Below are 144,179 nucleotides of genomic sequence, written 5' to 3'. Positions count from 1 at the left end.
ACAATTCCATTCACCATTGCAACAAAAAGAATAAAATACTTAGGAATATATCTACCTAAAGAAACAAAAGACCTATATATAGAAAACTATAAAACACTTGTGAAAGAAATCAAAGAGGACACAAATAGATGGAGAAATATATTTTGTTCATGGATAGGAAGAATCAATATATTGAAAATGAGTATACTACCCAAAGCAATCTATAGATTCAATGCAATCCCTATCAAGCTACCTACAGTATTTTTCACAGAACTAGAACAAATAATTTCACAATTTGTATGGAAATACAAAAAAACCTCGAATAGCCAAAGCAATCTTGAGAAAGAAGAATGGAACTGGAGGAATCAACCTGCCTGACTTCAGGCTGTACTACAAAGCCACAGTCATCAAGACAATATGGTACTGGCACAAAGACAAAAATATAGATCAATGGAACAAAATAGAAAGCCCAGAAACAAATCCATGCACCTATGGACACCTTATTTTTGACAAAGGAGGCAAGAATATACAACGGAGAAAAGACAACTTCTTTAACAAATGGTGCTGGGGAAACTGGTCAACCACTTGTAAAAGAATGAAACCAGAACACTTTCTAACACCATACACAAAAATAAACTCAAAATGGATTAACGATGTAAATGTAAGACCAGAAACTATTAAACCCCTAGAGGAAAACATAGGCAAAACACTCTCCAACATAAACCACAGCAGGATCCTCTATGACCCACCTCCCAGAATATTGGAAATAAAAGCAAAAATAAACAAATGGGACCTAATTAAAATTAAAAACTTCTACACAACAAAGGAAACCATAAGCAAGATGAAAAGACAGCCTTCAGAATGGGAAAAAATAATAGCAAACGAAGCAACAGACAAAGGATTAATCTCAAAAATATACAAGCAACTCCTGCAGCTTAATTCCAGAAAAATAAAAGACCCAATCAAAGAGTGGGCCAAAGAACTAAACAGACATTTCTCCAAAGAAGACATACAGATGGCTAACAAACACATGAAAAGATGCTCAACATCACTCATTATCAGAGAAATGCAAATCAAAACCACAATGAAGTACCATTACACGCCAGCCAGGATGGCTGCTATCCAAAAGTCTACAAGCAATAAATGCTGGAGAGGGTGTGGAGAAAAGGGAACCCTCTTACACTGTTGGTGGGAATGCAAACTAGTACAGCCACTATGGAGAACAGTGTGGAGATTATTTTAAAAACTGGAAATAGAACTGCCATATGACCCAGCAATCCCACTCCTGGGCATACATACTGAGGAAACCAGAATCAAAAGAGACACATGTACCCCAATGTTCATCACAGCACTGTTTATAATAGCCAGGACATGGAAGCAACCTAGATGTCCATCAGCAGATGAATGGATAAGAAAGCTGTGGTACATATACACAGTGGAATATTACTCAGCCATTAAAAAGGATACATTTGAATCAGTTCTAATGAGGTGGATGAAACTGGAGCCTATTATACAGAGTGAAGTAAGCCAGAAAGAAAAACACCAATATAGTATACTAACACATATATATGGAATTTAGAAAGAAGGTAATGATAACCCTGTATTTGAGATAGCAAAAGAGACACAGATGTATTGAACAGTCTTTTAAGCTCTGTGGGAGAGGGCAAGGGTGGGATAATGTGGAAGAATGGCATTGAAACATGAAGATTATCATAGGTGAAACAGATTGCTAGTCCAGGTTCGATGCATGAGACAGGGTGCTCAGGGCTGGTGCCCTGGGATGACCCAGAGGGATGGGATGGGGAGGAAGGTGGGAGGGGGGTTCAGGATGCAGAACACATGTACACTCATGGTGGATTCAAGTCAATATATGGCAAAACCAATACAATATTGTAAAGTAAAATAAATAAATTAATTAATTTTAAAAAGAGAGATGTAGGTTTGACCCCTGGGTTGGGAAGATCCCTGAATAATTGAATGGCTACCTGCTTCAGTAGTTTTGCCTGGAGAATCCCAGGGTCAGAGTAGCCTGATGGGCTACAGGTCATGGGGTCACAAAGAGTTGGACACAACTGATGTGCCTTAGCACATCCCATTTTATAGGAAAGGCAACAAACTTGATAGAGGTATAGTAAGAGAACTGAAATTAAACATCTGTGAGTAGAAATGTAAAGTCAAGCCTGTATCACTCCCAAGTAAAACTCATTCTATTCTTTCTGCTACAGAGTAAAACTCTGCTTTAAAGCCTAAAATGTAGCAGATTGTCATATCTGAGTTTTTTACAGCTTTGTATTAGTATTCATCATGCATATTTGAGCTCAGAGATCAAATAATCTGTATGACAATCACATAACTATCTTGGGTTTAATAATCCTTTTCTTACTATTAAATTTTGAACTAATCTTCTCAGGAAATGAATATAAAAATAGGAGCTGACAATCTACCTTATCTTAGAGAAAGAGCTCAGATCCCAAAAGAGCCCCTCAGCTCTAAAGCATAAAAAGCTTTATGATTTTACTTACTAAATGGCTTTCAAATCAGGTAAATAGAGTAGCATTTCTTTGAAAGTGTTCATCAGTTGTCAGTTCTGCCCACTAATAAACCTTTATCAGTTCAGTTCAGTTGCTTAGTCATGTCCAACTCTTTGCAACCCCATGGACTGCAGCATGCCAGGCTTCCTGTCCATCACCAAATCCTGTAATAAACCTTCATTAACAGTGATAAAAAAGGAGCAGCAGGCACCGGGAACCACACATCTCTAGATAATGGCTATTGAATGGTAATGCACTAAAGCTAAATATTTGATTATTTTGTATGAAGCCAGTCTTCCTCTAGTATAAGATAATATTGATGCTAGCTATTTCAATGATGAAGATTCCAAGCTATATCAAACTTTCTTTGGTAAAGGGGTGCATGTGCATGCTTAATTGTTCAGTTGTGTATGACTCTTTGCAACCCCAAGGACTGTGGCCCTCCAGGCTCCTCTGTCCATGGGATTCTCCAGGCAAGAATACTGGAGTGGGTAGCCATGCCCTTCTCCCAGGGATCTTCCTGACTCAGGGATTGAATCCAGGTCCCCTGCATTGCAGGCAGACTCTTTACTGTCTGAGCCACCAGGGAAGCCTGAATAAAAGAAATGAGCTGAAACTGTTATGGTAAACACATTGTATGCTTCTGCTTTAAAGTGTGAAACAGCATGCATTAAATCATTATCCAGAGAGAACAGCACAACAGAGTGTGATTCAGAGTGACTGTGGAAGCTGGATGGGTCATATGTAGAGATACAGTTTTTGTTTGGTGCTGTTACTTAAAGTTACTCAAGGAAGTTACTTTGAAGTTACTCAAAGGAGTTTCAGAGACAAGTGGGAAATAGTCACAATATGATAACCAATCATGTCTTGATCAAAAAAGAATTATCCTCTACTAACCTTTTTAATTTTACTTGGGTCAGGTATATGCTCATGAAAGATTAGAATATTTGCAAGAGTGATATGAGTTGATTATTTTACATGTAACAGATCCCCAACTCATTTCCTCTGTGACTCAATTACTATCAATTCTTGTTGTTTCTTAGAAACGTTACAAACCCAGGCTCTATAGGGCCTCACACCCTGAGGTGGCGGGGGTGGGGGGGTGCCTCCATGATTTTTTTGGATTGTCAATGGCTAGGACTTTCTAATCAATTAATGGGGTGCCATACTTCGTATATACCTTTTAAAGGATCATATAGAGGACTCCTGTTTTGGTAAAGACGGGAGCAGAAGTACTGTTTCCCCCCTTTTCTTCCTGCTCATCATTAATAAAGCTCTGAACATTATGTGTAAAGCAAACATAAGAAGATTCTTAAAGGTGGAAAGAAAAGGCAGACCCAACAGTGACCTTGAAACCCAAAAAGGAGTTAATGGAGTTCCTAGGTTTTCTTTTGCCTCATACAGTCCAGACTTAGAGCTGAAGAATTCTGCTGGCAACCCAGAAACATGAATGAACACCGTCCAGAAAGTCCCAACAAGGCCTGTTCTCTCTGGCTAATAAATCTAGGAAGGTGCATCCTGGGAAAAAAGGATTATTTATTTATTTGAAGGATAATCGCTTTACAACGTTCTTCTGGTTTCCGCTGTAAAACAGTGTGGATGACTTGTCCCCTCAGGTCATGTCCCTGTCCCCTCACACATGTCCCCTCAGCTCAACCCTCCCGCCCCATCCCTCCAGTCATCACAGAGCCAAGAGGCGCTCCCTGTGCTACCAGCAGCTTCCCAGCAGCTAGCTTGTCGTACACGTGGTGGTGTCTATGTGCCCCCTCTCTCCTTCCCCCCCGTGTCCACAGTCCTTTGTGTACCTCTGCATCTCTATTCCTGCCCTGCAAATAGGCTCATCAGTACCACTTTTCTAGATTCTGTATCTATGCACTAACATATGATGGTGGTCTTTTTTTCTTTCTGACGTACTTCACTCTGTATAACAGGCTGTAGGTTCATCTCACAAATGACCGGATTTCATTCCAACCCCTCCGCTCCATCAGCAGAGAACAGCGGAGGAGCTGAAGCAAGACACCCTCGCCCCTCCAAGCCCCTGAGGGTCAAACAGGAACCAGGGCAAGGGGCATCCCCCTGCTCCGTGTTGACAGAGACTGAGTAGGAAACCTGGACCGCTCCCCACCCCGCCAGCCGGCAGCAAGAAACCACTGTTCCCTCCTCTTGTCCAAGGCGGATAAGAGGGTGTGGACCAAAGCGAAGACTAAAATAGGGCCCTGGTTCAGCTGGAAGTCATTTGTCACGACAATAATTAAGGAAAAAAATGATTAAAATGAGAAAATTAAAACAACGGACTCCAAACAGCAAAATGATACTGATACTAGAATTATCTGATAAGGGCTTTAAAGAAGCCACAAGAAAAATGCTTCAACATTATAAGCACAAACAAGTTTCAAGAAAGAAAATGGAGATATAAAGAACCAAATGGATGTATTAGAACTATGAAATATAATAAGTGAAATAAAAAACCCACTGGATGTGGTCAACAAAAGAATACAGAAAGAGAAGAAAACAAGTGAACCTGCAGTTAGAATAGTATGTATCAGTGACTATGTGTCACAAGAAGCCAACACCTAGGTGGCTCAGTGATAAAGATGCCATCTGCCAAGCAGGAGACACGGGTTCCACCCCTGAGTTGGGAAGAGCCCTTGGAGGAGGGCACCGCAAGATTTCCCAGTGTTCTTGCCTGGAAAATCCCATGGACAGAGGAGCCTGGCGGACTGCAGTTCATGGGGTTGCAGAGTCAGACACAACTTAGCGACTAAACAGCAACAAATATGTAGAAAGGAGAGAAACGGACTGGAAAAGATGTACAGATCAGCAGAGGCCTGTGCGATTATAACACAAGATCTAAAATATGTGTCATGGGAGTCCTGGGTGAGGATGAGGACAAAGGCAGGACTGAAAACGGAGGCTAATAGTTACATAGTCCCCAAATTTGGCAAAAGACATGAATGCTTTTCAAGTGCAGGTGGCATATTTACCAAGATAGACTTTACCCTGGCTCAGAAAACGTATCTCCATAAATTTAAAATAAGTGAAGTCGTAAAGAATGTGTTCCTCAGCCACAGTGGAATTGAATTAGAAATCAATAACAGAAAGACAGGAGAAGCCCAGGCGCTAGGAAACTAACCAGTATGTTCCAAATAATCCTGAGGTCAAAGAGGAATTCTCCAGGGAAATAAAAGAAACAGTGAAGTGAATGAAAATACACTGAACTGAATATATTCATAGAATTTATGGATTAATTCCTAGAGGATTAAACAAAAGCCAATAATCTAGGATTTATAAGAGCAAGCTGAGGTTGAATTATTATCTCAGTCACATAATACCAGTTTCTTAGAATTATGATGTGATGGTACAATGTTTTAAATAATATTTTTTTCAGTAATTAGTAATAATAATCACCATTCAGTACTAGTATCTGTGGTGACATAAATTATTATCTGCATAAATAAGCTTGTAAATGGAAAGTCAATAAATATCTACTGTATTTAGAGAAGTGATTCAAATTGCAAAGTCCTTGTTAGATATTCTCAGTACCTAAGCTACTAAACGTGTTTACTTTCTGTAACTTCGGAAATGGCTTTGCACACTTTCTGTGTGTGTGTGAAGAGCTTTATTGTTTAGAAAACCAACAGGGATTAATTCCACAATGTTGGTTTCAATAAGGACAATTTAGCTTCAGAGAGGAAAGGAAGACAGTTGATATACTTTCTCAACATCTGGCAGACCATTTTAAAGCACTGAGTTAACTGGTTGGGAAGGTTTTATAGAAGGTGTCTTTGTTGCATTTAATATCAGACGGGATAAATATGAGGCTGTCATTTTAAAGACAAAGTTCTGGCAAATTGCTGTGACGGTATGATCCAAACAGCTGCCACTGACCCACTGTAATAATATATTAGTTTGCATAATGGGTACCTTAAAACAAATAATTGTTACATAAGAAAAAAGAATGAATGTACCATCTGCTACTTTGAATGGCAGATGAACACCATGAGCTCTACTTAATGCTGTTGATGTAAAGTACAAGGCAGATGTTATAAAACTCACTGACAGGTATAAACACACTTCAAAACATGTACAAGATCAATCAATGTGATGCACAACTTTCACCAGCCAGCTGCTCCATGCAGATAAGACAACTGCAGAGTGCGGGCAGGAGCCATGCCAATAAAACACCTTCTCCAAGGACCCCTCTGCCAGGGGGTAACATTTCCTTCCCTAGCCTGCATCCTCAGTCCTCCAGTGAAGGTGCACCTTAATTCAGGTGAGAAAGTAGGGGAAGTGGAGAATGACTTTGAGTTATGTGAGCAATCAAGTCAGAAGTCGGTGCAGCAGATAAAATAATTAGTGCACACTTCGTGTGTCATTAATCTGAAGTGAGGGAATGGCAGAGAGAGGGGGAAAAGAGACCAAGAGAGAAAGGGACTGTTATTCAAGTGGCCTTAGGCTGTTTATTTACTGAAAAGTAGTTTATTGGAAAACTGTAAACAATGTGATAATGCCTTCAGGCAGATATTTTTCCATTTGAAATATAAACTGAATTTTAGAGCTCGAAGGGGCCTTGGAAATCACTTCGTTGTTTATTTTACACATGGGGAAACCACAGAATTCAGCGCTTTACTCAAGGTTACCGCAAGTCAGAAACAGAGCTGATAATAGAAACTGCTTTTTCTAATTCTCTATTTATTTCTGGCCAGATTGTTTTTATCCTCTTCTCAATTGCAAGTGTCAGAGTTTCAATTTTTTTTCCCTCAATTTTTATGCACAGGGCTACACTTCTGGGTGTGCTGCAGTCCATGGAGTCACAAAGCGCTGGACACAACTTAGCAGCTGAACACCACCACCAGTGCCCGGGCCTGCCCCACAAGCCAGGTCAGGATGTGCTGAGATGCGGATGCTGGGGAGAGACTGCTGGGCGGCGGGCGGTGGATGCTTGACCCCGGAGACCCTGGAGCCTCACTGTGCACTGAGGGAGCGCACCGTCGTGTTGGAAACAGGTTGTGCACTTGGGCCTTCGCTCTCCTATCAGCACGCGTGCCTGGGGAGAGAGACTGCGACAAAGCAGGCGGATGTCGTCATTGTTGCTGTTTGGTTGCTCAGTCGTGTCTGACTCTGCGACCCCATGGGCTGTAGCCCACCACCCTCCTCTGTCCATGGGATTCTCCAGGCAAGAATACTGGAGTGGGTTGCCGTGCCCTTCGCCAGGGGCTCTTCCTGAACCAGAGATTGAACCTGGGTCTCCCACATTGCAGGCAGATTCTTTACTGTCTGAGTCACCAGTCTTTAGCTCTAAGGTCTTAGGTCTTTAGCTCTAAGCTTTAAACTCTGCTTCCCTATTCTGCCATCAAATCAGGTGGGGATACTCTGCAGGCTTTAGAGCCCCGTCACTGTAACAGGTATCTTGCAGAAGAAGCAAATCACTGAGTAGAATTTGGTGCCCTGGTTCTCAGGCTCATATTATAATCCCAGAGCAGCCACTGACTAACTGCTTCCTCTTGTAGGTGTTTTAGGCTTCCCTGGTCCTCTGTGTTCCCAGGGGTAAATACTTTTAAGGATGTAATTCTGTAATATGTGAAAATGTATCCTAAACAGCTAAGTATGAAAACTCACAGTTGCTGTTACCCTCATAGCACTTTCTGATTGGTTCCCACACATCCAAACTTTTCCAATTAAAAAAATAAAATAAAATAAAATTATTTGACAGCGCCATGCAGCATGGGAAATCTTAGTTCCCCAACCAGAGATCGAACCTGCGCCTTCTTCATTGAAAGTGCAGTGTCCTAACCACTGCACCCCCAGGAAAGTCTCTGTGCTTTTCCAGGTCTTGACAGCACTATGAAGAGTTGGCAGAACCAGCATCACAGTCCACAGCCCTGCCTCTCTGATCTCTTACCACATTACTTCTCCTGCACCATCTTGCTTTTTGCCCCAACTGCCCACAAAGTCTAAAATCCCTTTGCATGGCTGCCAAGACCCTTCCCTGTCTGGAATGTGATGGGTGTGGTGGCCTCAACACAGTCACCCCCTTATCAACCGCATAACTTGCTGCACTTTTTTTTTTCCCCCTCTACTGATCAGATCAGCCATTCCTTCCCTGTCCATCTGTGGAAAACCTCCACTTTTTGGTCTGTTTCCTGAAGCCTCGCTGACCTGATTGCAAAAACATTGTTGAACAGTGACGTAGAAGCATCACTGATAATATTACACTCAGGGACCATGTTTGGGAACTACTTCATATTTAAAATACATTAAACAGTGGGGTTTTTTTTGTTTTTGTTTTTTTTTACCATTTAAAAAATAATCTAGGACTTCCCTGGTGGTCCAGTGGGTAAGACTCCTTGCTCTCAATGCATGGGGCACAGGTTCAATCCCTGGTCAGGGAACTGAGATCCAGCATGGTGCAGGGTGCAGCCAAAATAAAATAAAATAATCTAATATAGTTTTCAAGATGGTTTCATTGAATAAATTCTGGAGAGTGGTAGCAACCAGCCTTCTTCTGATTAATATCATAAATGTTTTGAGTTTCAGTGATAGGAAACTCAAGATTTAATAAAATCTAAATTTAACCAGACAAATCAGAAAATAGTCAAAATAAAATAAAATTGGTCATTTGGTTCTTGTAAAAACTATTTTCTGGATTGCCTTTAAAATATTGTTTGATGTATATTGAATATTTGGGGGGGCATGCCATTGCAGAAAGCAAGGTACAGATGGTTGACTTAACATTATCAAGAGAGGTTCAGGTTCTGAAGCTGTCATGACACAACTAAATTTATTAGAAACTATAGTGATCAGATTGAATTGATATTTCAGGGGGAAAAATTACAGTTTGCCAAAAGTTTGGCACAGTTCTTATCTTTGAAAGAGAAGGCTTAATTTTGTATGGTGGGTGGTTCAATTAAGTTAACCTAAACCCAGTAATTCTCTTGAATATTAAAGTGATATCTGTATTATTATAGTAGTACTTTAAAAACTAAATATGAAATAATTAGTAAATATATCTGGAATAATAAGAATTATGACCTTAGTTTTTATGGATTATAAAAAATATTATAGATAGATGGATATGGATAGATATATCCCAGTGTCTCTTTTAGATTCAGCTCAGTCCTGTCTGACTCTTTGCAACCCCATGGACTGTAGCACTCCAGGCTTCCCTGTCCATCACCAACTCCTGGAGCTTACTCAAGTCCATCGAGTCAGTGATGCCATCCAACTATCTCATCCTCTGTCCTCCCCTTCTCTTCCTGCCTTCAATCTTTCCCAGCATCAGGATCTTTTCCAACAAGTCAGCTGTTCGCATCAGGTGGCCAAATTATTGGAGTTTCAGCTTCAGCATCAGCCCTTCCAATGAACACCCAGGACTGATCTCCTTTAGGAGGGACTGGTTGGATCTCCTTGCAGTCCAAGGGACTCTCAAGAGTCTTCTCCAACACCACAGTTCAAAAGCATCAATTCTTCAGCTCTCAGCTTTCTTTATAGTCCAACTCTCACATCCATACATGACTACTGGAAAAACCATACCTTTGACTAGATGGACCTTTGTCAGCAAAGTAATGTCTCTGCTTTTTAATATTTTTTCAATTTAATTTATTTATTTTCAGCTGTGCTGGGTTATTGTTGCTGCTCGTGGACTTTCTCTAGTTACATCAAGGGAGGGCTACTCTCTAGTTGTGGTGTGACAGCTTCTCATTGTGGTGGCCTCTCTTGTTGCAGAGCATGGGCTCTAGGCATGCTGGATTTAGTAGTTGTGAAGGGGCTTATTTGCTCCTTGGCATGTGGGATCTTCCCAGATCAGGGATAGAACCTGTGCCCCAGTGCATTGGAAGGTGGATTCTTAACCACTGGACCACCAGGGAAGTCCCCATGGACAGAGGAGACTGGTGGTCTACAAACCAGCCTTTAAATGTAAATAATTTCATTATTGTTCAGTCACTAAGTCCTGTCTCTGTCCATGGATTTCCCAGACAAGAATACTAGAGCAGGCTGCCATTTCCTTCTCCAGGGGATCTTCCTGACCCAGGGATCAAACCTATATCTCTTCTGTCTCCCACATTGCAGGTGAATTCTTTACCCAATGAGCCATAGGGGAAGCCCTGCGTGCTACAATCCCTCCACTTTTCCACTTAGCAGATATTCTTCTGGGACTTCCTTGGTGGTCCAGTGGTTAAAACTCTGCACTGACACTGCAGGAGGGCACAGGTTCGATCCCTGGTCAGGGAACTGAGATCCTGCAGGCTGTACTGCAAAGCAAACAAATGTACTTCCTGGAGCAGCCAGAGTGACCTTTCAGAGACAGCAATCTGATTATGTTGCCATACAGCTCGCCGTATCTTCCCACAGCTGTGTAGCAATGAGAAAAATTCTAATCTTTTTTTACGTAAATGTTTTTATTTTGAAACAGTCTGAAGCTTTCAGAAAAAAAAAAAAAACTATAAATACAATATAAAGGAGTTTCTTTCCCACAATGCTTTTCAGAGAAATTGTCAATGTGTTGTCCATCATACTCAATATTAGAATGTGTATTTCCTATAAATAAGGACCTTCTCCTATATTGGGCTTCCTCGGTGGCTCAGATGGTAACGAATCTGCTTGCAATTCAGGAGACCTGGGTTTGATCCCTGGTTCATGAAGATACCCTGGAGAAGGGAATGGCAACTCACTCAGGTATTCTTGCCTGGAGAATTCCATGGACAGAAGAGCCTGGTGGGCTACAGTCCACAGGGCCGCAAAGAGTCAGACACGACTGAAAAACTATTAATTTTCACTTCACTTTTTTTTATCTCCTATGTAATTGCAATAAGACCAACAGACATAAGAAATAAAAATGGGTACAGTTCTACAGTATCATCCTCAGATACCATTCAAGTTCTGCCAGTTTTCCCAGCAGCATTTTGTATAACAAAATGACCCAGATCAAAACCATGCTTTAAAATTGGTTATGTCTTCTCAACCTTTCCTTGGCTTCATAACTTTGACACTTTTGAAGATTACAAGCCAGACATTTTCTAGAATGTGGTTTCATTTTGGTTTTTCTGATGTTTTTATCAGATTTGATTCAGGTTACACATCTTTGAAGCAAATATCACGAAAGTGACGATGTGTTCTTTTCATTACATCCTATCAAGTTTGATGTGTCTCGTTTCTCTGATGTTAACTTTAATTCCCTAATTAAAGTAGCACCCGCCAGACTTTTCTGGAAAGTTACACATCCGTGTAACCATCACCACACTTGAGAGTGAGAACATCACTGTCACCCAATTCTTTTTCTCGATCGTTGCTACCGTGTTACCTAGAAACCAATCACCGGTTTTGTCTTCTCCCTTCTCCCCCTTCTTGCCATCCAATCCCAAACATTTAAGTACAGCAAGAAGAACAGTTTCATTGGGGGGACATGAGAGTCTCCTGTTCAGTTCTATTAGAGGCCCCGGATTGGAGCCATCAGGGTGCAGGGTGAGTATGGGGGCCTGATCTTAGAGGACAGAGCTGGCCTGGGAGCCGTTAGCATATAGATCGTAAAAAAAGGCAGAGAATGAGTGAAACCACTTGGGGGAAAATTATGGGATGAGGAGAGTGATGGGACAGGAACAGAATTCTTAGAGACACTAGTATGGATGATATTGTCAGATGACAGGCAATTCAAGAGCAAATGCATTATAATTGCAAAGGTCCAGAGAGAGCCACAAGAATGAGAGGGTAGGTGGAAGTCTTTCAGAGCTTGATCAACAGCAGATGTACCCATGAAGCATTCAGTGGTGACTAGTCTTCAAAAGAAGTGAAAATAGAAATTTGACACATTTTCCTGGTTTTTTGGATAAAAATTTATGTTTTGCTTTGATAGAAAGGAACACACATTGGATACCTAATGTACATCAGTCATTAATTTCCTAGATGATGTAATCTTAAAATGGTATTATTTAATAAACTCATGAGAAAAAATATAAATAGGTATTATTATTCCATAATTTATAGTTCAAGCAATACTTGGTTAGCAAATGGTTTATTCAGACTGGAACTCAGGTACATATGAACCTCAGATCTACACTAGATCATGTATGCCAAGGAGAGTTTAAAATAAATTCAGATTTTTATATATAGAAAGATGAGAAAACTGATATTAGATCAGAGACAAGTGTTTCTGTTACCTTCTCTTCAGATGTTTACACAGCAAATTAAAAATTTTATTTTTGTGAGTTACAATTGTTTTGCAAGACTTTCTGAAGGACAGACCTTTCTGTACCTCGTGTGCATGCATGGATACTGTCGTGTTCAGCTCTTTTCCACCCCGTGGACTGTAGGCCACCAGGTTCCTCTGCTAATGGAATTTTCCAGGCAGCAATACAGGAGCACGTTGCCATTTCCTACTCCAGGGGATCCTCCTGATCCAGGGATCAAACCCACATCTGTTGCATCTCCTGCATTGGCAGGTGGATTCTTTACCACTTCTCCACCTAGTAAGCCCTTTATGTTGCTTATTAATGTCAAAAATCTAACACAGACCCCATCAATGATTACTGGAAACAGACACTTAAGAAGAAGAATGTATACAGCAGAAATACCACATTTGATCAGCATATATTCAGTGAATGCTCGAATTGTTCCAAGCCCGCTTTTGGTTTTGAGAAGATGCCAAGGAGCCCCATGTACACATTCCCTGATCTCACAGTTTCCCTTTACAGAGTGGATGAGAGATAACACACAAGCAAACATGATGTGCTGAGGGATCCTGATCACTCAGGAAAAATAAAGCAGGACAAAGGGATAAAGAGCGTCCGTGTGGGCAGAAAAGGACGGAGGTGGCTCTTCGGGATGGAGAGGTGGTGGACGTCATCTCTCAGGTGACAGCTGAGCAGAGAATTGAAGTCTGTGAGCCATCCATGCGGCTGTGACAGGGAAGAGGTGATCAGGAAGGACAGAAGCGAAGCGCTTTGTCAGTGGATTAATAGCCGGCAGCCTATTCCAAGATGGATTGTTAGGAATCTGGGGAAAGATTGAGTAGGAACTAGTAATAATGATGGCAAAATGCACACAAATAACATTCAAGAGTAAATGGTCTGTTTTGAACCAATTAGCCCATTTTCTCTGGCTATTATGTTTCATTCTACTTGATTTCCACCAGAAAGCAGGGGCTAGTGCAGGTGTTCAAACTCGGTAAAGATCATGTCCTTAGAATGGAAGCAAACAGACCCATTAGCTCCTGCCCTCCGCCCCTCCGGCAGTGCAGAGCAGAGGTTAAAGGATCCTCAGTAATAATCTACGACTTCAATAAGCTAAACCCATATGGTTAATCATTCACAACCTCCCACTACAGTATGTCTACATTACATACCTATGTATGTCTATGTTACAATTTCCATTTTCAGGATGGAGAACTGGAGTTGGTGATGAAGCAGAAGTCTCCTGAGAAAGTTATTTTCAAGCCTAGTTTAAATTTTCAGCTCACTAATTTTGTGATGTGTTAGACTGGAAAATCCCAAATAATTACTTGGAATAAATATGAAACCCACTTGGCTTCTTCCACACAACAGTGCTTCACAGCTTCTAAGTCATGGAAGAGAGTTACTACCAGGACTCCTCTCCTGAGACTTTTCTATTCAACCAGACATGCAAGGATTTAAAGCAGAAAGGTCAGCCTCATCACCTCACAAAGTCTGCGGTGGCATTTCTACAAAGCATATCATTTTGAATACAAAGTCAATGACATGCCTCTATTGGGATTACATTATTAGAATCAAGGAGAAGTATTTTCAAATGTCATGCTCTTATCATATAAATTTCAGCACCTATTTTAAACATCATAAAGAAGAGTATTAGCCAGAAGCAGTTAGATAAAAGTCTTGTGTGACAAAAGAAATAAGGAAATAAAACCCTGGCAGGGTGTTGTCAGAGAGCAACCATATTGTTAAGAATCTGAGCTGTTTATTCACAGATAAACAGCTGTGAATCTAATCCCAACCAAGTAACCTGTGGCAAGGTTCTTCATCTTTCTAGGTTTCAGAGCTCTTATTTTTAAAATGGGCAAAGTAATAATACTTATTTCATTGGGTTGACGTGGGTGTTAGAGAAGATAAAGCCTTTAAATTGTTAAGCACAATTCCTGGCATATAGTAAGCAGTTAATAAATAATAGCTATTGGAAAAGTATTTGAATAATTATATTATTTTGTACATATCAGTATCACATTTATTAAATGTAATATGTTTATTAATATTTAGTAAAATATATTAAATCTAATAAAGTTATTAGATTTCTAATAGATTAGAAATATTAGATTTATAATAAATTAGAAAGTATTAGATTTATAATAAATTAGTTTTGTAATAAAATAAAATTTAATATTGTAAAATTTAACACATTTTATTAAATGTATTAGACTCAATTTCAAACTTATTTAAAATTCTAAGACCTATAAAAGTCTCACATTTAGTTTTTTAAAAAGATCAATAAAATCATTCAGTGTATTTTTTATGGTAGAAAATATACAGTGTCAGTTTTATACACACTAAAAGTATTTTTAGTAAAACTTATTTCAAGAGGAATTCCTGCTTCCAAAAGTGGTCAATTACATCTGCACAATGTTGAATTATTTGCTTCCATCTAATGTTCAACCATCAAATATGCTTTTAAGAAATGCGATTTTAACATTTTAAGCAATTTTTTTTCTGTATGTCGTTTCAGCATTTTTCACCAGGATGAGGAAAAGACATTCTGCCTAGTGAGAGAACATTGATATAACCACAGAAATATGTGTTATTAATATTTATGTAAGGATATTTTAAATTCAAAATTGTTTCCTAAAAGATATACACCCTTCAAATAAAGGTAATTCTGTATTTCAAGCCAAAATAATCATGTAGTAAAGGGAAAAAGGGAACTTACCTAATCAGAAGAATACATAAGAATTTCAGGATGAAATTGGCATTTCCTTTTTTGCAAAAATTAGACGTCATGACAAACACCTGTGTGTGTGTGTGTGTGTGTGTGTGTGTGTGTGTGAGTTGCTCAGTTGTGTCTAACTCTTTGTGATCCCATGGACTGTAGCCAACCAGGCTCCTCTGTTCACAGAATTTTCTAAGCAAGAATACTGGAGTGGGTAACCATTCCCTTCTCCAGGGGATCTTCCTGACCCAGGTATCAAACCCATGTCTCCTGAGTCTCCTGTTTTGCAGGTGGATTATTTTACTGCTGAGCCATTGGGGAAGCCCTTCTCTCACTTTATCTACAGATAATTTCACTTGCCAAAAAATAAGGCCAGGGGCGTGTTTTAAAATGAGACACCCTGAAGCCACACTTTAGTCAGGGTGCTGCTGCTGCTGCTGCTAAGTCGCTTCAGTCATGTCCAACTCTTCGTCCCGTGGACCGCAGCCCACCAGGCTCCTCCGTCCATGGGATTCTCCAGGCATGAGTACTGGAGTGGGGTGCTTTGCCTTCTCCGTAGTCAGGGTGCTAGTGGCCATGAATTAGTTGAGGAGTTTCCCACATAAGATAATTCTATTTGAGTATCTTTGAGAGTCTGTCTTACATTTTGCTTTATAGTTTAGCTATAATTATCTTATAGAAACATGCTACTGAAAGGTGAAATTATCATTACCTGGAACAACAAGCTCATCTCCTGAATTAATTCTCAATAGAATATATACTGAGAGGTGAAATTTTAAGGCAAACCACAATTATCAAGATTCAGAACTCCTTTGGGTTTAAAAAACATATGGACTTGACCTAAAACTAAGATTCATCATCTTTCTCAAAAGAAAACTATGGGATTTCCCTGCTAGTTCAGTGGTTGGGACACCTTGCTTCCACTGCAGGGGGTGTGGGTTCAATCTCTGTTTGGGGATCTAAGATCCCTCATGCCATGCAGCGAGGCCAAAACATAGAGGGAAAAAGAAGGAAAATCAACTCTAGAATTTTACTACATTTCCTTGTTGTCTCAGGCAGGCTATGACAGAAGCTATATAATGACTGCAGTGTTACTATTTGTGTTTAACACATAAAATGTCAGAGAAATGCAGAGACATCAACGGTTTACACAACAAAGAACAAGCAAATGTGGTCTGAGGTCCCACTCAATGCTTTTTCACAGTCTTCTGCAATTCTGTAGATATTTTAGGAGCCATTTATAAAGGCTGCATCTGCCCTTGGATGTAGAAATGTAGAAATGTAACTACTAAGGTCAACAAAAATTGACGTTTTTTGAAATGTAAAGCTAGGCATAAAGCCATACTAGTATGTACACATAAACTGTTCCTTTACTTGTGAAACAATCCTTATGTTTTCACAACAGATACTGATATTCTACTTAGCAAAAGAATGAGATTTTTTTTCTAAGAAATGTAAACAAGTAATATTTTAAGATAGTTTCAGTAGAAAGCCAGGCTTTCTGTTGGTATAATGACTTCAAAAATGAGGTCAAAATATTGCTCATGAGGTAAAGAGCAGGAATTGCTTTCAGGCTTTCAAAGAAAATGAAGTTACATAGAAACATCAAAGTGAAAACTGAGGGATGCAGAGAAGATCCCAGGGAGAAGAGGACTCTGGTCATTCTCAAGAAAATCTCCATTTTGTGGGATCCCAAAAGACAAAAACCTCTGCTGTGGATTTTTGAGTGTGTATTGGGATTCAGCAATGTGAAATACTTCCTGGGATCTTTAGTTGAAATGTACTTGATTATTTAGTAAATTCTTCCTTACTCACAATTGCTTTGTGTGAGTTGATCTTGGATGGGCTTTCCAGGTGGCTCGGTGATAAAGAATCTGCCTACCCAATGCAGGAGGTGCACGAGATGCAAGTTCAATCCCTGGATTGGGAAGATCCCTGGAGAAGGAAATGGCAACCCACTCCAATATTCTTGCCTGGAAAATCCCATGGACAGAAGAGTTGGCAGGCCACAGTTCATGAGGATCACAAAGAATCAAACATGACTGAGCACACACTATTGTATTATATTATGCTGTGCTATGAGAAAGGTGAGAGGCTGATTTTTCATCTGTATTTTCATGACAATGTGCAAACTCATGATCACATGCAAGGAAAAGTGATCCATAAAATATAAGACTTCTTTCTATTTAATTCACAAGAATATTCTAGGGAGATCTCAGGCACCATGGGGTTCAGGGTATGAACAAGTAGCTAATTTGCCAAACGAGGATCTGGTCCTTAGACACAGTGCCAGGCTAGAGAGGAGCCTGGATGCAGGAGGCCACCCTGTCTTGGACTCTGTCCACTTTTCTGCTCTGCTACTCTTTTCATAGAGACTTTGTCCTTATCAAGGGGCTTCTCTGGTGGCTCAGACGGTAAAGAATCTGTCTGCAATAGGGGAGACCTGGGTTCAATCCCTGGATCAGGAAGATCCCCTGGAGAAGGGCATGGCTTCCCACTCCAGTATTCTTGCCTGGAGAATTTCATGGACAGAGGAGCCTGGCCGGCTACAGTCCACAGGGTCGCAAATAGTTAGACGTGACTGAGCAACTATAACTTTCACTTTGCCCGTATGAAACCGAGATAACTACTTCAATTCATGTACCATGTATAGCATCCAAGTGGGAAGAGGAGGTAAAAGTTACGGGTCACCTGAGTTCTATTCTTTTGGGTCAGAAACAATCCATTTGCAGAATCCCCACGCAAAGACTTCTGTTGACACATCACCACCTTGAACTGGTTCACAGGGCCACGTCTGGCCAGGGAGGTGGACGTGAAGCTGGGCACATCACTGGGTGAAACAGGGGCCACACTTCAAAGGCTGAGAAACTCTAGATGGTTTGGGGACATCATTCTTCTCTTAAAAACCAATGCTTCAAGAGCCAAAAGAGTCATAGAACTGCGAATCTGTCACTCTCCTTGCAATTTTAACAGCCCTCTAAATGCACCCCCATTCCTATCATAGAGTTAATTAATGCAAATGGTAGTTTCCTGGAATAGACTCATTAGGTAAATCCCAAATGGATCTCAGGCTGCCAGTTAGGAATAAAAAGAAGTAGGCTTGTGTACGGCTTCTGCATTAATTAGAACCCATCTGGTTTCATGAACGGACTCCAAACCCTCCACAAGCCAAAAGGATGTGTTTCATCTGCTGTGACAATAGCAACACCTAAGGCTCCGTGTCGTCCCATCCGATAATTAGGACCGAGACCGGCCTGGCTGCAGGGTCTGTTTTCAGCGGGGCCTCCCCAGGCCCCCCCACCTCCAGCCTGTGTCAAGAAATCACTGAATTCCAGAACGTGGTGACTACAGAGACCTAGTAAGTCATTTTCCTTGTTTAAAGAGACAGCATTTTCCCCTTTGAGATTTTGTTAGTATTGAAGATGGTCTTGGAACATGGAGTCTACTTTCAGATATGTTGGGGTCTAGCTTGTTTCCTCCTGACGTAGTTCACCTCCGAGAGGAGTGGGCGTAGTTACGTTGGCAGCACCCAGGTGGCAAGGGAAGAGCAGGTCTGTGTTCTCAGATCTATTGGGAGGCCTTAGGGAAGTCACTCATCCTCTCTGGTCCTCAGTTTGTCAACTATGGAAGAGTGGTTCACCCTGGATGACTCTGAAACCTTTCAGCTTGCACTCTCTCCCTCCACAGGGCGAGACCTTGATGATCCATTCTTCACTGTGTCTTTCAAAAAGCTCACAGGTGCAGTAGTTAGATGATTTGATATGGTTTCCTTTACTTAGAGGGCAAAACAATGCATCCCCATCATTTTCTATCATCATCATTTGCAAAGAAGATGGAGAAGTTAGTTAGAATATACCTACTACCTACTACTATAGTTACTATAATTAATATTTGTTAACAATTTAGTTATTTAGGGAAACATTTTTTTATGTAAAATCACTCTGTTATTCCTTTTGAAGGGTACAGCTTCAAACCCCAAATTCCAAAAGGGATAAAAATTCCACACCATCTACATCATCCTTGGGGAACTAACTCTTAAGACAGAAAAACCCATACTCCTGATCACTCCCACCCAAACAGTGGTGCACTTCAGGTGGGTTAATTGACTTTTTAAAGTCTATTCATACATAATGCACACTAATTATTAATAAATGAAGAGTCATGTTTGAAGAATAATATAGGGAATCGTGACTAGAATACTTAGTAAAATGTTTTTTAAGACTAAAGTGAAGCAAGTTTTGTCGCTCTTAATACATAATAATTCGCTCACAAATTCTATAGACACTTGTTGGACATTCTCTACATCAGATGTTTTGCTGGATTCTAGTAAAAATGTGGGCTTCCCTGATGGTTCAGCAGTAAAGAATCCCCCTGCAATGCAGGAGATGAAGGAGACATGGGTTCGACCCCTGGGTCAGGAAGATCCCCTGGAAGAGGGCATGGTGACCTACTCTAGTATTCTTGCCTGGATAATTCCATGGACAGAGGAGCCCAGTGGGCTACAGTCCATAGGGCTGCAAAAAGTCAGACACAACTGAGCACACACACGTAGAGTGATAAAAATGTTAATAGGACCATGTGTGCCTGTTGCTCAGTCATGTCCAACTCTTTGCAGCCCAATGGACTGTAGCCCACCCAGGCTCCTCTGTCCATGAGATGCTCCAAGCAAGAATACTGGAGCAGGTAGCCATTCCCTTCTCCAGGGCTCTTCCTGACCCAGGGATTGAATCCAGGTCTCCTGTATGCAGACTCTTTACCACCTGAGCCACCAGGGAAGCCCGTGAAATCCCTTGTCTCAAATTCAAATACAATGAGGAGAAATAACCAAGAAAGTCCATCATTGCAAGAACAGACTATTGTATCTGAATTCAAGTCTATGGGAGCAGGGACTAGAGGGGTCACGACAACAGACTAAGAAAGTCACGTGTGTCCTGGAATGCAAGGAAGACACCGAATCTCTTACAGGGTTGCCAAGAGGCAATCTGGAAGGAAAAGAGATAAGATGATGCTGAAGCCCTCAGGTAAAAACAGAAGTTATTGTAATGCAGACTGGTTCTCCAAAATGCCAATTTGGCACCAAAGAAATACTCAGACCAGTGAAAGTGAAAGTTGCTCAGTCGTGTCTGACCCATGGAATTCTCCAGGCCAGAATACTGGAGTGGGTAGCCTTTCCCTTCTGCAGGGGATCTTCCCAACCCAGGGATCAAACCCAAGTCTTCTGCATTGCATTTGGATTCGTTACCAGTTGAGCCACAAAGGAAGCCACTCAGACCAAAATTTCTTCATCAAAAGTAAAGTGACTTTGTCTAGAATGTCAGATTAGAAAATTTAGGTGTCTGGACGTCTAATGGTGATGGATGAGAAGTAATATATGTGGTGACTGAAAGAGAAAAGACCAGAGAAATGTCAATGATACTTAAAGCAGAGCTTATTTTGTTAAAAGTCGAACAACAGCAGTCTGAACTTATGGAAGCCAAAAGAAACATCAGAAAACCCTTAAAAGCATCACAACAAGAGATGAGCTTTAACTTTAACATGAACAGCATATGGACAACTTAAAAATGGATCCAGAAAGCCACAGTGCAGACAAAAGTGACAGAAATTTAGATAATTTCCTGATTCAGAAGCCAAGATATTTGACTGACTCAGACTAACTAGACTTCTGCTTTCTGCTCTAATGGGCATTTCTCTCCCACCAGGTTCCAAGTATCTGATTCTGTTCTCCCCACGATCTTGCAGTGGCTTATGTGAATACTCAATAACTTTCTTCTCCTCTGCTAGTCACTAAGTGTTTCAGAGTTGGAGAATCACCCTCTTTTTGTTCATCACTGTCTCTTTTGAGTTCTGGCATGGAGTTCAGCAAAAGTTGAACAGCAAGAGTGAATGGCAATTGGTTATATTAATTTGTGTGTGCATGAGTGCTCAGACATGTCTGACCCTTCGCGGGCTTTTAGAATGAAGCTTGCCAGGCTTCTCTGTCCATGGGGTTCTCCAGGCAAGAATTCTGGAGTGGGTAGCCTTCTTCAGGAGATCTTCCCAACCTAGGGATTGAACCCGTGTCTCTTTGGTCTCTTGCGTTGGCAGGTGGATTATTTACACTGCACCACCTGGGATTTACAAGAAGCTAAACTAGTAGTTCTGATGGTAAAAAATCTGCCTGCAATGCAGGAGATCTGGGTTTGATCCCTGAGTCTGGAAGATCCCCTGGAGAAGGGAATGGCTACTCACACCTGTCCATTCTTCCACGGACAGAGGAGCCTGGTAGGCTACAGTCCGTGGATTGCAAAGAGTTGGACATGACTGAGCAAACATCACTTTTTTCAAACTGAGCAAGAAGCAACGTGGAAAATTGACAACCTGACTTCTATTCACTGACTGGTCACTACTCTTGGGCACAGCATCTGAAACACTTCCATTTTTCAGCCACCAGCCACAGCTCTCCTTCTTGAAAAACCCTTGACAAGCCTTCTCACCTGGAAAACTCCTAATTTTCCTTTGATGCCCAGCTTAAGAGTTATTTGAGTGGCTTCATGGCCAGGCTTCATGGCCAGAAAAGCTGCATTTGGTCTCTGCCTTGGCTGGAGAACAAGGTTGTCTCTGTGAGTTCGTAAGAAGGCTACATAACAACCAGACCAATATCAAAGATGTAGGAAATATCTTTCTGATTTTTTCAGAGCATTACCTGTTTTCAGGATACTCAATTTCTATTCATATTATACAAATATAAATAGACCTTATATCTCTACATAGCTAAATCTATGGCACTGCAATTATCTATTTACTTATCATCTTCATGAGAACATGGATGCTCATACTTAAATTTCTAGGTCACAAATAGGTATCTGGCACAGAGTATGTACTTTACAAATATTAATTTAATGTATGAAGCCATGATTGAAATATTAAGTGAACTTGCAAATATTTTTTGAAATGTAAAATGGTAAAACTCACAAAAGCACAATCAAGTTACTTTATTGCTTTATTATATATGTATAATATGTACATATATAATTGTACATACACTATAATTTTATAAGCTTTACTATGCATGTATAATATGTGCATATGTAATTGCACATACCCTATAATACTTCAAATATTTATCACATTTATTTTTTGTTGCTGCTAGTCAGAAGTCAAACTAATAAACACTTTCTTTTTACAAGAATGTGAGAAGCAGTATAACCGAGTCAAATTGTCATGAAACTATGAAATCTATGAGTACGGCATTACTTCAATTTGTTAACTAAAGTTTTATATTTTGTTTAAGTTTAGATTCACTTCAGAAGCAATCTGTCAAATTATTTCAGGTTGGCAGACAGTACAAACAGTCACTTTATTCTGCAACGTTTTGAAAGAATGTGGGCGAGAGAAGATTTTTCTTCAAGAATGGAATTGGAAAGTTGATTTTCTTGCTGCCAGTAACTATGGTCTCATATATTTCTGAATACCTTTCTTAAGAAGAAGGATCCAGGAAAAGACTGAAGGGATGACAGTGCCCTATTGGATCTCTAGAGTTTAAAAGAAAAAGCAAAATCACTTCTTGATTTATATCAAATAGCGTAGGTTGAGAGAATATGTTGCCAGCGGGAAGATGTGAAAATCGAGTGAAACCCCAGGACCGGAAGTGGAGAACAAACCCTCAGCTTTCAATGTCAAAGGCAGTTGGTGAGAAGTAGGTGAGATATTAAAAATGTTAAGAGAAGATAGATTTCAGGAAACCAAAGTTACCGAGCAAAGCAATGAAACTGCTTGCTGTTGTTCAGTCACAAAGTCGTGTCCAACTCTTTGCCAGCCCATGGACTACAGCATACCAGGCTCCTCTGTCCACTATCTCCCAGAGTTTGCTCAAATTCATGTCTACTGAGTTGGTGATGCTATCTAACCATCTCATCCTTTGCCACCCCCTTCCTCTTTTGTCTTCAATATTTCACAGCACCAGGGTCTTTTTCAATGAGTCAGCTCTTCGCATTAGGTGACCAAAGTATTGGAGTTTCAGCTTCAGCATCAGTCCTTCCAATAAATATTCAGAATTGATTTCTTTTAGGACTGGCTGTTTTGATCTCCTTGCAGTCCAAGGGACTCTCAAGAGTCTTCCCCAGCACTATAATTTGAAAGCATCAATTCTTTGGTGTTCAGCCATTTTTTGTGGTCCAACTCTTTATTTATATATGATATATTTATCTGTATCATTTGATGAATAATATAATGAATATATGTGTATATATATATACACACACACACATTGATAGCCTGCTGTATCCCTGGGGCAATGTTAGATACAATATGTATACAGAGAGGTAACAAAACACACAGTAAATAGTGCCTGCCCTCAGTGGGATTTTCAGTCTATAGGGATGACTGTTTTCTTTACTAATTGTTGGCGTATTGGAGTAACATTATCTTGTCAGGGAAGTGGATCAAGGGACATGGGGTGAGCACCACCCAACAGAAACACAAGGAATATGGATACTGAGGACTAAAGACCAGTAACAGTGTTTTATCAAAAATCCAGGTTAAAAAACAAGGGTAAACAGGAAGTGTGGATCTTATAGAAGTTGCAAACACCACCATGTAGGTTTCCTCTTGAACATTCATGCAGTTCATCACAGTCATGGTGATGATTGTAAAGGATTCAGAATTTCAAGCAAAAGAGACAGAAGCTAGGTGTTTTTGCTGTCATCTTAAGGGATATTCTTAATTGTAAATGTGCCATAGATACATTCTCCATAATACCATATTTACCATATGGTAAAGAAAAAGACCCAGTTCTTTTTCATGCTGTCTTTGGAAATACTATACTCAATTATGTTGCATTTTGAACAAAAAAATCAGTATTCACTTATGTCTTCAAACCATTGTCCAGAATCTGTTTCAGTCACAGGTAAGCTGCAAGGTATATAACTGTTTGATTAGATTATTGAGTCAAATTACATATTAGTGTATACATTGATAGTAACTCCACTTGATAATAAATTTGCAGCAGTATTATGGATAAAGATTACTTTATTCCTCAGAGACACAGATAGAATAGGAATAAGTAACACCTGTAAAACAGAGAAGGCTGTTAATCTTTATTTAGTGGATCCTGATAGGTGGGTCTGAATCTCCTGATGGTAATTGCATTGAACATTTAATAGCAGGTTTTGTTTTCAAAGGCCTTCCTCTGCATTAATCTTTATGACAGCATTGGTGACAGTGCTATCATTTCGTGTGTTTAGGTTTGTATACTCTGCACAAAAGAAGGTGGGTTCTCTTTTTTGCATCATGTATAATTCAATATGCTGCCACTTGGTATATAGGAAGACCTCATCTTTACCATTTATGATTTAAAATATACAGGTTTTTTAAAGATATGCTTACCTGGAAGCGTTATTTTCGTTTTACAGCACTACATTACCTATTAAAAAATATATGGAATTTCTTATAAACTCAGGGGGCTCAAATATTGTATATTCTCAATAAATGGTAGCCATTGTTGTTCAGTTGCCCAGTCATGTCCATCTCTTCACGACCTCATGGACTTCACCACCCCAGGCCCCCCTGTCCATCACCATCTCTCAGAGTTTGCCCAAGTTCACATCCATGGCATCAGTGACACCATTTGGCCACCACATCCCCTGATGCCCTCTTCCCCTTCTACCCTCAGTCTTTCCCAGGATCAAGGGCTTTTCCAATGAGTCGGTTGTTCACATCAGGTGACCAAAATGTTGGCTGTTTGCATCAGGTGACCAAAATAATGATAGCCATATTAATAATAAAGAATGAAATACATTCTCTAGAAAATAAACTTTAAAAATAGTCAATATGTAATATGCCAATATCTTGTCAGCATTCTTAAACCATTAGTCTCATTCCTAGATGTCGGTAAGAATACTATTGCTATTTCTATGAGGTCAAAATCCTTTTGCAATTTCCAAAATAATCTGCCAAAGCCAAAAGCAGTAGCTGATCACAAAAAGCAATTAGGGAAATTGTTCCTTTTAGACACACAGGCTTCTTTGTATATGCTGACTATTTCTATGATACTTTCTATTTTTTCCCCCACAGTTAACACTGGTTGGAATATATGGGGCTTTCCAGGTGGCACTAGTGGTAAAGAACCTACCTGAAAATGTAGGAGAGGTCAGAGACACAGGTTCAATTCCCGGATCAGGATGATCCCCTGAAGGAGGGCATGGCAACCCCAACCCACTCCATCATTCTTGCCTGGAGAATCCCATGGACAGAGGAGCCTGATGGGCTACAGTCCATTGGGTTGCACAGAATTGGACATGGCTGAAGTGACTTAGCACAGATGCACAGTGAAATATACATATATAATTTGAAAAATTTCAAGTGTGTTCTTCCCAATGACCATTTTTCTTTTTCCTTTCAGAAAAGAATCACTGCACCCCTACTATTGGCAATACCACTATTTGGATTAAGCCGCAGGACAAATCTTCCACCTGTAATTAGTTTAGGTCAGGTCAGGAAAGTAGAATTTCCATGGTATTATAAGGCTCAGACAATAAAGAATCTGCCTGCAATGCAGGAGATCTGGGTTCGATCCCTGGATGGGGAAGATCCCCTGGAGGAGGAAATGGCACCCACTCCAGTATTCTTTCCTGGAGAATCCCATGGACAGAGAAGCTTGGCGGGCTACAGTCCACGGGTCGAAAAGAGTAGGACACGACTGCGTGACTAACACACCCTCACACACACTGTAAGTGTAAGGAGTTTAATACGGGAACTGAGGATTCCACAGATGTAAGAGGAGAAGGGTAACGCAGGGCTGAGGACTGCGGACACGTTCCGTAAGGACTTATGAGCAAAGCACAGGGGACAGAGAACACAGAACTCGGGAGCCGCCGGAGCCGCCATTTCCGGTCACCACAGGGGGGTACCGGAAGCTTGGAGACGTAGCCTCGAAGGTGCTGTGTCTGCCCCTGTGACTTCCTGGAAACGACGTCCACCTGGTTCCCCCTTCCAAGTACCCTGTGAGGGTCTCTCATCACCAACACAACCCCCGAGTCAGAGACGGAGGGAATACCGTGGAACCTAGTTTCCGATCCCACTACAGCGTTGGTGGTGCTTCATGAAAACCAGACAATCCAGTTGAATTCCTGTAAAGAGAAACCAAATAAACAACTCACCATTGATGGGAAAATTAGTTTTCCTAGAGATGAAATGCATGCATATTATTATTTTTTGTTTTGTTTTTCTTTCTAACCCGCCAAATGGTTTTAAATCCTTTCTTTGGTGTTAGTCATATAATATCACTGAGCATCAGTTCCCCAAGGAAAACCATGGGGCTACTTATACCCATCTTATAATGAGGTTCTGAGGATTGAATTAGATAGTGCATATCAAACAACAGTACATCTCAGGAGCCTGATAAATGCAGACATCATTTAGAATACGTTCATCAATGAAAAACCTAGATTAATGTCTGGGAGTCCCTGTATTTATTGACTCTGTGAACTGGATAAATCAGGTGACATCTTTAAGACTCATCTTATTCACCTGTAAAATGGCGAACATAATAATATCTTCCTTCAGAATTACTGGCAAGATACAATTAAACAAAATAATGTATATTCAAGAATCACTTTATAATTAACCTTAAATGGTTTCACAGTAACTTGTCATTTTCAGTACAAATGCTTATGCTGACACGAGAAAACTCATATCTACTGTTGAGAAGCCAAACCCTCCTAATAGATGCATAAGTTGTCTGTCTTTGCTGTGACCAAGCTCCAGCTTCTGCCATAATCTGACTTTTGCATGACCATCAGGTAAATTGAGAATACTCTATGGAAAGCAACGAATTGAGTCTGGTTCTAAAATGGGTTTTGTGTGTGTGTGTGTGTGTGTGTGTGTGTGTGTGTGTGTGTGTGTGTGTGTGTGTGTGTGTGTGTGTGTGTGTGTGTGTGTGTGTGTGTGTGTGTGTGTGTGTGTGTGTGTGTGTGTGTGTGTGTGTGTGTGCAGACACACTAAAACCATAATCACAGAAAACTAGCCAATCTGATCACAGGACCACAGTCTTGTCTAACTCAATGAAACTAGCCAATCTGATCACAGGACCACAGTCTTGTCTAACTCAATGAAACTAAGCCATGCTGTGTAGGGCCACCCAAGATGGTCAGGTCATGGTGGAGAGGTCTGACAGAATTTGGTCCACTAGAGAAGGGAATGGCAAACCACTTCAGTATTCTTGCCTTGAGAACCCCATAAACAGTATGAGAAGGCAAAATGATAGGATACTGAAAGAGGAACTCCGCAGGTCGGTAGATGCCCAATATGCTACTGGAGATCAGTGGAGAAATAACTCCAGAAAGAATGAAGGGATGGAGCCAAAGCAAAAACAGTACCCAGTTGTGGATGTGACTGGTGATAGAAGCAAGGTCCGATGCTATAAAGAGAAATATTGCATAGGAACCTGGAATGTTAGGTCCATGAATCAAGGCAAATTGGAAGTGGTCAAACAGGAGATGGCAAGAGTGAATGTCAACATTCTAGGAATCAGCGAACTAAAATGGATTGGAATGGGTGAATTTAATGCAGATGACCATTATATCTACTACTATGGGCAGGAATCCCTTAGAAGAAATGGAGTAACCATCATAGTCAACAAAAGAGTCCGAAATGCAGTACTTGGATGCAATCTCAAAAATGACAGAATGATCTCTGTTCGTTTCCAAGGCAAACCATTCAATATCACGGTAGTCCAAGCCGATGTCCCAACCAGTAACACTGAAGAAGATGAAGTTGAATGGTTCTATGAAGACCTACAAGATCTTTCACAACTAACACCCAAAAATGATGTCCTTTTCATTATAGGGGACTGGAATGCAAAAGTAGGAAGTCAAGAAACACCTGGAGTAACAGGCAAATTTGGCCTTGGAGTACAGAATGAAGCAGGGCAAAGGCTAATGGAGTTTTGCCAAGAGAACACACTGGTCATAGCAAACACCCTCTTCCAACAACACAAGAGAAGACTCTACACATGGACATCACCACATGGTCAACACCGAAATCAGATTGATTATATTCTTTGCAGCCAAAGATGGAGAAGCTCTATACAGTCAGCAAAAACAAGACCGGGACCTGACTGTGGGTCAGATCATGAACTCTTTATTGCCAAATTCAGACTTAAACTGAAGAAAGTAGGGAAAACCACTATACCATTCAAGTATGACCTCAATCAAATCCCTTATGACTATACAGTGGAAGTGAGAAATAGATTTAAGGGACTAGATCTGATAGACAGAGAGCCTGAAGAACTATTGAGGTTTGTGACATTGTACAGGAGACAGGGATCAAGACCATCCCCATGGAAAAGAAATGCAAAAAGGCAAAATGGTTGTCTGAGGAGGCCTTACAAATATCTGTGAAATGAAGAGAAGCGAAAAGCAAAGGAAAAAAGGAAAGATATTCCCATTTGAATGCAGGGTTCCAAAGAATAGCCAGGAGAGATAAGAAAGCCTCCTCAGTGATCAGTGCAAAGAAATAGAGGGAAACAACAGAATGGGAAAGACTAGAGATCTCTTCAAGAAAATTAGAGATACCAAGGGAACATTTCATGCAAAGATGGGCTCAATAAAGGACAGAAAGGGTATGGACCTGACAGAAGCAGAAGCTATTAAGAAAAGGTGGCAAGAATACACAGAAGAACTATACAAAAAAGATCTTCACTACCCAGATAATCACAATGGTGTGATCACTAACCTAGAGCCAGACATCCTGGAATGTGAAGTCAGGTGGGACTTAGGAAACATCACTATGAACAAATCTAGTGGATGTGATGGGATTCCAGTTGAGCCATTTCAAATCCTGAAAGATGATGCTGTGAAAGTGCTGCACACAATATGCCAGCAAATTTGGAGAACTCAGCAGTGGCCACAGGACTGGAAAAGATCCGTTTTCATTCCAATCCCTAAGAAAGGCAATCCCAAAGAAGGCTCAAACTACCACACAATTGCACTCGTCTCATACGCTAGTAAAGTAATGTTCAAAATTCTCCAAGCCAGGCTTCAGCAATACGTGAACTGAGAACTTCCAGATGTTCAAGCTGGTTTAGAAAAGGCAGAGGAACCAGAGGTCAAATTGCCAACATCTGCTGGATCATTGAAAAGGCAAGAGAGTTCCAGAAGAACATCTATTTCTGCTTTATTGACTACGCCAAAGCCTTCGACTGTGTGGATCACAGTAAACTGGAAAATTCTGAAGGAGATGGGAATACCAGACCACCTGACCTGCCTCATGAAAAACTTGTATGCAGGTCAGAAAGCAACAGTTAGAACTGGACATGGAACAACGGACTGGGTCCAAATAGGAAAAAGAGTACATCAAGGTTGTATATTGTCACCCTGCTTATTTAACTTATATGCAGAGTACACCATGAGAAACACTGGGCTGGAAGAAGCACAAGCTGGAATCAAGATTGCCGAGAGAAATATCAATAACCTCAGATATGCAGATGACACCACCCTTATGGCAGAAAGTGAAGAGGAACTAAAAAGCCTCTTGATGAAAGTGAAAGAGGAGAGTGAAAAAGTTGGCTTAAAGCTTAACAAAGATCATGGCATCTGGTCCCATCACCTCATGGGAAATAGATGGGGAAACAGTGGAAACAGTGTCAGACATTATTTTGGGGGGCTCCAAAATCACTGCAGATGGTGACTGCAGCCATGAAATTAAAAGACACTTACTCCTTGGAAGGAAAGTTATGACCAAACTAGATACTATGTTAAAAAGCAGAGACATCACTTTGCCAACAAAATCCTTCTGGTCAAGGCTATGGTTTTTCCAGTGGTCATGTATGGGTGTGAGTGTTGGACTGTGAAGAAAGCTAAGTGCCAAAAATTTGATGCTTTTGAACTATGGTGTTGGAGAAGACTCTTGAGAGTCCCTTGGACTGGAAGGAGATCCAACCAGTCCATCCTGAAGATCAGTCCTGGGTGTTCATTGGAAGGACTGATGCTGAAGCTGAAACTCCAATACTTTGGCCACCTCATGTGAAGAGTTAACTCATTGGAAAAGACCCTGATGCTGGGAGGGATTGGGGGCAGGAGGAGAAGGGGATGACAGAGGATGAGATGGCTGGATGGCATCACCGACTTGATGGGCATGAGTTTGAGTAAACTCCGGGAGTTTGTGATAGACAGGGAGGCCTGGCATGCTGCGATTCATGGGGTTACAAAGAGTCAGACACAACTGAGCAACTGAACTTAACTGAACTGTGTGTGTGTGTGTGAGTGATTGCATTTTTGCTTTTTGACAAGTACAATTTCCAAAATAATTTCTTGGATAGTCTTTAGATATATCCTTTCAGAGCTTGACAGGATTAAGCTGTCAATTTACAAAGAATTGCACCAAGAAATGTAATAGTATCTGAAAAAAATGTGTAAGCATATCAAAGTAATCATTCTTGGTAAACCTTGAGGAGAATGTAAATCTCTAATTTTTTTTTATCAAGTCCATCATGAATAGTTGAAAGATTTTTGTGATTAAAAAAAAGCTAATAGAAAAAAATGGAAAATGTTTGCAATTCTGCTAAGCCTGGCTTGTGCCTAGCACACATTTTTTGAAAAATTTTACTTACGTATTTTTCTGCTCTTCATGCTATGCTCTTTTGACCCAATAGGTTCTTTACACACCCACTCAAATTCAAATCAGAGGGACTTCCCTGGTGGATAAGATTTGGCCTTCCAGGGCAAGGGGTACAGGTTCCATCCTTGGTGAGGAGGTAAGATCCCACATGCCTTGTGGCCAAAAATTCCAAAACATAAAACAGAAGCAACATTGTAGCAAATTCAATACAGACTTTAAAAATGGTACATAGCAGAAAAGTCTTTAAAAAATTGAATCTAATTTCATATCCATACTTTCTCTCAGTGTAGGTCACCCTAATATACACTCTTCTTGCTCATCCTGTTTCTCTCAGCTTACTGGCATTAGCTTGCCCTATGATTATTCCTCTCATTAGGGAAAAGCTTTTCATTCAACCAAAAACTGTTTACTGTCCGTCCAGCATATCTTCTGGGGTTACAAAAAAATGAAAAGGATTTCTTCTTTCCCTCAAAAAGCTGGCACCCTGGTGGGAAGAAAAGATACAAACATAAGCAATTTAATTTTATTTAACGAAAAATGCTGGGCATCGACTTCTCCTCCCAGAGGCCAAATATTGAACTTCCCTGTCTACCAAGCCACTAAATAGTGAATGACACAGGAAAAGACAATGACACCAAAACTAGACGACCAGCAGGGAATAATTCCTGTCTGAAGAATTCTAGAAAGCACAAGTTACGGAGACGCTTTGTCGGTGATCAGCGCTCACGCAAGATCTGCCGCATGGAAGAGGCTCCTCGAGGGCCAGGCACACTCGGCCGGAGATGTGGGCATGCACGCGGCTCCCCACATGCTGGCATGTTCTCGAGAGCTCGCCACCTCACTCCGCTCTGCAGACTCCAGCAGTTGTGTGGGGTTACCCAGGGAATTGCGAGAACGGCAGAATCGTGTAGGCATCAGAGCTCCTTTGGTGCCTCCAGCTGAGACCTTTGGTGAAACATCCCTGAACCCTTAAGGCTTCCCAAGATTTACTTAACAGCTCTTACTTCCTAGATGTGTCTCCCATGCCATGACTATCTCAGGCGGCTTTGATTTTCCTGGCGGCCCCATGTCAGGCAAGTCTATCCTGTCTCACCTGCGCTGTTGATGCCCCAGTGGTTCCCAGCGGTTCTCGGGGACCTCGGCCCTTGCTCTTGTATGGGCTCTTCTCAGGACAGCAACAAGAAGCACCGGGGACAGCTGGGCAACAGTCAGCCACTGCTCTGCTAAACCCCTGCAGCGGCTTCTCAGTTCAGTCAGAATAAAATCTGATTTTTTAAGCATGGCTTGATCATCCCTAATCTGATCCCATCCCCAGCTGCTCCTCCCTTTATCTCTTGATGCTTACACCCTCCCCATCCCTCCCACAATCTTCTCATTCCAAACTCCAGGAAATCTCTTCCCGCAGATATTCACATTTCCCTATTTTACCTGACTAAGTCTTTGGTCAAGCATGACGCTATCAGAAGTGCTCTCGTCTTTTCCTCATAGAGTAACAATTCTGCATCTCAGCTCTCTCTATTCCTCCAGTATGCCTAATTTTTGGTCAAGACACATTCAAAAGATGACATATGATTGTTCTTGCTGTTGTTTGTTCTCTTTTGTATGGTTCCTTTAACTAGATTGCATGACACAAAACAGGGAATATTTTCATCTGTTTTATGACTAAAACAGACCGTGTACCTTTGTTTAGTTGCTCAGTTGAGTCCAACTCTGCAATCCTATGGACTGTAGCCCACCAGGCTCCTCTGTCCATGGGATTTTCCAGGCAAGAATACTGGAGAGCGTTGCCATTTCCTTCTGTGGGGGATCTTCCTGACACAGCGATCGAACCCTAGTCTCCCACATTGGTAGGCAGGTTCTTCACCAATTGCTTGCAATAAATATTTATTGATGAATTGCTATTGTTTGTGTTTTATTTGTTGAATAAATTGGCGATGACCCTGATAACTACCAAGACAAGCCAAAGGCGCACACATTTATGGCACTGAACTTCTTGGAATGCCAGAATGTTTAACTGTAGGAAACTCATGGATATAGAAAGAAGAGTCAGACTCTCAATTCAGACACACATGAATCACGTGTTACACAGGATCAAAATTCACCAATATGTCAAAGGATACAGGTCATTATGAATCTCAGGTGAAGTGTGTGAAGTACAGTGGTGCACACTCATCACTCCCGGTCCTTTGTAGCTGCCGTGGGACCACCAGACACAATTTCAGCGTAGGGTCCCTCTAAGTGGATTGTGTACGACTTCCCTTACTGAGAGAGACATTTCAGTGATGAAATATTGTCGTTTATTACTTAGATAGTTGCATGCTGATTTGGACAGTTTTTAGCAGATTTTGTGCCATAAATCCATGAATTGTAATTTCATTTATCACAAGCAGCTTAGACAACCCAGTGCATCATGCTATAATGAATCCACAGAGGAAGATTCTCCACCATCTTGCTCCAGTGATCCCCATCAGGAATTCCTAAAACATTCTTTCAAGGAAAATTGGCTGTTATTTCTGTCTTTTGTTCCTTGTCTCTATTGGCACTCATTAGATCAGAAAGAGTGGTTTTAAGTTAGTGGCTAACATTTTCTTCCCCATTTTTTTTTTTAAATTAAGAAGTGGGTTATCAAAAAGCAGCAAAATCATGCATGGTTAAGACTATAGATTCTATACCTAGACTTCCAAAATTAAGTCCAGGCCATACAATGTATTAGTTACAAGAGGTTGGGTATGTTATGGAACTTCTTCGAACTGCATTTTCAAGTCTTTACAATAAAGTTAACAATACCTACCTTCTAAGGTTCTTATGAGGATTGACTGGGAAATACGTGTAAAATATTTAGAACAGTGATTCACAAAAGTTTGAACCTTCAATCATGGTTTCTGACTAAATACTTTAGCACAGGGCTACTGTTAAGGGAGTCATCACCCTTTTGAGATAAAACTTCTTTTTGTGCCTTCAGAAATGGCTAAGTGGGCTAAACTTACTAGGAAAAGAGGAATATGTACAGGTGGGTGTTCTGGTAAAAATTCAAATTTAAGTACTATCAAGAATATTTTTTGGGTGAAATGAATTTATCATTAACAATCGATAGCTTCATCCAATTAAGCCAGGAAAATGGATATTCCCCTCTGTGTAATCACAAACTGCAGGGAATCACAATTGAACAGACCCCAACTGAGTCAAATTACTCAGTGCGTCTATCAGTCACATTTCATTGTCTCCCTGTTCCCTTGAGATAAAAGTTTGATGGTGGTTGACTTTAGAAAGATTAAAATTCTTATCACTGGGTGATTAGATTTGAAGTCATTCCCTGTGAAAAATTGAAGTTATAAAATTTTAACTTTCTATGTTCCATGGCTGATTAGTTAGAATTTAAGTTATTAACCCTCCCAGGAAATGCACTAAAATGTCTAATAGACCCAGGTAGAGTCTCCATGCTCTCCTGAAGGCACTGACCAACCATTTTTAAAAAGGGAGTTTATTCCCTGAGAATAAAGAAAAAATTTAGAGATCCCTAAGAATTGATTCTGGTCCACATGAATGAATTAAGGAGAGTTGACTAGAGCTGTTTGCGTGCATGCTCAGTCACTTCAGTCATGTCCAAGTCTTTTGTGACCCCATGGACTGTAGTCCACCAGGCTTATCTGTCCATGGGATTAACCAGGCAAGAATACTGGAGCGGGTTGCCATTTCCCCCTCCAGGGGATCTTCCCGGCCCAGGAATCAAACCTGCATCTCCTGCATTGGCAGGCAGATTCTTTACCACTAGCATCACCTGGGAAGCCACAGAGTTGTTTACGTCAGGAATATAAATCAGAAAGAGAAAATGTGATGCTCTTTCATTTCAATGCCATTTTAATATAGATGATAGTCTCCCTTTTAATCCCCATGAGAAGTGAGAGATACCCATGAAAGGGAGGGCTTCTCTGGTGGCTCAGTGGTAAGGAATCACCTGCAATACAGGAGACACCAGTTCGATCCCTGGGTTGGGAAGATCCCCTGGAGAAGGAAATGGGAACCCATGCAGTATTCTTGCCTAGAGAATCCCACGGACAGAGGAGCCTAGTGGGCTATAGTCCATGGGGGTGGCAAAGAGCTGGACATGCCTGAGGCAGCAAACAATGAAACAACATGAAAGGGAACACCTGCTCATTAGAAGCCTTGTTCTCATATCTAATCTAACGTCTCATGACTAAAGAACCAATATCTCAGAAACAATCGAGTCAAATACTTCATCCTTGTGTGAAATTTAATTAGGCAACGTTGTCAGAAGTTAAGCCAAACAATCTCAGGGAAGGATTTCGAAGATGCCCTGAGCAAGGGAAAACATGCCAGTTAAAACCCATCAACATCTTTGGGTCAGGAAAACAGAAAACATAACATCTACATACATCAACAGAGAGACTGTGCTCAAGGAAATTCTGTTACACAGGTTGGAAGTCAGGAAACATGAAACGGGGATAGGAGGTCACAGGTATTAAGCCTCTCAAAGCCTGGCCAGCTCTGGGACTGAGGAAACACAGAAATGAACCGAAGTTTTCAGAATTTAGAATCTCGGAGTCCTTCAGAGGCAGGGCTGAGCCCTTTGAGGGAGACACGTAGGCTGGTTCATCTGTCCCTGAGGGAGCTTCGAGCCTTGGTCCCCAGGTGCTGAAGGAGGCTGGAGGCTGCGCTGAGTGCAAGTGAACACCGGACGGAATTCAGTCCCTGGAATGCCAACGGAAACAGAAGAAAACCCAGACGTCCTCTGGGTCCTCGTCGGTCACTCCATCTTCCTCTCCTCACCTCTGTGAGGAGGTCTGAGCAGGGATCAGCTGGCAAAGGAGATGATTCATTTGCAGCGTGTCAGCCCTACTAATTCAGAGCAGAGTCGATTTGAAGGTGAGATATAACATCTTACCAATGAGAACAGTCTTTCAAAAAAGGATGCCTGCTTATAGGACAACATAGGGCCAGAAAATATCTGTATATCATAGAAAAATCTCAACAAAATTGGGAGAAGAAACTTGGCCTTAGAAAAGGGGTAGAGAAGGTGTGTGTTCTCACAAGTGCAAGAACATTTATAAAATCATAATTCTTTAATATTATCAATTAATGAGTTTGTTAATATTTTTTTTGACACATAAAGAATGTCCTTTCAGACAGTTGGGCAAGTGTATTATATGAAACTATGTTCGTAGTAGTATACATCCTTAACAATAATGATCTACTAGGAAGAGCTGCCTTTCAAAGAGGGATTTTTTAAAAAGATACTTTTATTCATAGTTAGCATATGTAAGAATATAAAAATCTAGAGAAACTTTTATTAAAAGCTATTAAGCAGTACTCCCTCTACAGTATTTTGAATCTGGCTTAATTCTACAGTGTTTAGAATAGTGAAAGTGTTATCGTTCAGTCGTGTCCTACTCTTTGTGACCCCATGGACTGTAGCCCACCAGGCTCCTCTGTTCATGGGTCTCCAGGCAAGAATATTGGAGTGGGTAGCCATTCCCTTCTTCAGGGGATCTTCCCAACCCAGGATCAAAACCGGGGCTCCTGTATTCCAGGCAGATTCTTTACCATCTGAGCCGCCAGGGAAGGACCATAGTTTCTAGAAGGAAAGGCTAATAAATAGAAGCCAAGTGACAGGTCAGGACAGTGCTTCTGTGACAAGTGAAGAAATGATTAATTTAAATGTAACTTTTGTACTCATCTGCTCATTCAAACAGAGTCATATTGACTGTGCACTTAACAGCTATTTTGAGGGATACCCAAATTGCCCATTCCCGATACCTACATTCAAATCCTTATGTTCTAGAAATAACAATTCTCAATTACACATCATTAGTAGCACACCTGTGCTATGCCTTTTTCAGTACCAACCTCAGTTATGACAGATGGTGGCAAATTAATGACTAAGAGGTAAAGGCTGACCTCCTTCTCCCCCAGCTACTCACCCCTACAGTCCTTCCGTTTGGTCCTGTCCTAAGAAGCCCTCCCAAACTGATGAAAGGTGAGGTCTACTCCTGAGTTGTCTAAATCCCAGGCTGATCACAATGCTGGAGAGCTCCTTCTTTGTCAGCAATGCCTGGTTCACAGGTGGATAAACATGGGACATACAGTCGACATTTTCTCCACTCTGCAGTACAAACTGGTTAGACACACATGTGAAAACTAGAGGTCTCATACTGGTATCACCAATTTCACAGTTTATTTATAGACAGTGTCATCTCTAATTTTTGTAGCAAAAATTAGACTTCCTATTTTACAGATAAAGAAAGTGAAGCTCAGAGAATTCCAACAACATAAAAGTGCATGAAAAATACGCAGTGAAACTAATATTTGAATTTGAATTCATTCTGTTGAAAAGCTATTTTCATTGCATCATACCACATTTGTATACCATGATTTGGCCACCTGATGCAAAGAGACGACTCAGTGGAAAAGACCCTGGTGCTGGGAAAGATCAAAGGCAAGAGGAGAAGGGGGTGACAGAGGATGACTTAATTGGATGGCATCACTGACTCAACGGACATGAGTTTGACCAAACTCTGGGAGATGGTGAAGGACAGGGAAGCCTGGTGTGCTGCAGTTCATGAAGTTGCAAACAGTTGGACATGACTTAGCGACTGAACAACAATAATAATGGTTATGAGACTGAAGTTATCTAGTTAGCTATATGCTTGCTTATCCTGCTCTCAAGCTATCATGCAAATGTATACCAAACTATTCTGTGGGACTGAAAACCAGAATTTTCTGTCAAGAGTTGGTGTTTCTGTTTGTACTTGTTAAGCTCTGGAGTTCAATGTTGTTCAGTAAGATGATGCAATAATATAAGCACTGGAGAAAATCTCATTTGGGTGAAATAAAAATTGGTGGTTCCAGAAGTCATACATTTGACTGTGGACAAGAGGAGGCTGGGAGTTATTTTTCATAACTGCTCCATATAGATGATACATTTGTTCCATGTCGACTACAAAATGAAGTTTACACATAATTTAGGAAAAATGATTTATTTATAATGTATTATAGGGTATAAAAAGTATCTTCCAATGCATTGTCATTTGGTCCTCAAGAGCAATAGGATGGAGACAAGTTCCTATAATACATATTTTTATAGCCGAGAAAACACAAAAGCATGGGATTTTTTGAATAAGCATCAACTTATTTCATTGAAACATACTATATTGAATATTAAAGAGTTGTATTCATATCGGTGAGGACTGATGGCTGATTCTGGGGTTAATCAGCTTGAGTTCAGACCTGGATATTTCACTCCTTATTGTGTAATCCCAGAAAAGCCACCAAAACTCTCTGCAGTTTCTTCATATGTACCATGGAATTTATGACAGCAACAAGAATGATAACAAATATTATTAGTAGTAATCATAGAATTGCTAAGATGACTAAAGCAATACACACATGAAAAACTTTCAGAATGCTGCTTAGCATGTGACACTAAGTACCTTGACTAGTTACCCAACCATAATTTTGAAATAATAAAAAATGGTAGAAAACAAACAGAAAGTGAGACAGATATTTCTAGGTATCTAACAGTCCACCAGTTGTTCTATTTAATATCTTGTCTCTGTACTGTTTTGATTTCCTCTATTTATTCCAGTTTTGTTCAGTTTAGGTAATACAGTGCTGTCAGAGGATTCTACTTCAAGTACAATTTTTCAGCCAAACTTTGCTGAGATATTGAAATCCTGAGAATGAAATGTGAAATCCCTTGGATGGCATTACCTGCATGCACTCAGAAATCATGATGTAAATGCAAATCTGCTCTTCCAACTGTGTTGACTATTATTCCTTTAGTCTAATCCTCTGCTCTAGCCAACTCAAATCCATGGCCTTGGGAGACTGTCTCTACTCTGATTTCTCTGGGTAGAAATCTCCCTGATATACTACTTGGCCACAGTCCTCAATCTTGAAGATCTGCTTAGAAAAGCAACTATTCATTAAGCCTCTCTTCTCTCCTTGAGGATATATCCTACCTCCATATCTGTGCTAATAATGTCTTTCCTATAAAACACTCTTTGTGTCTTGTATAAAACACTCCTGACAGTTGAATCTATTTCATCTTCCATGCTAAATTAGCAGGAAGTAACTAATTAGCTTTTCTAATGGAAAGCTTAGCAAATAATTCTGAACTTCATTTTCCTTACTGACCTCCTCTAAGAACACTTTTCTCTATAAGGCTCCATAATTATGCTCCTTGTCAGCTCGCCACCTTTTATTGTCATCCCCAAAGCCCTTAGGAAGAGTCCTGGCACACAGTTTGTACAGGCTCAGAAAACGCTGGCTGTAGTGATGTTAAACTTAGCCCATGAGAAAATGAATGGAAAGCACAAATTTTATAGTGTGATATAATAAGGAAATTTTATTTTAAATAATTTATATGTTGTGTTTTCCGGCCACTTTTACATTTTGTGTCTAGATCTGTGTCCACTAAGAGGAGGGTAAATTTTTTTTTATTTTTCCAAAGAATGAGCCAATGTAAAATGACAATGCCTTAGAGTATGGGGAGGTGGTAGAAACTGGGGATAAACAAGAACACGTTGGCTGCACAACTGTGGATAAAAATAAGTGGTTTAACTTTACAATCACGCTGGTGCAGTAACAAGAGCCTTCTGGGAACCAACCCTTGTAAGTTTGAAGTCTGAAGCAGGTTGAGTTTATTATTCTTACCTCTCTAATTAGGTTTATAGCTACACTTTAATTCTCTAATCAAATGGAATTTAATTATGGCAAATCAAACATTACATATGATTATTCTCCAATATGATATGTAAAAATGGCATGTGTATAAAATCAAGTGCAAAAAATTGTATTTCCGAATCAGCACACTAGACTTGAATTAGGCAACTAAAATGCATTTGGACAGAAGTAAAAAAACCTTCATTGAGGGTTTCAGAGGTGTTGTACATAACCATGATATGCCTCCCAGATGTTGAAAGTGAATTCAAACATAGAGATTGAAACCGAAACAGCTATTTTCAAATGAATGAATGTGCTGTGTTAACTACGCTATCAGAAAACATCTATGGGATTAATAAAGCAGTTATGCAAGTAATATTTGAATTCACTTTATCAAAAATGTATCTTTATTAAAATAACTTGATTTGAAACATCTTGAAAGTCTCAAAATATCCTTTTCTTATCTACATATGTCTCCCTACTTGAATTTAAATCAAAGGTTGATATTCAGGTGACATGGTCTGATATAGCCAATACATGTGCTGGTAAATTTTAATGCTGACTTTTAAAGATCTTCCCGCAGGGGACTCTCAGGCATTGTGGAGCTGCCGCACTCTCAGGACCCAGCATCTAGAGTCACAGCAGGGACAACAGGTGCCTCCAGGTCCCTTCCTCAGACTCATCACTACCTTCTTGGATGATCAGGCAATGCCCGTACTTAGACATTTTCAGTGTTACAACTGGAGAGGCCTATCTTCATCTGAAATGTTTTTGTTTTCCACAGAGCTGTTGTGTGTTAAATATATGTAAGCCATCTATCTTTGTCATTAGAACTAATGCAGCTGGATTTGTTTTCTAAGTCCCCGATTTATGGTGTAAGTCTCCTTTCAGCACTGAACCAGCAGAGCAGAAGCATCCTGCTTCTTTAGGAAGAACTAGAGAGAAAAGTCCTGTGGATATTTCAAGGGACAGTGAAAAGTAAGTGGTTCACATGTACGTCATCCTTTTTGAGATTATTCATTCAAAGTGTATAGGATCTTATGACAATTTCTAAATAGAGACAATATTTCTAAATAGAGATTTTTAAGTAGGCTTAATGGGCATGAGTTTGAGCAAACTCCAGGAGATGGTAAAGGACAGGGAGGCCTAGCGTGCTGCAGGCCATGAGGTCGCAAAGAAGTCAGACATGACTTAGCAACTGATCATCAACAACAGAGAGAATAGCCAAGCACTTAAAAACAGATCTCTGGATGCATCAACTTTGAAATAAAAAGGGCATGAAAACAAGCATGATAATAAAAGAATTAGTCAAGTCAGATTAAAAAAGACTAAATTTTAACATAATGTATATAAAATATGTAGCAAAACAATAAAAATAATCTTTATACTGTTCTACACAGCTTTTCTATTCACCAGTTTATCAAATTCATGAAGTAATTATTTCTGTGGACTGATATTTTTTAAATACAGACTACTCAGAATTGCTATCATAATCAATTTTCTTTTCATAATTTTTTTCTTTCACATTTATTTGTTTCTGTAACACAGGTGAAGTTGAATTCCCAACAGGGATGTATGTGAGTAAATTCATCTATTGAGTTTGTAGAGCTTGCTTGCGTTACCAGGTTGGAAATGTGATAGACTAGACAGCTTTGCCATTTGAAGGACAAAATTCTATAGAATTCAGCAGTTTTGGAAATGCTATTAAGCAGATTTATAGTAATCTGGTTTTTATAAATTATTTTCTAAGAATACACATTCAATATTTTAAAATTACCCACTCACTAAATCAAACTTTATAGAATGTGTATATAATTCAAAAGCAATTAAATATTTTATAATATTTTAATTTATGTATGTTAAACATCATAATTAGCAAGTTTTCAGGAATTATATGTGCCTTGAGTATAAGGACAACTCAGAACTGTGTAATTTGGGTCATATAGGGCTTGTGATTTTATAGTACTAAGAAAAAAAAAGGTTCTTTTCTAAAAGGGGACCATATTCCATAAAGTTTTCAAAGTCAAATTTGGAAGAAGCATGCCTTAATTCTTAAGGACCTCCTGTAGTCTACGAATTGATATAAACAGTATACTTACGTAAGTCAGTTTTTATCACTCTAATAGAAGAAAGCATTTCTCTTAACTCAAGTTAGGAAATTATTATACATTTTTATATATCTTTATATAAAAAGTTACAAGAGCAAGCATGTGAGACAGGAAATGGAAGAGTAACAGCGGTATTAGAGAATGCATGCTTTTCACAATGTGTCTCATAAAAAGAATATTTTTCCAACTCAAATATCCAGTACTGACATGCAGGGTATTTTCTTAAACTGTCAATCAGTCATATTGCTAAATGCTTAATCAAAAATCATTTCTATTAAAGGGTATGAATGGTAAAATACCTGACCTCAAAACTATTTCTGAAACTTGGAATCTTCTTTTGATTAAAAAAAAAAAAGGAAATGGGGGTATATAGGAGAGACAAAAAAAAAATGAGATTTTTCTTATTGCAATCTAGTAATTTTACTTAGTACTTTTGGCTGCATTTAATGATATTACAACAACAGATGCTTATAGTCCATAAAGCCTCTAGCTGGTGTTTCCATGGTCCATATTTTCACTTTTCACTGTAGCATGTTCAAAATCACTCAGGAACGCACTATTCTCAAGCAGTCTATATAATGAAAACAATGTACATGTAACACAAAGTTCATCCAAAAGTGTGGGGTTTTTTTTTCACATATCACACAATGTACAATTACCTAACAAAGACATAAAGCAACATAGAAACAAAGTGAAACCGACAGGAAAAATAAAGCTGGGATAGTCTCAATCAGGAACTAATTTCTTCTTCAAGTTTCCAGTAAATCTCAAAATGTATTTAAAAACTAAGGAGCACTTGGTGGCCTGCAACCAAATTACGAAATGAACATATCATTGTGCAGCGGGGAAGTCTTGCCGAAGTAATAACAAATGTCTGTAATTCTTAAGTTTGGATAAAGGCAGTGGAATGAATTTAGAAATATGTCCACTTTTCACAATTCACTATAGAATTTCCTTTTCACAGTCCCCATGTTTGTATAAATAGTTCTTCTCTGAAAATAAAACACAGTTAAAACATTTTCTCCCAATGAAATATGCACACAAATCCACCAATTTATCAGGTTAACATAGAGCACAAAAAAGCATTCACCTAATTCAAGAATAGTTGATAGATCTGAAGAGCTTTGAAGAGATAAACTGTCAAGTAAATGTAACTGGAGACAAATTAGTCTAATTAGAGACACAGACTATTAAATGCTAAAAATAAAGCCATTATGTTACCTGATAACAAAAATAGATGTACACATAGACAACTGATATTTATGGAAAGTTTTACATTATCAAGCATTCAAATTTTATATTATAAAATTTGACATAACATGCTGCATTTAATTTAGATGAAATAAGCTACATATTCATGCAAAAATAAGAGTGTGCAAATTGTATCAGTACCACCAAATAGTGTATGCGTTTTGAGTAGATATTGCCAAATTAATACAATTATTGCCAGTTTTATATGTTGACTTCAGTTATATTGAGACAGTATTCAATTTTTTAACTATGAGAACCTTGGATTTCTTTTGGTATTTCTTTTAAGAGTTCACTAATTTTTGTATCTTTACCTTAAAGCATATAAAGTTTAATTTATTCACTTAACATCCTTTTAAATTACATTGTAGTATAATGCTTGATGGTAAGAATATTAACATGTATTTTAAAGTTACGTCTACTAAGAATCATCCATCCATCAGCATTGAATCCAGTATGTTTCTAATCATGAAATGTTATGAAACACATATCTCAAGAAATAATGCGTAAAGAGCACATTTCCTAAAAAACTGCAAGACGACTGCAACAAAACAAAACAGAATACAACGAAGCGGGAGGAGGGGCCGAGGGCACGTGCTTACCTTGAATTTTCTGTTTAGACCCTAGTTGTGTTGTATTCAGATTCATGTTTGCTTAGAGACCCAATGAGGCAGAACCTGGAATGTTACGGCTATTTCATTCAACAAAGTAATATTTTCACAAAAAAATAAATATGCACACAAATATTTACTTAAAAGCATTCCTAAAAATTCATAAAAGTGTGGAAATAGATTTTTTTTTCCATCAGCATGCAAAAACATCTCAACTAAAAATAGGTTTCTGAGGTTCTGAATTGAGGAAGTGTGAACTTTTATAAAATAAACTAAATGCTAGTAAACATGCAAAGCAAAACAAAAGTAGATTGGATTTGGGGATTTAAAATCACTTTTTTTTTTCCTAAGTTTAAATTTTCTTTCCTCAAGACTTTTATTAATTTGAGGGCTAATAATACAATATAGATAATATTGCCTTCATATCAAAAGGAAAATGTTTTTACTAATGCTTGCCACAATTAAATATAAATGTTTAAGGTTTTCAGCATACCACGCTATCAAACACAATCTGTAATATAAGTATTATGTGGTATGTGGGAAAAAGTATTTTAATGTTCATACCAAAAATATAATGCATTATATCGCAAAATATGTTATTTTTACATTAAAATTGTTCAGCAAGATGGGTTAACCACCTTGGTAAGGCAATTAATTCCAAATATCATCTCACATCTTAAAATATAGAAATATTGATGAGAGCAACCTTTATCACCACATGGAAGAAAATGAGCCATATAAATCTGCAATATAAGTTAACACCAGATCTTTTATAGAAATAAATATTATATATGTATAGAAATAAACGAAATCTCTTTGGTCTGTGTAAGCACACCTGTATGTACCTAAATGGGATTTAGGAAAAATATAGATAGCCGGGAAACAAGGAAAAGAAGAGGCAAACTCTGTAACACTACGGTTTGTCATTAACGAAAGAGAAACTGAAATGGGAAGACAAACTAGAACACAATATGCTGGAAGCAGCTCAGTCTTCAGGTTATACTTGTCATCAAAAAATCTATAGATACTGACCGCTGGACGGCTTTCTCGTGGCGGGACAGCCTGTGACTCGTGGTGGGCACCTCCTCGATCTCGTCGATGTCACAGGCATCGGCAGCCTCCTGGGAGTAGTTGTGTTTCATGACGAGGATGTTCCTCCTGTTCACGGGTGGGATGAGGGGCTTGACGGGCTGTGGGGGCATCTCGGTCAAGACGGAAGCGTCTCTCGTGCTGAGGTTGCTGCGGCTGCCTTTCGCACTGGACAGTTGGGAACCACAGTGATGGTCGTGAATGCATTTGGAAGAGGACCTCCTCAGTTTATGGTAGTTTTCAAAGTCGTCGGCCACATCGGCAAAGTCAGCTGTGGCTCCCGTCCCTCTGAGGGTGCACAGCTCATAGTGAGGAGGCTCAAACACCTCCTGGAAAACTGTCTGGTCAAAGTCCGATTTCCTTTGGACATATTTTTTACGAGGCTGTTTGATCTGCACAATGACAGAAATGATAATAAGGATGATCACAATGCAGGAAGTCACGCCAATGACCGTCCCGCTGGTGTTGGTCAGCTGGTCCAGCAGCCCGGCCTTCCTCTTTTCTACAGGTCCAGGGAGCGAAAACAACAAACAAACAAAACAAGAAACAACCCACCACGCATTAATACAGCAGTTAAAGTGTACACTGAGAACTTCAAGATGAAACAGGCTGAGCATAAAAATTTTCATTGTCTTAAACGTAAAACGAGTCTTTAAAAGACACAAAGAACTTCACAAGAGCCCTATCTGCTAGCCTCAGAAACAGCCACCAGCATCCACCCACGCCACTGCACAGCATCGCTCCCGTAAATGTAATATATGTTCTGGAGAAGATCTTAGAAAACCTTGAGGATGACATCTGGAAATCAACTGGCCATGTTAAAAACAGTAACTTCTTTTTCTTCTCATTGGTATAAGAAAACTCACACGTGCCACCAATGGGAATATGAACATACCTATATTGTTTTGAATTTAGTCTTGATGTGGATAACTGAAGTCACAGTTTTCTGATGTCAAAAGGTTATGATTATACTTTAAGACAGACACTTCTGGAATGCTGGCATGAGGATTTCTGTGGGTCTTTTCCCCAATGAAACAGTTTTGGCAAAAATTTTAAAAGTAACATTTAAAGTTTCCGGAAATTGAATGGGCATACAGCAGACAGAGGTACATACGTTCAAGAAAATCTACTAAATTTCCTTAAGAACAGGAATAGCCTGTGGCCTTTGAACTCCTCCACCCTCAGTTCATCCTGATGGTTTCTCTCCCTATGGGCCCCAGTTTGGAGCTACAGCACCCACCCCACCAGCAAGGGCAAGCCGCCAGCATTTCTCTGGGCCCTTTCCATCCCCCAGATCCAGCCTGCAGACTCTCCATCCCAGGCAGGACTGGGGGGCCAATGCTGGGCCCTCCTCTCCTCCCTCCAGGCCCCACTGGTAGGATAGAAGGTCTACACCTGGACAGCAGGATGACCACACCAGGCTCCGATCACACGGGCCCCAGCTCACTCCGAGCATGGAACTATCTGAAGGGGCAAGCTGAGAAGACCAGAGGTCACCGTCCTCAGCCAGAGCCTGATTCATAAAGCGCGACTGTTCCTCCCAGAGAAGTGAGCTGCTGTCCCTGCCTCCTCCATCCCCCCATCAGCGCATAGAGAGTGGTGGTGACAGGTGTTGCCCATGGAGAGAGGTGGGCCACAAGAACCACAGCAACAAATCCGCTTGAAGCAAATAAAGCCGATCTCTAACAGTGCTGTATGAGGTTCTTCACAAAACATTTAATTCCCTGTCCATTCCAAAGTGGTTCCTTGGACACAACACGGATCATCGCCCACATCCTCTAAATAACTGTTGCCAGGTCTGCTTTTCCTGATGATTCTGTGACCAATAGGTACTGTGGTAATGTCTCTCTGCTTCAATATTTTAATAGAAGATATTTGACTTTAGGGCTGCCCAGGTGGCACAGTAGTAAAGAATCCGCCTCCCACTGCAGGAGATGCAAGAGATGCAGGTTCGATCCCTGGGTTTGGAACATCCCTTGTGGAGGAAGTGGCAACCTGCTCCAGTATTCTTGCCTGGGAAATGCCATGGACAGAGGAGCCTGGTGGGCTACAGTGCAGGGTTGAAAAAGAGTCAGCCACAGCTGAGCAACTAAGCATGCACACACACTGGACTTTAAGCATGGAGCGTTATTAGCCCGTTTTTTTTTTTATCTTTGCAAATTGGTGAACATAAGATCTGAACAGAAGAGGGTATGTGGTACTTTGAACTTAACCAAAACCTGCATCATTCATAACCAAGCCAAGAGTTTTGTTATTCAGTTGCTAAGTTGTGTCTGACTCCAAGACCGCATGGACTGCAGCACGCCAGGCTTCCCTGTCCTTCACCATCTCCTGGAGTTTGCGCAAACTCATGGCTATTGAGTCGGTGATGCCATCCAACCATCTCATCTTCGGTCACCCCCTTCTTCTCCTGCCCTCAATTTTTCCCAGTATCAGGGTCTTTTCCAATGAGTCAGCTCCTCACATCAAGTGGCCAAAATACTGGAGCTTCAGTCTCAGCTCTCTATGTAAACAAATCTTTGTGTACAGGCCACAGTAGGAAGCTAGATCAAAGGAAGATATTCTCATTGGAAAGGAAAAAGAGCATTTCGGTAGGAAAACTGAAGTCGAGGTAAGCGCCTTTAGGTACCTGAGAGCCCTAAGGTTCCCTGGATACACCTTCATCTCTAAACTATGTGCACAAAGTCCCATGAAGACAGACTGGGACTGACAAAGAGGTGCAGCCACTGACGAAGGAGCTTCTGATAGGAAAGCCGACTTTGCTTGAGAAGATCCAGTGGCCAATCCACGGTGCTGCAGCTCCAGAAGGGAGATCAGCCAATAAGCATTTCTGTCCATGGGAGTCTCCAGGCAAGAATACTGGAGAGGGTAGCCATTCCCTTCTCCAGGGGGATCTTCCCTTCCCAGGGATTGAACCTGGGTCTCCCACATTGAAGGCAGATTCTTTACCATCTGAGCCACCAGGGAAACCCACTCAAGTGTAAAAGATAGTTCATTGTGTGTTAAGGAATGCAGAAACAACATGAATAAGAGCCAAGAAAAAGGCCTACCAATCAATTCTAAAACATATAGGAAGTTCATAAAGCCAATATACAATCTATTTTTAAGATGGGCTGATGCATACGAACGCTGGATAAGCTTCTTCCCACACTACAGATAGAGAGATTTTGCCAAGTCCAGGGACTCATGATTACCTTTACAATGATTTTCATCCCAAGGGTACACACAGTTCTGGAGTCCATTGCATACCAGCGTATTGTTAATACACATGTTACTGTGGCAGAAGAAAGTATTGCCTTCACAGGGAGCTAAAAGGGGAGAAGAAAAAGATGAAGAAAACAGTTTTAACTGATGTTCACAATTGTAAATCACTCACATCACAAACCTAGAAACAAAAAAGATTAGTATGATAATTCGCCATCAAGTTGAGATAAATGATAAGACAGACATTCCATCCCCAGAAGTGTTGCCATAGTGGTAATTATTTCTTGTGCTACTAACAGAGCTGGCATTCTTCTAGATGTGTTCAGCTTAAAAAACTGGCACAGGAGGTTTTCCATCATAAAAATGAAGCACTTTATCAATGCGAGTTCTTCTTTTATTTTTTTAACTTTTAGCGAAACTTCAGTGCTGACCACATGCAGAACATCATGCTTTACACTGAAATTCTGTATGTATAAATTTAACTGTCCTGTTCAAAAAATTTTTAGTTTAATGGAAATATTGAAATACTTTGGAAAGTGTATGCTTACAAAATACTAATGAAGAGACTATATACTAAACCAAACCCTATGATCTCATTTAAGCACATGAAAGAAGCAAGGAATATCATGGAAATTCAGAACAAGGGAAAATTTATCTTGAACAACATAAGAAAAATACATATCATTCTCATTGACTTTTAATATGTAATATGGTAATAAAATTAGCCTACTTGGCATATATTTCACACATTCTACTAACTTTAGGTATGATGGCCTAGGATCTCCAGATTATAATTCATGTTGGGTAAAAGTAAGAATTACATAACTTGGTTATAAAAATACAAGAACTAGTGATGAGTCTAATAAAGCAAATTCTAACGTTAGATATGACTTCATATCTATCATGGAAGTTTCTGTTATCCTGTCTTTCAGCTCATGTATTCTTTCCTCGACTGTGTCCCACGTACTAATGAGCACAGGAGGTTTTTTTTTTTTTTAACAAAAATATTACATCATTTTCCATATTACAAAAATAATTTCTTTCATTATCAGAATAATTGGTTATTTATAGCGAATCTCCGGAGTAATACTGCACAATGAATTACAGACTCTAGTGCTTTAAAGTAATTTTTGTTTTTGCCTTTTTAATCATCCACATCTCATAAAATGTAATTCTAGTGTTTATCTTTGTCAATAATAGTTCCATAACCCCTTTCAGGACAGGTATCCCCAGAAAAACCCATTAGAAACAAAACACAAAATTTACAGTGGTTCATCAATCAGTAAAGTTTTTATCAGTGATCAGTATTATCTAACAGTGCAGTCATGTTATAATTTTCACCTTCAAAACCATATATTGTGTTTGGTTTTTTTAAGGAAAGTTATCTTCTTAAAATGTATTTTCTATATTAATCAAAATTGTTAGGAAAATGCTTTACATGAGGTATTTTAACATTCCCAGAGGAATATTTTTTTAAATGATCAAGTCTTGAAAATGAAAAGCAACATAACTTGAACCAGGCACTCCTCTGACTTTCCAAGCCCTTCCCCCCGCTGTCTCCCTCATCCCAATTCCCAGGAGAGTTTCTCCTTACTTTTGCTTGGTTTGCCTCTAAGTCCCTTGTTAAATAATAAAAAAGATGTAATTGTCATTTTGAAAAACAGAATTAAATGTAGATGCAGCAGTCATTTTGAAAAGTATCAGGCTTAACATTTTATTTGACTCCTGCTTTCAACATGGTGTAAAGCTTTTATAATGTAAAATGTAATGATCCAATCTATTACTGCAAAAATCTGCTTTTCAGTACGGAAACTACATTTGAATTTCTGCAGTCAACCATTTTGCAGAACTAATATGGTCTGTTTAGCAGATAATGAATGTTGTCAAAATGTGTAAGTAGAACAAAAAAGGAGTTTTCTGCAAATAGATTAGAGCGGCCTAAAAATGTAGAAAACACTTACTACCTGATAAACTGCAGTGGTTTTGAAAGTACAGCTAATCCATCAAGTAAAGAATACCTTTAAAAGATCATAAATATGCTTTGACCTTGTAGAAAGAGGTGGAAAAATTATTACAATTACTATTAAGTAGGATGGGCTTGCTTTTAAAATTTTAAATCTATAGGTAAAGATAGCATTGCATTCTGTAACAGTGAGGTAGAACAGGAGCTTAGTAAAGGCACTAAAGATTTGGATTCCAAATTCTCCAAAAGTGATTTTGTTTCTGTTTCTGCTACTTAACGAGTCTCAAAAATGTCTTAGAAAACACCAATGTGTCAGTCAGTTATCATTAAATACTGGTGGTTTGACTGGGAATGGAACAGGGCATTTAGGACTGTCAGTAAATCATATTCCTGACACATTACATCAGATAATTATGCAAATATTCCAGTTAATTGAAACCATCCTCACTTGCAAAAAAATTACTATTCCACTACTATTTCATTTTTCCTTCCTCACCTTTGCTAACATTTATACAATTGCCAGGCAAACAACAAACAAACAAATAAGCACACTGTGCAGTGGCTAAGACACAAATCATCACAGCTTCTGCTCCTTGAACAGAAATGAATCCTGTCTCATAGACACCAGAAACAAAGTAGGATTGGATTCCGAATTGTCTTTATATTGTACATTTGAATATTTCTCTCATCTAAAATGTGAACGCACAGTAGTTCATTAAAGATTCTTATTTTTACCTCCTGCTAAAAAAAACTAAATGGCACCTTCCTGCCTCCCAAATCAAGGTATGTTCTCACAGTTCCTTCAAGGATGTCTGAGGACATACATACATTCAGCCCATAAGCACTTCCCATTGCTCCCCACATGCTCCTGAGATCTTTGGTTCATTGGCCACTCTATTCCCTTCCTCTCTCTGTGTCCTAGAAAAACTCCATCTCTACTCTGCTATCCAAATCCTATCAGAATTAAATTATCTATAGAGTTTTGAAATATCATTCCAATCTATCAGAAAGTTATCTTTGCCTTAAATCCTATTCTACTTTTAATTTTTAAAAGAGTTTAACACTTAGTATAAGTTTTTCATCTTTCCCCATGAGTTCTTTAAGGCTAGGGACATGCTTTTTTTTTTTAAACAAAAAAAAGTATTTTTAATTTCTTAGTGGGTTAATATTTCTAGGGTTGTAGTAAAGAGTCAACAGATACTTTAATTAATTTAATATCAGGGAACAAAAGTTTAGCTGACCAATTTAGCTCTGAACAATCCCAGAAAGAGAAGATTCTTGCAACTGTGTTTATCGGTGGAGAATTAACCCTCCAGGTCAAGTCTTCAAATACAATAGAAATTGTGATATTCTCAGCAACTAAATCTCATTCATTTATTTGGTTCTCTGACTACTGCTGAAAAAACACACATTCTATCAATTTTTAGAGGACTTATTCTACTTGGAAATTCAATATACACTGTCAAAAGTGATTGTCTCTTAAAAAACCAACCCCCTTATTACGTAAAATTATCTGGAAGAAATCAAGGTTTACTTATGTTAGGTAGTTAGAATAGGAAAAAAGAGTACAAAATGGCAGTGGCTAAAAGACAAAGAAGGGAAAAGCCCACGAAAATAGAACAAAGGAAGGTCTGAGGACCAGAGTGAGGACCTCAGGTAAACCAAACAGCCCTCCTGGATAGCCCAATTTACAAACAGCAGGCTCAGGGGGAGGGTAAAAAATATAAAAAGAGGAGCCAAAATTGAGCTGGGGGCTTCTCTTTGCATCTTTTGCGTCGGCCCGCCCTCATGGCCCGAGGATGTATTTTCCTTTGCTTTCTAAATAAAACTGAGCTGTAACACTGATTCATCCATCACTTCAAATTTTTGCTGCAGTGAGACAGAACCGAGGAAATTACACACTCCCCTGACACATAATAAAGTGGCAGCTAATAAAGTAATCCTCAAAATTCAAAGTATTTCACCCAGGCAGTTTCTACGGTCAGAAATCTACTTATTTCCAAGGATCAGGCCAATGAAAACTGTGAGCACAGGTCAGGTATTTAGCAGATTTACTGGCAGGTTATGAAGCATGTTTTCCCCACTGCTTTCTCCTCCTATCCTTCAGCTCCTCTCTCCATCTTTGCCACTGTTTACAAAGTATTGGGCAGGTCATCATCTTTCCATTTCTGAAAGTTGTGCCTGAAACCATTTAGCTAAGATTGGGACTCAAACTCTCGTGGCAGGGACTCTATGCTATGCTTAGTCACTTAGTCATGTCCGACTGGGACTTGAGCCTGGCCAAAAGCCACAGTGCCTGGCTTCAGGACCTAATGAAGCTCAGGCTCTTGATGCCTTATTGAAAAAAAAACTCAGTGAGAGACACAGGGATAGGTAAGACGTGGATTTGTTTGGATTCAGAGAGAAGCATGCTCAGGGTGTGGGCCATCACAGAGGGGAGCAGCCATGGAATGTGATGTGGTTAGTTTTTGTGGGCTGGGTGATTTCACATACTAACGAGTGGGAGGATCATTCCAACAGTTGGGGAACCACCCACTCCTCCGTCTTCTGACAGTGCCTTGGAAGTGTGCGGGCGCCTCTGGGTGTGTCATTTAGCTTGCAGATTGAGGATCAAGGCTTAGTTGAATTTGACTAGTCATCTTGGACCCATATGATTTTAATCATATTATGTTATGCCCTTGGGCTATGTCATTTTTTCAAAAGTTGGGCCCTGCCCCTTTCCCTCTGTTGCATGCCCTTTTCCTGAGCCCCCTCTGGGCTTACAATGTTGCCTTTACAATCTTCTGCAGGGACAACTAGAAAATAGCTGGCCCTTAGGAGAGAAATACTGTATAATATCCAATCTCTCTAGATAGTCAGGCCTTCATCTTCCATGTTTCTTACAACATGTGCATCAACAGCGTTACTCAGTAAACCCACTAGGGCCGATGACAGGCACATAATGCCTGCTAAAAGTCCATCTATTGGTGGCATCTCTTCAAGGGCAATTGGGCTTACAGAGATAATGTTTGCCATCTTGGGAGTTAGCCCTGCAGGTCCATTTGGACCCAAATCCTTACCACCCTTCTCCTAAAGTTACATAGGAGACATACCCCTGGATCAAACCTCCATTCCACTTTTATGGAACAGCTAGTTTGTTGCCTCTTATCAATTTGTTCTTAAGCCACTTCCTAACTCCTACAACCAGGACACTGCCCCCATGTAGGCAATATCACTACACTCCGCTTATTATTAAAATACTCTTAATGCCCCATAGCAGGACCAGATAACCCACTCCTTTGTCACTACTTCTGTTATTACCTAAAGTGGGTCTATGACAATAAAATATTTACCATTGGAAACACCCTAAGCTGCTCTTATGGAGGACTAGGGGAGGAAATCAGTGACTTACATTTCCTCAGAGCAATGAGAGGATAAGGCTTATGGTTGTTTTACCAGGTTCCCAGTCTCAGGGCACAGGTTAGGAAAGCTTTATATCATGGTACCTAGTCCCATCCGCAGTGGACAAACCAGCAAAGAGTTAAGATTGCAACCCCTTAATCCTTCCTGAGCGACTGAACTGACTGAACTGATTGAACCCTTCCCAGCACTAGTGGTGCTGGAGACCTTCGAGATGCCCAACTCCAGCCTGGGGATCCCAGGAGGTCAACTTGCCTCGACCTGCCTAGGGATCTGATCCCTGGGAAGTTGGCACACCTCAGCCTGCTCGGGGATCCACCAGCTTGGGGTCCCAGAGGTCAACGTGCCTCGACCCGCCCAGGACACAATTCTCTGGAGGCCGACATGCCTCAACCTGCCTGGGGACCTGCACCCTGACTCGGGTCACCTGGCTCTCAGGTTGCAACAATACTGGGTAGGATAAGCTTCAGAAAGACTCACTCCTAAGGAAGTCCACCCATAAAATAGAAGGAGGCCTATTAGTTGGGACTGTGCCTGGTCTCAGCAATAATTGAGGAGTCCAAGGAGAACCCTATTGTTTTTCTGGAAAGTCTAAAAGAGGCCCTCCAAAAGTTTACCAATTTGGACTTAGACTCTTATAAGGGACAGGTGATTTTAAAGGACAAATTTCTGTCCCTATGTGCATCAGGTGTCAGGATAAAGTTACAACAGCCCCAGTAGCAGGACCCCACTGCCTCCTTAGATAAGATGGTCCAGACAGCCACCAGTACTTTTTATAACAGAGAACAGGAGAGAGAGTCCAAGACCCAGGAGAGGGAGAGAAGGAAAGAGGCAAGGCATGCCCAGATGCTGGCCACCCTCCAGGGAAGCCCTATGGCAAAGCCCGAGTCCTTGAAGGACAAGGCACAGGGCAAATGCCTAATCTGTAGACAGGTAGGACATTGGGCCAAAGAGTGTCGAAACCATGACAAGTCTCATAAAATGGCTTGCTACAGTAAATGCCATTAATTGGAACATTGGGTGGCACTCTGCCCTCAGGACTCAAGAGTCTCAAGGTCAAGTGCAAGCCTTCCCTCAAGATGGTTCAACAGGATTGAAGCGGCCCACTCCGGCCAGCCCGCCTGTCACAGATAACCATCAACAGGGATGGAGCCAAGGGTGCAACTGGAGGTGGCAGGTAGGTCCGAGAATTTCTTGGTTGACACAGGGGCTACCTACTCTGTCCTGACCTCCTGCTCCACAGCCTTCTCCCCCAAGACCTGTACCATTTTGGGTGCTACAGGATAAACAATTACAAAAAGATTCACCTGAGCACTTCTTTGTTGCTGGGATGGACAACTATTTTCCCATCAGTTTCTGGTGGTCCCTGAGTGTCCTACTCCCTTATTGGGAAGAGATCTTTCCCTGCCTTCGAAATCTTGCAGCTATTGCAGTCCTGATAGAAGATACTTTAAAATTCTCTTTTGGGGGCAAACTAACTATTTTTACCAGCAACCAAGTGAAACAACTCCTGATGGGAGAGGCCATTTATGGATGTCTGATCAAAGGCGCCTCAAATATCAAGTCGAGCTGATGGAAACTCCAGGACTGACCATATCCCCTTGTGAGGTTCTTAACCCAGCCACCTCCTGCCTACCCCTGAGGGCTCTCTCCCCTTTCACTCTTGCCTAGAAATCTTGGACCATCTGACAAAACCTCAAGAGGGATTGTTGGAAGATCCTCTGACCAATCCTGAGGAAATCTGGTACACTGATGAAAGCAGCTTTGTCTTAGATGGAAAAGAGAGCCGGATAAGCAGTAGTCTCCAATTTTGAGACCATAGAGGCTAAACCTTTGCCACCAGGTACTTCAGCCCAATTAGCTGAGCTCATAGCCCTGATTCAAGCTTTAGAGCTGGGAAAAGGAAAAAGAGTAGCCATTTACACTGACTCCAAGTATGCCTTTCTGGTGCTACATGCACATGCTGCTATTTGGAAAGACAGAGGCCACTTGACCACCCAATTGTCCCTAATCAAATGTGGTGATCAAATCCTCAGGCTCTTAACAGGCAGTCCATCTGCCCACTGAGGTTTCAGTCTCCCAACAGGGAGACACGTCAGGTTTCAGTCAGGACACCAAAACAGGAGCACGGAAGTGACACGAGGGAGCCAAGCAGCTGATCAGGCAGCTAAGGGAACAGCGATACAGAACCATGACCTAATAGGGGTTGCCACCCTAGTTCCACAGACTAATTTGCCAGAAACTCCTTCATATACTGAAGGTGAGACTTTTAAATCTAAGAGTGAAGGCTTTCAAGAAGATCATATGGGTTGGTTCCAAAGGGAAGGGCTCCTTTTTCTGCCTGGGAACCTCCAATGGAAGTTGGTTAACTCCTTACATGCCACCACTCATTTAGGAGAAAAGGCCCTCCAAAGATTACTAGAAAGGTCCTCCAGAGGAACAGGTCTCCAAACGACTATAAGGCAAGTGGTCCCCTCTTGTCCCACTTGCCAATTAAACAATCCCCCCAAGGAGCTCAAAGACCCCAGCTGGCCCAGCCCGTCCAATGATGTGGCACCTACCCAGGAGAGGACTGGCTGATGGACTTCACCCAGATGCCAGTTTCTTAAGGGTGTAAATACCTATTAGTCATGATAGATACATTCGCAGGATGGATTGAAGGCTTTCGCACCCAGACTGAGAAGCCTGAGGAGGTTGTAAAAAAAAAAAATTGCTCCATGAAATCATTACAAGATTTGGTCTGCTTGGGTCATTACAAAGTGACAATGGGACATCATTTACTTCTAAGATCACCCAAGGCGTCTCTAAAGCATTGGGCATTACTTATCATTTCCATTGTGCCTGGAGGCCTCAGTCTTCAGGAAAAGTAGAAAGAGCCGACCAGTTCTTAAAATCAGCGATAAAAAAGATAACTGGGGAGACCTCCCTGGGATGGAAGGAGGCTCTACCAATAGCTCTCCTCTGCACCCGTATTGCCCCTAAGGAACAGGTTGGTCTTAGTCATTATGAGATGCTATATGGGAGACCTTTTGTTTATATCAATAACCTCTTCCTAGATCCAGAGGCTCGGATCCTCTGGTCTTATACCATGGCCGTTGGACAATCCCAACAATTTATATGCTTGTGGGGTGTCAACCAGCACCCTAAAGATTCTAAAGAGCCACCATTATATGTTCCAGGGACTCAAGTCCTAATTAATATCTGGAAAGATGGGTCCCCAACGGCTCCACTCCAGCCCACATGGAAGGGCCCCTACCCTGTAATACTTTCTACCCCCACAGCAGTCAAGGTACCAGGACACGACTCCTGGATTCACTACTCATGAGTCAAGCCATGGAAAAAAAACAGAAGAGGACACTCAGTCCACCTGTGAGCCCCTGGGAGATCTCAGATTCCTATTCAGAACTACAAATGAGTGCCATTCCAATGAGCACCCCAAAATTAAGTTTCTGGGGATAAGATTTCCCAGGACAGCTCTAAAGAGCCAATGCAGCTTGGAAGGTGTTGTACTCCAAAACAGAGAGGAGATAGATCTCCTGATCCCTGAACAAGGACAGACTTGAGCCATCTTGAATGAGACGTGTTGTTTCTGGGTAAATACCTCCAGCTAAGTTAAAGAAAGTCTCACACTCCTCAAGAAAAACATTCTAGATCCTACAGGACCTCAGAGAACAAGCTGGAGAGTTCTTGGGGTGGCTACAGTCTCTTTTTGGGGGATCCTTCTCCTGACATGGAGGGAATTTGGAGGTGGTTAATGCCCCTACTAATCCTTGTTATCACCATATTGATGCTGTTTATGATTACTCCATATATTATCAATTGTCTAACCCATTTTGTCTCTGTCCAGGCCAACAGGCTACAACGTGCACTGCCAGTTTAACAAGGATATATAAAACTACAGCCGACCACAGAAAATATCACTCACCCTAAGATGGACACCGCTATAAGGACTCTGAGGTTTGAGACTAGCAAGAGGGGGAGGCCCAATGTCCCTTGCCATCCCAGTTCATCAGGAAGTAGCCAGAGAGACCTTGATGCCCCTATTCCCAAAGAATTGGGCCTCCCATCTCTTGAGGGGTGAATGTTAGGTAGTTAGAATAGGAAAAAGGGGTCCAACATGGTGGTAGCTAAAACACAAAGGAGGGAAAAGCCAGTGAAAATAGAACAAAGGAAGGTCTGAGGACCAGAGTGAGGACCTCAGGTAGAACAAACAGCCCTCCTGGCTAGCCCAGTTTACACAGGGCAGGCTCAAAGGGAGGAGAAAAACATAAGAAGAGGAGCCAAAATTGAGCCGGGGGCTTCTCTTCTCTTCGCATCTTTTGGGTCGGCCTACCCTCATGGCCCAAGGATGTATTTTCCTTTGCTTTCTAAATAAAACTGGGCTGTAACACTGATTCATCCATCGCTTCAAATTTTTGCTGCAGCGAGACAGAACCAAGGAAATTACATGCTCCCCTGACACATAATAAAGTGGCAGCTAATAAAGTAAACCTCAAAATTCAAAGTATTTCACCCAGGCAGTTTCTACGATCAGAAATCTACTTATTTCTGGGACTAGGTCTTCTGTTGCTTTCAGAATAGCAAACATAGCCTCATATTGGTGTTAAAACCCAAGTACATAGAAGAAAGAATTTGCACTGCATTTGGTCTCTGAATTACTTAAAAGCATATTTAGACATAATGAGTGTAGCGATTGCACTTCATCAGAAGGATTTATTGACTGTCATTATTTTATCATCCAATCTAACACTAAGTATTTCTTTTTGAGAAAAACCAGAAACTGAATATATTGAAATATTCCATGAGCTAAAGGATGCCTTATGTGTAAGCACAGTAGTGCTCTGGATTTAATCATTCATAGAATGATATTTCTATACATAGACGATGGCTATTTTAACACTGAATCTTTCCAAACTGTTCCCTCTTCTCTCCAGCATGGACAGATAAAGACGATTGTGTAAAACACCGTTTTTGGACCAGATTACTTGTCCATGAACTTGAAGCTTAGAGAGTGCTTCTTCAGGCACTTGGTCATGGGGTTGTAGAGTATTAAACACTACAGAGGGTAGAGCAGCAACTAAGACTTAAGCAGTGGTAATCCCTAAGGAGAAATCACTTTTTTCAACAATACTCACTCAGCTACCACATCTATAGAACAGGGAGACAGGTTGTTGTTTAGTCGCTAAATTGTTTTGTGATCTCATGGACTGTAGTCCGCCAGGCTCCTCTGTCCATGGGATTTCCCAGGCAAGAATACTGGAGTGGGTTGCCATTTCCTTCTCCAGGGGACCTTCCTGATCTGGGGGTCCAACAGCAGTCTCCTGCCTCGGCAGGAGCCACCAAGGAAGCCCCATATACTCTGTTACCTGCAGACAAAATGCTCCTTGATGTTCAAGGCAAATGAAGCTATGTGACTGACTTATGGCCAGCTGCCTGCTGGCTGCATGTGAGACCCTGGTTTCCCTGGTTTTAGGATCCACCCCAGCACCATATCCCAAGATGACCTCCTGGCATTACCCTTCTATGATCCTCCGTGCAGAAAAAGTGTATGTTTAACCTTGTTTAATCCAACTATCTCCAACTTTATTTGTATACCTCTTAAGAGACAACACACACGCACAAAAACTCAAAAACAAAAGTTTGGCAAGTGTTGCGCCAATGTGCAAAAATCATTATAGTGGTAGGATTCTTAATTCTTAAGGTGTCATGGAGTAGTAGGGAAACTATGGAGGTATAAAGTTGGGTGGAAAATAAGGATACAAATTGTTTTAAATTATAAAGTCTCACATGCAAATATATATATGAAAACCTTTACTGGAAATATTAAGCTGAAATGTTAGCAATGACTATCTCTAGGATATTTACAAGTTATATTTAGGTTTTGTTGGGAAACTTTTTCATATATACATATACACACAAATAGTTACTTTTATGATTGGGAAAATCTGGATTTTCCATGAAAAAAAGTCAAATGTTAATCCAAACAAGTCTATTGTATCTTTCAAATTTTAAGAAGTAAAAGAGTAGCTTTCAAATAACATTTATACTTTATTATATTCAAAGATAATGAACTCCATATTTCACTGAATTCATTTCTTTCTTTTGGAAATTTTTTTTTGTTGATATTTTTAAAACCTCTCATGTTCCCATTCTTACCATTAGGTGGCAAGCATTTACCATTCTTTGGTGAAATAGTGATTCAGTCCTTCCAGATGCTTATATTATGAATGCATCTGAGACAAATAACATTTACATCTACACATGGCTGATTCTAAAGGAATAAAAACTTGATCAGGAGACAACAAAATGAATTTTTGGCATATCTAAATTAGGTAAAGGAGGACAAAAGGAAGAAGGGCAGCCAAACACCCAAAATTAAATTTATTTAAAAATACGATAATCACAAAACATATATTTTATAGTGTTAATCATAGACCTATCATCATTTTTCAGTATCACGTCACATGTTTTAAGTATTGTTCCAATTCTGTAATTAGGTGCATGCTAAGTCGCTTCAGTCATTTCCAATTCCTAAGAGACCCCATGGACTGTAGCCCACCAGACTCCTCTGTCCATGAGATTCTCCAGGCAAGAACACTGGAGTGGGTTGCCATTTCTTTCTCCAGGGCCTAAGGATTGAACCCGTATCTCTTATGCCTCCTGCACTGGCAGGCAGGTTCTTTACCACTAGCACGACCTGGAGATATTTAATTCATAACTGCTGTTTTAATGCACCAACACTAAAGTTCATTCTATTCAGGTTATTTCTTTCTTCACCCATTACACTTCTTTTTAAGCCCAGAAAGCCACTAAATACTACTCAGAATATTAAAACAAAATGGAAATAAAAACTGTCAAATATCTCTCTAAAACATTGATATTTCAAATACCTGTGCTTTCTGGTTAATAAAACTATCATTTGGAAGATCAGTTCAAAATCAAAATTACATTGTATTTCATCAAGAAAATTTGGAAATAGAAGTGATGCTTGATCCTGTTTTTCTTTTAAAATTATTTTTATCATCTGGGGCTTCCCTGGTGGCTCAGTGGTAAAAGAATCTACCTGCCAATGCAGGAGGCATGGGTTCGGTCCCTGATCCAGGAAGATCCCACATGCAAGGAGCAATTAAGCCTGTGTTCCTAGGCCTGTGCTTGCAAAAACAGGTCAGCACAATGAGAAGCGTGGGCACCACAACTAGGGAAAAGCCCTCGAGGTAACAAAGATCCCACAGAGCCAAAAATAAATAAATAACTTAAAAAAAAAAACTAACTCAAAAAAATCATTTTATCATCTAAAAACTGATTGGGGTTTACAGTCCCCCATTTCTGGATTATAGGAAACAGGCTCCATTCAGCCTCCAGGACCTTCCCTGAGTTCCCAGGAGCAGGTTTAAACAGATGCTAATTAGGGAAGACAGGAACAGTCAGAGGAAACAATGGTGCAACCTAGGGGCAGAATCCAGGTTCCCCCTCCAGGGATATACTTAACAGTTTCCCAGATACTAAAACCCCCACCAGGTGGGAGAAATTAACAGCAGGATGCCCCACGCCCACCAGCATGTCGACTCCAGACTGATTGGAACCGGAAGGTCAATGATGTTGATATTCACTTACCTCCCCACCAGCCCATTAGAACAATGTTCATGAGCTGATCACACCCTTTTTGAATCAAACTCCTCACTTGCCCCTCCAGGTCAGGACACATTTTGAAGGCATTAGCCTGCTGTGGCCCACTTGCCTGGCAAAGCAGTAAAGCTGTTTCCTACTTCACCCAAAGCTCTCCGTCTCTGAGACTTAGTGAGTATCTGGGTTTGTGTGTGTTAGTCACTCAGTCATGTCTGACTCTTTGCGATCCCACGCACTCTAGCCCACCAGGCTCCTCTGTCCACGAAATTCTCCAGGCAGGAATATTGCAGTGCGTTGCAATTTTCTTCTCCAAAGAGCCTGAATTTGCCTTCATTCTCAGGGGCTCATTCTTCTGGCTCTGACTCGCATAAGAGATAAGGGTTTATTTTGTGCATCCAGACCCCAGGTAACTTCCCCACTTTGCATCTTAATTACCTTCTCAAATTGTACATGGCTGGAAGGGCTCACAGAACACATTACCACCCCGCTCCTCTTAATCACTCCCTGCCTCAATTCTGTCTTCACACACCCTCCTGACGTGAATAATGGCACCTCCTCAGCTCCAGGCTAAAGGTTCAGGGTCATATTTGGATCCTCTCTGCCCTGATACCCTCAGCAAACTGTCCTGTAGGTCTGCCAGCTCTCTCTCGACTCCAGTAATGTCTCCACTGGTATGACGGAATCACCTTTCACTGATGGTCTCCTACACGGATCCATGGAGACAGTGAACAGAGAAGCCTTGGACATTTAAGTGTAAATCAGGTGGAGGTTCACTCCCTTTTCAGTTCACTTCAGTTGCTCAGTCATGTCTGACTCTTTGCGACCCCATGGACTGCAGCACGCCAGGCTTCCCTGTCCATTACCAAATCCTGGAGTTTACTCAAACTCATGTCCATTGAGTCAGTGATGCTATCCAACCATCTCATCCTCTGTTGTCCCCTTTTCCTCCTGCCTTCAATCTTTCCCAGCATCAGGGTCTTTTCCAATGAGTTGGTTCTTCACATTAGATAGCCAAAATATTGGAGTTTCAGTTTCAGCATCAGTACTTCCAATGAATATTCAGGACTGATTTCCTTTACAATGAACTGGATTGATCTCTTTGCAGTCCAAGGGACTCTCAAGAGTCCCAATACCACAGTTCAAAAGCATCAATTCTTTGGTGCTCAGCTTTCTTTATAGTCCAAATCTCACATCCATACACGACTACTGGAAAAACCATAGCTTTGACTAGACGGACCTTTGTTGGCAATGTCTCTGCTTTTTAATATGCTGTCTAGGTAGGTTATAGCTTTTCTTCCAAGGAGCAAGTGTCTTTTAATTTCATGGCTGCAGTCACCACCTCCAATGATTTTGGAACCTGAAACAATAAAGTCTGTCACTGTTTCCATTGTTTCCCATCTATTTGCCATGAAGTGATGGGACCAGATGCCATGATCTTAGTTTTCTGAATGTTGAGTTTTAAGCCAACTTTTTCACTCTTCTCTTTCACTTTCATCAAGAGGCTCTTTAGTTCTTCTTTGCTTTCTGCCATAAGGGTTGTGTCATCTGCATATCTGAGGTTACTGATATTTCTCCTGGCAATCTTGATTCCTGCTTGTACTTCATCCAGCCCAGCGTTTCTCATGATGTACTCTGCATATAAGTTAAACAAGCAGGGGGACAATATACAGCCTTGACGTACTCCTTTCCTGATTTGGAACCAGTCTGTTGTTCTATGTCCAGTTCTAACTGTTGCTTCTTGACCTGCATACAGATTTCTCAGGAGCCAGGTCAGGTGGCCTGGTATTCCAATCTCTTTCAGAATTTTCCACAGTTTGTTGTGATCCACACAGTCAAAGGCTTTGGCATGATCAATAAAGCAGAAGATTTTCTAGAACTCTCTTGCTTTTTTGATGATCCAGTGGATATTGGCAATTTGACCTCTGGTTCCTCTGCCTTTTCTAAATCCAGCTTGAACACCTAGAAGTTCACAGTTCAAGGACTGTTAAAGCCTGGCTTGGAGAATTTTGAGCATTACTTTGCTAGCATGTGAGATGAGTGCAATTGTGCAATAGTTTGGGCATTCTTTGGCATTGCCCTTCTTTGGGATTGGAATGAAAACTGACCTCCAGTCCTGTGGCCACTGCTGAGTTTTCCAGATTTGCTGGGATACTGAGTGCAGCACTTTCATAACATCATTTTTTAGGATTTGAAATAGCTCAACTCAAATTCTATCACCTCCGCTAGCCACAGGATGAAAAAGCAAAAAGGTATGACACTGAAAGATGAACTCCCCAGGTCGGTAGGTGCCCAATATGCTACTGGAGATCAGTGGAGAAGTAACTCCAGAAAGAATGAAGAGATGGAGCCAAAGCATAAACAACACCCAGTTATGGATGTGATGGGTGATAGAAGTAAAGTCTGATGCTGTAAAGAGCAATATTGCATAGGAACCTAGACTGTTAGGTCCATGAATCAAGGCAAATTGGAAGTGGTCAAACAACAGATAGCAAGAATGGACAATGACATTTCAGGAATAAGTGAACTAAAATGGACTGGAATGGCCATCTGAACTTAACTCAGATGACCATTATATCTACTACTGTGGGCAAGAATCCCTTAGAAGAAATGGAGTAGCCATCATAGTAAACAAAAGACTCTAAAAATGCAGTACTTGGATGCAATCTCAAAAATGATAGTATGATCTCTGTTTGTTTCCAAAGCAAACCATTCGATATCACAGTAATCCAAGTCTATGCCCTGACCAGTACTGCTGAAGTTGAATGGTTTTATGAAAACCTACAAGACCTTCTAGAACTAACACCAAAAAAAGATGTCATTTTCATCATAGCGGACTGGAATGCAAAAGTAGGAAGTCAAGAGCCCCCTGGAGTAACAGGCAAATTTGGCCTTGGAGTACAGAATGAAGCAGGGCAAAGGCTAATAGAGTTTTGCCAAGAGAACACACTGGTCATAGCAAATACCCTCTTCCAACAACATAAGAGAAGATTCTACACATGGACATCACCAGATGGTCAATACCGAAATCAGATTGATCACATTCTTTGCAGCCAAAGATGGAGAAGCTCTATACAGTCAGCACAAACAAGACTGGGAGCTGACTGTGGGTCAGATCATGAACTCCTTATTGCCAAATTCAGACTTAAATTGAAGAAAGTAGGGAAAATCACTAGAGCATTCAGGCATAACCTAAATCAAATCCATTACGATGATACAGTGGAAGTGAGAAATAGATTTAAGGGCCTAGATCTGATAGACAGAGTGCCTAAAGAACTATGGACAGAGGTTCATGACATTGTACAGAAGGCAGTGATCAAGACCATCCCCAAGAAAAATAAATGCAAAGAGGCAAAATGGTTGTCTGACAAGGCCTTACAAATAGCTGAGTAAAGAAGAGAAGCAAAAGAGAAGGAGAAAAGGAAAGATATACCCATTTGAATGCAGAGTTCCAAAGAATAGCAAGGAGAGATAAGAAAGCCTTCCTCAGTGATCAGTGCAAAGAAATAGAGGAAACAATAGAATAGGAAAGACTAGATACCTCTTCAAGAAAATTAAAGATAGCAAGGGAACATTTCTTACAAAGATGGGCACAATAAAGGACAGAAATGGTATGGACCTAACAGAAGCAGAAGATATTAAGGAGAGGTGGCAAGAATACAGAGAACTATACAAAAAAGATCTTCACAACCCAGATAATCACAATGGTGTGATCACGCACCTACAGCCAGACATCCTGGAATGCGAAGTCAAGTGGGCCTTAGGAAGCATCACTCCCTTTTAAAACACTCCAAAACCTTCCCAGTAAAGGGAGATCAAATCCCAAACTCCTTAGCACTGACTGTGTGTTTTGGGGTTTCTTCCAGCACACGGATGCATGCTCAGTCTCTAAACTGTGTCTGACTCTTTGGGACCCCTGGATGGTAGCCCGCCAGACTCCTCTGTCCATGGGCTTTCTAGGCAAGAATACTGGAGTGGTTGCCGTTTCCTCCTCTAGGGGATCTTCCCAACGGAGGGACTGAACCCGTGTCTCCTGCATTGCAGGCAGATTATTTCCCACTGAGCCATCTGAGAAGCTCCTTTTCCTTACCCCAGGTCTTTACCCAGCTTCCTCCTGAGCTCCAAGGTTGCCCAAACAACCCAGGGCACTCATGTCCACATTGTTCTCCAGCACGTTACCTTATATTGTGTTTTTCCACAATTCGTATTAGGGTTTATCTTTTTAAATTAACTCACTCGCACATCATTAGCTTCCTTTTATAAGAATGAGAAGCAAGGGACTTGTTCTCCTCACTGCCTTATCACTGGGGCTCAGAACAACAGGTTCTTATATGGTAGGTCTTTAAATACTTGCTAACTAGATATCAGAATAAAACTCCTTTAAGTAGTAAAATGGATATGAAGTGCCATCTTCTCATTAAATTCTAACAATGCTTTTAATTTCTAAGGAATAGCTAAATTTTTCTTATGCACTTGATGGAAGAAAATATCTAAAACATCAGAGATCCCAATTATGAGTAAGCATCTGAGTCAGCATTCAAGACTCAAAAACTATATTAAAAATGTGTAACTTGCTGCTCAGTATGATTTTTAACGGTGAGATCAGAATTATAGAAAAAGAAAAGGAAATACATGCATATATACATATACATATAGGCATTAGAATTGCCTCCTAAAACAAATGCTTTGTTTTTCCCAAAATGAATGGAATAATTTCCCTGCCACCATACTTTAAACATGAAACGTATCTTGGACTATGCCATTAGAGGAAATGCCATTTTACTTGAAAAATGCTGACTAGATTTGAGGCCAGAAATAGATTTGTGCATCTTTTCTTCATCTCTTTTATCATCTTCATATATTTTTTTTGAAAAATCAATATCTGTTTCCAAAACTCTATGTTCCAATGTGACTTAGTTATCAGTCAAGATATTCAGTATTTTTATTAAGCTATAGCTTAATCTTTTCTTTTCTAATACAAGGAGTTCTATCCACAATCTAATCCCACTCACATTTATTAGATCCCCCAATGTTTCCTCTAAAATTACATATTCCTACAGTTCTAAGAAATATGCTACTACAAAAAGAGAAGCATCTTCATGAGAATATTATAATGCATGGATAGAGACCACCTCCTTCCTCACAGAGGGCACTGACCACTTCATGATTTATCCATTCCATTTGATGCCAAGAAATCATTACATAGTTTTATACTCTGATTATGTCTTCACTGGGTCAAGTATCTGATGATTTATACATTGTGTGCAATCAGATATCACTCTAGTTACAATAACTAGGATATTATATTTCTCTGGGGTCTGCACTCTGATTATTATTAGGACTTGGGTGTGGGCCTCAGGGCTTGTTTCCACAGGTGATGACCACATGTCTGCAACAGTTGTTACTATAGACCCAGAATTCTGTTCAAGGTGTTAATGCATATTTAGTTTCATTATTGAACATGCCAACTCCCAGAGGTGGACTTGCAGTGTAGTTGTTGTTTAGTCACTCAGTCGCGACCGACTCTTTGCCAACCTCTGTCAAGGAGCCTGCCAGGCTCCCCTGTCCATGGGATTTCCCAGGCAAGAACTGGGTAGGTTGCCATTTTCTTCTCCAGGAGATCTTCCCAACCCAGAGATAGAACCCAAGTCTCCTGTGTCTCCTACATTGGCAAGCAGGTACTTTACCAATGAGCCTCCAGGGAAGCCCAGGACTTGCCGTAAATAATCAAAGCCATGCATCAAAGGATGAGATGGTTGGATTGCGTCACTGACTCTATGGACATGAGTTTGAGCAAGCTCTGGGAGTTGGTGATGGACAGGAGGGCCCAGTGTGCTGCAGTCCATGGGGCTGCAGAGAGTCAGACATGACTGAGTGACTGAACTGAAGATAATGACTTTTGATCTCAGCACATGACCCAAACTTGTAAATGTGTTTGGCCTAGACTTTCCTAGAAGGAAAATTAAATGCTACAGTTTTGATTTGATTACTATCAAATTTTTTTTGGTGTATTTTTCCAGAATGTTACTGAACTCTATGCACTTTTATAGTAATAATCAAATTATAATCTACACACTTTTTTTACATTTTAGGATGCATTAAATTTAGCTTATTGAGGTGATATGGTAATTTTACTTGTGCATTACAAAATGGAGAATTTGTACTACCTAGGACAGAATGCAGACTGGGTACAAGAAGCAGCTGGCAGGCCAAACCGTGTTCCAGACAAGACAGGATAGGGTGATAAAACTGAACAGTGAAATAATCACCAATTACCATGACAGAAGAGTAAGGATCCTACTAGTATAAACAAAAGCTGGAGGGGGAAAAAAAACTATATAAGAAGAGAATTTGGTTTCTTAGAATGCAGGGTTTAAGTGGATAATATACTGAAGTACTTGAGGAAGTGTGTGGTGGGAGGAACAGAGTTCCAGATACAAGGGAATGTCTGCTGAAATGAGTCACACATTTGAATTCAATTTGAATGAGTGAGGCTGCACCTTGAGAGGAGCAACCCTCTTATTCATCTTCGTGCCATCAGTGCCTGGTGCTTCCGTGTTTACCGAAGGAACGAGAGAATGAATGGAGGAACACAAAGGAGTAGAAAACCAGACCCTTGTCAAGGACGAGAACTTTCAAACTTCTCTCAAAAGGGCATAACGATTGTTATCAATATTTGTAGTATATAGTCAGACCAACCAGGGTGTCCAGTGCACTTCTATATACTGATAACAAACTATCCAAAAGAGAAATTAAGAAAACAATCCCATTTACAATTACATCAAAATGAATAAGATAACCTAGGAATGAATTTAACCAAGGAGGTGAAGGACATAAACTTAAGACACTGGTGAAGGAAGTCTCTTATGATCAAAATCAATTGACTAAGGATCTTATTTATAGTTGCAAAATAATTTCTACCATATAATGTACTTTAATTACAAAATCATATCTCAAGCTACTGAGGTTCTGCTTATCTCAAGGGGAGAAAGGTTGTAAGACTCCAATACCTTGGTCACTGACTCATCAGGAAAAGACCCTGATGCTGGGAAAGGTTGAAGGCAGGAGGAGAAGGGGATGACAGAAGATGAGATGGTTGGATGGCATCACAGACTCAATGCACATGAGTTTGAGCAAAGTCCATGAGATGGTGAAGGACAGGGAAGTCTGGCGTGCTGCAGTCCATGGGGTTGCAGAGTCAGACACAACTTAGTGACTGAACAACAACACATACTGAGAGGTGGAAATCTTTTGGATCATCTCATAATTCTGCCTTCCTTAGAACCCTTCAACTCAACTCACTGAAATTAAAAGTTACTGTATATACGTGTGTGTGTGTGTGTGTGTGTATACATATATATATATATTTCTTTACTGTAAATAAACCTGTAGTTTAGATAATATTATCTTTTGCCATAAATTAATATGAAACTAAATATATAATCTCATTTTAGCAAAGTATTGTAACCATTATTCCCACATCCTTAAAGTGAACAATTTTCTTTTCATCTCTTTTTAGTTGCATGTTTGTTTTTGTCAGAAATATGCTGCACATTAATCAAGCATTAAGTGACAGATTTTATTGTGGTCTAAATAAGAGTAGAATAGTTGAAGGTGGAACTTGAGAAGTCACCATGAGATATTACTCAGGGTATTCATTCATTCTAGTTGCTGCAAATTCTCGGAACACAGAAAAAGACCGGCTCAGAAAGTCTGACTTGTGCCTCACTGTGAAGAGGTACACTTCACTAATGTCTCCATTTTGCATATCCAATACTTAACCTACAGTTCTATCATAATTGACCATGCATTTTCATACATAAGTATGCTCAAAGTTGAAATTACACTAATTCTCATCAATTTTTTAAAAATCTGGATGATTATTCAGAGCAAGACAATGTCTTTATATAAAGTGATGCAAATGTATAAAATTCTATCCTTATAGGCAATCTTAAGTTGAGTTACCAAAATAAAATATAACACACTTTCAATATCACTGTAAGAATTATTCAAAGTGATCTATGTTTATGTCAAGTTGGATTCATTCTTTTTTATCCTCAATTGTGTTTCTAACCTGATGTTTTCCTCCTATTTGTTGATTTTTGACCCAAGAAAGCAAATTAGTCATAATGGTTAATACATTTTCTTCTTCATTTCAGAATATATTTAAAGTTTAAATAAGTCATCTTTCTTAGAGAACACTAGCCAAGGTTATTAATAATACTTTAAAATTTGAGATCTTTTTTGGGTACCTGTATGTGCTTTTCACCTCCATTAGATGAATTGTTTGAGTGGACTGAGATTGTGAGTAATCTGAGTACAAAATGCCAGTATTAAAAAGATTATAATCAAGTAAGACAGTGCCTCTTTGGCAATAATATTGGGTTTTTTCTCTAGTTGCTGGGTTTCAAAGTTTCTCTGTGGGGTAAAGTCTGGATACTATTCCTCTGAAGCCAATGCGTTTGAGCAGCAGCCAGCAGCAGTGTGATACAATTAATCAAGGCAGCCATCTCAGGTAGAGCTGAGAAAAGGCTGAGTTGAACAGTCAGCAAGACAGTGCAGGCAGGAGTATGCTATTTATGGGAGCGATCCAGTGAAGACATCACATTATTCCTCATGACACAGTTGAAGGTAAATACTTCTCCATTCAGTGGTCTTATAGTCCTCCCATTATACTAGACGGTATTTGTTGTCGTTGCAAATGCTGGCATTTAACCCAGACTTTTAAAATGCCTCTAATGTGCATGGGAAACCTCAACATCTGATGACTCATAGTAAGAATGTCTGTGCCTCTCTCTTACATACTCATTGTTTGTCTTTTCTGTGATTTATTCAGACACAATGGACATGAGTTTGAGTAAACCCTGAGAGATAGTGAAGGACAGGGAAGCCTGCTGTCCATGGGGTTGAAAGAGTTGGACACAACTTAGCAACTGAACAAAAACAATGAACAACAGATTCAAATGCAAAAATAAAAATGATTTGAAAATATATTCTCACTGGCATCCATTAGTTCCTGGGTTCATATTTTGAGAGCAGAAGCCCCTTGTCATGATTCTACTTTAGTCTGATGTTTATGGTAATGTACGATGCTGTACAATGTATGATTACAGAATGTAACTATGAAACATAAATGTAAGATGCATTAGGTAAGACAGAAGAGTGAAAATTTAGTTTGTAAAGCAAGTAAAACTATGCTGACAAATATGTTTCATGAGTGATGTACATAAGTGTGATCTGCTTTTAACATCATCATTATCTTTCGAAAGTGGGAGCTCTGCTCGTTCCTTAAAGATGACAAAGGTATCCATGGAGACCTGCCAATATCAGGATTCAGGTCTTACATTCTAGCCTCAGTGTTTTTAACAAATCATTGAGCATGGGGTTGGCGGTATTCAGGGGAAGTCAGTTAACCTTCCCTGGGTCTTTTCTTTCTCTGTTTGAATTCCTAAAGTGTTTGGGATTGAAATACATGACTTCTAAGCTCTTATCTAACCTCTAAAATATCTTACGGCCCTAATATAAGACATTTTGACAGACATTAGAATATTATTGAATATGCCCTAAAGCACCTCTCAACACTGAACTGGGGATACCACCTAAGAAATGTGGGAGCTAAGAAAAATAACAAGGTGCTTTCTCATTATTAGAGTGAGAAAGGGCTGGTCACTGATTCACATCTCTAATCTTTATCACGTATGTGTGTTCTGTGCTCACTCGTGTCTGACGCTTTGCGGCCCCAGGGACTGTGGCCCCCCAGGCTCCTCTGTCCATGGGATTCCCCAGGCAAGAATGCTGGAGTGGGTTGCCATTTCCTTCTCCAGGGATCTTCCTGACCCAGGGATTGAACCTGCATTTCTTATATTTCCAGAATTGGCAGGTGGGTTCTTTACCTCTAGTACCATCTGGGAAGCACAATACATACACAGTATGATACAATCCCATCATTCTTATATAAGTAGAACTTTAAAGACTCACAGATCTTCACCTTTGAATTGAAAGGCACTCTGTCCTCCGCGCCCCCCGTCCAGCCTAGACACTTGCCCTACACCATTCACACCTGATGAGAACCCATTTCTCACACATTCTCCATTAAAGTTCATTCAATGTTGTAATATCATACTTTCTATGAGCTAGACACTTTTCCCTGAACACAGTCAAATGGCTTCATATAATTAATTTAACATTAATCTTACTTCTCAGACATTAATCCATACCACCACTCCCCCAAGTTTAAGGTAGTTGTCACATTTTGGACAAAAGAAATCTCTAGGATAGGGATACCTACCCCTTTAGCCTTTTCTAAATGCTTCTGCATCCGAATCAGTCACTCCTAGCTAATTATTCTGCTCTCATTAATAACACTCAGAAAAGAACAGGCTGTGCAATTTGCATTTTGACCACTGCAGCTTCCTGTGAGAGTATCTCTTCTGAGCTGCTTACTTCACATTTGTTAACACAAGCTAAGACTGCATTAGAAATTGTTGTCAATTATTTTTAAAAAGTATTGGCTTCTATTGAGTTTAAATGAAATAAAATCTTAGGAAATCCTGGAGCCTGAGTTCCTTTGCTTGACATATGAAACATAAGGAGACATTTTGTAATTTATCCTTACTAAATTATCATGCAGTTTTGATAAAAATTGCATATTTTGTAATATTTTAGTAACTTTATTATATCACTTAATGCATTAACTAGACCTTCCATATATGTTAAACTAGAAAGAAGTTCTTAGTCTATGATTATCCAAGGCTGATAAAAATACTGAATAAAGTATAACTGACCCTCACCAAAGGTACAACCGATTGGATTTAGAAGAGTACTCATTGATGAAAACACCACATGTGCTATCTTCTAACCTGAACTGATTCAAATTCTAAGCAAAAAAATGACAAGGTTTTTTTTCTCTAGATACCTTGCTGAAATAAAGATGTGCTAGCTCTAACATTTTGATCAATTCCTGAAAGGAAGACCAAGATAACAACTTGCTGTTTAAATTTGCAATAATCCAGGATGGGAGACTTAACATTACTCTGTGATGGTATCAAGATTCAGAAAGACTGAGGGACATTCCCTACTTCTGGTGCCATAGAATTCTCCAACTGGGTAAGTAGAGAACAATTTAAAGTCAAAACCATTCATTCATGGTGCAAAGAAATCATCTACTACATTTAACATTTTTGGATCAAAAAAAAAAAAAGATAGTGGCTGCTGCAGCTAACTTTGAAAAATCCTTGACATTTCAAAAACATTTTGTCTTTTTTTTTTTAATGTACAGTTTCAAATGACAAGGTACTGATTCCTTAAAGCTGAATTTCTTAGGGTTATTTTTCCTTTGCACAAATTTATCAAGCATAAATTACTCAGGGTTTCTGAAGAACATTCCAAATATATGTCTATTCATATGACTCATTATTTGTAAGAACATGATTTTTTAAATGTGCTGTGCTTTTGCCCCTAACTCTGGGTATCATCCATTGTGCCATTTAAACTATTTCCTGGAACTTTTTCTGTTTACTCTCTTCCCAATCAATTCTTCCTCTTTGTCTAGTTTACCTGGAACTCTGCAGTCACAGACCTATTTAAAATCAATGGGACTGCAAGAGAAGCTTACTAAAGAGAACCTACCAAATATTTTTACGCAGGTTTTTAAGATTTAAAGTCAAACATCATCGGAAACTGCTGCCTCAGCTCCCTGGCTTCCTAAGATCTAACCCAAAGACAAACAGAATTCGTCATACCCCAGTTTAGTGGTGTGAAATGTCTTAAGTAAGGCTACGGTGCATATGCTGATACTGTGTTGTTGTGTTAGTCCCTAAATCCTGTCTGTCTCTGCGACCCCATGGATTGTAGCCCACCAGGCTCCTCTGTCCATGAGATTTTCCAGGCAAGAACACTGGAGTGGGTTGCCATTTCCTAATCCAGGGGATCTTCCCAACCCAGGGATCCAACCTCCTGCATTGCAAGCAGAGTCTTTAGCATCTGCGTCACCAGGGAAGCCCTGCATATGCTGATATAAGTAATCAGAAGATAATATGTAACTCTCCTGTTTCTGGATCAAAGTGAAGGAAAGGGAATCTAAGCGGTTTGAACAACTCATTAAGGCTCAAGCTGCACGAAGGAAACACCATTCACAGAGCATGCGCTCTGCACCCTCCGACCCTCGGGAAGGCCGAGCAGCGAGGAGCGGAGACGCTTACGTTCTTGGAAGGACGTGAAGAGCATCTGGAAGCGGCTGTTGCGGCTGCCCTCGTCGGCCCACATGCGGATGACCCCGAGGCCCGTGCGGAGCATCACGTCGTTGGCCACCGTGCTGCAGAACTTGGCTTTCAGGTCCTCCACCGAGCTGCTTCCGTCATACACCGCCACGAAGTTCCTCTTGCATTCGTTGGAATTCTGCATCTCATAGTCCAAGAACCGTAAGTAGATCTGTAAAACAACGAAAATGTGATAATTTCCCTGGAAAGAGGGAAGTAGCTCAGTAAGCACCGGCGCATCCGGTCTCTTTCTCAGTCTCACAAGACCAGCTTGATTGCACTCAATCTTATCATTTTGTCCCTGTGGGTGGTAGAAAGTAAAGACGTATATCACGCAGATCAACTTGTGCTTAATACTTTTTTCAAATGCTATTAACCTTTCTTTTAGGTAGAAGTACCATTTCCCATCACTGAGTATTTTTACCCAGATAATCTTTATGTCTTCTCTTAACTTTTCTGGAATCAGTTATTAGTTTTCATACTCACTGCTTTATTTTAATCAGCATAAATGTGTTTTAAATATTGCTGATATATTCTTGTTAGAGTTCCATGACTTCAATTTACTTCCAAAAATGTGTGGAAATGCAACATTTGTACTAATATCAAACAAAATCAGAAATGGCATCAAAAGATAGTCTCTGCTTTTACTTTGCCTAAATTATTTCACATAACTACACTGCTTAATTTTTAAGATAGAGTATATATTTTTAAAATACAGCTAAATCTGTGGTCATTCTAACCATAACATAGAGTCAAGCCATTTAGTTAAGTCCATGTAAATAAAAATTAAATTAACACTTAATGGGTAAAATGGACTGTACAACCTACTTTAGAGATTATTGTTAAATGCTCCCCCAAACTCTATAAAGCGGCACATTTATTATTATATTCAGGAAATGCATACTTGGATGATATAAATTGCAAAGTAGACACAGGGTCCCTCAAGCCAGTCTGTAGTCCTTTCACCATAATATACTGCTTCAGACATATTGTTTTAAGAGCAACAGATATTACGTGACTCTCTATGAATGTGTATTAAAAACTGAAAGCAATTAATTCAACCAATAATAAATATATATAATGGACTACTACCCAGCCATAAAAAAGAATGAAATCCTGCCATTTGAAGCAACATGGATGGACCCCAAAGGTATCATGCTGTATGAAGTTAGGTGGAGAAAGACAAACATTATTTCATACATATGTGGAATCTAAAAACCAAACCAAACACAGTTTAAAAAAATCAATCTGTTAGATAGAAAAAAACAAGATAAAACCAGAATAGTTGTTACCAAAGGGGAAGTGAGTTGAGGGTGGGCAAAATAGGTAAAGGGGGTCAACCACATGGTGATGGATGGTAACTCGTCTTGGGGTGGTGATGACCTTGCAGAGTATGTAGGTGGTGAATTATAGTGCTCTATGCAAGGAGATCCAACCAGTCCATCCTAAAGGAGATCAGTCCTGGGTGTTCACTGGAAGGACTGATGCTGAAGCTGAAACTTCAGTACTTCAGCCACCTCATGTGAAGAGTCGACTCATTGGAAAAGACCCTGATGCTGGGAGGGATTGGGGGAAGGAGGAGAAGGGGACGACAGAGGATGAGATGGCTGGATGGCATCACCGACTCGATGGGCATGAGTTTGAGTAAACTCTGGGAGTTGGTGATGGACAGGGAGGCCTGGCGTGCTGCAATTCATGGGGTCGCAAAGAGTCGGACATGACTGAGCGACCGAACTGAACTGAACTGATGCATGTAACTTATGTAACAATAATATTTAAAAATGACTTCTTCCATTCTCCAACCACAGGGGCATTATTCTCCCTTTGTGTTACAATATTATTTTGGACATATTTTAAGCTTTAGTTACAGGTCATATGTAACTTTTGTTGAACTGTGTGCTCCTACAAAGCTGGGACACTGGTGTACTTATTTTATTTTAAGTGTTTGACCATGTGTTATGTATGTTAAGCACTCACCATAAAATTTAATGGATGTACATTTAATGACTAAAATTTTGTTTTCTTTATTGACTTCATTTTTTTCAGCATCCATCACATATCTCTTGGGCACCTACTTATACACCAGATTTTGAGTGCTATAAATCATGGTAATTGTATATAGAGAATAAATGACAGTTTATTATTTGTAGTAGAAAATGGTATGCAATAATTCTCAAGACAAGTTATTTATAATATAACTCTAAGTTATGACATAAAAGCATATATGTAGTAGGATGCAGACTTATAAGGAATTGACTGAGTAAAATGTGAATCTTAAGTCAGGAAATCATATAGTTCTCAGGAGGAAGAACAAAACAGAAAAATAGGGAGAAATAGGCAAAATTGAGACACAGTGGGAAAGCACCATAGTTTTATTATGCTTTGTATGGTGAGAAGGTTTTCATGTATATCGATCTGTAAAATTTCAGTTGGAAACTATACCAAAATTCCCAAATACTTTGATACTGATTTTAAATTAACTGACGTTTTTGTTGTTGTTTAGTTGCTCAGTCATGTCCACCTCTCTGCAAGCCCATGGACTGTAGCCCACCAGGCTCCTCTGTCCTTGGGATTTCCCAGGCAAGAATGCTGGAGTCATTCCCTTCTCCAGGAGATCTTCCTGACCCAGGGACCGAGCTTGTGTCTCCTGAACTGGCAGGAGGATTCTTTACCACTGAGCCACCATTACTCAGCCTTATAAAACCTATAGCCTAAGAAAACCTCCTGTTTATCATTACCAGATTATTGCTTTGTTTTATTCTTTCAAAAGTTCAAATATTACTCATGTAATATTTTAGATCTTAGATCTACTCTCTATCTTATCTTAGATCTACTCTTCCCAACCAAATATTGCATTTCAGAAAATTACCCAGACAATTCTATCGTCCATCCTAAGAAGGTATATCTGAAAATGTTAAACCTTTCAAGTTTCTACTAAGTAGTTTGCTTTTCAAATTTTCACATGGATTTGTACAAAGGAATTGTATCTGTCATTCAGATGATCTCAAAGGAATTGTATGTGTCATTCAGATGATCTTTGCCAGGAAGTGAAGGAGACTAAATAGCTTACTTAAGGAAAATAAATCAATATGAGAGCCTTAAACAGGATTAAAATCCCAAACTCTTATTTTAAAGATCTTTTCATTAGGCCCATCCTGATTAAAAGTAAACAAATTGAAAACTGTATAAAAATATAAATAACTGTAAACTCTATGTATTCTTGGAAAGTAGAAGAACTTAAATGCAACAAAAATCACATATATATTTATATTCTCAAGTAGTACACAATGATTCCAACATATTTAATTAGCCCTCAAAGTAATATACAGTTAGAATTGTAAACACACATAGTTCCTAACAGGAGAAGACACTCAGCAAAGTAGCAGAAAATCCCTCCCTCCAGTGTCCTTGCAAAGTTACAAGAAACAAACATGATGCCCACAGAAAGAAAAATAACTAGAGGGATTGTTAAACTAATTCAAGAAAAAAGATTTTTGATTATGTAATATTTTCAGGTTGATTCAGGGGTGAATATGTCTGGACAATTATTTCAGGTTTCTTTCTGACTCTGAATAAAGAAACACAACTTAAAATGCTAACTTTTTGCATCGTATACTGACAATAACTCAACACTGTGCAAAGGCATTATCTCACTCAAATCTCTCCAACAGCGATGCACACTATTATCACAACTATTTTAAAATAAGATGATGTTTGAAAAAGCAAAGTGATGTTCTTAAAGCAACACAGGACCTTTAAGCAATAGATCAGTATTCAACTCAGTTCTGCCTGACACTTTTCTCCTTGGTATCAAACTTCGCAGACTCAGATAAATTTTTTGAAAATTTTCAGACTGACAGTCCAGAAAGAAAGTTATAGTCCTAAACAAGAATAAACTAGAACAAAATTGACAAGTAAGCAAGCAAAACAAACCCATTTCTATTTTTCTAAAGGGACTAAGAAACATACCGATGGCTGACATATTAATGAAATTCACAGAAAATAACTGTGTCCCTCTGAAATAAATGGCTGTTTTAAATTTTCTTCAAAAATAAGATTATCTTATGAAAGAACATTGATATAGTTAAAAAGGTGATTTGCATATTTGGCCCTTATTTTTTCATTTGACATTTTCCATGGGAGGTGAATGGTGTGCACTCTTACAAGAACCAGCATGGCCGAAGTGGAAGAACCTTCTATATTTAAAGACCATTCTTATTAGAGCTATTTCAAATCCTAAAAGATGATACTGTGAAAGTGCTGCACTCAATATGCCAGGAAATTTGAAAAACTCAGTAGTGGTCACAGGACTGGAAAAGGTCCGTTTTCATTCCAATTCTAAAGAAAAGCAATGCCAAAGAATGCTCAGACTACCACACAATTGCACTCATCTCACACGCTAGTAAAGTAATGCTCAAAATTCTCCAAGCCAGGCTTCAACAGAATGTGAACCGTGAACTTCCAGATGTTCAAGCTGGATTTAGAAAAGGCAGAGGAACCAGAGATCAAATTGCCAACATCTACTGGATCATCAAAAAAGGAAGAGTTTCAGAAAAACATCTACTTCTGCTTTATTGACTATGCCAAAGTCTTTGACTGTGTGGATCACAATAAACTGTGGAAAATTCTTCAAGATATGGGAATACCAGACCACCTAACCTGCCTTCTGAGAAATCCGTATGCAGGTCAAGTAGGAACAAAACTGGACATGGAACAACAGACTGGTTCCAAATAGGGAAAGGAGTATGTCAAGGCTGTATATTGTCACCCTGCTTATTTAACTTATATGCAGAGTACATCATGAGAAACGCTGGGCTGGAGGAAGCACAAGCTGGAATCAAGATTGCCGGGAGAAATATCAGTAGCCTCAGATATGCAAATGACACCACCCTATGGCAGAAAGTGAAGGACTAAAGAGTCTCTAGATGAAAGTGAAAGAGGAGAGTGAAAAAGTTGGCTTAAAGCTGAACATTCAGAAAACTAAGATCATGGCATCTGGTCCCATCACTTCATGGCAAATAGATGGGGAAACAATGGAAACAGTGAGAAACTTTTTTTTTTTTTGGCTCCAAAATCACTGCAGATGATGACTGCATCCATGAAATTAAAAGACGCCTGCTCCTTGGAAGAAGAGTTATGAGTAACCTAGACAACATATTAGGAAGCAGAGACGTTACTTTGCCAACGGGGTCTGTCTAGTCAAAGCTTTGGTTTTTCCAGTAGTCATGTATGGATATGACAGCTGGACTATAAAGAAAGCTGAGCACGGAAGAATGGATGCTTTTGAACTGTGGTATTGGAGAAGACTCTTGAGAGTCCCTTGGATTGCAGGGAGATCCAACCAGTCCATCATAAAGGAAATCAGTCCTGATATTCATTGAAAGGACTGATGCTGAAGCTGAAACTCCAATACTTTGGCCACCTGATGCGAAGAACTGACTCACTAGAAAAGACCCTGATGCTGGGAAAGATTGAAGGCAGGAACAGAAGGGGGCAACAGAGGATGAGATGGTTGGATGGCATGACTGACTCAATGGACATGAATTTGAGTAAACTCTGGGAGTTGGTGATGGACAGGGAGGCCTGGTGTGCTGCAGTCCATGGGGTCGCAAAGAGTCAGACATGACTGAGCAACTGATCTAAACTTATTAGAATACTTTTTTTTAACAATTACTGGATATTATATAGTCACTGGATATTATATATTCACTTTTGAAGCATTCAATCATTTTAAAACTTTTAAAAATAGTTTTAAAAAATAAATAAAATATTCCAGTGATAATTAGCTTTACTGAGTACAGAGCTGTTACTGCACAAACCAAATCCATTAACCAAACCAGTGATCAAATTTTCCCACTCTAGATATAGTATATAGCATTAAAAAACCCTCCCTACATTAGGATTTAAATGATATTTTGTCAGCTTAAAGCTCATGTCATAATATCACTAGGGAAAAATGCCATGTGCCAGTGTTTTTACTTAAGGTCGAAAACTACAGAAAGCTTGTTTGTCTGCTGCAAAAAGAGAAAGTGATAAACAGAATCATATATAACTTCAGTAAAATAGTCAGATTACAATCTCGTCTCAGTGCATCATTTTGATGCATTCTTCTTTCTAATCAATCACAAAGAGTTTGAGCTGACAAAATGATTTATGGAAAAGGACGTGGGAGGCTTCAGAACACATAAGCAATTTCTAGTAATGTCTGTCTTCCAAGTCACACTAATAGGAGAGTAGAATCCCTTTTGCATATTTAAACCAAGGATATCTGGCTAACAATTTACTAAGTTAATTTACTTGCAAACATTTAATACCAATCATTCAACCTGCTTCCATCGTCTGTCTCCCAGTGATGTGTGAAAAACAAACACTGTTTGGGGTCACTTTTAAGACTTGCCAGAACAGTTTTCTCCATGATAAATACAAATTAAATACACAACAGTCTGAGAAACACTGACCACAGTGTCAATATTACTTTACACTTTGACAGATAAAGCTACATTCTAAAAAGCGTGTTGCCCAGGACTTCTCTGGCTGCTGGACTTGCAGGGCCTTCTAGTTTTAAGTAGTATAGCCCATGAATTTGGAGGAGAGCAGCGTGCACTTTATTCAGAGGAGAAAACCAGAACATCATACCGTGTTCTGAAGTGTTGGAAAAACACACACTCCACACAACAAACCCGGATAAAACAACATTAACGTGATTTTCTGGCCTGCACAGACAAGCATCTCCATAACTTTCCAAAATCTGATGCTACAAACTGAGATTTCATTTAAAAACAAAGTTGAACCATAACACTGTCATAGGTAGTCAGTTAAATTTTTCATGTTGTTTATCCAATTTTTATTTTCATTTTTGGAGATAATAAAGGCAGGCTCAGTCTTTAGAGTCCCTAATCTTACCACTGTCATCAATTTTTGCTGCTACCCTTTGCTTAGGCATTCATTTTCTCCTTGTTCCCATAACAAATCCCCACAAACTGAGCAGCTTTAAACAATGTTGTTATGTGGTTGTGCTCAGTCGTTCAGTCATGTCTGACTCTTTGTGACCCCATGGATTATAACCTGCCAGGCTCCTCTGTCCATGGGATTCTCTAGGTAGGAATACTGGAGTGGATTACCATTTCCTTCTCCAGGGGATCTTCCCAACCCAGGGATCGAACCCACGTGTCTTGCATCTCCTGCATTGGCTGGTGGATTCTTTACCACCGCCCCCGCCTGGGAAGTCTGCTTTAAATAATGCCCATGTATTATCTCCAAGTTCTGTAGGTCAGAAGTTTGGTGAGCTGCATTGTGTTGTTTGCTAAGGTCACATGAGTCTGAAAACTCAACTTCACTATAAAATATTAATTTATTGTATTTGTCAATTTGTTCTTTTTTGTCTTAATATTATTCACAACATTTTGAATTAAGTAACATTTAAAAAATTATTTTGAAGCTTTAAATGATGGAGAGTTAATAAAAGTTATAGTTTTACTCTCCCCAAACCTTAATTATTAAATAAATAATCTTAAATTTATATACTTTTATAAGTCTTTTGACTTTTTAATTTTCCTGTCTTAACAAATTTGTTGATTTCCCCAAACACTGTGGTTTTGTGACATCACACTGGATTGGGGGTCAAGAGCGAGACTTGCTTCAGTCCTTCTAGTAACTAATCAAATATTTGAGCAGTTACTTATCATAGATTCATCAGGTTTCGGTCTTAAAAGGAGTTTAGTATTATCTATGCCAGAAAATAACTTGACTTTTTAATTATTATATAAAATCCCACCCAAACTTTAGTTGGATTCCTCCCGTGAATTCTCATTTGATCCTTGGACATCTCCATTATGAAAATAAAAAACAAAAACCTTCTTTATAATGAATATTTCTCTAGATCCAAGCATTTAAATAAATTGCGGTACTTAAAAAACATGTGAATTAAGTCTTATCCTCTTAATTCTATTTCCTGACAGTTCTTCAAATGTTTATAGATTGTCACTATGTCCTTTCATATATATATATATATATATATATATCTCAGTTTATTTTTTCCATGAGTGTTAATTGAATGATAGATTTTTCCTGGCACTGGGTACCTACAGAGAAGGGCCTTCCCAGATGGCACTAGTGGTCAAGAACCCACCTGCTAATGCAGGTAGACGAAAGACACACAGGTCCCATCCCTGGGTTGGAAAGATGCCCTGGAGGAGGGCACAGCCACCCACTCCAGTGTTCTTGCCTGGAGAATCCCATGGACAGAGGAGCCTGGCGGGCTGCAGTCCATGGGGTTGCAGAGTTGGACACAACTGAAGTGACTTCACACACACACACACACACACACACACACACACACACACATGCACGAACCTAGAGAGAAATAAGCTCCAACCTTCAGGAAATTAACATTGTTACCATAATTGGCTCATCCAATATCCTTCTCTAGTGGTTCTTTACTGAACCAGACCCAGAACTAGACACCATTAATATGCTCCCATCTCACTTGCTCGAGAATCTATATGAAAGCCAAAGAATTTCTTACAGAAGCATATTTCAACATCTCATTGTTAACCAGCTTCACTATCCTGACTCTGCTTATTCATCTGTTAGACGCACTTATCAGTAATGGATTTCCAACTTTCTTTCAGGCTCTGGTATTCCAATTTCTAAGAAATCTGGGTTAATCACATTCTAATTAAAGGCAATCATCTGTATTACAATTCTCAAACAAAGGTGATATCAGATAGTGTATTTTCTATTTATGAAAGGGCTGAGAAGCGACATACACTTGATGTAAATTTTAATGGAACCCCAGTAAGCTATTTAGCACTTTCAATGTGGCAATCACCAGCTATCATTCACATATTCACAGGAGCCATTTCAAGTTTAACCTGTGCTTTGATAGTCTGTTCTCCTAGGCTTCGAGGACCTCCGTGTAAATAGAAAGCCCAAGTAAAGCGTCATCTCCACTTCTTGCTTTTTTCGACAGTTATTCAAAGCCACTTCCTATTCCCTAACCTTTAATTTAACAGAGAAGGCCTGTCACAATAGAGTCATCTTTGTCCAGCTCTGCAGGCGGCTTCCTCCTTGGGTCACAGAATGCCAGATTCTGTAACAGGCAGGTATACCTGGCATTGTTCTGGGATTGTACAAAAGATGGTCTATTTACCAGCTGGAAGGAAACGGTGTGGGTTCGCACTTTCATTGACACCCTCTCTTTGACACTGTGGTGACAGAGATGCCAGTTATGACCATGAAGTGGGGCTCAGATACTTCCTGTTGAAAAAAAAATCTAAAATAGCTTTCACTCATAGAGTTGAAGGAAAATGAATAGCACATGTGAATCCACAAATTATGTAAGAACATAATAAACTGCAATCGAATTCCTGCATAATCTTTGTAGGAGGTGGGGTTTTATGTCACCAGTAGCCTTGGATTTTTTTAATGGAAGTAGTAACTATGTCTTTCTTCATAAATCATAATTTTAACAAAGTTAATTAACCTTTTAAAAGATTTGTTCTGATGCAGAGAGACCTGTAGTGGTAAAGCTGGAAACTGGACCACGGTCTGAATCTCCATCACCAGAAGTTTGGGGAAAATATGTCACACTTCCAAATTAGATGCAAACCCCAGAGACATATTCATGGGAAATCAAGAGAAGAAAGATAAAAATATTTCCTGAAATACCAATTCACTTGGAGATGAGTCTTATTTTTCCCTTATTTGGAATATCCAGTCACCAAATTCTTTCATATCTAGCTTGGAATGACAACTCTGTCCTTTCTAGACAAGGAAAATCTGTTTTTTTGAAAATATACACTCTAACCACATCACTTTGCTGTTTCACACTCTTGTATGTATCACTAAGCGGAGGGCATGGCAAGCCACTCCAGTATTCTTGCTTGGAGAATCCCATGGATAGAGGAGCCTCGCGGGCTACAGTCCGTGTGGTCTCAGAGTCAGATATGATGGAAGGGACTTAGCACACACACACGCACATGCATCACTAATGCACTCAGGATGAATCTGGGCTCTTGAAGGGCACTAACAGAATCCTTCAGCTTAACCATTCACCTCCAGAATCCTGCTTTCATGTGGTCACATGCAATTAATTCCTGAGAGGGGGGATCTCTTATGATCCCATGACCTTAAGGAAGCTATTTACTCTACCTAACAGGGCAAGTCCCACCCTGTCTACCCAAGAGCATCATTTCTCATCAAAGCTCAGAAGACGCCTTGCAATCCAACTTGCTTCCCCTCACCAGGGGCAAGTGGTCTTCTCCCTCACTCTACCACATCTTATAAATACCTCAATGATCTTGTCTTATTTCATGGATTATTTTGATACATAGTTGTCTAAAAATCAAACTGGAAATGTGACAGCATAATTTTCATTTCTTCAGCATAGTCCTTGAGAGGTTATAGACACACTAGGTCAATTAATTAAATAACAAACTGTTCAACCTCAATAAATCGGCAACTCCAAATCTAATAAATCAGTAAAGCTTTATTGTAACTATATTCTACTTCTAAAGGATGACAATAAAGGGAGAATAAGCAAATAATCAACACGCTAAACCAGTGATTGCTACTGGTACAAAAGTCTCATCCCAGCGTTTCTTAAGATGCATCCATAATAGAATGAATAGAGTTGTTCTAAACAAGTGTTTCCAAAACAGAGATCTGAGTCTGAATTTGGACCACAATGTTACACACCAGAAATACATGACTTTGTGAGCCCTGGACAATTTCTTTCACAGATTTTAAGTTAAAAAGCAAGCAAACTGCAGATACTGACAATACGGGCATAAGTTAATTAAACCATAGCTTGCTTGCAACATTTCATTCCATTTTTTAGAGGTAGATTTACCCTAGAGTCTCTTGTCCAGATTATCCAAGGATCTCTTAAGCATTCTTTCCATATTATTGTGACCTTGAAAGTTACATTAAACAGAGGAAGACACGCTACATTTCAAAACAAAAATAAAATGATCTCTTATGATTGCACTCTGTAATGGACTGAGCATGTCTGGTTGGTTCAAAGCAATGCAATGCTGGAGACACTTTTCAAGTTGTCTGTCAAACCTGCATTCCACCTTGAGACTGACCTTGGATCGCGGGGGTGCTCGGATGTACCACTTGCAATCAACAGCCTCGCTAGCAGAAGCTTTGCCTTCCTTCATAATTTGTATAGACTCCACAATGCCTTCAGGGCCGCCCATCTCAAACTCACACACTAAATAACGAGATGCCAGACAAACATACAAAAATGGAACTTGAGTAATAAACCAAAAGTATATATCACAGCAGAAAACAAAGGTCTCTGAACAGTATTAAATATCTGTTTTACCAACCTGGTAATGGTTTCAAAACTCCAAGGTCCTTAAAGTCAGGATCTTAAAAATTGAGAAAAAGACAATTAGTCTTATTCTGTATTTATGACTTAAAATGATACTGAGTAAGATATCATTGAATTATTCAGGATTCTCCCTTATAACCCTATTAAGGGAAATTAAATGGTTAAATAAAAGCTGCATAATAATGTTAAGACTATAATGTTATTTATATATTACTACTACAAGATTTTTATCAATTAAAAGAGCCACTTCAAAAAACCTTAAAATGTCATTCCTTCATCTAATCAAGTAAAAATCATATAAAGACAATGGTCTTTATAATCAGACAACAGTTTTTTTTTTTTTTTTGCAAAATGAATCCATAGATAGGGCTTCCCAGGTGGTGCAGTGGTAAAGAATACGCCTGCCAATGCAGGTGACGCAGGAGACATGGGTTCGATCCCTAGGTTGGGATGACCCCCTGGAGGAGGAAATGAAAACCCACTCCAGTAGTCTTGCCTGGAGAATCCCCATGGACAGAGGAGCCTGGCAGGTTATGGTCCATGGAGCCACAAAAGAGTCTGACACCACTGAGCGACTAACCAACAACAAAATCCATAAGTAAGTCAAGGTTTGAGTAAACGTCCACCTATTCTAGATGCGACTGCTGCGTGTGATTTAAAAGAGTCTTTAAACCGCTGAGACAGCATTGAAAGTGCAGCACCGTAAATCATGAAGCCCTCTCCTCTGGCTGACTGCACTGCGTTGCCCCTTCATCGTTGTGGTTTTGGCTGGGCCGTGCACTTTGAAGGATCTTACTTCCCTGACCGGGGATTGAACCCAGACGCTCGGGAGTAAAAGTGAGGAGTCCTAACCACTGGACCACCAGGGAGTTCCCGATCCTGTTTTCCTCTTCATCCCATGCTAGTTTTCAAAGTGCTCCTTGGGATTCTGTCTACTCAACATCCAGTCTCCCCCCAGTCTTCTCAGTCTCCCCCAGTCCAGGGGTCTGTTCTTCCCTGCTCACTTAGGCGTTTTCCTGTTTGGTCACCCAGTTGTATCTGACTCTTTGTGACCCCATGGACTGCAGCCTGCCAGGCTCCTCTGCCCACGGGATTCTCCAGGTAAGAATACTGATGTGGGTTACCACTGCCTTCTCCAGGGGATCATCCTGACCCAGGTATTGAACTTGCGTCTCCTGCCTTGGCAGGTGGATTCTTCACCACTGAGCCACCTGGGAAGCTCCGTATGTGTTTTCAGGGAAGCCTGATTTATCATGAGCCTCTGCAGCATCTTAGCTGTTATAAACCACAAGTGGTAGTCTCGTTTCCATTTCCCGGAATTGATTCTGAAGTGAGTATGCAGCCAGGATCACGTACTACTGAACCTATTGGAGGGCTTCTGAGAATGTTTCACTTGATAACATATAGAGACAAGGCGTATAGCTTTCCCAGCTCCGACTGTCGTCATGTTGGTGTTGGCCCCTTTGGGATCATGTGTGGTGGCAACATGATGTTGGCAGAGGCTAAAGAAAGAAAATTCTGACTCTTATGATGAGCAGAGACTTCCCAAGTGTCTTAGTGGTAAAAAAAAAAAAAAATCTGCCTGCATTGCAGGAGGTGTGGGTTTGATCCCTGGGTCAGGAAGATCCCCTGGAGAAGGAAATGGCAACCCACTCCAGTGTTCTTGACTAGAGAATTCCATGGACAGAGGAGTCTGGCGGGCTACAGTCCATGGGGTCACACAAGAGTCAGAAATGACTTAGTGACTAAACAACCACAACAAATGATGAGCAGAATGGAACCATGGAGAACTGTGAGTCCTTAAGGATATCACCGGGCATTGTATTCACCTTGTCTGGACCTGCAACTCTCTGAGCTTCTCGCTTTTTGAAACAATACACGTCCCTATAGTCTCAGTTACTTTGAATTGATTTTCTCTTATTTATGGGCAAAGGCATCAAAGGCTATGATTTATCTTGGAGACACATGGTATTCAATTTAAAAGATGATTGTGAAACTTAATTTGTCTTTGCTACTATGGTATTAGTGATAAATCAAAAGTCGTACAAAGTTAGAAATGTTTTGTAAGGCAACACTTAATAATGGTCTGGGGCTGAAATATTAACGGCTAGCACTCTTTCTGGATAGAATTAGTTCTGGGTATTAAGACCATGTGTGCGTGTATGTCTGTGTGTATCTGAGGATGCTTCTTAGTGCATCTCTGGATGTGAATGCACAAGCCCATAACTGCAGACTGATGTCACTAGTTCTACAAAGTAAAGGAAATATTTAATTTTTTGTGGGTTTTTTAACTAGTAAATTGCACTGATCTGTTGAAGCTGAAAGGATTGTAGGATTGTTCCCCTACAATTTAGAGGCATTCTCTACTTAGACTCACTTTATTGCAGGACACTGTTAGAATAACAATAACAATAACAATAAATTTAGAATTAACAAAGAAATTCTTTTGCATAAGTGTTTTGAAAACAGTTCTTTTGCCTTTTTGGAAAAGAAAAACAGAAAGAAATACCTGCATGGAATTTCCATTAAAGAAACAGAAATGAAGAAAAAGAGTTTATTTGGATCAGGTCTCCTCCTAGCAGAGACTTTTTTCCTTCATCTAAGTCAATGGGTATTTGATCAATTTTTCAAGAAATGCATATGTTAATACCTACTGTGTACAAGAAAAGAATAATTCTCTTTTGTAGAGAATTATGCAAACTGCCTATCATTATTTAGCAGTTTTACTGGTATTGAAAAGATCCAGCCATTAAGCTTGCCTACTTCAGTTATTTTTGTTGTTATTCAGTTGCTAAGTTGTGTCCGATTCTTTGGGATGCCATGGACTGCAGCACGCCAGGTTTCCCTGTCCTTCACCATCTCCCAGAGCTACCCAAACTCAAGTCCATTGAGTCGGTGATGGGCTCTAACCATCTCATCCTCAGTTATCTGGATTCTTTATTATTCATTACATTCTTTTTACTGTTTTGCATAATACTTAACAATAGTCATTAGTGCTCCTCACTATCTCCTTTTTGATGAGAATGTTTCAACCTTGCAGAGCTGTTCCTATAATTCCTGTGAGAATGTAGTTGGTATTCTGTTCCCTAGTTTGAAGGCTAACATTTGTCATTTTTATAACTCATGCCAGACAACGTTGAGAGAAATTCCAGTTCTGAGAACTGAAAAAATGTATTTTTGTCATTGTATTAATGGTGAGAGCACTGATTGCTTAAAAAAAAATTCTTTGGGGAAAATAATCATTTGTGAATTAGACACCAGTAATATGACCAGCACAGTAATACATGGCCCCTGTGAGCTGCAAAAACAAACAAAAAGTAAACAACACAGTGATTTGTAAAAACAGCCTACACTGAATTTAAGGATATTGAGATTGATTTATTGCTTCAGGTTGTCTAGGGCAATGACATAAATTATTATGCAGAAGTACAGTGACCTTGGACTTAGAGCTCCCCAAGTCTATGCTCCACTAAACAATCTGAATCAACTTTTAGAAACACAAATCAAATCATGATACACACCTGGCTTCCCATTGCCCTGAGGTTAAAGCCACAACTCTCTGTAATGGAACACAACATCCTGGGTGTTCATTTCCCAGACCACCTGCCCAGCATACCCCAGGCTGTTAATCTCACTCTCCTCTCAAAACACATGGACACTTTCTGTTTCTCCAGCACCCTAGGCTGTTCTCATGCTGAGCACTTGGAACTTGCTCTTTTCTAGGTCTGCAGTCTCTCTCCCCCAGGGCTCTGCACCCATGAATCTTTCTTATTCTTCAGTTCTTCGCTCAAATATCTTTGAGGAAAGACCTTTCTGAATGACCCACTCTAAGGCAGCATTGACTCCCACTTTCTTTTGTCTCTTCATTTTTTTTTAATATAACAATTCACTATTATTTCATATTTATTATCTTTTTATTGACCACCTACTCCCACTAGACTATAAGGATGTACACAAGGGCCTTTATGTCTATTCTTCCTCCCCTTATCCACAACCCAGGACACTGCTTGGACATAACAGGTGCACAATAAATGTTACTGAATATAACACATGTCTTTGTCTTTGTCTATAAAAATAATTGCAAATCAGTCAACAATACAAGATAATCAAGTTATATGTATAACTTGTATGAGTTATATGAACTGATATAACTTGATCATCTTGTATTGTTGACTGATTTGCAATGCTTTATATCAACACCCAATCCAGAGGCACTTACAGGAAATCATTAATGTTGTATTTAAGTGTACTTAGGTGTTGTATTTAAGACTGCCCTCCTATTTACTGAACCACATCTTTTTCTTCCTGGGCACACAGCTGACTATGTTTCTAGGCTTCCTTGCAACTCTGGGTACTGTGTCCAGTGAAATGTAGGCAAAACAGCAATGTTTACTCGAAGGCTGAGCTCACAAGTATTTCTTGAAAAAATTATCCACTCCCTTTCTCTCTCCCAGGGTCAACATCAGGAGGCGGACCTCAAAGACGTAGAACTCCAGCTCCAATTCCGAAATGGAAGTGGAGCACAGCCTTTTCCTGATAAGGCTACATGAGCAAGAATTAATTTCAATTACCTGAAATTACTGAGGTTTTAGGATTTTGTTGTTGTTATCACAAATTATTCTCCTTACTGTTCAAGTTATGGTCAGAGGCCTCTAGGGTTCAGGAGACTCTTTCATGATATCCAACGGCTAACCTGTTTCACGATCCTACTAAAATGTTGTCTTTTGCTATCCTCATTTCTCAGGAATGTAGGGCCGAGGGTTCAGATCCTACATGACACGTGATGACATCACAAGTGTGGTTAAAGGGCTCGCTTATGATTTCAAGAGCAGTCTCAGGCAGTGAGTTTAGGGTAGAGATGACATACGGTTTCAGAGATGAACCTACTTTATTTTCAATGATTTAATAGGGCACTGACCTGTTATCTTTAATTTCCCCTGCTATAATCTCTGTAACTCCATTTTTGTCTAATACATTCTAATTTAGAAATCTTGAATTTTGCCTTGAGTCCACATGGAAGCACAACTAGAATTAGTACGTTTTTCCTGTCCTGTTTTATAAATATACACACACAAACACACACACACACATATATAGATAGATATAGATAGATAAAGTATAAGCATTATGAAATTTAACAGTATTTCCTCTGAAATGAAATAAATGTATTTATATTTTTCTTACTGTGAAGGATGGACATTTTGTCAGAGATGGAGGAGACTAAAATTCACTTTCTCCATCACCATTACAATGTCTATATCTAAAGTTTGAGAAAAGAATGAAACTCGTATTTCAAAGAGGTCTCTTATTTATGGAAAGGAGAAATGTACTCCAAATAAAATGAAAGAGCTTTACATAAGAAATGAAAAGATGGGAAAAAAAAATCTTTCCTTCAGCTTTATTGATATTAATAATTTGCCCTATTGTGATTTAGGAAGAAATATATTTTATAGTAGTTTTATTGTGACAGTTTGATTGCAGCATTATTTTGAGACAGTTAATAGTTTGGGAAGTCTTGAATATTTTAAACATAAACATAATATGCTCTTTAAAAGCTAAAACTCTCTTTTAGAGAGAGTATTGTGTGTGCCTCTCCAACCAATGTGAGAACCTAACCTTTTAAGATGCTTTGCTGTCTTTTGCATTTCTAGTTTGAAAGCTGTAACAGCTAGTTTTTCGATTTTAAAGAGTTCATCACATTTTCAGTTGAAAAATTCAGTTCTTTTTCTTTAATGACCTCAAAATTATGCCACAACTGAACTAATGCAGTAATACCATTCAAAACTGTCCTGCTGCATAACACACAGTTAAATTTTAACATCTATGAAGCCTGGGGAAGTACAGATTTCATTATACTTTCATTTCTTATTTAGAGTTTAGTTCATTTTCTTTGAAGGAGATCTTTCACTTCCATGAGTCAGAGAACTCTGTTATTTCAATTTCTTTTTCAGCATCGTTAGGTGTTAAAACATGCACTTAGGTTAAGAAAGCAAGTTTTCTAATTTTCCTTACAAATGTCTACAATGCCTCTTTAAATATAATAAAATTCACATATTTTAATTTTATGGTGAATTAATGCATGCTAATAATTGTATTAGTATATGAGATAATGTTATATAATTACATAGTTATTACATATTACTTTTTATTTGGGAAAATTTTGAATAAACAAAAAATGATATTGCAAAACCAAAAAAAGCAAAAATTCATGTTTCACTTTTCAGACTAAAAATAACAGTCACTGAGATATCTTACAAAGCAAGTTATTGTGTTGACTATAGAAGCACAGACAAGACCAGAAAAACTAATCAAGCAATGTTTTCGTCAGCTGACACTGCTCAATGTCTACTGGCTGAAAAGTGTTTTTAAAAAAAACAACAAAACCCAAGAAAGACACTGCCACTTTCCAACTATATAGAAACTTGCAGATGTAAAATTTTAGCTTTAAACAAGAAGAGAGAGTTAACATCTTGTCTACGGAACCTTACGTTTGTCTAACAGATTGACAGATGTACAGACATGGCTGAGCTTGCTTATTTTTCTCAAATTCAGCATGGCCCAGTCATCATAGATCTTCGTTTATATGAACGCTTGGCAACAAACACAAGGAGTATTGAAATATTCAAATTGTTGGATAACTTTTAAATCTTAGGACTTACACTGAAACATCTGTGTTGACAGTTGCATTGATGGTGCAAAAGTAATAAGTGAATAAAACTGCTGAATCAGAACAATGGCACCAAACCTTAGCTGTTAGGTTCCCTTACATAATTCATTCCCATGCATTCTTGAGGGTACAAAAGCCTTACTTTAAAATCTCCTTGATGAGGCATTCAAAATTACTAATTTTTCAAAATGTAAATTTTGATTACATATATTTTCTGCAGAAAGAACAGAATAAATCTGCTGACTTTTCAAGGAAAACAAACTGAAAATATTTGCTGCCAATGAAGAAATTCAAGCAAACTGAAACATATCCATCAGCATGTATTTGATAGATCCTCAATACCAAAGTAATTTTTCAATGTGACTGTTGTTTATGTGAACAAGTGGATTTTTGATATTGAGTAATCAAATATGTTCATATTTGGAAGATCTGCTTAACAGTGATCCAATAACTGTTATCTAGTAATTTTGGTGTTAAATAATTATGCATGGGTAAGAGAGGCATTTGAAGAGAAAATACATTAGCAGATGTTAATGTAATAGAATATGAACACTGATAAAGTTTCACATTCCCCATTGCAACTAAGCTTTGTGAAACTATCACTTTATGAGGTTTGGGCTAGTAGCCATGTGAAAAGGCTGTGAAACACTCTTCCTTTTTCCCTCTACATTCTCTGTGAGGCTGAATTTTCTTCATATACTTCCATCATAAGAGCACATTAGAAATTTGTAATACAGAAGCAGATCTGAGCATCTAGCTATGTCCTATTAAGCCAGGGTTAGATTCACAAAATTGTGAAACAATGTAATCACCCTAACTATTCTTATTTTAATATTTATTAATGGATATGTTAATATTAACCAATGTTTTAAAATATGCTTTTATGTTAACACATAATTGGTTTTCAGTGTGGTTTTTCTATGAATTAATAGTTATTTAAAATTTTATCAGTTGAAATGTCTAACATGACAAATATTGAATGATATAGCTAATAAGCTGCAGCACTTTGAGGTCTTCAGTATTTAAGAGAAGATAAGGCTTTTGAGACCAAAATATTTCAGAACTTCTGCCTTAACGAACCTCATCTTTGAATTATGGGGAAATGTCTAATCCCAACAAAACTTCTTATGGCAAGTTATTAAACTCAGGACTGTACAATTCATTTATTTTACATTCCAAGGAAAGTTCCACAAAGTGAGCGATGTCACCACCTTGTTGTTAGATTCTTTACTGCCCGAGCCACCAGGGAAGCCCCAGCTTATAGTTGGACTTTCAGTAAATTATTGTTTATTGGACTAGATTATGACTAAATCAAAATCAGAAGCATCTTCATTTTACAGATGAACAAAATAGAGCTTCGACAACTTTAGAAAAATAAACTTGTTCTGACCCAAAGGCTAAACCTAAAACTTTGCACAAATCACTGCATAGTTCGGAAACGCATTTTTCTTAACTAACATCAAGATGTTGTTGGTTTAGGCTTTTAAATGTGTAAGTGAGCCATTATACCACAGAGCACAGCAGTGTTTCTAGAAGAACATTTATGGGAAAATGTAACTGCTTGACAAGGCCATGTGAAACCCCCTGATTATAGAAATAACTTTGATACTGTAGTATGTTTGCAGTGCACAGCTCAACCAGGGAAAGCTAATTGGTATTTGCGTCAAATTTTCACCATCTCACACAGCCTGAATTATGTCATGAGCTCCATAATGCGTCCACTTCTCATCTCTACTTACTTTTGAAAACCTGTAATGTCTGTATCTTTATTAAATCAGCCTTTGCCTCGAAACTAACTGCCCATGTCAATAAGCACTTTCCTGTCTTTTTTTACCTGTCTGCAGCCCATCAGCCTTGCTTCCTACTCAAGATTGAAAAGTACTGTTTGTGGTTTTTGAAACCGGTTAACTGAATTTAGCATGCCATTTTAAAACCTGACTGCAAAAGCACTTGACGGCACAGTGCTAAGATAGCTTGCAGCATCATAGTATTTTAATGATCTGATTTATCTCTTCTCCAGAAGCAACATCATCCCAGTATAAAATGCACAGTGTAATATGCATTTAAGCCTCTTTTAAAGGTTTACTGTTATCCATGACAACAGTGGCTTCACTATGAGTTTGCCTTCATAAGGGCAACGTGAAAGTGTTAGTCACTCAGTCGTGTCCCACTATTTGTGACCCCATGGATTGTAGCCCACAGTGCAGAGTTTACACATCATGATTTTTTCTTTATAGATTAACATAAAATTTATGCATATATGAATTTTAGAAATCAAAACATACAAGAATTTTTGGAAGGAAGTTTGCGAGTCCTGTAAAATATTATTGATATTTGCATGGTTTTTATAGATGTATTGCTTCCTTATTTATTTAGCTGTAATATATTCTGTGTCCTCATGATGCTCATATTCTTAATTTTAAATATATTGAGAGAATATATTCTTTCTTATACGATGAATGCACAGATGCTGGATTTTGCTTGTGTTCACATGAAGTAGGCTTTTGCAATGTTTGTTTTTGATAATCACAAGGCAATAGTAATATTCCAGGCAGAAAATATGCATTTCTCTATAGAATAGAGACAAACCTTGAGGAAAGAAGAGAAGAAGAAATCATCAGAAGGTTAAAAGAAAAAGAAAGACAATTAAAAAAAAAACAAAACTAGATTGTCCAAAACCAGAGTTTGGTATTTGAATCAGATATTATAGAACATATTAAATTTTCTGTCCAAGGGAAACCAGGAAAGCCCTTGACTGATTATTGGCAAACCACTCCCCTGCCAACAGTTTCTCTCAGAATTCCCTCATTCACTCATCCAGTAAGTGGATGATCACGGTGTCAGGCCAGAATGTGTGGGGCTCCTGGGCACAAAAGGCTTCCTGTGTCCCCCATTTCTGGATTACCAAAAACAGTCTTCATTCAGCCTCCAGGAACCTCCCTGAGTTGTAACAACCAGGTCCAAATAACTGCTAAGTAGGGAATGGGGGAGATGCAGAGATAAAGAGGGGCAGTCAGGAAACAATAGTGCAGGCCTGGCCCAGAGTCCTGGTTTCCCCTCAAGGGATACACAGCACGATGCTGTTATTTAATCAATAGCTCTTTGCCATCCCATGGACTGTAGCCCACCAGGCTACAGCCCCCTCTGTCCATAGGATTCTGTAGGCAAGAATACTGAAGTGGGTTGCCATTCCTTCTCCAGGGGATCTTCCTGACCCGGGGATGGAACCTGAGTCTCCTGCATCGGCAGGTGGATTCCTTACTGCTGAGCCACCGGGGAAGCCCATTCAGCACAGCACCTTTGAAGTGTTTTGCAGACGCCGAAACCCCCACCAGGTGAGACAGATTACCTGTATGCTGCCCACAAACACACAGACCCCAGACCCACTGGAACCAGAAGGCCGATGACTGACTCCAGATTACTTCACCACCAGTCAGGAGAATGTCCACGAGCTGATCACGCCCTCTTTGGACCACCCAAAACTACAAGCCCAAGGACGAAACTACTCACTACCACCTCCAAGTTGGGACACACAGTTTTGAGGACATCAGCCCACTGTGGCCCCCTTCGCCCAGCAAAGCAACAAAGTTAATCTTTTCCACGTGATCCAGAACTCTGTCTCCTAGAATTAATTCAGTGTCGAGGCACAGAGGCTGGATTTGGCTTCCTAAGTAGGTCCCAAATCATATGAAGCCACAAATAACTGAATCCATCTTCTGAACTGTCTTTTTCCACTGGAACTGGTTTAGTAGGACATTTCTTGCTGGCACAACTGTGGTGTCAGCACTGTCAGTGATTAAAATACCTCCCATGCCCGCCTCTCTTCATCCATTACTTCTCATCACTCCTTTCCCAATACCCATTCATGTCTTTTGACATGCACAGCGAGTATTGTTTAGTAATCAGGAGGAAGATTGGAAGGTTGACCATAGGAGAGTTTAGAGTATATATTTTGGCAGGTAGTGTGGAGGCCTATTTCAAGGTCCCAGGTATAGAGCCTTGTACTAAGGTCACAGGGCAAAAATTTCCAGGATTAACCAAGCCCAAAAGGCTTCTCAGGTGGTGCCAGAGGTAAAGAACTCACCTGCCAATGCAGGAGACTAGGAAACACAGGTTCTATCCCTGGAAAGATCCCCTGGAGAAGGACAAGGCAACTTGCTCCAGTGTTCTTGCCTGGAGAATCCCATGGATAGAGGAGCCGGCAGACTACAGTCCATGGGGTCGCAGAGAGTTAGACACAACTGAAGTGACTTAGCACACACACATAGCAACTGTTACCATGAGTCTCCTGATCGTAACCAGCCAGTTTCCTGGTCCCATATTTGGTAAAATACCCATTTTATTACCCGCCCTAAAGCATCCTAACCAATCACCTCTAGCCACCCTTCCAGTAAGGATTTTCTCTGCCTTCAGGCTATAAACATTGGCTGTGCTTAGTCGCTCAGTTGTGTCTGACTCTTTGCGACCCCATGGACTGTAGGGGGTCCGCAGGCTCCTCTGTCCATGGGATTCTCCAGGCAAGAATAATGGAGTGGGTTGCCATGCCCTCCTCCAAAGGAATCTTCCCAACCGAGGTCTCCTGCATTGCAGGTGGATTCTTACCAGCTGAGCTACCAGGGAAGCCCATAACAACTGGCTACTAGTCCACAAAAGGGGCTGACTCTCCCTTGAGCCAGCCCACTGTTCTAACAGCATCTCTGATTCTAATAAACTCTATGCTCCTATGATTCAGCCTCATGTCTGGAAATTCTTTTACAGCCAGTGCGCAGACCATGGCAGGTAGTAGAGACTGGATCTGAGGTTTTATGCTTAGATGAGTCAGAACAGGAAATGACTTCTTGAGAGCAACTGAGAGTCTGGGAATAACTAATTGCTTTGGAACCTGCCCAGCACGTGTGTACATGGCTGCAGAGGAATAGAATCGCCCTGGCTCTGAACATGGCAGAACTAAAAGCAGGGGTGGCTCTGCAAGTTGTGTGTGTGTGTTGGGGCGGGTGCGTTGAGGAATGGCTAACCCTCACATCAGTATCCTTCAGCCCATTTAGGTCATGTCACGCTAAATAAATCACATCACTGATGACTAAGAAAATCACATATTTTATTAAAATGCTATGTTTTTCATTTCATATAAAAATATAAATGCAAGTACGCTGAAGAAGTCTTGTAAGTCACAGCTGATGCAAAGAGCTGACTCATTGGAAAAGACCCTGATGATTGAGGGCAGGAGGAGAAGGGGGTGATGGAGGATGAGATGGTTGGATGGCATCATCAACTCAATGGACATGAGTTTGAGCAAACTCCGGGAGATAGTGAAGGACAGGGAAGTCTGGCGTGCTGCAGTCCGTGGGGTCACAAACAGTCAGATACAACTTAGTAACTGAACAACAACAATAATAGCAAAGTTGTACAAGCCAAGCATTATTTAGCTTCAATGCAAGATGATTTTTTTTTTTAAGGCAAGATTTTTTTTTTAAACTTCCTGTCAATTTGATGAGCTTAGCCCCTTCTAAATGGAACTGGAACAGCCTCTAATTGGAAACGTGGGGAATGTTCTCTGTTGGTACCCTTGGCAAGGACACGAGAGTGTGTATTTCAGGCACTAGCAATGCACATGGACAAAGCCAGCCACAACGGGACCAGAAAAAAAGAGCAAATCCAATAAGCCAAGCTCTGGCACTGGCAATTGATTTGTGTGGAAGCACGCAGGAGGCTCCTGCTGAAAAATCCTCCTGAAGTCCACGGCTTCGCAGTCCACACAAGACAGTGAAGTGACTTTGTTCTGTCTTTATATGTAAGTGTGATCTTACATAAGTCACAATTCCCACCTCCTTTCATCAAGGACAGAATCTTTGAGTTCTAGCTAGTCTTCTGCTCTTCGAATCCCCAAACTTGGCCATGAGCAACCCTTTATCACAGCCACAAGCAATGCATGGAGATGTGGAAGGATTGGGATTAGAAGGGCAAAATGATATGCCAGTGAAATCATGTTAATAACAATAATAAATGAAAAAAATGACAATGTATTCTACTAAACAAAATGGACTTGAAATTAAAGCCAAAATATATCATCAAAAAGTAAATTAAATATTAATTTCATCAAGAAGAATCCACCAGAAAGCTTCAATGATGTTGAACTTGTATTATGTAACAACAATAAGGCTTCTTTCTAAAAGATTAGGATAAAAATATCAGCTGGGCTTGGTACAAAGTAGAAGACTTGTCAATATCAACTACTGATAGATCATAGATAGGATACATACTTCCTGACGTATAAAGCAACACCTAAGTACAAATTATATCCATGTAAAGTTTAGAATTTTCACTCTTGGGTGAAAAATGGATGAAAAATACCTGAAATATTATTTTACATACCTGAAATATTATTTGTGGTTTTAAAATTATTTACAAACTAAATACAATTGCTGTAGTCTCACTATCTTCTTCACATTGCAGTTATTTCTATTAGAGAGCCTTCAGTTTGGGGAAGTGCATCTCACTTCCTCAAATGCCTGAGATGAGTTGGAGAATTCCTGCATAAAAGTCATAACATAGTTCTTACTGAATGTTTATAAATATCCAAATGTAAGCTAGATACCTGGTAAATTTCCAGATATCCGTTTTTCCTTTAGTGTATAACAGCATAGACTAGGTACAAAAGGATCTTTTATGTCATTTAGCTCAAAAATTATATCCGAATTTTAGAGTGAAACAGAGCTAATCTAAATATGTATGAAGCCATGTAACAGAGCGCTGTATCTAACATCGCAATTGGCAATTTCAGAGGTCTTCTCCTAGGTTTACAAAACTATCTGAAAACTGAAAAGATCATCACTTTTTTGTATTCTCCACTAGCGAGTAATCTTTATCCATTTTAAATCCAGGGGAATTAAACAATTACAAAAAAAGGTATCATCTTTCCATTTCCATTTTTCACAGCGATTTTCATCCCCCTCTACTCAGGTCCCCCAGAGCACAGCGATTCTGCGGGTTCGAGTGAGTGTGTAAACCAGTATTTTTCATGAGTGTCTCACTTGAGAATACAAGTGATCGCAATCGGGAACCTAGTTTTGAACTACATGTTAGCCATATCAGACTAGAGCTCCCCAAACCCATCCAACTCTGAAAAAGAGTTAACTCTCAAAAGTGTAACTTCCATCTTGGGGAGAATGATTGATGCCAGAATATCCATTTGACGCCCAAATCTATCATTTCCTAAAGATTTAAAGAATCAAGCTCATTTTCAACCTACATCAAACACAATTTGAAATGTTCATTGGAATATGTCTTAGAATTTTAAATAGCACTATACTGACATTTCTTCCCACTGGTATTTAAAAAAATACTTGTGTAACTCTGAAAACACTATTGCATTACCAAAACTCTGAAATTGTTCATTTGCCCTTAGACTATAGTTTAAGACCCAGTTATTTATTGAGACATTTGTTAAATCTGCATTCCCTTTGCTTATTTTTCTGTCTTTCAAATATAACAGCACTTCAGGTTATTTCATTAAGAGGTGTAAAAATAATCCATGGTTTCCCCAAAGTAATGGTCTACAGCAGTATAAATCAACATCATAAATTCTAGGTTGGAAGGAGAAAATGAGGTCCCTCCTGTTTAGTCAGAGAGTAAGATTGATGAGATCCCATTAATTTTATTCCCTTAGACTTTTCATTTTATCAATCATTAGCCTTCTCATGATTCCCCGAGCTGAAAACTTCAAAAACAAAATTAACTTTGCACCGTTCTTTCATCAGCAAGATACCAAGAGCTTTCAATTATTTTTGTAAAACCTCTCACTACCAACCTCCTTTTCCAGTCTGCTAAGATCTTAGTCCCACCTTCTCACCTTAGGGCATCAGAATTCTAACCAATCTCTTTGCCTTAGTCCCCCCTTTCTTCAGTACCTTGTATATAATTTTTTTAGCTGAATTGACATAAAAAGGAAAAGTAAGTCCTCCCATATGTGGTCAAATGATTTTTAACAAGGGTGCCAAAACATTCAATGGCAAAAAGACCTTCTTTTCAACAAATGATGCTGGGAAAATTGTGACACTTTTCATTCCAACAATGTATATATACTTCTAACAAATCTTAGTTTATTTATATATTTGATACTGTTTTCTTTACAGAAAATGATAAACTTCTAAAAAACTATAATTTCTGAAATTTTGAGAACTGATTAACACTTCACAATTAAGTAATGCTATGATTACAAACATATTTAACATCAATATAGGGTTTATTTCAAAATGAGATATTTTCATAACATTCCTAAGTTCTGTTCTGACAATAAAGCCTTAATTAATCTTAAGACTGCCAACACTAAAATATATAAATCTGAATTTTAAAAGACTTGAAATATTAAAAACATTAAAACTTTTTATATAATTTTAGTTTCACTTCTTAATTTGCCTACCTTAAAATTTACTTCCTTAAATACTGAAATTTCTTATTGTCAACTATCATGAAACTTTCCTCACAAGGAAACAAACAATAATAATATTAAGCATAAAAAACAATGTTAAATGTAGAGAAATTTCAAAATAAAATATGTTAGAAGTAAAAAAGTTTATTTTTTAATTGACATATTTGTACAACATAATCATTCGATATTTTATAGACTATACTCCATTTAAAGTTATTACAAGATAATGGCTATATTTCCCTGTGCTGTACAATATATCCTGTCGCTAATTTATCTCTTAATCTTATACCCCTATCTTGCCCCCTACTTTTTGTTTAAATACATAAAATTAATTTTGAATTATACTTGATATGAAAGGACTGTCATTTCAGGATATTAAATTTATATATTATTAATATATCAGGACTTAATTTTTCTCAGCTAATTCTATTTAATGAAACTATTTCCAGAATCTATTTCAAAATGTACTTGTTGGCGTAAGATGCATACTATAAAAACTAAAACATATAGATAGCATATTTCTGGCACCAGAAAAAAATAAAATGGTTCTGTTTCTGCTTTTGCACTAGAAGGAAGTGAAGAATATGTTTCACATTAAAGCTACATAAGTGAGAAAATTCAAATTTCTAAACTACTCTAAAAAATTCAGAAGTCTTTGAAAGATGGACAGTCCATTGATGTTCACTTAATCTATATATAGAAAACAAGAGACAGATAAATGATTTTTTACTTTTTACGTTTCAGGAAAGACCGACAAAAAATGTGTGAGAAATAGATTTTATAAGCTTTTATTTCTAAAGTTTCAACTCGTCACAATTTACCTCCATGTAGAGCAGTTAAACATCAAGATTAATGTGTTGGAACCATCCAGACTGGAAGGCAGAATCAAGGACAGATTATGCTGGTTGCAGTATCCTTTGCCATCTTTACCTAACCAGGCAATAGAATTCTGTCCTTCTTCCCACCGGCCCACTTGCTCGTATTGGTGGTACCATTTGTTCAGCAGACATCTGCTCTCCTTGGGAAACACAGGATGATGCGACAATTAATTGTCAACTTGACTGGGCCCAGGGGTTCCCAGACATTTGACCAAACATTGTATGGGTGTTACTGAATGAGATTACCCTTTTAATTGGTGAAGAGTAAAGAAGGTGGCCCTCCTTAGCATATGGAGGGCAATGTGAACTCAGTTCAGTTCAGTTCAGTCGCTCAGTTGTGTCCGACTCTGCGACGCCATGAATCACAGCACGCCAGGCCTCCCTGTCCGTCACCAGCTCCTGGAGTTTACTCAAACTCATGCCCGTTGAGTCAGTGATGCCATCCAGCCATCTCATCCTCTGTCGTCCCCTTCTCTTCCTGCCCCTAATCCCTCCCAGCATCAGAGTCTTTTCCAATGAGTCAACTCTTTGCATGAGGTGGCCGAAGTGCTGGAGTTTCAGCTTCAGCATCAGTCCTTCCAATGAACACCCAGGACTTATCTCCTTTAGGATGGACTGGTTGGATCTTGCAGTCTAAGTCCCTTGCAGTCTAAGGGACTCTCAAGAGTCTTCTGCAACACCACAGTTCAAAAGCATCAGTTTTTCTGCACTCAGCTTTCTTCACAGTCCAACTCTCACATCCATACATGACTACTGGAAAAACCATAGCCTTGACTAGACGGACCTTTGTTGGCAAAGTAATGTCTCTGCTTTTTAATATGCTATCTATGTTGGTCATAACTTTCCTTCCAAGGAGTAAGCGTCTTTTAACTTCATGGCTGCAATCACCATCTGCAGTGATTTTGGAGCCCAAGAAAATAAAGTTAGCCACTGTTTCCCCATCTATTTGCCATGAAGTGACGGGACTGGATACCATGATCTTAGTTTTCTGAATGTTATTTAAGCCAACTTTTTCACTCTCTTTCACTTTCATCAAGAAGCTCCTTATTTCCTCTTCACTTTCTGCCATAAGGGTGGTGTCATCTGCATATCTGAGGTTATTGATATTGCTCCTGGCAATCTTGATTCCACCTTGTGCTTCTTCCAGCCCAGCGTTTCTCATGATGTACTCTGCATATAAGTTAAATAAGCAGGGTGACAATATACAGCCTTGACATACTCCTTTTCCTATTTGGAACCAGTCTGTTGTTCTATGCCCAGTTCTAACTGTTGCTTCCTGACCTGCATACAGGTTTCTCAAGAGGCAGGTCAGGTGGTCTGGTATCCCCATCTCTTTCAGAATTTTCCACAGTTTATTGTGATCCACACAGTCGAAGGCTTTGGCGTAGTCAATAAAGCAGAAAACATCCATAGATGTTTTTCTGGAACTCTCTTGCTTTTTCGATGATCCAGCAGATATTGGCAACTTGATCTCTGGTTCCTCTGCCTTTTCTAAAACCAGGTTGAACATCTGGAAGTTCACTGTTCACGTATTGCTGAAGCCTGGCTTGGAGAATTTTGAGCATTACTTTACTAGCGTGTGAGATGAGTGAGATTATGCGGTAGTTTGAGCATTCTTTCGGATTGCCTTTCTTAGGGATTGGAATGAAAACGGACCTTTTCCAGTCCTGTGGCCACTGTTGAGTTTTCCAAATTTGCTGGCATATTGAGTGCAGCACTTTCACAGCATCATCTTTCAGGATTTGAAATAGCTCAACTGGAATTCCATCACATCCACTAGCTTCACTCGTAGGGATGCTTTCTAAGGCCCACTTGACTTCACATTCCATGATGTCTGGCTCTAGGTGAGTGATCACACCATCGTGGTTATCTGGGTTATGAAGATCTTTTTTGTACAGTTCTTCTGTGTATTCTTGCCACCTCTTCTTAATATCTTCTGCTTCTGTTAGGTCCATACCATTTCTGGCCTTTATCGAACCCATCTTTGCCTGAAATTTTCCCTTGATATCTCTAATTTTCTTGAAGAGATCTCTAGTCTTTCCCATTCTACAGTTTTCCTCTATTTCTTTGCAGTGATTACTGAGGAAGGCTTTCTTATCTCTCCTTGCTATTCTTTGGAACTCTGCATTCAAATGGGGATATCTTTCCTTTTCTCCTTTGCTTTTTGCTTCTCTTCTTTTCACAGCTATTTGTAAGGCCTCCTCAGACAACCATTTTGCCTTTAGCATTTCTTTTCCATGGGGATGGTCTTGATCCCTGTCTCCTGTACAATGTCACGAACCTCCATCCATAGTTCTTCAGGCTCTCTGTCCATCATATTTAGTCCCTTAAATCTATTTCTCACTTCCACTGTATAGTCATAAGGGATTTGATTTAGATCATACCTGAATCACCTAGTGGTTTTCCCTACTTTCTTCAGTTTAAGTCTGAATTTGGCAATAAGGAGTTCATGATCTGAGCCACAGTCAGCTCCTGGTCTTGTTTTTGCTGACTGTATAGAGCTTCTCCATCTTTGGCTGCAAAGAATATAATCAATCTGACTTTGGTGTTGACCATCTGGTGATATCCATATGTAGAGTCTTCTCTTGTGTTGTTGGAAGAGGGTCTTTGCTATGACCAGTCCTTTCTTTTGGCAAAACTCTGTTAGCCTTTGCCCTGCTTCATTCCGTACTCCAAGGTCAAATTTGCCTGTTATTCCAGGTGTTTCTTGACTTCCTACTTTTGCATTCCAGTCCCCTGTAATGAAAAGGACATCTTTTTTGGGTGTTAGTTGTAAAAGGTCTTGTAGGTCTTCATAGAACCGTTCAACTTCAGCTTCTTCAGTGTTACTGGTTGGGGCATAGACTTGGATTACCTTGATATTGAATGGTTTGCCTTGGAAACGAACAGAAATAATTCTGTCGTTTTTGAGATTGCATCCAAGTACTGCATTTCGTATTCTTTTGTTGACCATGATGGCTACTCCATGTCTTCTAAGGGATTCCTGCCCACAGTAGTGGATATGATATCCAATTCTTTGTGACTCCATGGACCATATAGCCTGCTAGGCTCCTCTGTCCATAGGATCTTCCAGGCAAGAATCCTGGAATGGGTTATCATTCCCTTCTCTAGGGGATCTTTCCCACCCAGGGATCACATCCGCATCTTCTGTGTCTCCTGCTTTGGCAGGCAGAGTCTGCCCACTGAGCCAACCTGGAAGCCCCCCTTAATGTGGATGGACCTTATCTATGGAATAGTTAAAGACGGCAATACAACAACAGTGACGCTGGAGGAAGAGGAAAGACCTCCTGCCTGACTGCTTAAATAAGACATCAGTTTTCTCCTGCCTTTGGACTCAAACTGATCTGGGTCTGGAGTTTTTCCACTGATACTGTTCAGTTCAGTTCAGTCACTCAGTCATGTCCAACTCTTTGCGACCCCAAGGACCGCACCATGCCAGGCCTCTCTGTCCATCACCAACTCCCAGAGTTTACCCAAACCCATGCCCATCGAGTCTGTGATGCCATCCAACCGTCTCATCCTCTGCCGTCCCCTCCTCCTCCTGCCCTCAATCTTTCCCAGCATCAGGGTCTTTTCAAGTGAGTCAGCTCTTCGCATCAGGTGGCCAAAGTATTGGAGTTTCAGCGTCAACATCATTCCTTCCAATGAACACTCAGGACTTATCTCCTTTAGGATGGACTGGTTGGATCTCCTTGCAGTCCAAGGGACTTTCAGGCGTCTTCTCCAACACCACAGTTCAAAAGCATCAATTCTTCAGCTCTCAGCTTTCTTTACAGTCTAACTCTCACATCCATACATGACCAGTGGAAAAACCATAGCCTTGACCAGACGGACCTTTGTTGGCAAAGTAATGTCTCTGCTTTTTAATATGCTGTCTAGGTTGGTCATAACTTTCCTTCCAAGGAGTCAGCGTCTTTTAATTTCATGGCTGCAATCACCATCTGCAGTGATTTTGGAGCCCAAAAAATATAAAGTCTACACTGTTTCTGCTGTTTCCCCATCTATTTGCCATGAAGTGATGGGATGAGATGCCATGATCTTAGTTGTCTGAATGTTGAGCTTTAAGCCAACATTTTCACTTTCCTCTTTCACTTTCATCAAGAGGCTCTTTAGTTCTTCTTCACTTTCTGCCACAAGGGTGTTGTCATCTGCATATCTGAGGTTGTTGATATTTCTCCCAGCAATCTTGATTCCAGCTTGTACTTCATCCAGCCCAGTGTTTCTCATGATGTATTCTGCATATAAGTTAAACAGTACTGGCTGTCCTGGTTCTCAGACTTCTGGATTTGACCTGAAAGTAAACCATCAGCTTTCTTTGGTCCCCATCTGTTGATCTTTGTACTTCTAAGCCTCCATAATCATGGAGTCAATTCCTCATAATAAATCCCATATTTATGATTGATATAATAGACTCCCTACATAATCAATTCCATTTCTCTGAAGAACCCTGACCAATATAGATGACACACAGGCCCCCCACATCTATCCTGCCCACCTCTTGCCCAGAAACAGCCCTAAAACTGGCTAACACACTATTTATTATCGATGCCTTGATGCCTATATTTTGATTTCTAGAGCTGAGCTTTCTTGCCCTTTCTGACCTCCACTCTATATAAATAAATAAAATTATGGAAATTATCTCATAAGAATCCTGAAACATTTAGTGAGCCCTCACAATTTGAAGACACTTCAACACTGGTGACTTCATTAATTTTAAAGTTAGTTGTCAGAGGACAGTGATCAAGACCATCCCCAAGAAAAAGAAACACAAAAAGGCAAAATGGTTGTCTGACAAGGCCTTACAAATAGCTCAGAAAAGGAGAGAAGCTGAAAGCAAAGGAGAAAAGAAAAGATATACCCATCTGAATGCAGAGTACCAAGGAATAGCAAGGAGAGAAAAGCCTTCCTCAGAGATCAATGCAAAGAAATAGAGGAAAACAACAGAATGGGAAAGACTAGAGATCTCTTCAAGAAAATTAAAGATAACAAGGGAACATTTCATGCAAAGATGGGCACAATAAGGGACAGAAATGGTATGGACCTAACAGAAGCAGAAGATATTAAGAAGAAGTGGCAAGAATACAGAGAACTATAAAAAAAAGATCTTTATGACCCAGATAACCACGATGGTGTGATCACTCACCTAGAGCCAGACATCATGGAATGTGAAGTCAAGTGGGCCTTAGAAAGCATCACTACGAATAAAGCTAGTGGATGTGATGGGATTCCAGTTGAGCTATTTCACATCCTAAAGGATGATGCTGTGAAAGTGCTGCACTCATATGCCAGTAAATTTGGAAAACTCAACAGTGGTCACAGCACTGGAAAAGTGGACACAGGATTGGAAAAAGATTCTGATACTCTGCAGTTTCTATTCCAATCCCAAAGAAAGGCAATGCCAAAGAACTAACAGACAATTGCACTCATCTCACACGCTAACAGAGTAAAGCTCAAAATTCTCCAAGCCAGGCTTTAACAGTACATGAACCATGAACTTCCAGATGTTCAAGTTGGATTTAGAAAAGGCAGAGGAACAAGAGATCAAATTGCTGACATCCACTGGATCACTGAAACAGCAAGAGAGTTCCAGAAAAACATCTACTTCTGCTTTATTGACTACGCCAAAGCCTTCGACTGTGTGGATCACACCAAACTGGAAAATTCATAAAGAGATGGGAACACCAGACCATCTGACCTGTCTCTTGAGAAACCTGTATGCAGGTCAAGTAGCAACAGTTAGAACCAGACATGGAACAACAAACTGGTTCCACATCAGGAAAGGAATACATCAAGGCTGCATACTGTCACCCTGCTTATTTAATTTCTTTGCAGAGTACATCATGGGAAATGCCAGGCTGAATAATGCACAAGCTGGAATCAAGTTGCCAGGAGAAATACCAATAACCTCAGATATGCAGATGACACCACCCTTATGGCAGAAAGTGAAGAAGAACTAAAGAGCCTCTTGATGGAAGTAAAAGAGGAGAGTGAAAAAGCTGGTTAATACTCAACATTCAAAAAACGAAGATCACAGCATCTGATCATATCACTTCATGGCAAATAGATGGGGAAACAATGGAAACAGTGACAGACTTTATTTTTTTGGCTCCAAAATCACTGCAGATGGTGACTACAGCCATGAAATCAAAAGATGCTTGCTCCTTGGAAAAAAAGCTGTGACCAACCTAGGCAGCATATTAAAAAGAAGAGACATTACTTTGCTGATAAATCTAGCCAAACTATGGTTTTACTGTCTAGTAAAACTATGCCATCTAGTCAAAACTACTGTTTTTTCCAGTAGTCATGTATGGATGTGTATTTGGACTATAACACTGAGCGCAGAAGAATTGATAATTTTGGACTGTGGTGTTGGAGAAGACTCTTGAGAGTCCCTTGGACTGCAGGGAGATCAAACCAATCAGTCCTAAGGAAATCAGTCCTTTGAATATTCATTGGAAGGACTGATGCTGAAGATGAATCTTCAATACTTTGCCCACCTGATGTGAAGAACTGACTCATTGGAAGATACCCTGATGCTGGGAAAGACTGAAGGCAGGAGGAGAAGGGGACGACGGAGGATGAGATGGTTGGATGGCATCACCGACTCGATGAACATGAGTTTGAGCAAGCTCCGGGAGTTGGTGATGGTCAGGGAGGCCTGGCGTGCTACAATCCATGGGGTCACAAAGAGTCATACACACCTGAGTGACTGAACTGAACTGGATGAATTCTCACAGTAACATCTATCTCTCAAGGTAGTTATCATCCCAATTTTTAAAGTTGAAGGAAGTAAGACTTCAGGTGACTGAGAAAAATGGTGAAGATCATGCTTCAAACAAGTGGAAAAAGTGGAATTTAAATGAAGGTAATTTTGCTAGTGGCAACCCACTCCAGTACTCTCACCTGGAAAATCCCATGGACAGAGGAGCCTGGTAGGCTACAGTCCTTGTGGTTCCAAAGAGTCGGACACGACTGAGCGACTTCACTTTCTTTCTTTCTTTCTTAATCTTGCTCTAGAGCCCATACTCTTACCTGCTACATGACTGAAGTGTCCTTCTACGATTTAAAGGAGCTGCGAGGGGAAAGGTGTGAGGCTGTCATGACACATTGTGCTCACGGTCATCCAGGTTACATGCTGACCTCCACCTGCTAGTTTCCTGTTAGTCTTCTAGGTTTTCCCAATGCCCTCTCAACAGAAGAGGAGAGACGCTGAAGACCTGCTGGGCTCTGATGAGTGAAGGGCATTCCCTAGACACCCCTGTGCCCATGTGCGTGCTCAGTCATGTCTAACTCTGCAACCCCATGGACTGCAGCCCGCCAGGCTCCTCTGTCCTTGGAATCCCCAGGCAAGAGTACTGGAGTGGGTTGCCATTTCCTCTTCCAGCTGATCTTCCTGACCCAGGGATCGAACCCGTCTGTGACCACAGTTTTCCTAATACCAGATTCAGTGGGGAGGAGCCTGTGAGAACAGCAGAGGTCCTGCAGCATCTCTGACTCCTCACAGCTAGAGGGGGATCTGTGTGTGACCCACAGGTACAGAGAGGATGTTAGGAGTCATGCGGGAGCTTGACAGGGACTCCAGTCTCCCGAGGCTGGAGGAAGTGGCCCCAGAGAGACAACTGATTGTGAAACAGGCCGGTGGACCATTCAAGAGCGTCAGCTCACATGGGCTCATGACACCAGGAAGCTACTGACGGACCAATGCCCACGTGGACAGTGCCCACTGGTCACAGCCCGAGCCACAGATCAGACTGCAAGTGTAGCAGCTTCCGTTTCCTGCCACCACCAGCGAAAGATAATGAGGAACGCTGCCCCGCTCTTGGGTCCCATGGCAGGACTTGGGAAGTAGAGCAGAGAATAGAGCCATTTGCAGAGGAGGCGTCAAAAGAATTGAGGGGAATTTTGACTATGACTAAAAAGAAAAAATGTACCGCAGAAGATGAAGTTGTTTACTGCCAAGCAAATCTGTGAGCTCAGAGTCAAGAACATCATTTTGGTGATGAAACAAGAGTGACACTTTTCTAGCCCTGAGTTTCATGCATCTTATAACTACGGAATAGATAGTAATTGTGCTACTATTATCAGAACAGCATGAGTTGTCATAGGAATAAAAGCTGAAGACTTAACTCCCGGCAGACATTGTTCTCTAAGCTTTTTTTAAAAAGTAAATTATTAAACCTGCATGTACAATCCAGCTTCTGGGAAAACAAGAACAAAAGAAGCTACTGTGATAAATTCTCCAACCTCCTTCCCTCCAAAAAAAAAAAGATACTCAAAAATTCTTATTGTCCACCCACAAGATTTATTGGAACACATCCACACCCACTCTTTTATGCATTGTCCGGGGCTGCTCTCCCCCCACAATGGCAGAACTGAGTGAATTTCACAGAGGTTGTGTGGCCCCAAAATATTTACTTTCTCGTCCTTTCCTGAAGGCGATCTTGGCAATGGAAGGATTCGGATGGAAAAGAAAAATGGTAGGCGGTTGCACAGAGGGATGATTTTGTGAGTGTATTTTTAAAAGAACACTTTGACTGCCATGTGGAAAATATTCTGTTGGGAATAGAACTTGACTTTATTATACAATTTTATGTCTGTATTACACTATTTTGTTCTATGGCAATAATGTTTACTCATCCAAAACTTTTAATGGAGTAGACAAGTACTTTAGAGAGTAGGCAGAGGTTTTTGGTTTGTTTTCATCTCAGTAAACACAGTTCTCAAAAATTCCTAACATTTAATGGCTACTCATGAAATAACTGTTGAAGAAGTAATGGGACTTGGTCATATTGTGACTCAAGTCACATATAGGACTGACTGAAGGGAGCTTTATTTCTAATTTTATTTCCATGGCATTCTACCATGAATATGTTTCTCTTCTCATAAAGTTTTTGTGAGCCTCAGTTGTAGAGTTATGATCTCAAATTGAATTTACAGTTATCTGGCTCTGAGTACTTGGTATAGATGAATTAAGAGTCTTCTTTGGACAATAGAAAAGGTCTGGGAAATATTCATTAACTGCTGAGAACATGATCGGATGAGAATAGTTTCCAAATAGTCACTTCATTTCTCGAGACTAGAAAAGTTACTTAAATTACACTCAAAGGGATTTGGACTAAGTGTAAAATTATACATTGCTTTTAGTATGATAGAACAAGAAGGGCTGTCACATATTCTTGTGAAAGTTCTAGTACAATCAGAAATTTCCAGTCATGGATGGTTCAGGGAGCCATACTAAACATGGGAAGAGGTCAGAAATGGTGGCTTTCTTCCAGTTAATACCTCTCTATCTTTTTATATTTCTTAATCTTCTATATTCTTGTATGTGTATATGTATATTATAATTAATTTCAGATGTGTTTCTTATGAGTATTATATAGCTGATTCTTTTCTTTAATCTAATCCGCTTCTCAGGTTTTTTTTAAAATTGGTAAACTTACTTTGTTTATACTTTATATTGATTAGTATAAACTATAAACAAATATGTGGATTTATTTTTGCCACCAAATTTTGTATTTTCTTAAACCTTCTTTTTCTTCACATTTCCTTTTTCCTGCCTTTCTGCCTTCCATTTGATTTATAAGCTTTCTGTATTCCCTTCTAACTCTTTGATGGCTTGGAAACTACAGACAGTAAGACAGTATTTCTATACACATAGTGGTTGTTCTCAAATTTGTAAGTTATTTGTTTAATATGGTAACCTTCCAATATTTTAAAGGCTTAGAAGTGGGTTTGCAGAATTTTATATTTAATCTATTTTTTCTTAATGTTTAATATATTCATTGTAAAATTATTGTTTGGAAATGGCCCTGAAGACTTCTATTTCTTGTCACATTAACTGACTAGAAGTTCTAAGAAGCACTACACTTAAACACACACACATACACATGCACACATATGTACACACTCTTCGTCAAGGACAGTCCCATGACAATCACACTCATGGAGACCTCACTGGTTCACCAACCACAAAATGACTCTCAGACTCAAACAATCCTACAAGCCTGAACTGAGCTCTTGCTGGGCTTAAGTGACCTGGTCCAGAGGAGGAGAATATGTGGGGAAAAGAAATGCAAACGTAAATGGGTCTGAATGTTTGAGCATACATACAGGAGGGTACTGAATTTTCCCAGGAGTGGCTCAGTGGTAAAGAATCTGCCTGCAATGCAGCAGATGTGAGTTCAATCCCTGGGTTGGAAAGATCCCCAGGAGAATGAAATGGCAACCCACTCCAGTATTCTTGCCTGGGAAACCCCATGGACAGAGAAGCCTGGCAGGCTACAGTCCAGGGCATCTTAAAAGAGTCAGACACAACTGAGCAACTAAACAACAAAACAACAAAGGAGCGTACTGCTGATATGTGATTCCTATATGGACATTTCTATGTGGGCTGTGAACTTTGAAAACCACTTTTGAGGGTGCTGAAGTGGTACTGGTCAGGTGTTAGCCCTTTGCTACTGGCAGAAACAAAGCAGAAGCAGAACAAACCATCTTAAGAGGAAAGTTTCCCCAGATTAGTCCACATATGGCAATAGATTAAAAGAGAATATAAAAAGTTCACAGAAGGAGAAGGGTCATCATTCCACATGACATCCAGCAGAAATAACATACAGTAGATTGTAGAAAGTGAAATCATCAAATATAGGATATACTTTCTGTAGACACAGACATAATGATTTGAAAGAGGCATTTGCAAAAAGAAGTATACAAAAGGAAATTATTTTTAAAAAGAGACTGAAAATGGAATTTCCATATATGAACTTGTTAAAGAACACAATTGAAATTGGCAATGCTTTAAAAAATAATAGCTAAACATTTTGGAGAGCTGATGAAAATATGACACCACCGATCTAGAGGGTGTAGTATCTTCCCACAAAGTAAATAAATAAAAGGAAATCCTTGCAGACATGTGGCAGGAGAATCACTAAACAGAAGATGAAGATAAAACCTTGAAGGAGCAGAAAGAAAGGCCACGTCAATTAAGGGCAATGACAGAGTGGTGGCAGACATTTCAGTAGCAAAAACAGAAGCCAAGAGACAGTCAAATAATATCTACAGAGAGCTGGGAGAAAATACCTGTCAACCTAGAAATTGTCAGCCAGCCAAAGGATCTTTCAAGGATGAAGGGGAAATGAAGACATTTAGACAGTAAGTAAACATGGGAAGATTTTTATCTCCAAGAGACTGGTTCTAAAGGAAAATTTGAGGCTGTAATTCTCAAAGAAATATGACCCCAGAACAGTTTCAAATGTAGGAAAGATCAGGGGGAAAAAAAAAAAAGGGAAAAAAATGGTAATAAGGAACATCCCACATTTTCTAATCACAATACACCTTAAATTAGAAGTTAGTAACAAAAATAAATTAACTTCATATAGAAATTGAAAAACCACAACTGCTGCACCAAAAGAATGGGTCAAAGAAGATATTTTGAAAGACATAGGACTGAATGACACTGAAAGGGATTTGATAAGACCTAGGTAAGACAAGGGTTATAGTGTGCATCATGGTCATGAAATTTTACAAGACTCAACATATTAAAAATGCTGGCTTTCCTCAAGTTGATCTACAGACCAACCAAAATGCCAACAGTGGTCTTCTTTAGTGGATCATGACAAGCTGATTCTGCTTCTTTGATGGAAGAATAAAGATCCAGAAACATCCAAGACCCTATGACTAGTTATTAAATCTTATTATAATACAACTTATTATCATCATTCTTATATTTTCACAGTTAGTCCCAGCACATTCCTGACACACCTGACATGATTCAAACCTGAGAAATTTAAATGTGTATTTCAACATCCAGTATCTACTTTAGCTGTTAAAATAGATCTATGTTTGTTTTACCCTAACATATGTTTACATTTTGGAACTCAAGCAAATTATTTTCTCCTTTGCCAAAAAGTAGATTGAAAAAAATAAATGGAATAACAAGAGCAGAATAGAAACCCTAGGTAACAAAACAGTGTTTGCCCAGCTTCTCTGAAACCAAGGCAGCACACCCACTGTTCTTTAGTCAGGATCATAAGTTAGTCCTGCTAGTACTTCTAGTGACAGTATGCTTCTATCACATCAGCGGAGCTATAAAGACAGCGTGCCCATGTGTAGGGCTGAGCACTGCTGTATAGTTAGAGGGTAAAATGCAGTATCCCAGGACTGACCCAGGCAGGTTAAGATACATCTGAATACACAGGGAGTGTATCCACAGGGGTGGGGGTGGAATTAACCTCAGCCCAAGAAAAGAGAAACTCTTGGTTGTACAAATAGAGAAGGGCACTTTGGAAGAACTCATGGTGTATGTCTCTGAGAGTGCCTCAGTCCGGTCCCCAGAGCTACATGTGTGGATGAAATCAAAGAGGAAGTACTAAAATATCTATTGCTTTGTCATCCGATCGCATGGCATATATGTCATCTGCAGAATTACGGAAGCAGGGAGCAGCCCCCACATGAGAGAGGAACAGCAGTGCCGTATTGGCTCGGGCTTGAGAGTGGGAACCGTGCTGCTGAAATTGGCAAAAGCTGTGGCATGTGCGGCCACATGTTCAGCACCATGGACAGTATCCAGACGCCGGAAACCGAGGCTGGCAGCGGAGTGTGAACTTCAGCAGCGTAGGTAACACCACATATGCCTTCAGAAAACCATTGTCGTATCACTTATACTGGGCACTGGAAAGGACTGGAATATCTAAACAAGGATCCCAAGAAAGACGTAGAAAAGTGGCAAAAATAACAAAGGCCTAGGGGCTGCGACTTGGCTAGTGATTTCTCATTGAGCAGATGTAATAGAGAAGCTTGCTAGAATTTGGCGGAGCAGACTTCATTTGGGGGATAGGACAGGCAGGAAGGAGATGGATTTCACCAGGTAGAAACAAGGCATAAGAAAAGGCTGTGTTAAAGTGAATTCCTAGTGAAGCCAAGTCTTGCATAAAGAAGTGACAAGAGATGGACTTTAACCATCCCCCTCCCTTGTCTCTGCATTGACCCTCAGATTCAATCACCAACCCATTCTTCACCCTCCCATCCCATTATTTCTTTCACTGACTAGGTCCTTGAAAGGTTATTCTATACTTATTTGGTTGCCCAAATTTATTCACTGCTTATTTATCTGCAAGTTTGAATTCTACCTTAACCACTCAGGAAAACTGTATTTGACAAATGAAAAAAAAAATCAGATTGATAATTATATTTCAGCTTATACACTGGAAACCAACTTACTTGAAATGGTTTCTTCCCCTTGGTTTCTGACATCCTCACTCCAGCACTTGAAGCATTGACACTAGTTAGCCACCTATCAGAGCATTTATTTTAGGTGTGTCAAATGGCACCCTCTCTGCTTTCTTGCCAATACACCTACTCAAATGTTGTCTTTATCTTTCTTGGTATTTCTTTGCTGAGCAATACACTCTACACCCATGATTTCTACTACCGCCCCCAAGCCGATGACTAACACAATTGATTTCACTGATCAGATCTCTCCTATAATTTAAAATTCTATTCAACAAGTGGAGCTACAACAATGAATTAAAAATGATCTACTTCACAGAATTACAGTCTGGCACATCAGATAATAAAAAACACTATGTTGCTTCACTTCTGTATTTCACCTCAAACCAAAGATGTTTCAGTGTAACTCACTGTCTTTCCCCCTCACATATAATCAGAGAACATATGCTATAAATTTTAACATCTCCATAACTCTTGCTGCTATATCTTCCTGTTCATCTCTAGTGCTACCACTGGAACTCATATTAATTCACCTGGACATATTTTACAGGTTTCCAGTTCATAAACAAGTCCACCTTCTCTCAAATTACTTTCTGTCTTGTGATCCAATGATATTTCTATGTTTCAACAATGATCATCTCCATACATGAAATCTTTTGGTAGTGGTTTCCATTGTTTAAAGATTGAACAAATACACTGGCATAACAAATACTGACTTGATCAGTATTTTCCAAATGCATCGTTTATTATACTTTTGTGCATAGCCTTTATTTCAACCAAGTCAAATCATTTGCTGCATATTTTTTTAAATGGAAAAGCAATAGCAATATTTCTGTCTTTGGACATCGTGGTGCAAGAGTCTGGAAGGTCTATTCATACCTTCCTCCTTCTAAGTACTTGGAGGTTGGATTTAGATTTATCCCTTGAGAATGCTTTTCTGTTGACTAGTCTTGTCTGAGTTGTAGGCATCTTCTTCCTTAAAACCATATGTTATCTTTATTATGACATGTATCATATTGTATCCTTTGTCTCCTAAAGTAGAATATGAACACTATAAGCTTTATTTATTTATCTCCAATTCCTATCACAAAATAAATAAATAATGGGAAAACTTGGTGATAATCTTTAAAATTCCTGCTAGGTCTACCATGTGTTTACTCTTAAATTTTGCTGCAATGTAAAATGTTTTCTAATTCTTAGAACAAAGAATACAAAAATGTAGGCCCTGAACTTTATTTACAGAAATATTTCATAACACCCTAGACATTTCAGTAAGACTCAAAGTAGTTTTAGGAAAATTATTATTATTTGCAAGAGTTGATAAGTCTCAGGTCTGAAATTTGGGTAGTTTGCATCACTCTCTTAAAGATCAAATTTCTTTCAGGGAAAAATAAACCCTTCAAGTTTTATTTGCTCACATTTACTCTTCAGGAAGAGCCACTTTTGAATTATATTGCATAAGAATTAAGAAATAGCCAAGTCATCTTCTTTAGGCTTTTATTAACCCATACACTGCAAGGCTTATAAGTCTGTCTCCTGAGCTCACAGGTAGCATTGGGCAGTTGACGTTTATCATCCCTGTTACAACATCTTCTGGTTTATTAGGATGATCCAAGGGACTGATCTGCGACTAGACGAGCCTAGTATACTCTGCTGGCTGCCCTGATGTTTAGACAGACTAACAGGAATGAACAGACCAATGTATCATTTATTATAATTCAGCTTTCTGTTTAATGTTTTACAGCTATGGTGCTTATATTTTGCTTATATAGGAGTGTAATAAAACACTGTTCGTGATTGATATATTTTTATTAGAAAGTGATACTGACATGGAGCAGGGCCCTGTGGTCCTTGCCCCCTCCAGGTCCTCAGCCTGCCTTCTCTCTGGGGAACATCAGTCAAAGAACAAGTGTAATCAGAGAAGTAAGAAGTGCTGAGACAAAGGAAGACAGTCAGAGGAGACCAAATAATAATAATGTAGTCACTAGGCACAGTCAAGGACTTGTAGTTCCTTCTCAAGGATTAGGGATAGTATTCTGAGCCGTATCCTGTGAGCTGTCTCACAGATACTGAAAACCCAGGTGGAAGAAGTTGACTATGACGACCAGACTGTATCCAGAACATAAGTGGCCACAATTCCGAGAACCAGTCTCAAAAGAAATGGGAACAAATGGACCCTGGAACTGAAGCAATTGTACCTAAAACAATCAAGATGACACTGGTCGGACCACTGATGACCGATGTGAAGGCTGTCAGAGCTGACCGTGCTGTTTCTGCATGGAGCTTCCTGGGCCCACTCTGTCTGTAAAAGGTCTCACCCCTGCCTGTCTGGGGGAGGGGGAGTAGGGGGTGAAGGGCGGGGACCTTTGAGTAGATATTGGCCACCCTCCCCCCTCTAGTTGCAGGCCTCTGAAATAAAGCAAACTTTCCTTTCACCCACCTGGCCTGTTTATAGGCTTTTGAATGGCAAGCAGCTAGAACCCCCTACACACACACTCTTTCCTTAACAATACTACCTTATTCAATTTTTCAATATGTGGCTCGTTATGTGGATAACTTGAAAAATATAATGAGCAAAAGTTAGGAATACTCTTGGGTAGTCTGAACACTGTTCAATGGAAATGTCTTATTAATTTAAAGATTTTAAAAGTATTTATCCTACTTTATATTCTCTGGTCATCAATCTATACTCATTACTTATATACTGATTTTAAAAGAACCTCAGTAGATACTGAATAATATACAGAATCAGGTCAAGGAAAGTAAAACCTACCTAGGAAAATGTAACATATTAACATGAAACTTACAGAATAACACACAGCAGTTAAAAATAACTACTGCCAAATCTGGGGATATAGTCTAGAAAGGGCATGCTATAGGAATTCAAAGAAAAGTCACCAAGGTAGGAAAGAAGATTTTTTTCTCAAAGGGTAAAACGCCCACAGAGTTCTACTTAAAACAATTAATGGTGAGGAATCTAATAAGAACACAGCAAAAGGTGGTAAAGAACTTTTCAGAGAAAACAAAAAGTGGCAATCACTACTTCCCTTCCCTAGTTTTGTCTCTTCAATGACTCTGACCAACATTAGGTAGATTTTGACATACAAAATTAAAAGAGGGGGAAATAAGCATGAAAACTATTTAATTAAATAGCTCATGCCATCCAAACAGAAAATCTACAGGTTGCATTTAGCTTATGACTAAAAGTACCCACTAGAAATTTTTTTTCCTACCCTGGAGACAGATTTAACCATGTTTCTTGCTCAAATAGTCACTGAAGATTCAAGGGTGTATGTGCAATCTAGAGAAAAGTAACAAATGCAATAAATGCTTATCAAGCAATATATTCTGAGAAATGGAATATTTCCTGCCATATCAACAAAGGAGGTAACAGTCATCTGAGATTGCCAGCACCACGGATGGTGAGCTGATGAGCCTCGAGAGGCTCAGGAAGGAAAGAATTCCTGCCACCCAGCAGCCATCAGCCTGTAGTCCCTCCCCCACGGGGCTGGGAGGACTCGGAAGTGAAAACACAGGATGCTGGCCCCAGATGGCTGAGGTGCACATCAAAGGACGGATTTCAGTGAGCCCAGACTCTTGCATCTTTCCATACATATTAATAGGAAAGCGCTAAATTCCTTAACTTGAGGTATCTGCTTTCCCTTTAACAATAATCATCTGACGTTCAGATTACCTGCCCTTTGTTGCATGACTTCCATATAACCTGGCTCCCCCACCAACCTCCTGAGAGCAGGTCTCTCCGGGTTACTTGAGATGCTGCCTCCCAGGCTTGAAGTTCTAATATAACTCTCAACTTCTAGCCTGTGAATTTTTCTAAGTCAATAATTCCATACAATGTACCAAAACCTTTGCATGCCTTATATTTTAAACGTCTCAGTAACCCAATGAATTTGGTGCTGTTCCCACTTTCTAGGTGAGAGATCTGAAGGGTATCAAAGGCCACATGACTACAAAGTGATGGAGCAGGATTTAACTGAACTCCTTTAAAGTGAGATACTTCCCTTTGAATCACAGGTTCTATTTTGCTGTAGCAAAATCTTTTCAACACCAGTTAAAAGGATCTGAATATGTGTAACTTTATGCTAGATTGCTAATATTTAATGCAAACCATTTCCATAGAAATAGAGTCTATACCAGACAATATAACACAGAAAAAACTACTTGCGCCCCAGCTCCAAATCCACTTTTAAGTTACGTGATATTTTAAAAAGCTAATCAAGTATTCTAAACAATATTAATTTCTTTTTGAGTAACAGAAGTAATGAAAATAATTTAGTTGTCAACTTCATAATATTTTTATTCAGATCATAATGAGCTGAGCTGAAGAAAATTTGTATTTTGTAATTCACTCATTATATGCATTTATTTTTGGCCCTGAAGTCATCTCCAAATCTCTCACTTTTTAGAGAAATAAACTACTATCTTGAGTTTTTATTGACAACATTGTTTGGGCTAAAATGTGTTAAACATACAGTAATTTCTAGGATTATGTCACTGGTGATTTTTAAAGACCTAGAGCATAATATCTGGGCTGAAGAACTCACAGTATGCTAGTGAGAGAGGGGTAAGTCACAACTAAGATTGTAATAGGAAGCCCATGAATGCCAGCAGGGAAATGCAGGAGACGGAACTCACAGAGCAGATAGTCTTCATCGGAGATTAACCTGGGACTTGGAATTTGCTAAGTGGAAGAGGCAACTAGATGGACAGCATTTCCAGTGGCACAAGCAGTGATGCCTTGGGTGCTCTGAGTGTGGTTCAAGATGTTTAAACCAGAGTTCTGAGCACTGGAGCATCCAGGCACCAGACTGGAGAAGCAAGATCACAAAATGCCCTGTGTGCCCTGCTGCAGAGTTTAGATTTTATCCTGGGGCAAAGAATCACCAGTAAAGGAGTTCAATTAGGCCAGCATCATGAGCTGCTGTGAATTTTAGAAAACCACTTCAGTAGATGTTTGGGTTTTACAGGAGGAACAATCCTGAAGCAGGAACATACATTACAACTTCTTTCTGGCAACTCAGTTAAGAAATGAGGAGGGCGCAAAATCAGTGCCAAGGCAGGAAGGGACGGCAAAGATTCAACAAATAATTAGAAAGCACTTCTGAAGGATGTGGTGTTTGAATGAGGTGGAAGAGTGAACGATAATGCACAGCTTGTTGTTTGAAGGCCAAGGAATTGGTGGTGTCACTACTCAAAACATGAAATATGGAAGGAAAACATAATTTTCTGGGGAGGAAATATTGATACTCTTGAATTTGAAGTGGACATGCAAGTAAAAATAGGAGTTGGTTGAGAAATAGACGGATGAGAAGGAGGAATACTTGAAGGGTATTCTTCTATATGTTAATACCATGGCTAATGTTTGAAGCTCAAATATGACTCACAGTTACTTCCTTATGAATCTCATGGTTTAGTGGGAGGAAAATGATGTAAACAGTTAATTACAATACCATGCGGAAGAGCAATAAGAGAGGGATATAATACAGTCATCCCAAGGATCCATGAGGGATTGGTTCCAGAACTTGGTGTAACTAATTAATCCTTTAAAATATGTTATTTAATATCTGCAACCAGATATTTAAGACCTTGAAGATGAAGATACATATTTGTCAGGATCATCAGTGGATCCCAAGGCCCACAACGCTCAGAACAAGTACACAATATAGTCTTGATTAATAAATGCAGAAATAAAGACGCCAACATAGTGAATGGACATGTGGGCCTGGTGAGGTGGGTGGGGAAAGAGGGTGGGATGAATCGGGAGACTGGGATTAATGTGTACACACTACCACGTGTAAAACAGCTAGTGGGAAGCTGATGCAGAGGTGGGCAGCTCAGCTCGGTGCATGGGGTGACCTAGGTGGGTGGGGGAGCGAGAGGAGGAGGGGGCACATGCGTACATGCGGCTGAGTCTCCTCGTTGTGCAGCAGAAACCAGCATGGCACTGTAAAGCAATTACACTCCAATTTAAAAAAAATGCCTACATAAATGAATGAGTAGAAGGACATTCTAGGCAGGAGAAACGTGCAGAAGCACAGAAGAGTGTAGTTGCAAATAGCTTTTTATAAATGGAAGACGTGAGTCAAAAGTAGAATGGTGGAGGAAGGCTAGACAGACGTCACGTTGTTAAGGCCCACGACTGTCCTGCTAAGAAATGGGATACTCAGCCACTCAATGGTTTTAACCAGGGGGTGAATACAATTAGATTTTTCTGTCATATAACTCTGGCAGGAGTGGGTTAGAGAGATGGGAAAATGTGTCTGAATAAAAGGACACAGGATATTACACTCGGCCAGATGAGGCATCCTGGGGGCCAGAATGAACATAATGTGAGTAGGAATGGGGAGATTAAAAGCAGAGGAGAACTTTCAGGATGTAGATTCAGGAGAACTTAGTGAATGAGGAGGACTTAGGGAGTAGGAGAAAGAAAATTAAATATGGTTCTCTAATTAAATATGGTTCATCTAATTTGGATTTGAATTTCTGGATGGACCATGGTGCTCTTGAATAACAACAAATAGAACACAGGAGAAGACTTAAGCCTGGGGGAATTTTTAGCGTGTGGTGCTCACTTGGCATGCAAAATTAATGAGCTCAAGTTTGAACATCATAAATATAACAGTGGACATCTAGGGGATCTCTATTAAGCAGCTCTCTGCAGAACTGACTCCCCAATCGACTCCAGAGAAAGTACAATAAGATAAATGTTGGAAGAGCAAAGGCGTGGGTTAAAGATTAGACAATCATTGCATTGGTCGGCAAAATAAAAATTGAGTTAAAATGTTGTTCTTCCTTACTGTGAAGGTATCTAGGACCACTGTTAGTTTATCAATTTAACTTTCTTAGGAAGTATTGCATAGGAGTTAAAAGCAAGAGTTAGGGTCAAACTTCAAGGGATTTTAAATTTTCTACTGTAACTTGTAAACTGGGTGAGCCTGGGTAAGTTTTTAAACATTTCTAAGTTTTTGTTTTTTTCTTTCTAATATAGGAAAATAGTTTTAATAGATTTGTTTACTAGGATTTACTAGGTCTATTCCTATGGAGGTCAAAGAGGAATAATCCTACTTTATTTTACTTCCAACTATAACCTTTGACTGATGTAGAAATTTCTTTCCCTGTCAGTGAATGAAAGTTTGAGAGGATTCTATAGCTCTTCAATTTCTAAGAAAGTTCTTCTTATGATCATTAGGACTCACTTTCTGACATTTCAGCTTCTCAAACTCCACCAGCGTCACATCACCCGAACACTCTCCCTTGGGACTGCCCAGCGGTCCAGTGGCTGTGACTCCGCCCTTCCACTGCAAGGGCCTGGGCTGGATCCCTGGTCAGAGAGCTAGATGCCGCGTGCCTCAACTAAAGATCCCACATACCGCAACTAAGACCCAGCACAGCCAAAAAGTTCATATTAAACATTTTAAAATAAAGGAATAATTCATTTAAAATACTTTAAAAATAAAATGCAGATTTTTGTGGCTGGCGGGTGAATGAAATTCCCCATCAGGTAATATCTCTCATCAGTAGAGATTGGCTTATAGGATCACTCGCCAACCAATATTAAAAGTAATTTATTATAATTAAGGTTTTAAAAATCCAGGGGAATTTATACTTATTTATTTGCTTGATTATGACATAGAGACAAAACTTGCTGTTATCTGAAAAGTGGCAAAATATACAGAAAGGATAAACGCTAGGATGAATGAAAGCATCTCAATGCTCTATGATAAAATCACAAAGGGTGAAAAGAAGTCAATGTTTTTGAGAAGTTTAGCCCTGAAGGAAACAGATGGCTGTTAATGGCAGAACATGATGCCTAAATATATACATCTCTTATGTTCAAATCTCAGCTTTGGTTAGGGAGATAGCCTTAAGCACAACATGCAAAATTTTAAATATTTGTTTTTTCAAGAATTTAAAACGAGAATGACAATGATACAATACCCCACAGGTGGGCTATAAAAATCAAATGAGATAGTGTATGCAATGTGCTAAGAACAACCTCTGGCATAGAATAAGAACTCAACAATTCTTTAGCTTTATTAAGATGAATATCTTATAATCAGACAGTGGAAGGCAAGAATCACTGCCTAATCACACCATTATTTCATATAAATTAATTCTGAATGACAACATTTATCACACATTGTTCTGCTGGACAATAACATAGAGAAATTTGGGAAGGAGATATTTTATCTAATAAATCCAAATACTTTTGGTAAGAAAGCAGCTTTTTATAAATATGTAGGATATGTGTATCAGAATATTTTCCAAACTAACTTCCCCTCTCTTATCCCTACCATCTAAACTGTAGCCAATAGTGAATACCGTTGCTCTTTTACAATGTTACAGCTTGCAACGGCAATCAGCGTAAATTCAATAGAGACAATCAAGCAACAGATAAAGTAGTAAAATAAATATTGTCTGAATTACAGGGAAATAATGAATACAGAAAAGGAACTTTTCTTTCCTCCCTCCCACCCCTGCCCGCTTCATTAAATTAGACCAAATGTGTTTCTTCAAATCTTGAAAGACACCTGAAATTATCCTGATAATTGAGATATTATATTTTCAAAAGTAAGTATAAATAAATGATGTCATTACTAAAAGGAAGAATGGCAAAGCCATAAAGAAAATGAAAATATTACTAAATGATCTGTCACTCAATATGCAGTTTAGCTCATGTCTACTCTTGAACCTTTCAAAACCATCCCAGGGAAGCTCATCTTTTGTAACCTGTCTCATGGAAGTAGTTCTCTCCATAACTCAGGAAAGAGCCCCTAATCATTAGAACCCTCCAAGCATGGGACTACGACCTGGCGTGCGTGCTCAGTCGTGTCTGACTCTTCGCAACCCCGGGACTGTAGCCTGCCAGGCTCCTCTGCTCATGGAATTTTTCAGGCAAGAATACTGACATGGGTTGGTATTTCCTCCTCCAGGGTATCTTCCTGGCCCAGGGATCACATCCATGTCTCCTGTATCTCCTGCCTTGGCAGGTGGATTCTTTACTGCTGGGCCACCTGGAAAGCCCCTAAAATTCACCTACACTCAAAGAAAAACTGATGCCAATTGATTATCAGCTAAGATTGTCCATAAAGAAGAAGCCAAGACCAAACCGAATGTAAAATTCCAAAATATACAATTTCGTGTTCTAATTTACTTAGACAAGAGTATTGGCTCCAACTCATACAATGTTCTATTCTAATTTGTGGATGGCATAATTAGTTGTGCTCAGCCCTCTAATTCAATCACTTCTTCACCTTCCCTAGCTGCTCTTCCTGCTTCAGCTCTGAATTGCTAACAGGCTTGCAATGTGCCCCCAGAGCTATCACACTGGCACTTCCCTTTCGACATCTTTAAAAACAAACACAGCACTTGCTATTGTTTTATTCTCCAACATAAGTTATGACATAATCATCAAATCATTAAGGATGAAAACTTCAGTCATTTCTACTCTTCTTTCTCGACACGCACACCTAATGTGTCACTAAATCTTACTGATGTCAAATTTGTTCTTTCAGTACACTGCCGCACACACTATGCTCATCTTGGCTCTTAACAATTTCTTACCTGCATGATTTTAATTGTTCATCTTTGATTCCTGCATTTCTCTTCTTTCTCTATTCAATCCACCCTCCACATTCTAATAAATCAGAGGCAGGACTACAATAAATGTCTCAAATATTGCAATTCAATTTAAAATACTAGTCTATTTCCCACTTCTCCTAAAATTATATATCATTACCAAGGCATATGAAACATTATTTATCTGAATCAGTCTCATCTCAACTTTTTTCAGAGTCACAAAGCTGCTTTCCAAATGGTCTTGACTGGCACTTCCTTGAGGGTCCAATGACTAAGACTCCATGCTCCCAAAGCAGGGAGCCCAAGTTCAATCCCTGGTCAGGGAACTAGATCCCACATGCTGCAACTGAGAATCCCACATGTAGCAACTAAAACTCCCACATGCCAAATGGTCTTGACTTCCTGCTATATATTTTACCAATTTTTCCTTGCCTGCTATCTCACTCTTTCTACCTTCTTTGGGTACTTAGCTGCATTCATTTCTTTTTTAACTCATGTAGGTGTTCATTCATGTAAATTTCAGTAACTATCAGCTAATGCCAAACACTGAAGAGGCTCTAGAAACTTAAAGATATAAACCAAAGTTCCTTCCTTTTGAGAAGTCTGGTGTCAATGGAGAGAAAGAAAGTTTTTTGTAATGTGCATGATGGAGCTGGCTGGGTGAGCCTGTGAGGACACAGGGTCCATCCTGAGGATGCAGGGAAATGTCACCGAGCGACACGCCTCTTGTCATCAGGCGATGCCCCCACTTACCCTTTAGGGGCCAGCGCTCTGTGCTCTTGCCATGGCACTCACTATAGTGGCATAAACATTCATGCCCTCAAACATAATATTAAACATAAATATTCATGCCCTCAGTTCCTCAAGAGGGGATTCTGCATCTCAGTCATGTTCACATCTCAGTGTTTACTGCACAGTTTGGACCAACTATGGGTCAAAACTCTTCTACTGATGAGTCTAAGAAATAATCAGAGGTTTAGCTGTGATCTCAGGGAATATCACGTCACATGCAACAAAATACGTTCATATTTTGGCTATATTGTTAGTAGCAAAATCCATAAGGATAATGGGCCAGGTGCTGGTCTCATGAGGAAACTGAAAATCTAAGAGATTAAGTAAACTGCTGTTGCCAAAAGTCACATAATAAGGAAGTTTCTTTAGTCAAAACTTAGACAGTCTAGCACTATGGCCCATATTTGACCACATTTAACAAAATACTATGTGTATGTGTACACCTAAATATAATATGAAATCATTAGAAAACCATGAAACTGAGAAAAATAGTTTTATGCAGAAACGAAAAACCCAAGACTCATCCAGGTAAACTGCAACAAAGACCTAGCATAGTGTCGACATTCTCTGAAAGGAACTGAGCATTCCCCTGCACATTTCACAGGAAATACCTAAACAACTCTTTTCACTTAAATATGTACTATAAGTTACGGCCTCAACTTATTTTTTCCTGATGAGGGCAGAGATGTTACACTGAAAATAACTTGAAACTGCTGAGGAATTTTTCTAAAACAAGGGTACCTTTTAGGCATAAAAGAACATGTCATCCATAGATAATGAGAAAACACAACAAATCACATCCTTAGAAGCAATTTGCCTTAAGTTAACAAAAAGCTGGGCTTTACTGTGGATTCCTTTATGATCTAGAATGGAACATATAAGTTGTTAATGGAGGAAAAACTGATACACAACTCAAGTTAGACATGAAAAGTGTAGTCCAAAGAACATACATGCCAACAACTGACATTTGAACAGGAAACTAAATTCCATATTTATTCATAGAATCATTACATTTTTCCTATATCAGGGCTCAAAAACAAGATCTGAATTTTTTTCTAGAAAATGTGGGATCAGACCAAAAAATGGGGCTGGTACAGTGAGGAGGCATAATGAAGAGCCTAGGGACCCAGCAACCTGTGAGTAGAAGGCAGTAAGGAGTTAGCAGAAGCCAGTGGGAGACACACTGCCTGTAGCTGTCAAGGAAAGAGTTATGTGGCCACCACTCAGGTACAGGAAAGAAGGAATGGGGAAGCAGAAGCAAGAGCAAGAACCAAGAGGATAATGAATGGGATGGACAGAAGAAATGATACAAATGATAAAACAGTGCTCAACAAAACATAAGCATGGTTGTATTACTTTTTGATGACAATTTTCTTTGCATTTAAATTTGGGATAAACCATATTTATCCCAAGTATTATTTGAAAATTTAAATAAAATAATGAGACTGCTAATATTATTTGAAAATACTTATTAAAGGAAAGTAATATGCACATGCAAAAGACCTAAGAATAATTTTCTCACCAGTTAACCAATTATCTTCCACAGCAGATCTCTGTAAACCTGACTCATTTTCATGCGGTGGAAACCCTCTATGTCAGACTTCACCTATCATTGCCATGACAACCCTCATCTCTGCTTTCCTAGCTCATTAGCACTGCCACTGACCAGTCTACAAATTCGAGTTTGTTTGCCCGCCAACTCTGCTAAAGGTAATACACTTTCAGACTGCACCAGCAAGCAGAATAGAGTCTGGGAATGTTTTAAGATAATACGGATCTCTGCATCTCATTTCTCTTTGAATCACTTAGAGAAATTCCTTGGAGCTTTGAAGTGCAAATTTCAAAAGGAAAGTTCCAAGGGAATTTTTGGATTCTGATTTGGGTTACGATCAACAGACAACAGAATAGAAGTGACACAGGTACGACTAATACGTCTTTCTGCTTAAAAGTCAAGTTTAGCTCTTCTGTGGCACATGGCTTGCTGATTGTGAATAATCCTTCTGTATCATAATCACTCTGTAATCCTCGTGGTCGTCTGGGTGAAGTGAGGGTGTCTGAAATGAGTTGGAGAGGGAAAATGCCATCAGGATGTACTGAAGCAGAATTTCAAGCAAGTCAGCATAGCTGTGGAATGGTGGGAAGCTAGCCAAGTGAGCAAGCAGCAACAGACAGCATAGCTCTTTTGAAGCAAAGGCATCAGGGAGATATGCCATGGAGAGGCAGAGCCTTAAAGAGTGCCAGGTTCTACAAATAGCTATTATTGCCGCAAACAAAAATGCCACCATCCCATGCACATCTCTGGAAAGGATTGTGAGTTGCTATTTTGTTGGAGTTGCTGCCATATTTATGTATAAAGATGGCATTCACATAAAATCAAATGATATAGAGAGATAGGTACATACATACATACATACATATAGAAATAGAGTATCAACTTTTTGAAGGGGGAAGGGCATCACTCTACTACACAATATCTTACTCTTCTCATAGAATATGGACTCATTGTAGGGAAGACAGGATGTTTTACACACCGTATATCTACAGTATTAGAACAGTAAATCAATAAATATTTGTTGAATAAGTGTAAGTGTCAAATACAAGCGGAGATTAAGTCATTCTGTGAGTTCACTTTGTATAGTTACATGCGCTGTACTTAAGTATCTATAATGGAAGACAAATTATAAAATAGAAAGACATTTTTAGTCAACAAAATAATAGTGTGGGTGTTTTCCTGATAACTCTTAGATTGATTCTGCACATAAATAAATAATAAGAAGTATTAAACTATAGGCAAATTGTGAAAATTTTTTGAAAATAAAAAAACTTAAGACTATAATGTTTTCTTAGTCAAAACATATAGATATAGAATGTTATAATCTGAAAAGCATACTTCTTGAATATGCTATAAGTTAAATGTTAGCATTTGCTAGGAGATTTTACCAAAAAGCCTGGTAACTATGGACACTTAGAAAAAAACATAAGAATGCAAAATGGAGATAAAACATATGCTTTTTTTTGTTGTTCTTTTATTTTATTTCTTGGATGTTTCTCTGACTCAAATGATACCATTTTAGGACAATTTTAGTGGAAGGTGGATGGTGGTCTTTGGATGCTGGGACATCCAAAGGTGTGATTGGGTCCAGAGGTGATGGGTTCAGAGCTGATGTTGTGATTGATCAATGCATGATCCTAGCTAGTCCATAAGACGCCTTTGTGGACATTAGTAAACAGCACCCGTTTCCGGATATGGGTCTCTCAGGGCACCTGAGCGGGAACAGAATCAGCTCCCCTTCCCTCAGCCTAGGGGCCTGACCATCACAGCTGTGCAGAGCAGCCCTGAGAGAGAGAAGCTGCTGGTGACTGCCAGCAAGTCGTCTCTGAGACACATGTGTTAGGAAGAAGGAATCACTGCAGGAGAAAGAAATTCAAGGTTTTTCCTTGAGTATTTAGCACATCAGGCACAGGTTCCAAGTCATGAGAGTGCTTTACACATACCTAACTGGCCAGGTCAGTGACAGGAGACGTTTGAGAAGAACAGGACGTGAGTCACACACTTCCGGCTGGGGGGCGGGGGCTGAAAAGGCAGGTGTTTATAACAGAGGTAGAGGGAAGGAAGACAAATCACTGCCTTCTTCATCACTGTCAGCTGAAAGGCATTTCAGGCAACATGGGGAAAGTGAATTTTAAAATCCATAACCAGTAATGGTGAAATGTGGGTGATACAGTTTTATCCCTTAATTAAATTTCTTAATATAACTAAACTGAAAGCATTACAATATGTGATGTAATTAAAGTCATGATCTCTACCTTTGTGAAAGGTGTATCAGCCCAGGGGTTATGTAACTGATGAACAAGCAGTCACGTAACTTCTACACAGAGCTCACGAACCTGGGCAACACCTTTTCTCTAGATCACTGGCTTCTTTATCTTTAAAATAAAAAGGCTGAATGAGATGAACTTCAAGGTCTCCTTCAGATCTACAGAAAACACATGCCTACAATGTAAATATACCTGAGACTCCACATGGACCAGTCTCAAATGTACCATATTCAAAAACATGCAGTCCAACAATTAATTATTAAAACACACACACACACACACACCCCTAAACACTTTTCTCTACCTTTCCAGGAAAGAGCAAGATGAGGAAAGGTATTCTGTCTGTATAGGAAACTTCTTTAAAAATCTTTCTTCTCTTCTGCTACAGCTTTCAATATTCTCTGTACAGATGGGAGCTAATCCTGGAAATTCTCTCCCACTCTCAACTTCTCTCCTGAACACCCACCTAGACCAAACAGCCTCTCTCCCTCTCTCTCTCTACTTATTCCCCAACCTTCCCCTTGAGCCCTCTTTTATACACATCAGATCAACCAAATCACAGGCTGGTGGGATGAGAGTTGAGACACAGAGAAACTGCCCTTACATGAATATCTTTGGTAATTATTACATGTCCCTACTGTGACTCTCAAGTTTTCAGTTTCATTTCTTGAAAAATAAAAGCCTCGAGAAGAAATGAAATTTTGTTTCATACGTTTTCCATTTGACAGTATTTGTTGGGGCTGAAATTAGAATACTGGGAGCCTACAGTGTAAAGATAATAGAAAGACAACATAATGCCATCTGACCTAAACTTGTTCAATCTTTTATTTCTAGGTGAAAAAAATAATCAGATAAAGTCCTTGTCCTTGTTTTAACATTAACCTGTAAACTCTTTTATTCTTTCATCTTTTAGTATAAAATGCAAATTAAAGTTTAGTTACTGAAAAACTGGTACAGATAGATGAAATATAGCTTTTCTTTCTTACCACCAAAGCATATATCTAAACTCTGATTATCTAGACAAGAAAAATTAGGAATTTTCAACATGTTTTAATATTCACACATTTCAGATAGAAAAAGCACTGCAATGGATAATTAAAGTAACACTGAGTCTATGACAGTATTTTACCTAATTAATATATATCATTTAATATGCACAGAAATCTTTTTTAAACATTCAATTTAAATCACTGTGCTGCAGTGTATCTCTTCCATTGCCTTTGGATTCAATCAGTATGGAGTTTTCCAAGGAGTCTAGGAATTGTGCAGAATGTTCCTAAAACACTTTAAGCTGCTCAGATGAAACTTGTTATTTCATATCAGATGAAATGTAATACAAAGTATCCTGATAATTTCAATAAATTGACAACGCCACTCATCTCATGACAACACCTGACATCACTTACTTGATACTTTGAGGCATAATCCTTAAACTAAACTTCTCCAATAGGATATTTGTAACTTTGATACAAACAACAACTTCAGGAAAATATCATCAAAAGAGGAAGATTCCAAAAACATTACATTCTATGTCTGGAAAGATGAGAATAAAAAGCTGGCTGAAAACTCAACATTCATAAAAAGAAGACCATGGCATCCAGTCCCATCACTTCATGGCAAATAGATGGGGAAACAGTGGAAACAGTGACAGACTTTATGTTCTTGGGCTCCAAAAGCACTGCAGGTGGTGACTGCAGCCAATGAAATTAAGATGCTTGCTCCTTGGAAGAAAAGCTATGACCAACCTAGACAGCATATTAAAAAGCAGAGACATTACATTACCAACAAAAGGTCCATCTAGTCAAAGCTATGGTATTTCTGGTAGTCACGTATGGATGTGACAGTTGGACTATAAAGAAAGCTGAGCACTGAAGAATTGATGCTTTTGAACTGTGGTGTTGGAGGAGACTCTTGAGAGTCCCTTGGACAACAATAAGATCAAACCAGTCAATCCTAAAGGAAATCAGTCCTAAATATTCACTGGAAGGACTGATGGTGAAGCTGAAGCTCCAATACTTTGCCCACTTGATGTGAAGAACTGACTCACTGGAAAAGATCCTGATGCTGGGAAGGATTGAGGGTAGGGAGAGAAGGGGATGATCAAGGATGAGATGGTCAGATGGCATCAGTGACTGGATAAACATGAGTTTGAGCAAGCTCCAGGAGTTGGTGATGGACTGGGAAGCCTGGTGTGCTGCAGTCCCTGTGGCTGCAAAGAGTCAGATAAGACTGAGTGACTGAACTGAACTGAAAGAGGAGAAAGTCTCCCCATTAGGAAGGAAAGCACAAGACTAATTGGGCTTCCCTGGTGGCTCAGCTGATAAAGAATACGCCTGCAATGCAGAAGATGGGGTTTGATCCCTGGGATGGGGAGATCCCCTGGAGAAGGGATTGACTTCCTACTCCAGTATTCTTTCCCAGAGAATCCCATGAACAGAGGAGCCTGACCGGCCACAGTCCATGAGGTCACAAAAGATTTGGACTCCACTTTAGAGACTAAAGAACAACAAGAAGAGATATTTGTTCCTAAAGAGATTGAAAGGGTTACATTCCCCAAGAGTAGAATATCTGGGATGTTCTTCTTTCTTAATATCACACAGAGTCCCTGATAATGCCTCTGAACTGGTGGAACAGCACATATGGTTATATATTTTCTCTTTAGTTTATATTTTCAAGTGGCAAAGAAAATTGAGGCCTAGGGAAGCTGGCTGCAGGGGGAGTTATTCTCTACTTGAAAGGCATTTTCTGTTTAAGTAAAAAAAATGTGGGTTGTGGAGAAGTGGTATCCACTCTTCTAAAAATTCATTTTTATTTAAAAATACATTTTAAATTTGAATAAAATTCATTTTAAAATGACCAACTATGGTATGTTCCCTTTTTGATTCATCTTCAATTTTATTTACATAAGTGATATCAAAAATAATATAGTATCCTTTGCAAAAATTAAAAAATAACTGGTAATACTGATAAATTTTCACTATATGTCTATCTTGGTTTCTTCAATTCCTTCTCAACCATCCTACTCTCAAAATCATCTAAGGTAATCATCGTTACAAGTTTGGTGAATATTGTCCCAGTATTCTTAAAGTAATTTTATTATATTTTCTCATGTGAGAAAATATTTCCCAATAAATGTTATTAAGATGAGAAAACCTTATTAAGATGAGAAAATAATGTCAGTCTACTGCAATGAACACTTTTATATGTTTTCTTTTTCAATTATCTGTGGGTTATCAAATTTTCCATCATGTATCTTGTAACATCCTCAGTAACTCTGAATTCATTTCTCGTCTCAGGAGTGGGAGAGTGTACGTCACAACACAACTGTGATTACACCGGAAGAAGAGAGATTTTCCCAAGAGGGATCATCCCGGAACCTCCCCCCAAGGCGCTGGGGACCTCAGCCCTGCTTTTCAGACCTCACCCCGTCCTTCATTTCCGCAGACCTCAGAGTTTGACTGGCTGAGTTTTCTCTGACTGTCACTCAATCTCACAATCCTTCTCGTGCATGCTAGACTGTAATCCTAGGTGATTCATCATTGCACTGTGTAAAGGTACAGCATCCAGAAATAGTCACAGTCCATAAAATAAAAACTGCAGAGTCATCAGAATGTGTCAGAAGATGGGAAATCCCTGTAAGAGTGAATTGGTGGCATCTTCTCTGGCTCTGCTTCTCACCCTCCAGGTCCACACATGACCTCCATCCACCACTGTCTACCACCAGGTCACAAGTGGCTCCCAGGAACACAGGAGCCAGGGATTAAAGGGCTATGTTTAAAGGCGACTAGGAAAGACAGTCAAAGACACTCAGATATTAAGAGACAAAAACAAGTTTTGAGATAAGAGTTGACACAAATTAGTGTCCTGGTCAGGCAAGACCACAGCTCAAGACTGGACAGAGGAAATGACCCATGGCAGTTTGAAACCTACATGTGCAGATGTGAGAGTTGGACAATAAAGGAGGCTGAGTGCCAAAGAACTGATGCTTTCAAATTGTGGTGCTAGAGAAGACTCTTAGAGTCTTCTCTAAGGAGATGAAACCAGTCAGTCCTAAAGGAAATCAACCCTGAATATTCATTGGAAGGACTGATACTGAAGCTGAAGCTCCAATACTTTGGCCACCTGATGCAGAGAGCTGATTCACTGGGAAAACCCTGATGCTGAGAAAGATTTAGGGCAGGAGGAGAAGGGGGCAACAGAGGATGAGATGGTTGGATGGCATCACCAACTCAATGAACATGATTCTGAGCAAACTCTGGGAGATGGTGGAGACAGAGGAGCCTGGTGTGCTACAGCCCATGGGGTTGCAAAGAGCTGGACACAACTGAACAACAACAAAAAGTCTTAAACCTAAATCATCACTGGGAAAAAAAATGATCCATTTTTATAGGGATGAATCATCATGTACCTTAGCTGGATGCAAGTTACAAAGTTAAGCTTCAATATTTGGATTTCATACTCACTGCGTAATCTTCTGATTATAATCTGGATGTCCATGCATGATTGCTTAAAAGAAACACTGAGTTGAGTGAGTCTAAGAACTCTTAACTGAAAACGTATATATGTTTTTATATGTGTGCATATATGTATGTGTATAGATGTTTACATGTATATGTGTATAAGTCTTTTTAGCTTGGTCAATGGAACTCATTACTAAGAGTGGGTAAATTTTCATGTGCCCACCTCAAGTTTCTGAGACTATAAATTAAGATCCAGATTCCAGATTGCGATAAATTTTCAAAAATAATTGGTCTTCTCACTGCTGTTTCTGCTCTAATGTATTTTATGACTGCTATCAGAAATAACTATAACCCTTCTGTAGAGACTTAGACCCACTAAAACAAACCCAGTAAGGAAAAGTGACATCAGGAAGGTATTAGTTTTGCACATCCACCCCCCCCCAAAGTCAGGGAAACAGCAGCTGTAATTTAAAAACAGTGTGGGACACCTGGTCTCCCAATAAACTATGCCAAGCCTCCTTTACTTCTAAAGAACACACGGTCAAATTAATAAAATAAGAGCTATCAATAGTTGAGATCTTTTAGGAAGTGAAAAATCCATAAATATGCATTGGTCAGTAATCAAACAATCTTCAAACAAATCTTTTGAAATAATATTATTTCTATTTTTATTCTGCAAATAAAAATATTGAGGCATAGAACATTAAGAATCATGTCCAAAATTTATAGCAAGCAAGAATAAGACAGTCAGAACTGGAAGCCTAATCTGCTTCTAAAACCAGTGTCCCTCACGGCCATGCTGGAGGCCAGCAGAGAAGATCCCCTTGCAGGGGGCATCCCATTTGGGGGCCCTCGGAATGTCAGCACTGCTTTATCACTTAAATGATAAAGTGAACTTGAAGAACTCTGCTCAACTTCCACAAATCACCACTGGAAGCACACTAGCGAACAAAAATAAAGCCCAAATTAAAGTGAAGTCTCTGCGACTCCCTGCTCTCCATATGTTGCATGTTCCATGGTCGCTCAGTCATGGCTGACTCTTTGCAGCCTCATGGACTGTAGCCCGCCAGGCTCCTCTGTCCACAGACAAATTATCACGAATCTCTGCCTCCTTCATCAACTAAGTGGCCTCCTCAATACTGTCTCTTTATAGACTGAGTTGTGGATTACGGCGCACTCAGGCAATGGCCTCGGGCCATGGATGTCAGCTTCGCAGACTGGGGTTTTGACACATCTCTTCTTAAGGTCCTACATTTCCCTCAGATGCCAGGAGTAGGCTTCCTGCTACACTTGAGTTTGTCCGCGTGACTAGAGACGCTTAAGTCTATCCTTAATGTATTCTTCATTTCATGAACCACCTCCCTACATTCCGTTCTGACTCAGGTGCTCTTGGTAATAAAATCTCCTTCTACAGGTGAAGTAGCATGACTCTAAAAAAACGAGGAGCAAAGAACAGCACTCGAGAACCAAGAAGGTTCTGAAAATCAAGGGCAGCAGATTGAGCGTCACCATTTATGCATCTCAAGTAGAGCTAGAATCTGGATCACCTTGCTTAAGCTGATGAAGTTGATGAAGTTGACTCTACATTTCTAATGAGACTACAATTTTATATCCCCACATAAAATCATGTTTCCATGATTGCCAATCTCAGGATGAAATTGGAACTTACGAAAGCCTAGACATGCCATTGTCTTTCGATTCTGGTTATACTCCAAATTAGTGGTCAAGAAGAAAATATGTATTTCCATTAAAAACTCCAGCACCAATTAAGCAATCACAATGTTTATACGTTTTCAGAACACATCAAGTTTGATTGCCACATATGAAATATCCATGACTTCTGTTAACAATCCAATATTAGCAAAGCATAACAAAAACCACAATCTAGTAATGTTTAAGATTAACACATATGCCAGAGTTAATATCTCACTTATTTTATTATATTATTTGTCTATAGTATCATAATAAAAGTCATCGTTAATCGCATATTAACTATTTAAAATATTTTAGTGTTTGAATGGAGCATCACAGCCCTACTCTGATGTCACCTCTGTAACGTGGGATAGAAACTTGAATAAAGTTTACATACACTCCAATTTAATTTACTGCGTGTTACAACCTGAGTAAAGTGATACACACCAACTTTAAAAAAATATGTAATTATAAGTAAATAATGTACTTTATGTAATTTGAGTCATCTTTCTATTAAAAAAAATGACCTCATCAAATCTCAAATTGCTGCAGCCTGATGTTCACACAGTTTAAAAATGTGGTAACAATTTTCATTGTAACAAACGGTAACTCATCATAAAGTGAGCCAGTCAACATCACAGGCCTTTTTTTAATATTAACAGTTTAAAAGGAAAATTGACATAGAACGGATAATTATATAATAACAGATAATGTGTGCCAGGCCTTGCAAATGAGTACTGGGCTGCTAGGGGGCTCACTTTTCCTTTCATCACAACTCTTAGGGATTTGCATTTCTAAAAAAGAGATTAGATGGCTTTATCCTAAGATCCATTTGCTTTAAAAATGATAATTTTCAGAACAAATGAATATTTTATTCAATTTCTCCAAAGATCATTTTGATGGATACATTTTGCAATATTGCAATTGCCTTTCAAGTTTATTGGGATTCAAAGTATAATTAGTTTCTCTATTACAGACTGCCTCTTGAATTACATGTTTCAGCGTAATGGAAGTCCAACTAATTAACTGTGTTGCTGATGACCATGTAAACCCGAGTCACTATGCTTTACCTCTAGAGTAGGCTAAATTTTAAGGAAAAATAATTTCCCTTTCAGAATTTACAATATGAAGAGAGAGAGCACTGTAGGTTTGGTTCCAAATAGAACTGGGAAACTTTAGAAATGATAAAGTTGTCTTACAGAAGTTCTTATACTATGACAGAAAGAGAACTAAGGAAGAAAGCAGAGACAGGAAAAACAAGCCCCCACTTACCAGGTGTGAAATTGTACCGGGCTGAAAATCCCATAGATTCCAGCTCTCCATCAGCAAAAAATTTAATCCATAGAAATCTTCCACTGGATTTTATTACAGGTGGATTTTGTTGTCCACAAAAACGTCCAATTATTGGAGAAAATCCAAAAGGTCCATCTCGAACTTCAATATGATCAAATTTACACTCCCAAGATGGTTCAATAGAGTACTTTTCATCAAAGTAAAGTTCAATGCACTGTCTTGGGGCAGCTAAAAAAAAAGTAAGAAAGATTATGTCTAGAAGGTCCTTTTTAAATCTGTAGTTTGACTTTTCTGATTCTACTTAAGATTTCATCTTGTATAATAACTTCTATCCAACTTTGACTGTGACATACATAGAAACATGAAGGAAGTTTGTTTCATTTAGCAGTCTAAGGGATAAAATTTCTGTAAGAATGTCTAAGGAATGAGTCTTAAAACTGATGAGGTTGCCCCAAATATTATTCTGATATAAAAAGACCATTTCAATATCTAACACAATGAACAAGTCACGGTATTTTTGTGAGAGGCTCCTAACTCAGGTTTAAAGAGTGGAGAGGCATCTTTCTGTTACTTCTCCTGTATCTTCAGGAGAAGCCAGTTTTAAGGTCAGGCACCACTTGAGATCTGCTTCGTAGATCTTGAGTTCTACAACCATTCAAGTAGTCCCAATCAGATGTCTTGGTTAGAGCGAACTGTGTGCAGAGGAATATGAAGAGTAACTCTTCTAGAACACAGCCTTATCCTGTCATTCTCAGGGTTAAACTCATTCAGAGACCATCAGCTAAAGGAAACAATCAACACGATGACACACAGGTTTCTTCGAAGTCTCCTACAGCTCACTCCAGCAGGGTCTTTCCAGCTCACAAACAGCCCAAGCTCAGGCCATCCCAGGCGTTCATGTTTTCTAAGACAGCATGCCCTTTCAAGCGTTCATGTGTTTTCCCACTTTTGGGACTACCTGTATACTTCCAATCCAACTCCTGTTTATGTGAGGAAATCTTGCTTAAAAAACAAACAACAACAAAAAACAATCCACACACACCCAAAGAAAACACCTCCTCTCTAAATTTAAATACACAAACTGTATCTGTCTACCTTCTTCCTTCGGGCTTCCCTCATAGCTCTGTTGGTAAGGAATCCGCCGGCAGTGCAGGAGACCCAGGTTCGATTCCTGGGTTGGTAGGATTCTCTGGAGAAGGAAATGGTACCCCACTCCAGTATTCTTGCCTGGAGAATCTCATGGACAGAGGAGCCTGGCAGACTACACACCATGGGGTCTCAAGAGTGGGACCTGACTTAGTGACTAAACCACCACCAACCACCTTCTTCCTTCAGCACTCAAGCACAGTACTTGTCCTTGAGGGTACGTCAAAAAAAGAAAACTTTGTTGGGTGAATTGCAGTAAATGAGCTTATCTTTATAAATGTGCTTACAGCTCTCATCACAGAAGAGCAAGATCAGGTGAGTAGCTCTGTAAACCTCTGCATGGATGCATCTGCTGAAGCCTTTCCACTCTTGCCTTGTCATGGCCAAAACAGTTCAAACCTCTGGCATTCTAGACTGATACTCAGTCAGGGTACCCCCAGTATAGCCATTTCAGCTGCTGAAGTATCCAGACTTTTATCCTAGTTAGCAAACAGCTGTCTTGAATCCTTTGAGTGCTTTCCAGCCTCCTGACCCTCTCCAAAGACCAACCCCTCCGTGAAAGTTAAGACCTGGCACAAGAGGGTCCACTGCCCGTGTGATCAGCAATCATTCCGAATGACTACTGTTCCCTCCACAGCAGTTCTTAAATATATACTGAATATCACACTTGAGTGGCTTTAAAACTAAAGCCTTCGGTATACACTTGCATTTAAAATTAAGGCATGGGTATCAAAATGTATATAGAACTGAGATACATAATCACCTGAAAATTAGAGACTTCCTTTTATAACCCAGATACTCCCTGGCTTTTCCTTCATAGTCCACATTGCCTTTCTCTTTACTCTGCCCTCCCTTGCATATTAGTTTACAAAAATCTATTCTATGTATTTCTTATCTCCTCTCTTTCCAGACCAATGTACTGGATGCCGTGCACATCCCATAGGAGGGAGATTATAATACAATAATATTTGCAGCTCCATCCAAGACCAATTAAATCAGAAAATCTGGAGGCTGACCCAGGCATCTGTGTTTTTTAAGAGTTAAAATGCTATGAATGCCCTTTGGATAGTGGTACTCATATTAACAGTCTCAATAGCAATCTCTGTATTTATCACCTGTAAACATATATTTTCATGCCAGGACTATCCACTGAACTAAAGATCCACATGCAATTTCTTCATGAGACATTCTCCATAAACATGAAATTGAAGACATGGCTTTCCCTTTAATGCCCCTTTTTCCACCCCTATTCCTTACCTGGCATAACAATTGCATCTAACATGTCACCAAGCCAGAACCCATAGAATAGTCCCAGGATGGCCTACTCTCCCTTCCCTATATCCAGTCACTCAAGATTCAGTTTCCCAAATACCTTTCATTGTTTATTGTTTTCCCATCAATGTCACTTCTGTTTCCCTGTGGTTTACCTGGTCTTTCACAACAGTTTCTTCTTTCAGTTCTTTTTTTCCAGTTACTTCATCAAAATCTCAGCTTACTATTTCTCTCCTGAGATTATTTCAGTGGCACCCCACTGTCTACAATATCAAGTCCAAACTGGCCTGGGTGGCAGACGGATACCAAGTTCTCCTTTATCTGAGACCACATGCATTCCAGCCTCTTCACTTGTCCCTGTCCTCACCCGCTGCAAAAGCCCTCTACATGTGGTTAACCAACCACACCATATCTCTGAACCTCTGCACATGCTATTTTACACAGAGAATGACTGTGTCCTGAATGGTCTTTAAAACGGAACGCAAGCATCTCTTTCTCCTTATAGCCTTGTCTTTCTCCCTGTTCCGAACACTGCTCATCTCAGAGCCACTTCAGACTGTTTACTGGAAAAGAGCATAGTCCCCAGACCACACTGTAGGTTCCATAAGGCAAGGACCATGTCAATTTTGTTCAATACTCTCTAAACTGTACTAACAAGAGTGGTTCAGTAAGTATTTGTGAAATGTATGAATGAAAAAAGGGCTAGTATGAAGTATTTCAAGAAGAGTTCACAGTGATAGGAGGTTCTCTTTATTTCCCAACTTCAAGTTTTGTCCTTGACGTGAAAGACTTATCAAATTAACATGTGCCTTGCTTATAAGTAAACAGTGAGCATAAATACCTTTTATGGTTAACTCTGGTAAGGTAACTGTGTGTGTGTGTGTGTGTATGTGTGGTAGGGGGTGCACAGGTGTTTGGGAAGTTGCAAGTTTGGGGCCATTAGGTACTAACACATAATATTGAAAACTTCTATCACTAAATGAAATGTTCATATATTAAAAAAAAATTTTCCTTAATAGAGAGGTGTCTACAAGGGTAATGGAAATGGAAAATGTTCAAAGAGAAGTGAATCCCTTTTTCAGCACTTTTTATCCTTCGAGCTGGGAAAAAAATTAATGAAAAGAAGCATCATCATTTGGAATGCTGACTTTGGCATAAAAGTATGAAAATGTCACTTTTGAGCACAAACTAAGGCTCAGAGTAATATTCAGATTGATGTTTGGAAAATATGATCATGAATTTTTAAAAAATTAATTGGAGGATAATTGCTTTACAATGTTGTGTTCTGCCTTACAACAATGCAAATCAACCACAGGTATACATATATCTCCTCTCTCTTGACCCTCCCTCCCACCCTCCATGATTACATTTATTTCTGACATGAATACGTTTTGGGTACTTCATATTATTTAACAGAAAAATAACAAAAGAATAGATTTTCTACTAATTATTTAACCAATAAAAGATGAGCTACCAAAATTGTTACACATTTGGTAATATTATGCCAATCATACATCCATTCCATTAATTTAGAACTCCACATCAATGAAATCAACAGCAAAATAAACTAAGTTGTTGATTTCTTTTTATTTTCCAGAATTTACCTGTTTATAAGTCTTTACTAATCATTTCAATAATTAGCTCGATCCCACATTTGACAGTTGCTGGATTCACTCAAGAGACATTTTTTTGTGTAGGGTATCCAGAACCAATTTTTGTAATGTCTCTATGTATACTGGGCTTCCCCAGTGGCTAAGTGGTAAAGAATCCTGCCTGCCAACACAAGAGACACAGGTTCGATCCCTAGACATGTGAAGATCCCCTAGAGGAGGAAATGGCAGCCCACCCCAGGATTCTTGCCTGGGAAATCCCATGGACAGAGGGGCCCAGTGGGCTACAGTCCATGGGGTTGCCAAGATTCGGACACAACTTAGTAACTAAACAACAACAACAAAGACTTTACTCATCATTTCAATAATTAGCTTGATTCCAGATTTTATGGCTATTGGCTTCACTCAGAGATATTGACATGTGCGGTCTCCAGAAGCAATCTCTGTAATGTCTATATGCACATTGTCCATCCCAAGCTCAGGGACGGCCAGCCGACTTGGCTCCCTCACCTTCTATGATGTAGATGCATTCCCGGTCAGGGGGGTACTTGCTAGGATAGTTCGGGGAAGTGAAGATACCTCCCTCTGCATGTTTTGTCCAAGTTCCACACTGCACAGACTTCTGTGTTTCTGAGGTGGTTTGCTTTTCTGCAAAATAAAATTTTTTTAAGCCCCATTATCCAATTTTCTATACAACTAAAAATAGAGAGGACATTCTTACAATATCCATTAGTAAATTAACTTCTAAATGCTGTCTTAGTCAAAACCAATCAATTATACACACTATAAAATGCTCAGATATTCTGGAATATGAAGAATATGGAGAATACAGGAAAATGCAAGTGAGCAGAGGCCTCCCACTTGAATTTTTCCAAAGAAACACACCTGTTCCTTTCTTGGTTGCTCCAGACAAATGGAGGATGATTAAACTTGCTACAACTGAAACAAAACAGAAAAATTGGGAAGATTAATGTACACTGAAATGACCAAATTCTATTAATATAACAGTTTAAAGATAAAATGATATCAGAGAAGATTATTACTGTCAACCCCTCTCAGATAACTAAGAACTTGCAAAAACTGATTCAAAATGTACAAATCAGAAGAATTTAGGAATCTCCTCAGGAAGTAAAGCCAGTTAAGAATGGTTGAGACTCAAGCTCCTAAGGCAAATTCAGACTTTGAGACTAAGAGTCAACATTGTCACCTACTAATGTCACATCACAGTGGGCTTTCAGGAGTGTGGCCTGGCTGCCCCTTGTAAACGACTTTGCCAGCTTCTCACAAAGAAGACAGAGGGTCAGGAGGTCAAAGGATGAAAAAGAAAAGTATTTTCATCAACAATGTTACTCTATTTTAGGAAACAAGTATTTCACCAAATCCTATGGCAGGCGGGGGAGAGGAACAAGGGAAGAACAGCCTAATGTGAACTAAAGGCATAAGCAGCATAATAAAAACATTTCTTTTACAAAACTGACCTACCAAGTAACCCCAGTCCTCAGCATGCTTAGGCTGGGAAATGAATCTCTCCTAACCTTAACTTTGATGGAATCGTTTGTATCATCCAGGAATATTTTATAATTTTGAGAAAGGTTTTTTCTATAAACATTTTATTAAGGCAGATATTCAATATCTGAAAAAGACTCTGATCTAAAACTTAACAGTAAATCTACAAAGACCATTAAAACGCATCTTGTTTTACTTCCACATCCTTGACTGACTTAATATTTTGACAAAGTCTAAAACTGAGATAAGTATTAAAGTAACCTAGTCTTCATAATTTCTGATTTTGCCTTCTGTATTTCTTTCATCGTTTATTTTCCTGTCAATTATCTACAAGCTCTCAGTTTCATTAGATGTATAATCATAAGTCCACTTAAAATGCTTTTAGATAAGGGCAGGTATAATCCACAATGACTTCCTAAACAAAAGTTCAGGACAGGATCTTAAAAACGCATCCATGAAGACTGTTCCAGGAAAAGTATATGTGAGCCCTGACATTAGTGTTCGAGAAAGGATGTCAATTATTTTACTTGTACCCTAACCTGGTCTTCTGCTTTCAGATTAAAACACTGGTTGTTATTGTCTGTGTTCAGGTAGAAAAAAAGTCTTACTTTTAACTTGCCATGTCCACGCACACACACACACGTTTACAGCCAGCAACGCCAAGCTGCTGGTTTGGGGTCCCTACTGGGATGGAACCGCACTGTGGAATGTGTCCTGTGATGAACACGCCGGTCTCCTGACTGCGCGGCCCCGGCAGCCTCACCCTCCCTCTATCCCGTGAGATTCCCACCACGGCTCTTATCCTGAATTTTACTCGATGACTTCTAACGCTATTTGCCTCCATTCCTCGCCCTCCCCTGGACCGCACGCGAACCGCACACTCGTGAAGCGACACTCGCGGTCTGTCTCCGGAAGAGTTGAGGCTGGCCCTCGCGCCGCCCTCGAGCGTGGCGTTCAGGTGGTTCACACTCTACCCACCGGAGGGGCGACACGGGCCCGCTGGGCTCCAGAAGCCCCTGAAAGGACCGTTCCTTCTCCTCCCCGGAGCTGTCGGACCCGCGACAGCTGGAGCTCTCTCCCCCCTTCCACTTGCGACCTCCGTGGGACCCGCTGCCAGTCCTCGGCCGCACGTGCGCGTCCCCACCGGGCGCTCGGCACCCTCCACCCCCCGACGCCCCGGCGCACCGCAGGGCTGTTTTTCTCGGCCAACTCTCAGCCCCAGGGACCACCGCCGCGCGCCGCCCCCACGCCGGGTCGAGGATGCTGCAATACAGAAAGTTTACATCTGCCCCAGACTCGCGGGGACTGCGGGGTCCGGCGAGGGCGCGGCGGGGGCCAGGTTCTCCCTGCGCGCTCGGCCACGAGGGGAGGGAGGCGGGGAGGAGGGTCCCCGGGGCGGCCCGGCGCGGCGCGGCGGGAAGAGGTACTCACTGTGAAACAAACTGCGTCCATAGATCATGTCTGTTCCTTACACCAGAGGCTCCAGGCTCCACTAATTCCATTTAGAGACGGGAAGACTTCCAGTGGTCAGGGAGAGGACGGAGTCGAGAGAGGGTTTAGAGGTGCAAACCGGGAACAGAGGAAGAGCGGGGGGGAGAGAGGGCGGGGGAAAGCCAGCGATCCGAGCCCACTCAGCAGCAAGATCCGAGTCCGCGCGTCCTCCGCCCCGGGCTCGCGCTCGCAGCCGCTCGCTCTCTCACCGCCGCGAAGCCGGCAGCATCCCGGCCGTGACGCTCGCCTCACGCCCGGGCGCCGGGCGCCTCCATCCGCGCCGCCGGCGGCTGCTCCCGCCCCCTCTGCATCACCGCCGCCGCCGCCGCGGCTGGCAGGAGGGCGCGCGGGCGGCGGCGGGCGCGGGGCGAGCCCTGGGGCGCTCCAGCCGGGGCCGGGCAGGGGCTGGGGCCGAGCGGCGCGGCGAGGCGGGGGCCGGTGCCGACCGACGGCAGCGACGGAGCGCGCGGCGGCGGCGGCGGCGGCGGCGGCGGGGGCTCGCTCAGTCCCCGGTTTCATACACCACGAGCAGCAGGTCGGAGCAGCCCTCCTCGGTCCAGCCCTTGGGGATCGTCCGCTGAGGCATTGAAGACAGGAGGAGGAAGGGGTCCGTCATCGGCTCGCCGGGCTCCGCGCCACCTCTGCGATCTTGAGGAGAGAGGAACGGGTGGGTGGGCGTCTGGGAGGAGGGCTGCGGGGTGGTGGCGGGGAGACCGGGGTGGCGGGGGGTGGGGAGGGGGGAGGCGGGGACGGGAACGGGGCGGGGAGGGAGCGGGAAGATGGCAGAGTTACCAAGTGGGCGCCTGAGTCATAGCCCGGGGCGGTGTGACCCTCCGGGAAGCCCGCGGCCCGCGTGCAGCCGCGCAGCTCCGCTCGGCCGGCGCCCCCGGGGCTGGTGCGCGGCCGAATGGGGCGGCGGCGGCGGCGGCTGCAAGGACATCACACCCGCTCGGATCCTGGGGGTGGGGCGAGGGGGAGAGGGGCGAGGACCAGGCTGGGAGCCGTCACTCCGCCAGCCCGGGCCGAGAGGGCCGGAGGGCGCCGGGCAAATCCGGAACTGGAGCCTCGTGCCGGCTAAAAAGGCGAGGGAGGAGGAGGGGCCAGCAAGTGAAAATCCCTCTCGGGGTTCACATGTTCACTTTTGAAAAACGCCTAGAAACTGCGATCGAGCTGTTCCCCGCGCCCCGCAGTCCATCTGGCTAGAGGAAGTGGGTCCAGTCTCCCTTCGGGGGTGACGACTTAGCCGTATACTCCGGGCTCAGGCTGCGAGACCAGGCAGGGGCGCGCCGGAGGCGAAGGCAACATTAAAAGTTTCGCGTTTTATCGCCTGGCCTGACGCGGAGGTCGCCCCAGACAAACCGCTCGGGCAGAGGCACGGGCTTCTAGCGCATTTCCTTCGCCCTCCCCAAGATATTTTAAAAAACCCCCAAGGCAAACACCGATCACCTCCCACCCCACCCCAATAAGGACAGACGCGCGCGCGGGCGCAGCGTGTTAAACTCGGAGAGGGGAGGGGGAAAAAAAGAGTTGCTGGGGAAACAACCCCGGGAAAAAAAAACAAACCCATCTTCTAAAATGAGAATAAATGAATATGGAGAACCGTTAAACGCGAGGTGGCTCGAGCAGGGCTGGAGCGCGTGGAGGCGGGTGTCCCTGCCTGGACGCTGCGGTACCCCCTTCCCACCCCCGGCTGCGTCCCGCCCTCCGGGCTCTGCGCACTCAGCCCGCGCCCACCCGCCGCCGGCCACACCTCGGGGCCCCGCGAAGGCCGTCAACCCCCGGCC

The 144,179-nt window shown here is 40.1% G+C and overlaps 1 protein-coding gene across 6 annotated transcripts; it reads right to left on the bottom strand.

The window, feature by feature from the left end:
- Window positions 1–26,122: 26,122 nt before the first annotated feature.
- NETO1 (neuropilin and tolloid like 1) lies at window positions 26,123–142,651 on the bottom strand. Of its 6 annotated transcripts, none has more exons than XM_043889633.1 (11): window positions 142,336–142,505; window positions 140,284–140,337; window positions 139,909–140,046; window positions 135,350–135,598; window positions 84,513–84,554; window positions 84,267–84,433; window positions 73,120–73,348; window positions 47,925–48,038; window positions 44,674–45,232; window positions 43,633–43,707; window positions 26,123–26,503 (listed from the first exon to the last, which is right to left on the bottom strand). In XM_043889633.1, exons 1-10 carry the CDS (start codon window positions 142,361–142,363, stop codon window positions 43,647–43,649), a joined length of 1,641 nt encoding a protein of 546 aa, XP_043745568.1. In that variant the 5' UTR covers window positions 142,364–142,505; the 3' UTR covers window positions 26,123–26,503; window positions 43,633–43,646. The 6 variants fall into 6 exon arrangements, with proteins under 6 accessions (XP_043745568.1, XP_043745570.1, XP_043745566.1 ...); XM_043889635.1 differs by lacking the exon at window positions 26,123–26,503 and adding an exon at window positions 41,821–42,774 and having other exon boundaries at window positions 84,267–84,394; window positions 142,336–142,651; XM_043889631.1 differs by lacking the exon at window positions 26,123–26,503 and adding an exon at window positions 41,821–42,774.
- Between the last annotated feature and the right edge of the window lie 1,528 nt (window positions 142,652–144,179).

The sequence above is a fragment of the Cervus elaphus genome, chromosome 27 (genome assembly GCF_910594005.1).
Source record: "Cervus elaphus chromosome 27, mCerEla1.1, whole genome shotgun sequence".
NCBI lineage: Eukaryota > Metazoa > Chordata > Mammalia > Artiodactyla > Cervidae > Cervus > Cervus elaphus.
This window is presented reverse-complemented; position numbering and strand designations above follow the sequence as displayed.

Coding starts and splice junctions, on each gene's coding strand:
- NETO1 (XM_043889633.1), bottom strand. CDS start 142,363: ATGATCTATGGACGCAGTTTGTTTCACA. Junction 84,434..84,512: donor AGTTTTGAAACCATTACCAG/GTTGGTAAAACA, acceptor TTATTACTCAAG/TTCCATTTTTGTATGTTTGT. Junction 45,233..47,924: donor GGATGAAAATCATTGTAAAG/GTAATCATGAGT, acceptor CTGGACCTGTAG/AAAAGAGGAAGGCCGGGCTG.